At 40.8% G+C, this 109,107-nt stretch overlaps 5 protein-coding genes across 14 annotated transcripts in view; 2 read left to right on the forward strand and 3 right to left on the reverse strand.

Annotated features, from left to right (window-relative positions):
• Window positions 1–1,496, reverse strand: part of LOC121728762 (spondin-1) — a 16,734-nt gene extending 15,238 nt beyond the window's left edge. For all 3 annotated transcript variants that reach the window (XM_042117012.1, XM_042117013.1, XM_042117011.1), the window contains exons 1-2: window positions 1,415–1,496; window positions 525–686 (exon numbers count right to left, since the gene is read on the reverse strand). In XM_042117012.1, the coding sequence (XP_041972946.1) occupies window positions 525–686; window positions 1,415–1,424 (172 nt within the window). In that variant the 5' untranslated portion in view covers window positions 1,425–1,496. The remainder of the gene's footprint in view (window positions 1–524; window positions 687–1,414) is intronic.
• A 9,009-nt stretch (window positions 1,497–10,505) lies between these two features.
• Window positions 10,506–62,755, reverse strand: LOC121729147 (uncharacterized protein KIAA0930 homolog). 6 transcript variants are annotated; one of them, XM_042117548.1, is made up of 8 exons: window positions 62,714–62,755; window positions 31,507–31,605; window positions 20,395–20,535; window positions 13,592–13,711; window positions 13,331–13,462; window positions 13,092–13,251; window positions 11,763–11,912; window positions 10,506–11,464 (listed from the first exon to the last, which is right to left on the reverse strand). In XM_042117548.1, exons 1-8 carry the CDS (start codon window positions 62,714–62,716, stop codon window positions 11,424–11,426), a joined length of 846 nt encoding a protein of 281 aa, XP_041973482.1. In that variant the 5' UTR covers window positions 62,717–62,755; the 3' UTR covers window positions 10,506–11,423. The 6 variants fall into 6 exon arrangements, with proteins under 6 accessions (XP_041973482.1, XP_041973483.1, XP_041973485.1 ...); XM_042117549.1 differs by lacking the exon at window positions 62,714–62,755 and adding an exon at window positions 32,038–32,096; XM_042117551.1 differs by lacking the exons at window positions 31,507–31,605; window positions 62,714–62,755 and adding exons at window positions 21,525–21,546; window positions 21,654–21,665.
• LOC121729146 (phosphatidylcholine:ceramide cholinephosphotransferase 2-like) lies at window positions 56,302–61,425 on the forward strand. Of its 2 annotated transcripts, none has more exons than XM_042117546.1 (2): window positions 56,302–56,650; window positions 57,667–61,425. In XM_042117546.1, exon 2 carries the CDS (start codon window positions 57,693–57,695, stop codon window positions 58,995–58,997), a length of 1,305 nt encoding a protein of 434 aa, XP_041973480.1. In that variant the 5' UTR covers window positions 56,302–56,650; window positions 57,667–57,692; the 3' UTR covers window positions 58,998–61,425. The 2 variants fall into 2 exon arrangements, with proteins under 2 accessions (XP_041973480.1, XP_041973481.1); XM_042117547.1 differs by lacking the exon at window positions 56,302–56,650 and adding an exon at window positions 56,657–56,859.
• Window positions 62,756–63,497: 742 nt separating the features above from the next.
• Window positions 63,498–70,771, forward strand: LOC121729145 (caseinolytic peptidase B protein homolog). Its single transcript, XM_042117545.1, has 5 exons — window positions 63,498–63,904; window positions 65,946–65,997; window positions 66,430–67,532; window positions 69,859–70,184; window positions 70,595–70,771. The coding sequence occupies exons 1-5, from the start codon at window positions 63,697–63,699 to the stop codon at window positions 70,745–70,747; spliced, it is 1,842 nt and encodes a 613-aa protein (XP_041973479.1). The 5' UTR covers window positions 63,498–63,696; the 3' UTR covers window positions 70,748–70,771.
• A 4,893-nt stretch (window positions 70,772–75,664) lies between these two features.
• LOC121729144 (transient receptor potential-gamma protein-like) lies at window positions 75,665–91,238 on the reverse strand. 2 transcript variants are annotated; one of them, XM_042117543.1, is made up of 17 exons: window positions 91,118–91,238; window positions 91,008–91,044; window positions 90,821–90,936; window positions 87,082–87,450; window positions 85,192–85,722; window positions 84,873–85,107; window positions 84,579–84,716; window positions 84,055–84,194; window positions 83,408–83,654; window positions 82,828–82,957; window positions 81,963–82,158; window positions 81,480–81,671; window positions 78,755–78,796; window positions 78,108–78,291; window positions 77,700–78,045; window positions 77,111–77,459; window positions 75,665–77,020 (listed from the first exon to the last, which is right to left on the reverse strand). In XM_042117543.1, exons 3-17 carry the CDS (start codon window positions 90,917–90,919, stop codon window positions 76,841–76,843), a joined length of 3,378 nt encoding a protein of 1,125 aa, XP_041973477.1. In that variant the 5' UTR covers window positions 90,920–90,936; window positions 91,008–91,044; window positions 91,118–91,238; the 3' UTR covers window positions 75,665–76,840. The 2 variants fall into 2 exon arrangements, with proteins under 2 accessions (XP_041973477.1, XP_041973478.1); XM_042117544.1 differs by lacking the exons at window positions 75,665–77,020; window positions 77,111–77,459; window positions 77,700–78,045; window positions 81,963–82,158; window positions 91,118–91,238 and having other exon boundaries at window positions 78,247–78,291; window positions 91,008–91,037.
• Between the last annotated feature and the right edge of the window lie 17,869 nt (window positions 91,239–109,107).

Below are 109,107 nucleotides of genomic sequence, written 5' to 3' on the forward strand. Positions count from 1 at the left end.
TAATGTATTGCATTCCAGTGCCCGTTTACATATAAATTATACCAGTAGAAATTATTAGATGACCGGATTGGAATAATGTAAACCGACCATATTAAAATAATATTAGTAAATATTTAATGCCACAGATTTTAGAAATATTTTTTTTGTATTCTGTGGTTAATAATCTACAAAAACAAAGTATAGAAAGGTTATCACTGTAGTATGTTAAGTAAGTATGGCACTCTCGGGCGACTGATGATATATTTATATCCGTCTAAGATAAGCTTCGCGGAATCTTGAAAAAGGACGCTTTGTATTTTGCCATACAAAATATACAAATTAATTTGTCGTTTAGTATATTGTTATGTTGGATAGGTACCTACTAACAGTAAATTCACTAACTAAGTTCACGTCTATAGATTGGTGTTACTTTCATGCTGGTTGTGTAAAGTGTATACTGCATGAAAGTAACACCAATTAGTAACGTTTGCCCCCTTGTAGTACCAAGTACTCGTTTGCCTTATTTTATTTAAAAAAATACTGACCCACGTATCGCTGCTCGGGCGCGTACCGCTCGACGTCGCCGTTGATGAGGAGGCGGTAGTGGTTGTCGCCGGGGGACTGCAGGCCGGCGGACCGCGGCCGCAGCTCGCACGCTCCCGCCACGCCGACCAGCAGCAGCGCCGCCAGACCCCACATACTGCACGCTGGAAGGCGGAAGCATAGTAAACAAAACTTGTGTAATCCATACCAATACTAATATTACAAAATATGCGAAAGTGTCTCTATTTGTCTGTCTGTCTGTAACCTCTTCACGAACAAACCTCTGAACCGACTTTGCTTTGCATACCACAGAATACATAATATTAGTACAATTAGTACCCATACTAATATTACAAATGGGAAAGAATGCCTATCTATTTGTCTATCTGTCCGTTACCTCTTCAAGAACAAGCCGCTGAATCGATTTTGCTGAGAGGCGTACATTGAGTCTCGAGAAAGGACATAGATATTCCATAACCCGGAATTGTGGCGCAAGTCGCAACTGAGTTACGGGCGCCATCTAGTTATTAATAATATGTAATTGATTTTGCAAACGAAGGCAATAAGATGTTTATCAATGTACTCGTATTTTGATACCATTGCAAAAAAGTTTTTGGAGTTCGAACTTAAGAATCTACCACAGTCCACAACAGAGTCAATAATATCTGAGGTTATAGAAGGCCTTGGAAATGTCCAGTTAGTATTCTCGATAGTATAAGATCTCCGGGGCAGAGAGACAAGTTGCTAGAACTTTTGGTATTGCGCACGATTTTTGAGTCAAGAAAATACGAATAAATTCCTAAGTCCCCCAAAATTTTGACCGGCCGTAACACTCTTCTCCCCCTCAAGTCATAGGGCTGACCAATATAAAATATTACAATATGTAACTTACCGAATACCATCAAGACACTATATTTCGAAGTGGTATTTCGTCAAGTGCGAATTTGTGACTGTCGGGTGGCGGCGGGCGGCGACGGGCGGCGGCGGGCGGTGCAGAGCGATAAGGGGTCGGGGGTCGCTACAGATATGCTCGTGACGAAACCACATCGACTGCTGATTTACGCGATACAATAGCAAGCTCAAGAAACTAGAAGATGTACTCGAAACATGTTTTCATATAATTTTTTTGGAACGGAGTTCCTTATCGCGCGTTGCGAAAGGCGGCCAGACTGAAATGTTGTAACGACACTTTTTTTATTAGTACCTGCATGGTAGGGCAGAGGGCGTTGATAGTATTCCTGGGCGTCAACGAGATGGCGTTTTTGAAAATAACCAGTGACATCTACGTCGGACGTCAGACGTTTATAACTTCGTTCCATCCGGGTGTCCCTTGACACCTCTCAAGATTTTCTTTTCATATCTATTATTATTTAATACATTAATTAAAAATGAAAAATAATATAATAAAATTATGCTACGTGGTATATTGCGATATCAAAATTGGCATAGCATAGGCAGGACCCGATCTACCCATTTAGCCGCTCCAGGCAAATATCATTTTCGCCGCCCTTTACATATACAGGAAACATATTTGTTGGGGGAAAATGGGAGGAATATTTAAGTAAAATACTCAAATATTTCCACTAGCAAACTTAAGCTTTTATACGTGGGAGAGCCATGCTTCGGCACGAATGGGCCGGCTCGACCGGAGAAATACCACGTTCTCACAGAAAACCGGCGTGAAACAGCGCTTGCGCTGTGTTTCGCCGAGTGAGTGAGTTTACCGGAGGCCCAATCCCCTACCCTACCCTTTTCCCTTCCCTACCCTCCCCTATTCCTTCCCTACCCTCCCCTATTTCCTTCCCTACCCTCCCCTATTCCCTTGTAAAGGGCCGGCAACGCACATGCAGCTTTTCTGATGTTGCGAGTGTCCATGGGCGACGGAAGTTGCTTTCCATCAGGTGACCCGTTTGCTCGTTTGCCCCCTTATTTCATAAAAAAAAATCTCAAACTTAAGTGGTGGATGGCTAGGTTGTAAGATAGGAATAAGTCAATTTCGCCGCCCCTCATTTTTGCCGCTCTGAGCAAATGCTCGGCTCGCCCCCCCTTAGATCGGGCCCTGAGCATAGGAAATGAATTAAACAGTAGAAATTAAATGGAACTAAAAAAACAGTAAAAAAGCTGCTGTCACTGTGTGCACACTGCACTGTGCATTGAAACTTACTTAAAACAGTGCAAAGTGGTGACTGGTGTACCACTCATACCAGCAGATACTGGCTCCCACTAGTGTATCAATGTAAATAACTAAATAAGCATGTATTTATTATCTTTTAAGCCTTAGGAAAACATTAATTGTAACGTTCTAGAATAAATTTCTTTTTATAGAAATAAGTAAACAAACATATTAGTGAATAGGTAAAAAATTAAGAAAAAGCTTAGGTACGCCGTACGACTTACGAGCAAGATCTCAGTGTATAAAAATTATTATTATTTTTCGTTATGAAAGTTGAAACATCTTAACGCACATCCTACAACTCCGTCCTAAAATACAAGTGTGATGTATTATACAGAATGTAACAAAAATAAGTGATAATACTTTAGGGTGTGTACATGTTCCTTGTAGAGAGTTCACTGTGAAAATAGCAGCGCAAGACCAAATTTTTTTTCACTTTTGTATGGGGAAACTCGTAACGCTCGGGCCCTTGCCCATACAAAAATGAAAAAAAAATCGTCTTTCAGCGATGCTACTTTCACAGGCGCTTGCCCATTAAACCCGTACGTACGGGTTTATTGGGCAAGCGCCAAGCGCCAATCCCAAAGCAATTTTTCTTGAAATTCACGGTGAACTCTATACACACCCAACCGCCGTAATCAGAGACATTTAATTACGATTAACCTTCAATTTATTTAAGAGTTTGACAGATAATGTATGGGGCTTATGTCAAAATTTTGAATTAATTACAATTAAGTACATAATTAATGTTCCACTCTGAGTGCGGCAGTAAGAGTGTTATTACCTTATTTTGTTACACCCTGTATAATAATTAATAATATAATATGCCTGATGGCGAGTTTTTAAAGTTTCTGAAAGACTATAAATATATTTTCAATGGCGTTGTTGATTTGGTCTAGACCAACTCTAGACGTTAGCTAATCTGAAGCGCTAGTAATATAATTAAGTTGTAGTAAAAAAACTTTAGAGCATTACTCCTTATAAACTTTAGATGTATCGCGTAGGTATGACCTCGATTGCCCGTATTAAGTAAATAACGGAGCATACCCAGCATACGTGACCTACTTTTTAAGATTTTTTAAGAGTAGATACTAGATAGCAAATGAAAATAATTTGACTCATATATTTTGTGCTTATTAAGTTATTTATTACAAAAGACTCTTTGCATGTTAATGTAATTATATAAGGGAATAAAAATAACGATCCCCAAAAAATACATTGATACCCAATAGATTGCCAAAAAGAATTAATACTTGACACCAATAAAAAAAAACTTTACTGTGAAAGTAGCAGCGTTGAATGAGCAATTTTTTTTCTCCATACAGAAGTGAAAAACATGGTCTTTCAGCGCTGCTACTTTCACAGTGAACTCTATGTTAGGAACACATACACATCCTAAAGTATTATCACTTAGATTTATGTATAATATTGTATAATGACTAGCGACCCGCCCCAGCTTCGCACGGCCCGGGTATAATAAAATATATAGCCACTGAAAAAATGATTAAAATCGATTCAGCAGTTTTGATTTATATTCTTTACTTATACTCTATCTATATCTGCCCGTGGCCGGTGGCCCGCATTGGTCGGTACCGCCGCAAAAGCTAAGTCTCGCAATTTTTTAATTTGTAATATCTTCGAAAATATATTTATTAAAATCATATGCTATAAAGGGCCATATAGATCTACTAGCTGTTGCCCGCGACTCCGTCCGCGTGGACTTCAGCTTGTAGCTTGCGGTAGTTCCCGTTTCCATGTAGGCTACAGAAATGCTTCCACGGTACGATTATTTCAAACTTCAAAAATCTTCTTATAACTTCAAATAAACTCGCGAAAAACTCGTTGTCCTTACCACCTCTTATAGAAACACGTTTGAGTAACCGCTTTTACGATGTAGGACGACGCACAGCATCATCTATTATGAATTTTTGGGACTAACTTAATTTGAACAAATTTACGTATAAACACTCCTTTACACCCACTTTTTCCAGTTAAAAAGTAGCCTATGTCCTTTCTCAGGCTTTAGACTATCTGTGTACAAAGTTTAATTACAATCGGTTCAGTAATTTTGGCGTGAAAGCGAGACAGACAGACAGATAGAGGTACTTTCGCATTTATAATCTATATATGTATATAAAACTCAAAGGTGACTGACTGATTGACATAGTGATCTATCAACACACAGCCCAAACCACTGGACGGATCGGGCTGAAATTTGGCATGCAGGTAGATGTTATGACGTAGGCATCCGCTAAGAAAGGATTTTGATAAATTCCAACCCCGAGGGGTTCAAATAGGGGATGAAAGTTTGTATATAATAATGCTTCTTAACGCGAGAGAAGCCGCGGGCAAAAGCTCGTTATTATATATGTACAAACTATATATAGCGGATGCCTACGTCATAACATCTACCTGCATGCCAAATTTCAGCCCAATCCGTCCAGTGGTTTGGGCTGTGCGTTGATAGATCACTATGTCAATCAGTCAGTCCCCAAGTTGACAGCTTGACAGCTTCACCAAACTTCAAAATGCCTGATAAATGACAACAGTGCCTGTTTTTTCAATGGCTGTTGGCTATAAATAACCATAATAAATGCCAGTGTTAAGTATTAAATGACGAGAAAATAAATTTTCGTATTACGTTTCTCTCGGCAAAATTGACTCCGTGACAAAACTCTAGACCCCCTCCCCCCCTCTCGTGACCGAGCTTAGTATTTTGAAGACCCCCCCTAAATGGGTCACGTAGTATGGGTATGCTCCCGAATGAGAGCGAATGGTGTCGGGCTGATTAATGCCCTCGCACGCCGCTGTCTCCTGTCGTCGCTAATATCCTGGTACTGACATCATAAGTAATGACAATAAGGCAGTGGTACTCTTCCTTTTTTCCCGGGCCACAAACACGATTTGGTCTTGGTGTCGCGGGCCGCAAGTCGCAACCAAAACTTTTTTCGGTAAAAAAGAACGTTCTACAAAATATCGCATTTTAAAGTCAAAAAATGTTCACGACTTTCACGAAGACTGCACTATTTTGCCGGTAGGCGTGAATTTTAAAATTGTTTATTTTCAAGCGGGCACTGATAAAGCCCCGGCGGCCGCAGGTTGAGTATAGCTGAAATTAGGTCGCATTCGCCAGTTTGGGGTTACTGTTAAAGTGTTAATCGTTTGTCAAAAACTGTGCTTTCTTTTGTGTGAAATGACATTACATCCACGATTAACTTGCTAATCAAGGATGGCAAAAATATACAATTGACCTGTTGAATCCAAGATGCTGTTAAACAAATTAGCTTAATAATTTTACTAAATAAATTGTAATTTACATTCAATACTGTGTTTGGCACAAAAGCATATTCGGCCCAAGAACAGACAACCAATAATATTCAAATTCATCATTTGCTCTTACATATTACAAAAAGCTAGAGACTAGCTACACATTAAAAAACTTCACCTAATAGTACCTAGATATTAAAAATAGCACTCACGCAGCATACATAAAACATTTGTACTGTTACAAAGTAATATATGGGAATTATTTATTTTTTTCTAAGAGCACTTTCAGTTTCACTTTTCAATTTTTTATAAACATGCAATTTATAATAAACACTTACAGTCAATTCCTGAAGGAGCTGAAAGGATTATGTAAGACGTAAGTCGTCCGCAGTCCATCGCGCGCGGCGTCCGCATACGCACAGGCGCGGCGCGGGCCCGCCCACCGCCTCCTGCAGGAAATCTTCATTTTTAACAAATTACCGACTATTCTCTACAGTTTTCGGCATCATTGCTCACCAGGAAGATGTCAATTATAGTCCTGTTCTAATTACAATTGTAGTAGGTCTATGCTTTATAGAATACTAGCGGCCCGCCCCGGCTTCGCACGGGTGGACATTGATTTTTAAATATATTTTTTTTCAATCTTTATTTCTTACTCAATCTTTATGTTAAGCAGAACATAAAAATGGTTTACACTAAACGAAATGAATTAATGAAGCACTATAATATTATCCCATCAATGAAGCGGCACCCGGCTGTCGCATAACTATTATATTATAAATCTATTGTGTCTGCGATTCCCATGATCGAGGTAATAATAATTAATATTTACGTGGACTCTCCGGGCGAGCACACCCGCGCGGCGCGCCTTGACGACGCCCAATTCGCAACGTGCAGCAGAAATCGTAATATTTTATTTTCGCCATAACATTAAAACCAAACGTCCAATTTTCATCATTCAAAGACCAAATATTATCTACATTAACTGTACTTAGTAATGAAATAATTTATTTTGATAAGAATTAATGCCATGAGTAAAATAAAGGCATGTAGTCCAAAAACATTTCAAGATTTTTTAATAAAAAAATGGTTATTGTGCCTCACTCAACATAGATAGGTATAGTGTGTCGCGGACTTTTTTGTAGATATTTAAAAGATCTACAATTACTTAGAACATTTTATGGTTCCATCTTTTATAGTTTAGGCAGCGTACGCGAAAAAAGTAACATTTCTGGTTGATTTTTTACACCTTGCGTCTGAAAATCCCAAATATCTTACGGAACCCTATTTTTTTCCAAAATAAAATTTAGCCTATGTTCAGCAGAATTAATGTAGGATTCCAATGGTAAAAGAATCTTTCAAATCGGTCCAGTAGTTTCGGAGCCTATTCAAGACAAACAAACAATCAAATCTTTCCTCTTTATAATAGTAGTGTAGATGCTTCAGCAGAATATTGAAATAGTAACTTCACGTTGTGTGAAGCTTCAGGTCTGAAACTTGAACCGTTAATCATTAGTTCTTAAAACTAATTAAACATTTGTTGAAATATATTTTAATCATTTACTTACCGGAACACACTGGCTTACAGATAACACAATTCTCTAACAGAGATTTCTTATATAAACGTCTAGAATTAATGAATAAAATTATTTTGTTTCAGGTAATTTTTGGAGCCAAAATATAAGGTTTCTCAATTTGAAGTTAGAGTTGACTTCATTGATAAAACGTAACGAGAAGGTATGCAAGTTATTCCGTGTGGTGGGTAGCAGGAATTGACCACTTAAGTAAAGTAGAATACCGACTTAACTGATTCTATTTAGAAGTTAATATGGCCGCACTCACAGACGTCAGACAGTCATCAAATAATTACTCAAGGTTAATTAATTTACTAAGGGCCTATTTCACCACTTCCTGAAACAGGCCCTTAAAGTAAGTGAACCTTTTCTCATGAAGTCCTGAGCACATTTCACCTCAAGTCTTCATTAAATAAGTACTTAGTGAATAAAGCTAGTCGAATGCTAACGTAGATTAAAATAAATATTTTTTCATATTAATAAAAGTTATTTTTCTTCGTCGGTTAAGTTAATAATAATATTATTTAGAAGAGTATATAATCTCTACATTCTACAATCATTGCCGAACTTTATAAAAGCATATATAGAATACTTCAACTCGAATAGGCGATTGGCATAAATAAGCAATATGCCTCGGTAAGTGATTAATTTGATAAAAATATGAAGCAAGTTATTAAGTGAAGTAAACAAACTCGTCCCATTTTATCGAGTCTACGTCTACGGGTCAGGGTAATGATACAACTACTCGTTGGGTATCATTTTATTCACAAAAATAATATAAACACATGCGTAACTTTAGGAGCCATAATACTGCATTGCGGTGCAGCGTCGCAAAAACAGCATCGACGCGACGTCGTGTACCGTTAGGACCATTCCACAACGCCGGGTTGTGGCCTGGCCCTAACAGTACTACACATCATGTAACGCAGGTTTTGCTGTTAGGCTCAACCCACACTGGGGGCTGGGGCAGAGTCGACCCGCGCATTCGCTCTTTGACGATCCCTTAATTTCATAGCAGAATTTTTTACTCGATTAATAGACATGAATGACGCGTCGCTTCGACTCCGCCCCAGTGTGAGTTGAGCCTTAGTACAAAAATCATGAAATCGTTTGGCTGTGTAGATCACCAGTACCTGATTTTGCTATTTAAATTTTATCGTCCAACTTTGATTCAATCCAAACTATCAAACAGCAAAAAAGTACGGTTCAAAGGGTTTAATTCATATGCGCTTGCCCGAACGCGCGGTTTGGCGGCCGCGAGATCACAAGCAATTGCATCATGTATGAAAATAAATCGCTACATACGCTCGTTTGCGCGGACGCATGTAAATCTAGCCTTGATTTGATAAATTGTGATTTTGACTTATCACAATGCGTTTGGCGTCGTTTTGATATTTATGAGAATAGCAGAATTATCTACCCTTAAATAAAGATTAAATAGCAGAATTCGATACAATATAATACAATACATACTGACGAATACTCAGATAAAGTGCAACAAGGCTAAAAATTTAAATGAACGTGGGCTGCTGGTAAAGGAGGACATCAAACATGGCGTTTTTGTGTGATGGCAGCAATGATATTCTATGTTACTAACGTAACTAGATTGGAAGTTTACGGTAGCAACGCGTTGCCACTTCGAAGATGCCTGCAGGCATATCTCACATACATAATGACATAACGAATATATGACTTGACATTGTCTTTTGAACAATAAAGTGGTTACGCATTTCTGAGAATCTTTTGTAAGACATTGCTACTCTAGTATTTTAGAAACTCATTGGATGGCAGCGTTAGTTCCTTTTTTCGCCACTTTTTTTTTAAGCCTTGTCGAGCTCATCGTAAAAGCTTCGTTTAATGCCGCGGCCGCACGTGCGTCTATCGTACGAAGCTTCGTTCTATGAGACGGCTATTGGACGATACACGCAGATCGTCCAATGGTATCGTTTTAGGCACGAAGCACTACGCAGGTGCAGCCCGGGCATGAGAATATTTCAGTTTTTTTTTTTATTCGGCAAACTTAGTCTAGACTACTCTAGACTTTAGTATTCGGCCGATAACATAGCTGGCATCCCCTACATAATGGCATTTAGTACTAATTCCAATCAATTATACAAAATGTGCGTCGATTTTCGATTTGTAAATATTTTAATGATAAATCACAATAATTACTTTATAACCCCCACCTTAATATTTACGCAGCTTATAACTAATCAAGATCTGCTATCTTTCTCTTTCATGTGACGTTTCTATATGCCAGACTGAGACCTTGTAAAGTTATTCGCTGTGCCAATAATTTATTAGTAAGGGAATAAGAGTCATAGATTTCCATTGTACGTATTAAAATTTTAGAATTATAAATTATAATAATTTTTATTGCGAATACAAAATAAACAACATTATTGTAAGTCATTTTATATAGTAAGAAATTGAAATGGACATTTAATTAAATACATGTTATCCTACGGAAAAATTACCAAAGTATATAATAATATTGGCAGTTTTACAAGAGGCAAACCACCTACATATAACATACTACCATTAATCCTTGTTTGTGTCTTATTTTTATGTTTGCTTACGATTTATTATGTCATACATAGAAGTTTTATCGGAAAATATAAACCTGTAACTAATGACATAGAAATTATTCTTATCTTTATTATATCTTATCTCGAAATAACATAAAAATACACCACCAGTCTTTTCATTAGATTCCTAACTGTTTATAAAATAAGTTATAGTTAGTGGAATGCAATTAGTGGTAGTATTAATTAATATTAATAGTATTAATGACTAGAATACAAAGTTTTATATTGGTACCATTAACAAAACTTATTTTGAAAAGATTAATCTAAAAGTACTTTGCTGTGCACAATTGTAAGTGCTAAGATTAGGTTATGTTTAAAATAAAAATAGCAAATATTATTATATATTAAGTAATTAATTAGTAAAAAGAAGAAAAACAATTCAAGAAGTGATATAAAATAGTTCCAAAAAGTTACACCAGATGGCTTTGTTTGTAGTTGAAAAAAAATGATTTAATAGATCGTTTAGCACGCTTTTATTTAGGAATATTAACTGATTTAAATTCGCATAATCGTTAATTTTTAAGTTTCTTTGAAACTGATTACACTTTGAAACGCCATCTTTAATCATTAGACGTAAACATCAGAAAGTCACGCGTTTTGTCATAATATTATGTCTTATAGGTTTTGCTACTTTAAATTGCTATTAATACACAAGGTTACATACAATAAAAATATTCTATACATATTCGTTCGAATGTCTCTCGTACTTATTTAACGGATACCGAATCTATCTATGTTAATCACTGCTCCACTTACAAAATATATTTTTATCATACAAAATACAAACGCTTGACTAGGACTTTTTTGAATACGAAAATAAACGAAATGAGATCTTACGAGTTACTCGATACACCCGCGCGCCGCCGGCACCGAGGTACTCGAAAACCTGGCTCAGAGCATTTTTCCTATTATGCGTATTATCGCCCGCGTGCGTACGGGCTTGTCCACAGGTCCACGTCACGACATCCTCAACGTGGAACGGTGCGGTAACCTGGTACGTTACGTTCCACGTTGATGAAGTCGTGACGTGGAGATGTGGACAGGCCGTAAGTGTCCAAGTCGCCCGCATTCTTTCATTTCTAAGATGATTTTGTGCCATGCTCCTAACCGCATGTTGCCCGCATGCCAGTCATGCGGGCAACATGCGGTTAAGAGCATGTTGTCGATCATGCGGCCGATCGGCGCACGGGCGATAATACGACGTATGAAGGAAAAGGGCCCTCAGTGCACAAGCAGTACGAACGAGCATCACCGAGCGGCGAGCGGCGTCGCGGGCGGCAGGCGCGTCGCTCCGTGCACTCAAAACGTCAGGATCGGCTCCTCGCGGTGGTCTAGGATATCTGTAGACATTAGACACATTAGTGGCACGCCTCATATATATAAATGCTTCTAGATGACACTATTCGCAAATAGCAGTCTGTTCTCTGACACACTATATTAACAACGTTGACATTAAGGGGTTTACCTAGAAATAATAATATTATATTTCGTTTATATTACGTTTAAAACTACAAGCCAACGGCCCCAGCCGCGTTTCTGCAAGCAAGCTAGCATCCTAAAAAGTATTTTGAGGTGTTACTGACACATATAAAAATTGAGGCCAATGTAAACGGCGTCGGTAAAGCCAGGAGAGCTCACCTTTAGCGATACTCCACCAGGGCAGCGTGACGTAGGTGAGGTAGGCGTTGAGCGGCGCCGACTGCTGCCGCTTGCCCTCCTTCCACAGGTGGAACGTCTGCGAGAACCCGCGCAGCGCCCACAGCGGGTTGTACGCGCCGTCATCCAGCTCTGCCGGCACACAAACATGTCAGCGTACTATTTTTTTATTATCGTTAAAGTCGTAGCGTTGGCAATGATGATTTACTCCAATAATAATGCGGACCTTATGCAACGAGCAACGAAGCAGTTCTGAACAGGGTGTTGGGATTTTACGAAATCGATCGTTTCAAGAGTTCGATCGATTGTGACGTGCGCAAACAAGAAATATAACGAGCAATTAAGCTGAGGAGCAGCGAGTACCGGGGCGACGGCGGCGCGGCACGTCGCACCAGTAGAAGATGTCGGTGCCATCCGGCGTGGTGCGGCGCGGCGGCAGCGGCGCGTCGCGGAACAGCTCCGCTGCCACACCGCGCCGCCGCGGCAACGTCACGTACGCCCGCGCGCCGCGGTTTACGCGCTCGCCACCCGCCCCGCCCGCGCCGACCGCCGCCCCATCCACGTCGCCGTCGCCGCCCAGCTCGCACGGCAGCTCCTCCTCCCCGCGCACCGTGCGCGCGTCGGCGGCGGCGGCGCACAGGCGCGGCGCGGGCGGGGCGGCGGCGGCGGCCAGGCACGCGGCGTCGCAACCCAGCTCGCAGTCGTCGTCTGGGCGCGCGAGAGGCGCGGTGCGAGGCCGCAGCGGAGGCGGCTGCGGCGCTGCGCGGGCGCCCCGCCGCCGCGGACTCACGGTGCGCAGGCAGCCGGGCGACAGGTCGGGCGCCGGCCGCCGGTACACGTCGCGCATGTCCCGCGCCCCGCCCGCCGCGCAGCAGTGCCGCCACGCGGCCGCCCGCCCGCGCCTCCGCCCTACACACACGCGCGACCGTCACCGCTTGCCCGGGCCCGCCGTCGCCGTCCCGACTACGCGAGACGACGCCGGCGTCGGGCACGGGTCCTCCCGGCGGGCGAGGTAATCTATTTGTACTGAGTGAGTTCCGCCTCGGATGTGATGTACGAGAACAGATCGCCCGCTCCCGAGTAGCTCGACGGCCCGTTCTCGTGTCCTTGGTTGCCGATCGCGCGTGTAGGCTGGGGACATGGGGGCGGAAAACGACAGCGCGGGCGGGCGGGCCGGCCCGCGATTTTTTACGCGAAGACATCGAAAGCATTAAACACGAATGATATAGGTGAACGAGAGCGGGTCGTGTAACACTGAGAAGCGGCGATGATGTGTGCGAGCGAGATAAAGTATATTGCGAGGGGACGTACCGTCGCGCAGGTCGCCGGCTTCGACCTCGGCCAGGCCGTCTTGCAGCGAGTCCAAGCCCTCATTCTCGGAGCGGCTCTTGTCACGCGGGTCGCGGTCGCGCGCGCGCCAGCCGCCGCGCACGAACGTCGTGATGTTGGCACTCGGGTCGCTCAGCCGCCGCTGTGGAGAGACAGATCACTAGTTACGTACGAGCGACGGACGCGTGATGTTCGTTAACTGAATATACGACTGCTAGTACCTGATTTCGATACAGGAACATGTCGTCGGGGTCGTCGTCCTCCCAGTCGCTATCCCACAGCTCGGCCATGGACATGCCGGGCTCGGAGCTCGGCGTGTGCGTGCCCGCGCCGCGCGGCCTCGACACCGCCACCTAGCGACAAATATTAAAAAGTACGAAGTTTAAGAATAATTTGGCTACATTGAACGTTATAAATTATAATAGCAAATTTGAGCAGATTTGGCGTTGAGAACTACAAAAGAGGTCAAAGGGTTTATTTACCTCGGCGTGTCCCTTGCCACCGGGTCCCTTCATGCGGACGAACTCGCAGCGTGTGGCGGTGCGAGCGCCCAGCAGCCCGAAAGACATGCGCTGCGCGACCTTCGTCGACAACGACGATTGCTGGAACACCCGATAGATGGCATTAGTAGTTATCTCACAATAGTATTGAAATAGTATTGTAGTTATCTCACAATAGTATTGAAGGTGTGGTAAAAATCAAAAACAAAATATGAGGGAGCGAACTGGGATTGAATGCGGGAGGCATCACCCCGCAACTCTCTCCGCTCCATCCGCATGTTTAGGTATGAAACTCGTGAGCATTAGCGACCGATCGCTCTTGTAAGAGGGGGGGGGGGGGCTGCCCGTACCTCGCTACGCCCATGTTATTTAATACGAAATACAGGTGACGTTGCATTGTAACTATTTATCGCTTAAATAATATTATGCAAATTACCCCGAACTAAGTATATATTTATCAGATAAGATAAAAAAAATAATGTGTTTTTATTTTAATGTACCTACGAATATTAAGAAAGATGATCTTCAAATGAGCTTATTCTTATAGTAGTATAACAAAGCTTAATTATATTGTAATAAAAACGTATTATAAGTACTTACATATTTACTATTTATAATTTATACAAGAAAAGTATTTATAGGATGTCTCGAGTGGAAAGTGGGCTTGAAAAGAAGTCTTACTCTGACAAAGAAGTTGGTTAATTAAAGCATTGTATAGGTACTATCAGAAAGGTTGATTCCTAGGCAGATGGGGGACCTACGTATTTTGGTCGCATTACGTCAATCCCAGCCGACAGATCACAATTATCATTGAATTGACATGATCCAACCGAATGACGTTGGTCTGTCAACTGCATAGGAATCAATTTCCTCGATGGTACTAATTACTTCTTATTATTATTGTTTACTTTCTCGGTGCACGTTGTTATGGTACCGCCCACAGGTGCGGCACGTGGCCGCGCATGTGTGCGGGCGTGCGTACATATAACGTACGTGTGGGTGCGTGCATACCGGTGTCGTTTGTATCACCGCTCGCAATAGTAAATAAACAAACAACTGGACGAAGTGTACGTACAAATTAAGGAACCCTAATGTAACATAAAATCTAAAGTAATGAACTCATGCCTACTGCCATCCTTGACATATGGGTGCCAAACGTGGAAGTACAATAGCAAAGCTAAGGCAATGATTGTCACTTGCCAACGCGGAATGGAGCGCAGCATGGCAGGTATAAAAATAATACAAAAAATAAGGCATACTACTATAAGAGACCGAACCAAAGTTATAGATGCCCTCCGCTTCGCAAAACAACTAAAGTGGAAATGGGCTGGACATGTTGCGAGATTAAACGACCAGCGCTGGACCTCAATAGTAACATCGTGGAAAGGACCTGAAGGCAAGAGACGTATAGGAAGGCCTGTTACACGCTGGGACGACGAAATTAGAAAGATCGCCGGCCCAGATTACATTAAAGTAGCCCAAAATCGAGACAGATGGAATAGTCTGGAGGAGGCCTTCACCTCTGAAGAGGGGGTTTTTGTAAATTAATTAATGTAATACCAAAGTTAATATCCTCACAACTTATTTTTGAAAAATATTGTATACTAACTCATTGTACTAGGATAATATCAAACTAACAATAACCACTTATTATGTAATTTTAATTTACAATCCCATACAATAGCTTATTCTTTTAGGTCCCAATTGTTTCAATTCCAGAATCATAATTTTCATTTTTCATTTGTCACTTCTTAATCCTACTTCGATTAGGACAGTCGCTTTAGGATAATTAATTTTAAAATTGTAATTTTTAATTTTAAATAAATAATTAAATATTTTTTGTTTTTTTTTTAAGTCCTCAGACTGCTACAACCGTAATTTACACTAGAAGTTACAACATTGATAAACCTACAATATGTAATAATTTTAAACCGTTTATGTCCAACTACCTATACGTGAGTTATACTTATAAATAATATTACACATTATTATCTTTTTGGAACACACAACTTTTTGTAATTATTATAATAACACTTATCAAAGCAAAATTATTGCAACAGTATAAGCTATCTACACACTTTAACAATCTAGAACCTAGATTAAAAGTTAGAAAGTAGACATTATTTACTGTTTTATTGCTTCGATAAGTACCTATGCGATATTATGTTATCGATTATATTACGTAGTTGCACTCAATTATTTTTAATTTCATCGAACTTTCTGCTCATTATCGGCATCAGCTACTATGATAATATATTAAGTATGTCTACCATATACAGTGTATAAAAATACACGGTATTGGATTAAATTGCTAGCTTGGCAAGCTGCTGTTACTTATGACAGCATATATGCTCAAGGTGCATTATTCAGGCTTATCTCCCTATATGTAGCTCTACCATGAGTTTAAAGCTATGTTATTTATCGATACTCGATACCGACTACGTAAATTTTTAGTATGGCGATTTAGTTCCGCAAGTGACCGCTAGAGGCGCTGTACAATTTCCCATACTAAATATTTACGTAGTCGGTATCGAGTATCGATAAAAACTATAGCTTTAAACTCATGGTAGAGCTACTGGAGTATGCCAGGCAATCCTAGGATGGAATCAATTCTATGCTATATTAGGGTACAATTATTATCCTATTGATTCACGGCGACTAGTGACATGTCACTTGTGCTGGCCACGTCGGGGGTGGGGCAGGGCGGGGGAGGGCGTGGGCTATATCAACAAGTCGCGACATAGTGTCGCCGGCGGCAGAGCCTTCATCGCTAGCCCTCACCCTCCCTTCACAGTTAACCCAATAATTTACCTGTATCTGAAGAGTGCACCAAATGTTTTTCTAAAACCGATTTAAGTGTAGGTAAATAATTAAGTAGAACTGTCAAAGACTCCTTATAAATTAGAATGATAGATTAGAAATGTAAACAAAAAATGTGACCAAATTGATGTTTTTTTTTAATAACCTTGCACAAAGTATGTTATTAGTAATTACAAAAGCATTTTTTTTAAATTTAATTTAAAATTAAATTGGATCTAAACAAAAAATGGGTCTAATAAAAAAAAACTAGTACTTAAGTATACTTATACTTAGTAATAAAAAAACAGTGTGTTTTGTCCATTAATCGTAATCGCAACACCATTATAAGCTTATCAGTAACAGCACAAACAGACTTGCGAAATTCCGAGCGATTTACCACTTAAAACATGGTGGGCTACTGCTTTATCCTCCGAGACTAGTCTTGCATTTAGTCAACTTGAATTCGATAATTTCGACGGCGAAGTTATAAATCCTACAAATCAAAAACGCTGCCAGAAGTCCATGGAGATTGGTTTATCTCTCTTAAATGTCATACTACTAGGGACCATCCACATATTACTACAAAAAATTTACCCTATGTCACGCGTTTTTGAAGAGTAGTTCACGAGTCTTTCGTCCGAGTGGGACGAATGGCTAGAAGCGAATTTTTAATTATTTTTCATCCAGCGTTCTGTCCCAGCCATGTAATTAGTATTGCAGACTTTCAAGTAAAAATCACTTAGATTAATTATTGGTCTCCGCGCGCGACGAGCGCGGGGACCATTCGTTAATCTAAGTAAAAATCAATAGGGTTACCAAAAAGTTGTAGATTTAAATACATAATAATATAATAAGAGCTGTTATAGGGTTGATGTGTCAAGCTGGTCGCCACTCGCCAGCCTTGTCGGAACTGGAGCGAGGTCTGCGTGTCGATTATACTATGTCTTCATCTACAAACAATAACTAATATCTAATACCATAGATATAATAATACTTATATTTCAAAACTAAAATCAGCCAAATCGGTTCACCCGTTCTTGGGTTTTTGTAGAAATACGTAACGATAACTTGGAAAGTTGGAATATTTACTTTTGTTCGGTTTCTGGGTTTTTTTGAGAAGAGTTTAACTATTCACTAAGTGTAGGGTTGCCATCCGTCCGGGTTTCCCCGGATTTGTCCTAGTTTGAAGGGCGTCCGGGGTGCGTCCGGCCGGTTTTTTAAAAAGTGTCCGGGTGAAATCCAAACACTTTTGATGAGAGAATTTTAACTTTTTAGTCATGCAGCAACAAACGAAAGATAAAAACTCGCCAAGCATACACACGGTTTCTTGCACTTGAGTTAGATTTTTACAAATTCTTGTTAGAAAAGCAAAAATTGGCAAGACGTTATCGTAAATACTGTTTAAGAGGTGTCCGGGGAAATAACCACATTTCGGCCAAATGTCCGGGAATCTTGTCGTGCCTGACCGGCGAAGGGAATTTGGGTGATGGCAACCCTAACTAAGTGCATATTTAAACAAACAACAGCACTATTTAAAAGATAAACTACGGTAAAAATCTCATAAACTGGGCATAAGGGAAATATTTCGTTGGTGACATAATTGTAAAACTTCTATATAAAGTAACTTCTAAAGAAATACAATTCACTTTCTAATTTCAAGAATAAAGCAAGCCTTTAAAGTACATAATACTTAAAGTAAGTACATAATAAAAAGGTAAGTACAGAATTTAATACAATTATACAGTAGATTACTCCTAAAGCGCCTGGTAGTTGTTTTATGAGTTATGACAAAAAATACCAAATTTGGCATAAAGCAACTATCTACACGGTTTCAAACTTCAGTTTTAAACCGCCGTTTGAAACCGTGTATCAGACACTTAAGTCCTGATTTCTGACCTCTGGGCTAGGACTTATTAGGAGGTAATTAGGACAATAATATTGTCCTACCTCCTAACAATAATATTATTATAAATAATATTATTAAGTAAGTATATAATATTATTGTAAATGTCACATCAAATGAACCCATGAACCACTGGAGTGTGGATTGAAATCAGATCAATTTTTTTATTTCTATTCATCGACACCTTATTATGGATGGAGATCATCGTGGGTATAGCAGACACAATAGATTTTTAAGCCGTTTGCCGCTTGGGAGTTGATGGGTTAAGAACGGATAAAATACCATTTTAGCATATTTTATGATCACTTTGTAAAGACATTATGTTTAGTGCTAAAAATCGACGGTGCCTTGAAAATGAACATTAACTTTATGGCGTTGTAAACTTCGCTTCAGCTGTTTGTTTACCGCCAACACAAAAGCGGGCTGGCGCAGCAATGGCTTTTGTTATCCTAGCAGCTATACACACTGTACTCGGCTTTCAAACCAGCTCAATCCCAAGTCCCAACATACCAAAGAGCTTTAGCCTAGATTGTTTGTGACATATTCCGAGCTGTTTGCTGGGTAACTTAGTTAGGCGCGTCGAGTGAAATTTCAAGGTCTATTTCAAGGTTAGTTACGAGTTACGACAGGATCGTGATGGTTTTGGATCTGAAATGACGGACGGAAATTTCACTCCGGCAACATGTGGATTTGCATACGTCAGGTTTCTGAACGATTTTACCGCGAGGCGATATGCCTGCTGTTTCATTTTCCCCTACCTAGATTAAGAACTTTTTAAATTTTAATTATGGATTGGCCTTCTGAACTGTTCATTGGATTAGTCTGGAGGCGCCCGCGGCGTGCGGCCTGCGGTAATGAGCTGCAGTAATTACAGAGGCTGTATTGTTCCACGGCCCACACACAAACGTCTATTGTGTGGCCGTAATATGCCGCCATCTTCTGTTATCGCCACAGCCCACAGAGAGCCCCGTCCGATTTGAATTAGAAAAAAAAACCTGTTCAAATGAGATATTATTTGAGACATTTTCTGAAAATGATTCCTAGCTAGATCGATTTATCGCCCCCGAAACCCCCTATATACTAAATTTCATGAAAATCGTTGGAGCTGATTCCGAGATTTCAATTAAGTATATAATTTTTCAAAATTTATAATATTAATTCAATTATCCTTGGTGCGAAAAATTTTATAATAAAAAAAAAACCGAGTATGTAAAAATAAAAATTATGAAAAAGTATACCATAGTATTTAAATAATTACTAATCTCTTGACACCTGATTTCTTAAAATTGGACCAGGAGTTTAGGCGCTACGAGGGCCCGACGCGAGGGCACGATTCTATGGTCGTAGGCGGGTGAAAAGGGTGAAAAAACAATACTTCATACTTGAGTAAAACTCTTCGTCGGGTAAACTCTTTTACGTCACGTGACAAATCGGCACCGAAAAGTAAATAACAGGAAAACTCTTAAACAGCAGCTGCGCTAATCAGTTAAGTTTTTCCTATTGTTAATATATACCAGGAAGTTATGCTAACATTTACAATAGTTAATTATTTATTATTATTAATTTACAGGACCGTATTTGTTCTTTAGCAGTTACAGATATTGCAATCTTTAGAAAGAACGACTGAAAAACAACACTTTATTTTTGTTTAACTTTTTATACAAGATATAAAAGCCTAGGCCCTAGCTTGTCGATGTCGACCCATGTTAGCGCGGCATAATTAATAATCAAAGTATAATAATAATATGATGATTGACACATACGATGACAACATAAGGGAGATCGCAGACTCGATCGCCCAAAAAGTCTGTCGTCTACGATCTCCCTAAATGAAACATAATGTTTTGTTCTGAACTCTAGAGTCTAGAGTCTAGTAGGTACTCCAACTTCCAGGATAGAGTATACTGCAACTATGTCCAAGTCATGTCCAAGTCATAACTCGCAACTCGAATTTCGCGTCATTTATCAGGCAATCAGCTTTACTATCGAACAAAGATTAGAGGTAATCAGGCAGCTGATTATAGGCCTTGGATTAGAAAGGATATAGAAATGCCTGGGATCTCATCATAAGAGATGCACTCACCCTGGCGTCGTAGACCCTGGTCAGAGCGTCGTAGCGGATGGATCCGAGGAAGATGACAGCCTGCGCCGCGCCGCCGCGCCCTCGCGCCACCAGCTCCACGCACACCATCTCGCCATCACGCACCACGATGTCGCAGAACACCTGGACATAAATTAATGGTTACAAGCGAAGTAAACAGCGAAGTTTTCCACTTTCTCAACAAAATTTATTTCACATTTGAGAGCCAGTTCATAATAACTCGAATGTTGCTTCAAGTGCATGCTCTCACGTGTGCCCTTGCTGTCTTTTGATATCAAAGCGACATTTGAATCATGAGAATAGTTACTGTAGGTCCCCGTTTAATTATTGTTATCATCAATTTTTTCGCTTCGATCCTCAGGCGGTGGTGTAGGACAGCCTAAAAATCGATTTTAGTGCAAACTTTACCTATTCCATATTCATTCCCGCTACCAAACACTCTTCATGTCTTTCGACCTAAATAAGCAACATTTTCTGCTATCATTACGTTTTCAACGCTAAACTTTGAAAATACTCGTAATTTAATAACCTAAGTTAAGAATGCTCTAATTAGCTAATACTTCTTATCCTAATTGGATTATACGTCTTAAGTCTTATCTAATCTCAAGTTTTACGTAGGTTCTGATGGATTGTAATATGAAAATACGCAAATCTGTTGAAGGATACTTGAAGGAAATGTGAGGACGGCTCTCGGAATGCGAAAAATAAAGATTTTATACTGAAGATAATATTTTAATTACATAAAAACCTGTAAGGCTTAATCATGACAGGTTTGACGTGAATATGGTTATGTGAGTTGTGACTTAAGGGTACCTACCTACCTACTTCGGTAAAGGTGATCGTTTTTTTGTCAAATATGTGTTCTCTTTTTCTCTTCTTTACGAAGAAACGGACGCGACGGTGGCGAACTAACGACCTCTGTAAACGTGAGACAAGCATAAAACCACTGAAACACCTCCGCGGCGTCTACGTAAGTATGTTATGACACTTATGACTTATGAGTTATGATTATGACAGATAGGATCTAACAAATCAATAACTCTCAGTTGATATCTTGAGTGGCATACCGTACTTAAACGTGGCCACTGCGTTTCTGACAAACAAAGACTGACCTTATCGCTATCGGCTGATTTCCTAGTCACCGGCGATAAAAACAAAAACAGAGGAATTTAAACAATTGTTTTGTTTGTGTAACTTTAAGTCTTGTACACAAAAGAACGCATATCTAAAGGTGTACCTACGTAGCGCGTAGTTTGAAACCCTGAATGTAAATGTCGATTGTTTTAGTTGAACATAATTTCAACATTAGCATGAGTGTGCCGACTGCCAACGACAACAAGCGATACCCGCGTCTCGTGCCAACTCGCTGAGGGAATATGAGTTGCTCCACGTAAATAAATGTAACTCTGAAATGCCTGGACGGGAGAGCACTAACTTTGGGAGTTTTAATTGAATCACCAGCTATTTTAATATTTGCAACTAATGGTGACGTATCGATTCACAATAAGACTGGAGACGTGGCTCAAACTGATGTCTGGAGCTACGTCACGTTTCTGGGAACCGACGCGACCGTGACACTTGCCCAGGTCGCTGTACGCCTACTTGCACGCTCTTTCATCTTTGCGTATTTTTACCTCAAATTTTAATTGTATTTAAATGCAATTACTTACTCACTTTGTTTTTCAAGAACACCTTTGGCTACTTTGCATGTTTTTTACTTTAACTGGTAAAGACAATGAGCTCCTATAACAGCCGAATTCTCAAACTCCATTTAAAGTGAGGAACCTCACAAGCCGCATGGTTTCATTTGGTGAAATAAACAAAGCATTAAATATAATATTGTACAACATAATATTCTATTTAATGATTCGAAGGATTCCTGCGGGGCTAAAATGGTCGCTTAGTTGAATCATACAATGAATCACTTACGATTCATTTTTAGATACCTATAGGTATAAAAATAACGTTATTAATACTGATATTTTTAACGGTAATTTTTGGTATGCAACGATGCCAGTTCGACGCGACACCTTCCGTTCATGTTAGTAGACGCACGAAATCTCACTCAAAGCCCAACTTCGAGCACCAAAAATTTTTTTCGCAAGATTTGTGCTTACCTACTTTTTAGGGTTCCGTAGTCAACAAGGAACCCTTAGGGTGAGGCCAAACGAGCGTAATTTTGTAAGTCGTGAGTCACGTGATGGAAAGCAACTACCGTCGCCCATGGACACTCGCAACATCAGAAGAGCTGCAGGTGCGTTGCCAGCCTTTTAAGAGGGAATACGCTCTCTTCTTGAAGGTTTGCAGGTCGTATAGGTCCGGAAATACTGCTGGTGACAGTTCGTTCCAGAGTTTTACAGTGCGCGGCAGAAAGTTACGCGAAAAATTCACGGTGGAAGACTGCCACTCATCAAGGTGATGAGGATGGTAAGTATATTTTTCGCGTGGGGCGATGGCGAAAAGTTGCAGGAGGTATGATTCCGAACAATTCCTCAGAGCACTCCCCGTGATACAGCTGATAGAGGATGCAGAATGAAGCTACATATAGCCCGCCTTAAATATTTAATTTATTTTGTTTTTAGTATATAGTATTATAGCGGCAATAGAAATACATAATGTCAAAAAAACAGATGGATGAGCGCATTGGTAGCTCAAGCCGGGAGTCGCGGGTTCGAATCCCGCCGACGGATTTTTTTTTAGTATCTATATTTATAAAAAAATATAGATATTTTACAAGAGCCAAAAACTAAAAGAGTTAAGAAAGCTTTAGTAAATATCATTTCCGATTAAAATTAATCAGCGACATCTTTGGGAGAATTTTGCAGTTTGTGAACATGTTTTAAAAATAGTCTACTAGATGGTGCATTTATTTATTGTATTTTTTATTTGTTAGGCTAATTTGATACACTCAACGCCATCTATTGTTCAGATGAGAACTAAAAACTGCAGACACGCTGTTTTTTATGGGATTCAAGAGTCTCATGTATAATTGGTCTGTGGTGTGATGGTAGTGATGATGATGATGATGAATGTAATTTACATACTAGCATAATAATATGTTTTCTTCGTAAAACAGCGCCGGAACCCCCAAACTTTTATCTATAAGGAATCCGGAGTTCTCTTAGTATCTTCGGAACCATAGCATACCTTGGTGCAAAATCTTTCTTTTTGGTAGCATATGCTTAAGATACTTCTCTTTAAATCAAAATCACCATATTATGTTTCCATATAGTTAGTAATTTCAAGTATCGGTTAAATTTTCATATTGTTATATGGGCATAGATGCCCTTGCGGCAGTAACGTTACGAAAATATAACGATATTTGAAGATTATGGTGAAATTATTAACCAACATTTTGTTTTTAGTTATAAAATGATTTTAATGAACAAATATACAATAAATGTACAGTTTAATACATAAAATATAACAATTATATCAAATATTTCGTGGATCATTCATAAAATCTTAAATAAATGTAGAAAAAAAAACCGGTCATGTTCGTTTTTATGTTTTTCAGAATGGCAATACAGTTTCAATTATGAATCTGCTAATGAATTGAATTGCCATTGACGTAGGACGTTATTTTACAAAATTAGATGAATCACCGACGATATTGCTCGTAATATCGTCGCTGAATTGATTGAGAGGAATTGCTAAAAGTTACCATTTTAGCCCCGCTGACATCTAAGTATTCGGTAATTACTCATAATTAGCAATAATATTAAACTTTCGTAAATATTCGAGGGGTTTGAGGTTAGCCGTTATGTTATAGTGAACTTATTATTAACGAGCTTTTGCCCGCGGCTTCGCTCGCGTTAAAAAGTATTATTATATACAAACTTTCATCCCCTATTTGAACCCCTTGGGGTTGGAATTTATCAAAATCCTTTCTTAGCGGATGCCTATGTCATATCTACCTGCATGCCAAATTTCAGCCCGATCCATCCAGTGGTTTGGGCTGTGCGTTGATAGATCACTATGTCAATCAGTCAGTCACCTTTGAGTTTTATATAATATATAGATTTTAATAATTATTGCCTAGTCCATTTTGTAACAATATCAAACTGGAGGCCACCATTAAATACACATCTGTCAACGTTCAAAACAAACATCGACGTCCATATTTCACGTGAAACTTTCAATTCTGAATAGTGAAATGGTAAACAAAGGCTCTTGTTTATTTTACATACACCGGCTCCTAGCCGACAGCCGGGTCAAGGGCACGACTGCGCGGATTCACAGATGAAGTATTGATTTAATGACCTACGAGTCCTATAGGATACCTAGTACGAATACAGATTTATCTGCAATCTAGCTGAAGCGAGCTTATCGGCTGTTACGCCCGCGCCGGTGAGTGGAGGTGGACGGGGAGCTGGCGTCACGCGTGTGAGTCATCGCGTATGTGAACATTGTGAGTATACAGCATCACACGAGGTTCTAGGAAGTCCAGCCGCAATATACAACTTTGTTCCACGCATAATTACTTGTGGCGTTTTTGTATATAAACCAGCCGACCATGAATAATGATATCGAGATAAAACTACCTACCAATGGCATTGCATACCTTGATAGATACGCCGTGTACAGAACTAAAACAGGAAAGGTTTTGTAATCGACACACTTCGGCAGTGCCGTAAATATGGCGGTGCCACCGGTGCCCAGGCACAGGGCGTAGACTCTGGGGGGCGCACGAATAGCCAAGGACCAAGGAAGACTCTTATTTTTTCGGTTTGCTCCCAATAAGTTCCCACTGCGCCAAAAAGATGTTTCCCAATGTAGTAAAAAAATATCCACAGCTGAACATAATATAACCTCCTTTTTTGAAGTCGGTTAAAAGACAAGGGTGCAGTTATAGGAGCTCGCACAGGGCGCGAAAAAGACTATTTACGGCACTGCACTTCGGAGTTCGGCGTAATAAACTTTTGTTTTTGTCAACAACGGGAACGCGGATTCCTTTTAAAACTTAAGTGCCCTAGATTGAGAGCGATCAGGTAACATTATTAAAATACAGGATTTATTTCTACCTAATACCACTAATACTATCTTAGTAATTATAAGACTTGCTTAGTAAATAATTATCACCGCCTAGTGTAGTTATTACTGTAGAATGTATTATGTAGATGATGTAACTGTACAATATGTATTATGTACAATAGTTAGGCCCAGGGCCCCGCGAATGCAGAGGGCCCCCAACCGAACTGAAACCAAAAGATGATATTGACAATAATAAAAATTATCTAGAATTAAATAAATCCGATCATAGGGTTGGCAACACTGCGATCTATCAACCCGTGTGCGCATAGCAGTCGGTGTATTCCGTGTATTGTCTATTATTGGGGACCTAATAATAAAATATTTTGTTTTCCTATTTTCTTCCTGCACTTAACATAATTATACCTACATTACTAAAGAAAACAGTTTCTTGTTAAAATGGCAATTAGTTGAGTAATTAGGTAGGGCCCCAAAGCAGTATTAGCCCAGGGCCCCACAAATTCAAGATCCGCCCCTGTGAAGAAGTGAGCGACAGCTCTCACGTCTGGCGACCATCCCTTCCCAATACCCCATTAGTTTGTAGGCGTGTCTATCTTTATTTATCAATACACTACAGTAACGAGCATTTATTGCATAGCAATTAGCAGTATCACTTTGGCGAGGAATTAGTTCATAAACAATATTCTTGCTTGTACACGAACACGTATTTTCACTTACGATAGACTGCTGAATGCTGCCTCTGATATCTGCAGGTTATGTAATATTAATATTTGATAAGTAATTACATGACAACTTCAAGCTAACTAAAATGGTGGGGATATCACCATTTTTAGAAGAACATCTACAGTTTACACAGATTTTTCTAGAATGTGTACACTTCTATAATTAACCTTTTAACAATTAGGTAAGTATAGACTTTATTCTGTAAGCGCTGGTATCTTACAAGTGACAGCTGACAGTAAGACGATGACTTTAGTCTTTATCGCTTCATATCCTTCTCGACTCTTCCGCTAGTAGGATCAAATAGTATCAGAAATATATTACGAAATAATTAGCAGAGTAAACATGATGTTATGACTCACTGATAAGAACAATGCGTTTAAAGTAAATGGTCATGGATAATGGATACAGTCCAAATAATAATTACGTATCGATCACTGTCGACTAAATTTTGTCCTACCACGTCTAACGAAGTCTCAAAAAAGTGTTTTGTCCAATGATATTCTATGTTACTAACGTAACTAGATTGGAAGTTTACGGTAGCAACGCGTTGCCACTTCGAAGATGCCTGCAGGCATATCTCACATACATAATGACATAACGAATATATGACTTGACATTGTCTTTTGAACAAAAAAGTGGTTACGCATTTCTGAGAATCTTTTGTAAGACATTGCTACTCTAGTATTTTAGAAACTCATTGGTTTTGTCATAATAAGATCAGACATTATTTCGAACCTCAATCAGGGCATTAACACACAATGGCCATTGTTAAAATCCTAGACAATAGTAATTAAAGTAAGTACTTATTTAATAGTTATTACTTTTAGTTAACGACCATGTAATTTCAATATTGACTTATTTATTTATTCAATATTGATTAATGTTGAGTGTTGACCTATCTATTCTAGCCTGGATTACTTATAAGGAATTAATGTTGCTGCAAGCAAACGCTACTCTACTAAACACATAAATTATTAGTACACTGACAATAAAATAGTTAACAAGCCACGGTCCATTTTCCTACGAAACGCCCAAAAATAACATAAAAATAGGTCGAACCATTTCAAAGGAATTAGGTTACTATACAAAGATGATAATTCACTATTCAGACACAAAGAAGAAGAGTCGTCCAACACCGAACGGCACTGTTCTGCACATAACTGCAGAGTGCAGAACTGCAGACAGACGTTGACGATGAGTGATGACTGATGACTATGTACAAGGACTCGAGATTTAAAAATACAAGATCAAATATTTAATTGGCTTTATTTGAAACTTGACTTAATAGAGTATTTTCAGCTGTTTCATTGGTTGCGTAAGAAATATGTAGTTAAATTAATATTCATGAAGATGAATGTAAAGTAGCCTATTAAAGCAGCTTCTTACGTCGGTTCGATGGAATTTTAATCGTAATGGTCCAAGACCTCGGCACCATGTCATGTGTGACCACTTACGTCATCGTTTAACTTCATTCAACGAGGCGTCTAGCAGCCGAAGCTCTAGCTCTAGTTGGCTCGAACCCATTGACGAGATGGTCGACGGCCAAGTGTTGCGTCACCGCTCACAGTCAGGCGCCGGAGCTGTGGGTCAATAGAGCTCCGAGGTCAATGTCAGAGCCGTGGAATACCATTGCATCGAGTCCATAGACTATTGCCACATTTTTTATTACATATGACGCGTCTAGGGACTATGGATTTTCATTCGATTACAATTACTTCGTATGTGAATTTCCATCCCTGGCACAAAATGGCGTGGGAAACCAATTCTCCTAAATAAGGACCTCCTCTTTTGAAATCAGTTCAAGCCAGAATTTCAACTGCAACTAGCCGCTTTAGTAATAGTCCCAGACCAATGAGACCATTCGATGTAGGTCTAAGTACTAAGACCACCGTAAGCAATATACATAATGTAATACACTACAATGCGATGCGATGTTATAGCCCCGAGAATAAGATTGATTAAACGTTAACGAGGTTTTAATAAGAAATGCTAACGTAATACATTAGTGGAGCATTCCTTGGTTCTAATTTGTTAATAGTATTAGACTTCCTGGTACCGGCCCGGATCCCCTCAAGCCAATTACGAGTAATGTAAGTCGTTGAATTACCAGCTACTTGGTATTATATTAGGGTGATTTAGGTATCGTTTTCGATATGTTGAACATGATACCAAGAAATGCTTTTCAAGGTAAATTGCAATTCAAAGAGGCCTGAATAATGAAGGTTTAGGCAAGTACCATAAAATTTAACCGATTGATGTGGTTTACGGGCCCCTGCCTAGCACTTCCTGTATCAGCTATGCATGCCAAATCCCAACGCATCAGTAAAAACGGCTATTGCTCATTAGGTTAATGTAAGAATCCCAAGCGCCTATGATATATATATTATACAGGGTGTAACAAAAATAAGTGATAATACTTTAGGGTGTGTACGTGTTCCTTGTAGAGAGTGCACTGTAAAAGTAGCAGCGCTGAAAGACCAAATTTTTTTTTTTATTTTTGTATGGGGAAACTCGTGACGCTCGGGCCCTTGCCCATACAAAAGTGAAAAAAAAATTTAGTCTTTCAGCGCTGCTACTTTCACAGTGAACTCTCTACAAGGAACACGTACACACCCTAAAGTATTATCACTTATTTTTGTTACACACTGTATACCTATCTGCCATCCCGCGAGCATGAAACCTCTGCGGGATTTTTTAAAAATAATTATACCTAACAGAAAAGAAAACGTGCCAATGTCTTTAGTGTCTTTACTCTGTTGATTGTTTTAAGAATTTGGACATAATGAGTATCGATTACTTATATTGTGAGTACTTCTGTGTGACTTTGAAGGAACAGTCAACTGCCACGTATTGCTGCCACTGAAGTATAATAAATGAGCATGTAATGGCGATGGATTACAGACGACCTATAAGCCTGTTAGCGTCTCGGGGTCAAGGCGGCACTGCATTGTTACAACTTACAGCGGTAACAACGAACAGCACGCGACTGGGAGACGATCTTCTACCCTCTTGCTTACAAAGTACCAAAGGAGAACGAATTAACGTTAAATTAAGAAATGACAAAAAAACGATTAAATACTCTATTGTCAGGAATCAGAATGCATTTGGTCTTCACACACACTTCACGAACCGATCAAAACCATTGAGATATAAGTAGGTAAGTACTACCAAAACCATGGAAATTCAGGTTTATCCGTTTCGTGAAACCTTTATGATGATGAAAACGGATAAATTCGAATTTAACAGCACTGAGCGGGCTGATGATGATCGACTAATGTAGGAAGTAGGAACCCTCTCAATCATGTCAGGTTTCAAACAAACAAAAACTGCTTAGACCAAAATCGGATCACCCGTTTGGGTCCTACGATGTCACGGACAGACAGACACGTCAAAACACCCCTCTTTTTTTCGTTGAGAGTTAATAAAATAACGGTAAAAATGCATACATATTTGCATAGATATTACAAACATTACGAGCAGATTTTAGGTCTGATGGCTTGACGGCCAATTTCTCAAATATATTGCGGGATATATTGACGTCAAGAATATCAAATACCAACATTAGAGGCAATACTTTGAGAAGCGTGTCAGGGCCGAATCTATCATCTCAATACTAACGAGCGCCTACGTCAGCCTGCGGGGCTAAAATGGTAACTTTTAGCAATTCCTCTCAATCAATTCAGCGACGATATTACGAGCAATATCGTCAGTCTAGTAATCGATAACGTTATGAAGCCATGCTATATGCTGGCAACATTTTTTACTTTAGTCATGTTTGTATACAAACTTCAAAGTTTTGAAACCCACTTTAATTCTAAATTTCTTTAGTTAAACAATTTCTATAATGTATTACGACATAAGAATAGTTCTAACTTCTAAGATCAAAGATGACGTTTATAGTAACATTTGATGATTCTGCTATTTGACAGAAAAGCAATTCGGATTTATTGGACTATTTTTACGACTTTTCATATGCGGGCGCCAGACATGTGATCAAATACGCAAATTCGCCAAGTGTGGCACTGACATTTGCCTATTTGTGCAAAGTTATTGTTGGCATTTTCCTATCTGTGCAGTTTGCCCAAACTTTGAAGCCCATGTCTGGCGCCGGCTATAGAAAAATGTCAAACAAATGAATTGCTTAGTACGAATCATTAAATGAATTGCACGTTAAGAGAAGTTTAAAAATGAATCGTAAATGATTCATTGTATGATTCAACTAAGCGACCATTTTAGCCCCGCTGGACACCAGTCAAGGCGAGGAGAGGCACCCCCATTCCCTACAATCCGTCTCAAAAAGTGACTGTGGCACCCCAGCCCCCACCCTATATTGTTACGCTTGGTTTATGCGAGAATTTATATTAAATTTATTATACGAAAATAACTAGACTAAGTCAGTATGAACACAAGTTAGGTTACATTTCAATAAGTAATTTATATTTTATAACGTTCAACAGTTTATTGTATATGTATTTATGACGAAATGTGATGAACGAGTAAGTTCTACGCATATTAAATTGTAACGTGTTTGTCGTTTAAGTTTATCCAATAGGTATAAACTATAAAGTTAAAAGGAATCCATAGTAATTTAATAAATGCGATAGTTTGTCTGTCTGTCCGTTACCAGTTACCACAGATGAACCGATTTATATAGAACTAGATGACGTCCGCATCTCCGTTGCGACGTGGTTGCGACAAAACTCGTTTATCGCCCGGGAACCGCATATTTTCCGAGACAAAAAGTATCCTATGTCTCAAAGTATGTACATACCCAGCAAAATCGGTTCAGCGGTTTGGGCGTGAAGAGGTAACAGACAGATAGACAGACAGACACGCTTTTGCATTGTTAATATTAGTATGGATTTGATATGGGGATACTTTGAGAGATGTTTAACGACATAAACTTATAATAAACGTTAAAACGTTTTTGGTGCGGAAAAATTACTGTTTCCGCGCGATAAACGAATCTCGGCGAAACGGAGTTGCGATCGTCATCTAGTTATTATGTACTGTGTTTTTTTTTTAATGAAATAAGGGGGCAAACAAGCAAACGGGTCACCTGATGGAAAGCAACTTCCGTCGCCCATGGACACTCGCAGCATCAGAAGAGCTGCAGGTGCGTTGTGGCCTTTTAAGAGGGAATAGGGTAATAGGGTAGTAGGGAAGGGAATAGGGGAGGGTTGGGAAGGGAATAGGGTAGGGGATTGGGCATCCGGTAAACTCACTCAGCGAAACACAGCGCAAAAGCTGTTTCACGCCGGTTTTCTGTGAGAACGTGGTATTTCTCCGGTCGAGCCGGCCCATTCGGGCCGAAGCATGGCTCTCCCACGTATAAAGCATGGCTCTCCCACGTGGTTACGGGCTACCTACGGTACGTACCTCATCGAAATTGTCAACCATGAAGCATATGTGGGGGTAGGTCATCTCCTCCCCCTCCCCCTTCGTGTCCATCTTGCGGCGGCTCGGGGACGCCCACACCTGCAACACCACTAATGTTATAAACTTAACTAATAACTAATTTACTGGGAAGTGGCATTCCATCAGTAACAATGTATAAGGTTTATTGCTTCTAATACAAATCACAGTTTAAACTTTAAAAGGCAATAAAAACAAGTTAATTAGTACTTAGATTATGAAATAAGAATTTACAATGTTGCTACTTGCTAGAGTAAAGCCGAACAGCATCTCTCATAAAGCAGGTAAGTGTTTTAATCCTTCGATCGGGGATTCTTGGAAATGCTATTGTATTCTATTGTTGTCGCGGTCACCGGTGTCCTTATGGGGCTTGAACTTTGAGATTTGAGATGTAATGGGCTTGAAGGAATAATTTATACTAGCTTACCTTTTCATTCTGGTTAGAAATGAACACTGGATGCAGCAGAGATACCATATTAATTATTATAATACTACCTTTTCTTTGGCGTGACCACGTGTCGTAGGTCATACAGGCGAGAAACTGCGGATTATTCTAGAATAATCTAGATTACTAGTAATCTGGACTGTAATACAGTAATTACTATTAATACAGTAATACAACAACTACAGTAATTAGTAACAAGTTTGATAAAATAATAAACCACTAAATAGCTGCAATGAATAAGAAATATACCGACGGGCGACGATAATGGAAATATGTTAATCATAAAATACAAGCTACTCAACGCGAACGTTCTATTTAGATTGGAAGTATTTCCACGAAGAACGAATTTTAGTATAATTCGCATCAGACAATGGAGTATGGACTGACCTAGTCTAGCCATACAAGCGGCCGAATAAAAATGGAAAACAATTTTCCCCGTACAGTTGCAGAGGGTTCAAGAAGTAGCGATGACTCACGTGTTTGTTTTGGTGGTAAACCTGTCAGTAGTTAATTTCCATCAGTACTTATCGGTGACTCATCAGTCATCACTCATCCGTCATGAATGATTATATGTATTATGTATATTGTATCCCAATTTCGTTATTATTGGTTCTGGGGTCTTAATTCTAAAGCCTCTCAAAAGTATCGGTTTCTTGGTAAGTATATAACATAATTAGAAGACCCCTGCCTATTTATAGCGGATTTTCCTCAGAAGGACCTTCCCGATTTATCAGCTCACTCGTCGTAGCTAGCGACGTACGTAAGTACTTCAGCTCAGCCATGTCGTCAGTTAACGGAACTGTTTAAGGTAGGGTAGCAAAATTGACGCTACTTAATGTTTTTAACCGACTTCCAAAAAGGAGGAGGTTATTTTGCCTAATAATGTTGCAGGCGAGTTCAAGGTCACCGTGTCGTCACGCACCGCCAACCTCACTATTTCGGGCTACGGTCATTACGATTGTGAGTTGTGACACTAAAATAGTCTCCTATTTTTGTTTTAAGTATATCGATTTCTCTAATCGAATATAAGTTATATAACTGTAATCTTTAATTGCGGAACCGTGTTATGTTTTGCGATTTTACTGACATTCGTAAATCGAAGGAACACACTTTTTATAGCTTTATCTTTTGGTAATACATAGTACATAGATAGTCATCCATACTTAACTAATATTATATTTATGAGAAAGTGTGTCTGTCTGTCTGTGTGCCTAAACCGTAGAAGCAGAACCGATTTTGCTGAAATTTAAATATAAATTACGGTATTTAAAATAACTAATTTAATTTAAAAAAGTTGTTAAAGAACTGTTGTGTGCTAAACTGCTAAGGTTTATTATGAATTATATGGTACTTAACTTATTTTATTATTTATTATTCATATTATCTACCTTGGGAATAACAAGCTGACAGACCATTATAGGCCGCTTCTATCCACTTCCAATTCCAAAAAGGAGGAGGTAATACGTTCGGCTGTATGTATTTTTTTTTTATGTATGTTCAACGATTACTCAGCCGTTTGTGGTCCGATTTACAAAATTCTTTTTGTGTTGTATAGGGTTTGACTCGAATTTGGTACTATGTTCATAAAAGTGGTGACCTGAGATGGATCCATGAGTAATCGAGGGAACTCCTCAAAATTTATATGGAAACATATAGTGATTTTGATTTTTTCTGAAGTGTTTCAGGCATATACTACCAAAACGTAAGATTTTGCACCAGGATGTACCCTGGTTCCGAAGGTACCCAACAGAACTTTTGAATCCTTATAGATACAAGTTCGAGGATTTTGGCTTTATTTAAACTACTCCAGGCAAAAGCCAATGGATTCTACATTATTTCTGCTGAACAAAGGCTAAATTTTATTTTGGAAAAAATTGGGTTTCGTAAGATATTTGGGTTTTTCGGACGCCAGGTGTAAAATCAACCAGAAAAGTTACTTATTTTGCGTACGCTGCCGAAACTATAAAAGATAGAACCATAAATGTTATAAGTAATTGTAGATCTTATAAATATCTACAAAAAAGTCCGGGACACACTATACTTGTCTATGTCGAGTGAGGCACAATAACCATTTTTTTATTTAAAAATCTTGATTTTTTTTTGGACTACATTTAAACGCGTTTATTTTACTTATGCTATTAATCTTTATGAAAATAAATTATTTCATCACTAAGTACAGTTTATGTAGATAACATTTGGTCTTTAAATGATTAAAATTGGACGTTTAGTTTTGAAATTATGGCAAAATTAAAATATAACGACAGTGGGCGTCACCAAGCGGGGGTGCGTGTGCGGGAGGAAGACAATCTGTGCAATGTGCACTATATTTAAATGCATCCCTTCGGATAATGACTGCGTCCGCGTCGTCGATGTCAGTATTGGAGTCTGTGAATTAACCTGGAAATCATTTTGCTGACCGAGTCTTTCCTGGGTAGGCTTTTTGCAGCCGTAACCGACATCCACGCGACCGGAGCCGCGGGCGACCGCTAGTAATAATATGTACAACTCTAAGACAACGAGCTATAAGTAATATAGCCTTGTGGTCTCATAGGTAACTAAAAAGGGTAAAATTATTATTTTTTAACAAAAAATTAATACCAACTTCCAAGGTAAAAACAAAAGTACTCGTAATATTCTTAAACATAATCTAAAAAGAATCAAATAATTCTTATTCCTTATTATAGTGCCGCCTTCAGACTTCGCCTAAACCTCAACTATTTCTGTACTCAATACACACCCTAAAGTATTATCACTTATTTTTGTTACACCCTGTATAGATTAACCTTGAATTTAATGAAGAGTTTGACAGATAATGTATGGGGCTTATGTCAAAATTTTGAATTAATTACATTTAAGCAATTAATGTTCCACTCTGAGTGCGGCAGTTAAAGTGTTAACTTTGTTAACCTATTTAGAAATATACTATTTTGATTTCGATTTGGTAACTTAGTCCCGGGAAAGGACAGAGCCTGACATAGGATACTTTTTATCCAGAAAAAATGTACCCGTCCCCACGTGATAATTTTTGCCCAACGGAGTAGCGGGCATCATCTAGTTCTAGACTCTAGCTGGAGTTGCAGGTTTTAATATCTTTCAATTTCTCTTTTAATTTTGACTAGCGACCCGCCACGGCGTTGTACGGGTATAAAATATAATATAGCCACTGAAAAAATTATTAAAATCATATGATCCTTCACGTGGTCTACTTCTTATCTGTGCCAATTAACATAAAAATTGCTCCAGTAGTTTGCGAGATAAGCAAAATAATTTCCTCCGTTTTTTCCACATTCTCCTATTAGTCTTAGCGTGAGAAAATATAGCCTATAGGCTATAACCTTCCTCGATAAATGGGCTATCTGACACTGAAAGAATTTTTCAAATCGGACCACTGTTCCTGAGATTAGCGCGTTCGATTCAAGTTAGCCCTTTCAAATAGTTTTCCACGTTTTTTCCACATTTTCCTCTATTTCTTCGCTCCTATTAGTCTTTGAGTGATAAAATATAGTCTATAGCCTTCCTCGATAAATGGGCTATCTAACACTGAAAGAATCATCAAAGTCCGTTGCGTAGTTTTAAAGATTAAAGGGAACAAAGGGACATGAAGGAAAAAAACAACTTTGTTTTATAGATGCTTATGATTTGATTTGGTCATTATTTCCTAATAAAAATATAAATATCCAAATATAACTTATGTAAGCTGGTTCTAAAATTAGAAAGTATTTTTGGGGGCTGAGTTGAGGGGGGTCGTAAAAAATGGCAAAGTCCCAAGGGCGTCACAGTACAAATAAGTTTGGGAAGCCTTGTTCTAGAGTCTAGACTCTAGTATATTTTATAATCAGAAATTGTACTGAAATGTTGTGATAATTATAAAGTGCAAGTTGAACCTGAAATCTCATCTATTCTACACTACGATGGCACATTATTATATCGCTTCATTTAGTTTGCACTAGAGCTTAAAATATCTAGTCAATTGATCTCTTGATTGCTTGGACAAGCACGTATACATAATATATGAATTATATGATAATACTAGCTGTTGCCCGCGACTTCGTCCGCGTTAGCATAGTAGATCACATATGACACATCCCAAGTATTATTTATTGTACAAAAATATTCAATGTACAGAATTGAATTTCCTACGAATTTATGACATAAAGATATTGCGCGCGGCTTCGTTTGCGTAATTTAGGAATTTCACGCAACCGTACATTGTTCCGCAAAAAATAGCCTATATCCCTTCACGTGGTCTATTCTTCATGTTTGCCAAATAACATAAAAATTGCTCCAGTAGTTCTTAAGATTTCATATAATTCATCAAATTTCATATAACTTCCCCCGTTTTTCCCACATTTTCCTCTATTTCTTCGCTCCTTTTAGACTTAGCGTGATAAAATATAGCCTATTGCCTTCCTCAATAAATGGGCTACCTAACACAGAAAGAATTTTTCAAATCGGATCAGTAGTTCCTGAGATTAGCGCGATCAAATAAGCTCTTTCATATAATTTCCCCCCTTTTTTCCACATTTTCCTCTATTTCTTCGCTCTTATTAGTTCTAGCGTAATAAAATATAACTTATAGCCTTTCTCGATAAATGAGCTATCTAACACTGAAAGAATTTTTCAATTCTGATCAGTAGTTCCTGAGATTAGCGCGTGATAAAATATAGCCTATAGCCTTCCTCAATCAATGGGGTATCTAACACTGAAAGAAAATTCAAATCGGACCAGTAGTTCCTGAGATTAGCGCGTTCTAATAAGTCCTTTCATATAATTTCCTCCGTTTTTTCCACATTTTCCTCTATTTCTCCGCTACTATTAGTCTTAGCGTGATAAAATGTAGCCTATAGCCTTTCTCGATAAATAGGCTATCTAACAGTAAAATAATTTTTCAAATCGAACCAGTACTTCCTGAGATTAGCGCGTTCAAACAAACAAACAAACAAACTCTGCAGAATTATAATATTAGAATAGATAAATTTGTATTAAGCTGTTTGCTTCCCTAAGTCCTGCCGCCGCGCCGGGGATGTCTTCGCCTAGATCACAGGCGGAGGAACACGTAATGTGCTATTTCGGGCGCGCGTTCGCAATTTTTTTTTCTAATTTTCATCCTACAGAGGCGTGCGCCTACACGGTACTGGTGGCAACATCACGCCGCCACAAGCGTACAAAATCCATACTAATATGTATTGTAAATGCGAAAATATGTCTGTCAGTTTGTTACCTCTTCACGCGTAAACCACTGCAACTATTTTGACGAAATTTTGGTATGGATATACTTTTTATCCCGAAAAAAATTGCGATTCCCGCGTAGGGTTGCCAGGCGTCCGGATAAAGCCGGACACAGTCAGGCTTTTTGCTTCGTGTCCGACCAAAATCAAAGGGCCGGCCGGCCTTTGTAGAGCCTCAAAACACAAATTTTACACCCAATGAGATGTAAAATGTTATTAGATAAAAACTATTTTAATAAAACAGTAAAGTACGGTGTACACGAGCTGCCGAACGTGGAATTACTTCTATAAGTACCTATTAAAAATTTAGATTCTAAGTACTCGATAGCAACTCTTTTTAGGGTTCCGTAGTCAACAAGGAACCCTTATAGTTTCGGTTAGTACGTCCGTTTTTACTTCCGTCTGTCTGTCCGTATGTCTGTCTATCTGTCTGCCTGTCCGCGGTTTTGCTCAGAGACTATGGCATCCATTACACGGTAGGTTTTGCTGTCAGTTTTACCACAGTCATGGCTGTAACTGATGGATAACCTACCGTGTAAGAGCGTGTCAGACGGTTGCATGAAGTTGATGGACGAAAATCTGGATATCTTCATTTTTGCTTCATGCAATCAGTCACGAATTTTGAGTCAAGATATCCAGATTTCCGTCAATCAATTTTACTAAGTATTTCCGTACTGTATTTCCAAAATTTTATTGAGTTTTTCATCTCTTTTCGGGTTTATAACTTTATAACGAATAACGATATTTCCTGCTAGTTATTTTTATATCTGTGAGCTTTAAAAGTATAATAATATTATAGTTACTGTAACTCTTAACGACCGAGCCAAGCCTTTCATTTACTTTTGTGCTTGCGACAAAAATGGCAAAAAACGCGGGGTATTAAAAATAATAATGCCGCAGCATCCGTATTTCGTGAGAAAAGTAACTAAAATAATTCCCACGCAATAACAATAATAATTATTTACGGCTGCTCAGTGTGGCTCAGTGCTCACAATGTGGTGTCAGCCACAGGCCACAAGTGTGGTCCACTACCTGCAATGAGAGAATTAACAATTATAGGTTCATAAAAAAAAATATACCCCTGTATACTTAATAATTTTTTTCTTCAGGGTGTAACAAAATTAAGTGATCAATAATACTTTAGACGCTAAAAAACATTTTTTTCACTTTTGTATGGGCTAGCGCCCCAGCCCCCAGCGTGCAGCGTCGCGAGCTTCCCGGTTCCCCATACAAAAGTGAAAAAAATGTTTTTTAGCGCTGCTACTTTCACAGTGAACTCTCTACAATGAACAAATACACACTCTAAAGTATTATCATTTAGTTTTGTTACACCCTGTATACATATTACGTAGTCTACGTATTACTTGCGGATAGCGGACCGATGAATATAAAGTTTAAGATTGCAATTTCAATCCTGCAACTGCGCAGTATGTACTTACCTATTACTTATTTTTAAAAATGTCTGTAGATTGTGTTGATAGAATATAATATTTATCATTTAAAGTATTTGTGTCATGTTGTTTTTGATAAAAATGTTTTTATTTTTCTAAAATATTTATTTTCAATCGCGCTGCAGAGTAGACTAGTGTGCTATGTGAGGTAAACTCCGAGAGTCATTAGTCATTACCTAATGGATTAGAATTAGATATTTTGTTGTAAGTCTTATGCTAAGTACTCTCATACATCGTCTGGCATTGCACACCCAAATTTCCCTCAAATGTAAACGAGTCTATAGCTACTTCAATTTACGTCCGTTACAATTATTCTCAAGTAGTCTACAATACTACGATAGAATGTACGGAACAGCCCTCGGGGACAAATAAAATTGGATTGGTACCGGACTCCGGAGCTGTCGCTCCTCTCAGGTAGGAAGTCGGAACTATTGGCAATGCAATGGCAATAAACTGCTGAGTTTAGATCTAATTTTCAATTTTTTGTTGGCTCAGAGAATAGGAATATGGGATAATAAAAACCCAAGACCATAAAAAGTCATCTCAAATAACAACGTTCCATTTAAACAACGACAGAAAAGACAATTAGACACAAATGCGCTGAAGAATATTTGCGCTCCATGCCATAGCAAACAAAGGACAAACGAACATATTTTAGGCCTACTGTTCTTAAATTCGTCATAATGTGCGAGGTCAGGCCAGAAACGTTAGTGGCCCAACACAAATCGGCAATCGCATTCCTGTGGAATTTTCTAGAGTCGACGATTGTGTTCGCTACAAAATACTTAGCCATCCTCGTTAGCATACCGAACCTCTCGAATAATCTAATTAGCTGCGAAGTTCGAAGAAAAATATATTCTTGATTAAAACCACTGACATAATTTAAGTACTTACTGCGTACGTACTTACAAGGTGTAACAAAAATAAGTGATAATACTTTAGGATGTGTATGTGTTCCTTATAGAGAGTACACTGTGAAAGTAGCAGCGCTGAAAGACCAAATTTTTTTTTCACTTTTGTATGAGAAAACTCGTGACGTTCGGGCGCTTGCCCATACAAAAGTGAAAAAAAAAATTCGTCTTTCAGAGCTGCTACTTTCACAGTGAACTCTCTACAAGGAACACGTACACACCCTAAAGTATTATCACTTCTTTTTGTTACACCCTGTATATGTCAGTGATTAAAACCTAAAATATTATAAAGGTCGGGCAAAATTCGGAGCCGTATTGTGTCCAATCAAGTAATAAATAATTTGATTGATAATATGTACACGCATTCGTTTTTAGATCTTATATCAAATTCGAAACGCGGCCATGCCGACTGTATGGGCGCCGCAGACTCGATCGCACAAAAAGTCTGTCGTCTGCGATCTCCCTTATTTTGATAACGACGATTACAAAATATTTAGGACAATATCTTTTATCTAAGGTGAGTACTTATGTACTTATATAAAATTCTCGTGTCACAAGTCACAACTTACAATGTTAGTTACCGTACTCCTCCGAAACGGTTTTACTGATTTTTACCAAATTTTATACGCATATTCAGTAGGTCTGAGAATCTGCTACTGACTCCTTTTTATATTGATAAGTGCATTTGTTAAATAAATAATAGTAAGTACTTACATTAAATTACAACTCGAGACTGACGGCGACCAATGTTTGTGCGACGGGATAGCGATGGACGTTTTCATGGTGACATTAGACATACTTATTTAGTCACTTCAATAAAATAATATGGGCCAAATACTATAAATGGCAAAACAATGTTGCCGAGACAGCTAGTATAGATGTCGCAGCCGACTGGTTTAAATAGGCGTTCAATCAAACAGCTAGCCCTTTGACTGAACAACGCCATTCAATCACACGGCTATACGTCGTTTAGCCGACTTGTTGACTACAACGTTCAACACTACAGCTAGACGACGCCTAGCCAACTGGTTTGTTTTTGTTTTGGGGGGGGGGCTGCGCCCGATACATAAAAGGGGGGCTCGGGGGGCCCCCCAGCCCCCCTTTTATTTTGCGGCGGTCACCGTCTGCTTCTCTTTGATTGAACGGCTATTTAAACCAGTCGGCTGCGACATAGATATAGAATGGTTAACAACTTTGGAAAATTGTTCCCGTGTTTGGGTTTTTTTTTTTGTTACAGAATTAACGGAATGTCCAGTGGTCATATCAAGGAAGGATAAGATTGCATTTAAATTATCTTATCATTCAATATTCATGACTTTATTGCATGTAATGCCGATTTATATCGACTGTTATAAGTATATCTGTATCTCGACTGTCATGATTAAATCCGAAAGTTTTACTTTTTATTTTATGCCAGATACTGCGTGGTTATATGGTGATATCAAGATTCAAAGATATTAGATATTGACTTCATCTATTCCCTGACTCCTATAGTATAGTCCGTCAGAAAGTGAAGAAATTAAAAAGTGGCAACATCGTAGTGTCATCGCTTTTTTCTTAGATTGATTTGAAAGGGATGACACTACGATGTTGCCACTTTTTAATTTCTTCACTTTCTTGACAGACTATAATATTATCATTTATCGTACAATGCCCGTTGTTTTGTCTGTTTGCTTTTATAATAATATGTTCAAGATTGAAATAGCAATTTAAACATCAACAAGTATCCTGAAAAACACAATATGCGTCATCAGCTATCACATTTCCTTCCTGTTAGTTAACTGTACTAGACGTATTAGCTAAACAGCCAAGTTCCAAAACTAATCCTGGGAACAGTTTACAACTTTACACTGTTAAGGTTAAACCAAACTTCGTCGTATCACTCGTATCTCAGATCGAAACTGGATACCCTTGGGGCCTTGGTAATAAACTATCAAAATATATAAAATTATCGGCAGATTTACCAGAAAATAGAGCGTTTTCACCGTCCTAGCCCATCAATCCCCAAGCGGCAGCCGGCTGCCGCATAACAATTGAAAATCTATTGTGTCTGCGATACCTAGTAGCGTGATATTATAGCAGTTCGGATGAGGCCATAAGTGTGTCTCACTAGACACTAGGTGGTGTCAACTAATGCCGAGTCTAGACCAGACGCATGTACAACAGATTTACCGGCTGAGCACGTGTCGAGTTCAATAAACTACGTCGGTAGCGTAAACATAGAATTTGCTTCCACCAAGCCCGCAGCCGTCCGACGCAATACGCCGAAATCACGAGAAATCTAGGTTTGCCAATTTGTGAAACCCCACAAACACTAGACAGTCCAAATGTGTCTTACAATTAATGAAAGGTTAGAATATGTGTGTTTAACCTTTCCTTTTAATATTTCAACTGATTTTACTTTATTTCGGCTATGCTAGATTAAGTGCAAACCGCCAAAGAAAAAAGTTTAAATTAGCTACAGATAACTTTGACTTTAGTTTGATACTGTCACAATAGACATAATTCTGTCTACTCTGATACTGTTGTATTTGGCACAAAAATCAAAATATACGCGCTCCACCGCGCTCGACCTATATTTGTAAGCCAACAAGTAGGAGCGAGAATTCTTGTTATTGCACATGCTTTCAGCACGGCTGTCAGTATGTTTAAAATTATTTTATTTGTTTGTGAGTACGTCATATTATAAAATTTACTAGATTCCAAGTTCAACAATCCATTAGACAAATTCTGAAACATTTTCTGTATTATCGGATAGCTAGGAAATTTCATACAAATACCGTGACACGAGAATTCCATATTATGATAGATAACATTAATTATGTTCCAATCAAGCAAGCCAGCTCCCCTCTTCGGAGGCTGATCAGCCAATTGCCCACAATTGCCCCCACAATTCATTTCGAACGCTGCATAAAGCGGCTTCCCAATTTACCAATCACCAGTCTTATTGAATTTATTGGCTTGGAAGAATGAATCATAAAAAGCATGACTACTTGCGAAGTTTGACGGAAAACGGCAAAACAAAGGCTTTCGAAAACGCTGACAGTAGGATGGCAAAAAAGAAACAATCGTTGAATTTTTTACTGAAAATCAGGGGGTAAAAGCAATCGAAAAAACAGCACGTCTCTCAAGGCTGTGCTCAAGGCCTTAATGCATAAACCATTACCAGCGTGAATATTCAAATCCATGACGCTCAGTAACGCGTGGAACGTCAATTCTGATTCTTTTGCAGATGCCAAGCGCTGAATATTACATACAGTACCATTACCCTTTACAGCTCCCAGTGTCATTGATGTGTGAAACGCTAACGGCTTTGATGAAAAATTCATAGCAAACTAAATACGGATTTTAACAAACTAGAGATTGCCCAATGGTCGAAATTCGACCTTAATATCAACGACATTAGGACTACTACCTATATTTTGTAAAAAAATATTAACTTTATCATATTCTTTTCAACTCTCGTCTCTGGGACTCAGCTGATCTCAGACTGGCCGTGTAAGCATTGTCTAATAGTATCTAAGATTCAATAAAAAAAAACTATAATCCATGTTCAATTTGTCACCTTGTTGTCAACAGACTTCTTTCTACCATAAATTAATTCGTATGCATAGGCTTGTCAATCAAAAAATCTGTCATTTTTCCTTGTGTGTGTGTTCTAGAGTGTGTAATGTTTTATTTGTTAAAAAAATGTATGATAAAAGCATAATTTCAAAATAATATTAGCTTGATGCACTCCTTCACCATATAAACTATAACTATGCAAAATTTCATTCACCTACGTTTCCCCATTTTTCGTCAAAATGGATACAAAGTTTTTGGCTCACGTATTAATATATAGATGTGTCGAGGTCGAAAAGATCTCGTAAATAATAAAAAGCAAATTTTGATATCTGATGTTTTGCAAGATCCATTTGGAATCGTACTAAGTGACTTGCACTTGTTACTTTTAGTAAGTAATAAAATTATCATGTAATCGCTAACGAAACATTTAAATTTTAAAGCACCCACAATAATATAATAATTATATTCATCATTGAAATAAAATAAGGTAAATAAAGTCCTTGACGTTCGAATAATAAATAAAGAAAACATGAAGAAGAAAAAAATAAGAGTTTGTAGAACTTCTTAAAACAAAAGGAATAGGTAGTGCACTAGGGAGGAGCGCAGTAAAATAGAATTCCTATTATTTCGCATTTCAAACAAAACGGCAGCGACTGTCCGCAGCCCTATTTGTTCCCATTGTGGGAATAACAAAGAAGAAACTATTATGAGAGACCCTTCACTGTCGACGAGATAAACGCCAATAACCTTCCTCAATCCGACCCTAGACATTATGCATCACTCAGATTTAGGCCCTTACGCTGATAGATTTTAAGAGCAATCCATTTAGATGTTTGGACCTCTGTATGTAAGAGATTTTTATGTGGAGATACATAATGATTTAGAACACTCCTCTAGCAAGGCCCCTACTCCCTTAGCAGATATACTGGTAATAAAACAGGCATCTAGAAAGGAATATTTCTAATAATCATTATGAGGTGTTAAATGAGATTAAAATTAGTAATGGAAATCGTCATAAGGTCAAATAATATGAATTATGAACATGTCCCTAAGTTTTGCAATGCATGTTAGTAGAATTGTTTTCATAACATGTAATACATAATAGAAAACGTGTTCTTTTCGTCAAATATATTACTTAACAAGTACGTAGTACTCATCAAATAATATTATGGACAGCGGTAACGTAATAATTTGGAAACTGATAAGGTGTAGTGATAAACGTGACAGATGTATATCTGGTACTGCAGCATTGCGTAATATTAAAACACGGACTTCATCACATATTGCATTGAAATATTAGTTTAGAACTCATAGAAATTCAATAACTTTATTGGAATTGAATCTAATCAGTTAGTTCCAGTAAATCTGATTTCAGATTTTGAAAATGTTAGTTACAGAGCGGAAAGTTGACTAACATTTCACTTCCTGTTCCTGTTCCTTTTGTTTGATAACTTTTTGCCATTTTCTTGGTAGGGACATGATCCCATTGCTATTTGCATAAAAAATTTTGGGGCTTCTGATGAAAAAAAACTGCGACAAGTGGTTTTGGCAGTCCTCTTGTTATGTCAACGTGACACATGCCTAAGGAATTCTGCAGCGACCGGAACAGGTGGAAATCTGAAGGTGCAAGGTCAGGACTATACGTAATACGGCGCGGCGGATGCATTAACACGTCCTCCCAGCCAAACTCCCGTAATTTTTGCTGAGGCGCGGCGGATGCATTAACACGTCCTCCCAGCCAAACTCCCGTAATTTTTGCTGAGTGGCTAAAGATGTGTGAGGTCGAGCGTTATCATTGATTAAAACCGGCCGCTTTCTCTAACTTCTTGCTGTATTCTCATCAGTTGTTCGCAGTACAGTTCAGAATCGATGGTCCTGCCTGGCGATTTCAGCTCACAATGAATAATGCCCTTCCAATCCCACCACACACACAGCATCACCTTGTTGCGAGTTATCCCGGGTTTCGCCACAGTCTGTGAAGCCTGACCGGCCTTTGACCACGATCTTTTTCGCACGTTCTTGTCGTACGTGATTCACTTTTCATCACCACTTCGCCAGTTATCAGCTTCCTCAAAAATGGTTCGGTTGAAACCATGATTCTTTATTACGACTTAATCACAAATGAGTACACGGTTCATATCACATTTACTTACTTACCTAATTTGAATTTGGAATCGTCTTCTGTAAAATTAAAACTTTTTAATGATACCAAAATCAGCCAGATACAATTGGTATAGCCCAAGAGATTTTATGACAAGTTCATACATAAGTAAGGTGCATTGGGGTAACTTCGGAAGAAAAAAAAAATGGGGATATTCCGAAAATGGCAAATAATTACCAAACAGAAAGTAATTTTGAGCTCTGGCTACATTAACCGAGACGCCAATTTAATCACCTCCCCCACTTCCTTTCCCTCGAGCCGTCAGCCGGCAGTGTATGTGCGCTAAGTTCATTTTTTCGCGCCAAGTGCAATTTTATGATTTTTTTGGGATTATCGAAATTATCGAAATTACCCCGTATTGTTTTACACAGAAATTAGGTAAGTTACGTAATATTTTGTTTGTTTTAAAGAAGCTTTGACGTTTTTTGCTTTCCTAAGAATAGGTTATGTTGCTCTAGCTATGATTTTTAATAAACATTCGAAATAACCCCAGTGGGGTAAATTTGTTAACGAAATTTCCCCAAAATTTTTTTCATAGTCTTTTGCAGGGGTGCGCAACATAATATAATATTCCGATTTGATGGTCCTAAAATATGGTTTGTTCTATTTGTAGGACAAGGTTACTCTTGAATTATATAACTATAATAACCTATCATTATACAAAAAAACAGCTTATTTGGGGACCGTTTTAGTCGTTTTAGTTCACTAATCAACAAAACTTAGTTGACTACGGAACCCTAAAACGCACCCCTAACCAGCTGATTTTCTGTATATTGATAGGTTAATAGTTCTATCTCTGTTAGCTACCACTTTCGTTGGCTTTTTTATTGTTCTTATTCTATTTATTTCTTTGCTCCAAATGTTGAGGACATCTGCATCCCCGATGGGGTAATTTCGAAAATTTTTCGGTACAAAACTTAGTTTGGTGTCTTCTATGGCTTGTATGCACAATGTTTTTGTATGGGGTAAAATAGAATAAAAATAAATATGTGCCTTAAATGTATTATTACATTAGGTCGTGTTTCGGCTGATATTCGAAATTACCCCTTGAGTATTCGAAATTACCCATGAAAAGTAGAAATAGGGTTATATTTTAAAGGGGTAGTTATATCAGAATCCGTAAATACTTTTGAACTAAAAAATATACAATTCACATGGAAATATGTTTATTATAACTAAAATGTTACAGTTATAGGTAACAATATATACAAATTCGTCTTCTAAACTTGAAACAATGACACAATATACTCACTCTTCCAAAAACTTTACGATATTGCCCCAATGCACCTTATTAAGTATGTACCTACCTAAAGACTTTTTCCCCAACCTATTATTATAAGCGTCTTACTCTTATATTATCTCAAAAATTTTAGTCAATTCAATTATTATTGGGCGAACAATCCAGTTTGAACTTTTAAATAATGGTTATTTTACTCAACATTGACTTGTTAATTTTTAGGGTTCCGTACCCAAAGGGTTAAAAGTAAAAACAAATGGTTCTCCTTAGATTTGGAGACTATGAGTTGACAGCAAAACTTTATATAATTCTACTTAACAATAGCTTTGTTTATAATATAATATTAGGTACCAGATACTGGTATGAATATTCCCTATAACTTTTGCGGTAAAAATCACTCGAAGTATTTTCCGTTTGGATAGCATACCCATAATTAAAACTACAGTGAAAAGATTCTACAGTATATTGTATACGGTCTGATATAATTATTACAGACTACAGTGCAGCTAGTATGTAGCCGCCCGCATTCCAACCACTTCCGCTCATTTGAGCAATTAGTGACCGATCGTGACCACCCTGATTCACGTTTAACAAGTTACAAGTTAAAGTCACTAGAATATACCACTCATAAAAACAATATTTATGGATCTCTGTCTCTCTCATATCTCTGTCATTAAAATAAAACTCTTATTATGTCCGGAACCTTATTCAAGACCTTTAAACAAAATTGAGATGGTAGTCTTCTGCTTCCTGCCGTAATATTGATCGTTGTAATTCCTATAATGATTTCTTAGGTTTACGCGAGTATCACTCATCATATATAGGGCAAACCAAAAGGGCCATAAAAACCCGCATCAAGGAACACATTGCAGATGTCAAACACCATAGGAACACCAAGTCCGCAATTTGTGAACACACACTGGATCAACCTCGCCATTACATAAGATTTGATAAGCCACAAGTACTGGCAAAAGAAGCAAGATACCGTCCAAGAATGATACGCGAGGCCATTGAAATTAAAAAACACCTTAATTTTAACCGCGAAGATGGTTGGGTGCTGCCATCTAGTTGGGATCCAGTGATAAATAAACTAAAACACAAATCTAGGAAACCTCGGCTTCATGACACTGTAAGTTCGTTCTGCGTAGATCGGAACGCAAACAAAAATTGATGAATCTTCGGGTAGTTGAAGAACTTCAATAAATTGGACGCCTGTCACCTCAGTCCACCCGTGACCACGGCCGCTGTAAAGTAGCCGAAACGTCGGGATGAATAAAAGTGCTCCGCGACAGAATCCGTAAGTGTTTGAACCTTGCAATATAACGTTGTAGTTCCTTTCCGGTCTTTTTGACGCCAAGATGGCGCTACGATGGCGGTAAGATGGCGGTTTCCGGTGTTCACCAGGGCAGGCGCGCGTGCTTTCTTCCTCATTGCAGTCTCAATTTTTAGCACCAGGCAGACCTTACTGTAAGGCCTTGAATAAGGTTCCGGACATAAGAGTTTTATTGGTAGGTAAAACTCTGCTATTATGTCCTATCACCGTTATTCTTTAAACAAAATTGAGATATTGTTTGTTGTCGCCTAGTGAAGACGCCAATGTGAAGAATCAAAATGATTATGAGACACGAGTTTGTTATATTATATTTTTAAATGATTTACTTAGTATTTTAAGTAGTGCATGGTTTTAATAATTACAATTTGTTCAAAATTACATTAAAGTACATATTTTAAATTTTAACAAAACTAGTAACGGGTTCAAAAAGATTAGTTAAGAATTACTGGTAAAAGAAATCGGCTTATAAGCTTCTTCTTTTGTATAAGTACTATTTTTAAAAAGCAACGGTGACCGTACGCTTCCCGGAGTTGCCTCGATACCGGCTTCTTTTAAAATCAACTTAACCCATCCAGAAAGGTGGGAATACCCAAGCCAGACTGAAGGTCTATTCCCATGAAAACGCGTTGTGTCTACGTCCTTTGATCCCTCTGGTCTAAGCTGACATACTTTGCCACTACACGTGAGCTCGGGTTGATGCAAATAAGTCGATCTCGGGCATGCCCCACTTCCAAAAGATGATGTCGGTCACCGCAGGGGCTAGATGCCATTCGGGGAGAAAAGATTTTTCTCGACAATCGATCTGCTGTATTGTTGTACCGGCCTGGAATGTGACGCGGTATAATATATCGAATGGATCTAAAATTTAAAAAATAATAATTAATATAAGTCAGATTCATTAGAGAATTTGATTTGTTCCCCCCTTTATTTCTTAAGTATGCCACTACAGATTTGCTATCGCACTGCAGAAGCAGAGACGACTTACTTAGCGTAGGACCGTATTCGCGTAAACATTTTAAAATTGTTAAAATTTCTTTTTTATTTATTTATTTATTTAATAATTTGAATGAAGATTTTCTTCATCATTAGGCCAATCTCACGTTAAAAATACATCATTTAAATCCGCTCCCCAACCAGAGTCGGAAGCGTCCGTAGTTGTTAGATTTGGGGAGGTGACGTCGAGAAGACTTTTTACAATTAGCTAAGAAAATAGGGCGCATAGTTACTTCGCTTTTTGGGGTTAAAACATTTTTGATAAAAAACTCGAGTTTCGCGGGCATATTCTAAAATTCTGTGCTTATTCCTTAAGCAACGTTTGAATAACCTGATCCATTTCTGGGGACGAAGTCCGTGAATTAACGTAACTATAAGAGTCGAGGACGGTTTTCGTAAAAATTGAATTTTATAACCGGTTATTATTTTTTAAAAGGGAAGAAGGAGCACCCCACATTTTCCCAAACATGGCTAATAGCCTCCCCTCTCGAAACTCTTGTTGAAAGTCAAAATTTTCTGTCACCTCTTCCTCTGCCTCTCGGGGCATTGGATTGATTAAAAGACTTATTCGTATTTCGTACCCAGGGCTTGTTGTCTTGGAGGAAGAGACGTTATTGGCTTATATGAGGACCGAAAAAACCCTTCATTACATTGGCATAGGAGCCAAAATTATAATTAAAAACATAGGGGTGGAAAGGTCCCACCGCCTGTGCTTGAGAATATGCATAACTTTGATTATTACGTATAGCCAAACGGTGCTTGGAAGCGACCGGTTTGTTTGTAATAACTGGGGCCTGGTTACGCAGCCAGAGCACCCGAAGCAGGCCGCCTCTCTTGCGCAGAGAAGGCTGGCTTTTTATTCTTTATATTAGTATCAAACAAATGAAAATTTTATTTAAGTACACCTCCATTATTTTTAATAAAATCGGACAACAGCTGGGCTAAAATGGTCGCTTTGGAGAGTCATATTATGAATCTTATGGTCACTCTGCTTGCAATTTATGTCTAGTAATTCGTATTTCATATTCGTCAGTTTCACGAATGAAATGAAATGAAATGTGACCATTTTAGCCCAGCTGCTCTTTATTAAATAGAATATACTAGATGTCCCGCGCGGCTTCGCCCGCGTAAATTAGGAATTTTACAGAAACCGTACATTTTCCCATAAAAAATATTTTCCCCGTTTTTCCCGCATTTTCCTGAGTTTCTTCGGTCGTATTAGTCTTAGCGTGATAATATATTATATAATATAGCCTATAGTCTTACTCGATAAATGATCAATCTAACACTGAGATAAGTTTTTAAATCGGACCTGTAGTTCCTGAGATTGACGCGTCCAAGCAAACATACTCTTCAATGTTATTATATTAGGGAGGTATAGATTTTTTTTATCTATGGACGCTTCACACCACGTCAGCCTGGCCCCGTGGTAAGTACCTGATGGACTTGTGTTACAGGTACCAGACAACGGAAATATATTTAATACTTTTATACTATACATATATTTAAGATTTTAATTATATGATACACATATTTAATACACATCCATGACCCAGGAACTTTGAAAACTTTTTGTTCCGTCGGCGGGATTTGAACCCGCAACCTCCGGCTTGAGCTACCAACGCGCTCACCACTGAGCCACAGAGGTCGTCAAACTATTTTTAGAAATAAAATAAAGATTTTTTTTTAATTATCGCTTGACAAACTCGAGTCTCGATCTAAAAGACTATGAAATGGTATAATATGGTAGTGATGATGATGATGATGATGATGAATGTAATTTGCATAGTAGCATATGGTTCCTGTTCTTAAAACAACGCCGAAACTCCCAAACTTGTATCTATAAAGAATCAGGAGTTCTCTCAGCACCTTCCGAACCACGGTATACCAGGTATATCTCGGTGCAAAATCTTACTTGTTGGTAGCATATGCTTAGAATACTTCTCACGAAACCGAAGTCACCACACGTTTCCCTATAAGTTTTGAGGAGTTCCCTCGATTACTTATGGATCCTTCATCAGATCACCACTTTTGTGAATATAAAAATCGGGTAACATACGGCGGAGTAATCGTTGAATATAAGAAAACGAACATAACACCTCCCCCATGTTGAAAGTCGGTTAAAATTGTAGCCTATGTGTTATTCTGATGTATAAGCTATATTATTGTAAAGTTTCATTAAAATCCGTTCAGTAGTTTTTGCGTGAAAGAGTAACAAACATCCATACATCCACACATCCATATATCCAAACAAACTTTCGCCTTTATAATATTAGTAGGATGTAGCCTATAATATATTATCACGCTAAGACCAATAGAAGCGGAGCACCAATGAAGAATGTTTCAAAATCGGGTGATTTTTCCTATTGTGCTGTGTAAACGATAAAAGTTTCGCAAAAATTGGCAGAATTTTCTTTATTTACCCATGAATTAGTTACTCTCTCGGGTCTGTGGCTGTTTGGTTGTTCGTTTTGTTCGGTGTTGCTATGTGTCTGTGCGGATGATTTTCTTGCCCTCTGTATTCGATGCCTATCCCTATCCTGGCTGAGGCGAGCCTCACGCTCTACAGGTGATTCTCTTTCTCTCTGTATTCGATTTCTATCACTATTCTGGCTGAGGCGAGCCTCACGCTCTACAGACGATTCTCTTTCTCTCTGTATTCGATTTCTATCACTATTCTGGCTGAGGCGAGCCTCACGCTCTACAGACGATTCTCTTTCTCTCTGTATCCGAATTCTATCATTTTTCCGACTGAGGCGAGCCTCATGCTCTACAGACGATTCTCTTTCTCTCTGTATCCGAATTCTATCATTTTTCCGACTGAGGCGAGCCTCACGCTCTACAGACGATTCTCTTTCTCTCTGTATCCGATTTCTATCACTATTCTGGCTGAGGCGAGTCTCACGTTCCGTTGACGATTCTTCATCTCTTACTGAACGTGCTCTTTTGGAATTCACTATACTACGACCTATGTTCGAACGACGACGTCTTCCAGGCATGATCGTATAGTAATACCCACAAAGCAACAAATAACCCAATCGCAAAGCAAAAACAAAAGTCCGTTTTTCTAACCAAGTCAAATATATTTTTATCGACAATTCAGAAACCAAAGAACCAGAAACAATGAATATCTGAAAGAAAGCGCTGTGGTTGCTCCTCTGCGTTACCGTCTGCACAACCACACAATGACGAAATACACTATCTACTACAATAACATAAGCCCGAAGCTTATGAGAGCCCCCGGCCGGTTCCGCCGTAACCGCTATGTCCCTCGGCCGCCGCCGCGCGACATATTTTTTGATTCCGCGTAAGTTTATACGTTTGAAAACTTCTAAAGTATTGATTGAAATTGTATAGTGTAAAAGACAATTATAATCTACATTTAATGTCTTAGCTTCCAAATATGTTTATTTGGATAAGGGTTAATGTTGTAAATTGTTAAAATCGCTTCGTAAATAAGCCATTATTTTTCGTAAAAAGTAAAGAACAAAAATGGCTATTGTGAGTTATCCCTAAGAAATAGACATATACCATCGCGGACTTTTTTGTTTACCTTATTAAGGCGTACAATACTGTAGTACATTATTTTGATCTATCTCGTAGGGTTTAGCCAGCGTTTGCAATATAAACGCAAAAAAATGAATTTATTTACGACATAACATTAGAAACCTCTAAAATTATCAGTGTTTCTCTACCATATTATGCATATGTTATACATATAAACCTTCCTCTTGAAACACTCAATCTATTAAAAAAAACCGCATCAAAATCCGTTGAGTAGTTTTAAAGATCTAAGCATACATACATACATACAGACAGCGGAAAGCGACTTTGTTTTATACTATTTAGAGATTCGTATGTTGGAGGAATTTTTAAATTTCAAAAACTATTCCTTTACTAGAGATTTATGAAAAATTCCTGACGTTCAATAATATCAGCATGCCTAACGCAAACTAATTGTAAACAGTTCAAAGATCAAATATCTTTAGTTTTTGTTCAAAGATTTGTTGTTTTGTTCAAAGATCTTTAATTTTGGATAATAACGATATTTTACTATCTTAAATCCATTGTAATAAATCAGAAACACCCTTTTTTAACACATTATTTTGCATTATTAATGAACTCGTAATAGCACCAAAAGACTTATCACTCGTATTCAAATTAAAATTATTTGCTTTCTCAAATTGCCCGCCCTGGGCAATTTGAGAAAGCAAATAATTTTAATTTGTTCTTTTAATTCTTTGTTAATCGTTAACCTCCAATTATTATTCGACAAAACCAGGCCAGGCGTTATAAGTTTTTTGAATATCCGATTAACGGATATTTGACCAATTGTCAGAGTTAGATAAAGTGTTGCAAGCTACGTTGCAAGTAAATAATTGAGTGTCTGTAAATGCTCTGCAGAGGCATTCTGAATAGACGGTTCTTTGAGGTTGGTCGTCAAATCAAAATTAAAAAAAGTTCGACGTATTAGAAACAGCGTCATGATCAATATTTTCGTAGGTGTTATCTAAAACGTTACTAGCACAATTTTCCTTCGCAATCGTATCCAAAGGTGGATAGACACAAGCAAAGAAATTTTGGATCTGACTGACCTGCTTGACAAGGTTTTGCAATACCTCGTCATCCCATTTTCGCTTCCGTTGTACGACAGGTTCTTCATCTGACGAGGACGATGTAGAAGAAACACACTCGCAAACACCTTTATCAACATTATATTTCAACAATGTAATATTAAAACTTAAATTAAAAAATTTTGAAACCACAAACGATCTAGAATAAATTATTAACTATTTAAGAAAAAGAATATTATAATTATTAGCAAAGAAACAAAATTTCTTATAACTTTAACGAACGCTAACAGCGTTATACGTCTTTACGGCACAAAACTCAAGACGCCAATGAGGAAGAAAGCGCGCGCGCCTGCCCTTGTGAACACCGGAAACCGCCATCTTACCGCCATCGTAGCGCCATCTTGGCGCCAAAAAGACCGGAAAGGAACTACAACGATCAATATTACGGCAGGAAACGGAAGACTACCATCTAAATTTTGTTTAAAGGCCTTGAATAACGGTGATAGGACATAATATTTTCTATGATTTGCACGACTCTCATCTGACATCAGAATATTAGAACAACTAGCAGAGGGTACATATTTCTTGTAACTTGTACTATATTCTGTGGCTTTACATTTTTTTTTTTTTTTTTTTTTTAAATTGTGATCGTCTATGGACTGTTCGTCCATATCCTTTTTTTGTTATTTTATTATTTAGATTTTTCGCACCAAGGATAATTGAAATAATATTATGAATTTTAAATAATTGTGGTCCATCACGCCATGGACACTTTTTTTTTTTTTTTTTTTTTTTTTTTAACATAAGTAATCTATATTTATATATATACTTAGTAGAATAGACTATAATATATCATACATATAATAAATAAATATATATTTATTGTTTTATAAATTACTAATAATAATAATATGTTTTGAACGGTGAGGTCCCAGTCGGTGTGGCGGTCAGTAGGTCCGACATTTTCCGATTTCCTTAGATTTTATGCTGCTCCACCCTTTGCCTTTAGATGTTGTGACATTGGCTTGGTGGAGAGGGGTCACTCAAGCTGGGTGGAGTTTCTAGGGTGTTAAAGAGATATCGTTTTGTGTCGAATCTACATTTAGAATCACGTTTAAATCGATGGTATTGTGGGCACAATGCACATAGTAAATACATAATAAATTAAAAAATCATTAGTTATCTGATTATCTCACATTCTTTATTTTATTAGCATTTACTAGGTCAGATATCGAGACATTCGAGACATGTTATGCCTGAATACCTGCGCTATTAAAAATCAATTTTATGTCATTAAAATAACGTGTCATTTAAATATTATTATCTTGGTTTAGATTTTTCTTAATTTTCAAATCCTTTGTTCCTGTAGCATTCATTGTAGTTTTTTCGATAACTTCATTGAAGGCAAATCAAGAAGTTAGAAGAGTATGAAACCATAGTGTTGGTGATGTCAATGTGTACAATATTTAGGTGCGAGTTTCTTACGCCGGTTCTTCTCGCCGGGTTAGTTCCCGAACCGGTGGTAGGCAATAGGCATCATGTAGACGTTCAGAGAACATTTGCAAAAATTTATTCTAAATAAAAAAGTTTGAGTTTGAGTTTATAGAATGACTTGAAATATGCAGTGTAATGAAAATTAAAGTTGTGTGTAATTCGTCTGTTGTCAACTTTGTGTTCAGTGTTTCTCTTTGTATCTGCTCTGCCACAAAGTAATTCACCTCTTGTTAACTTACGTATAGGCACAGAATATAAGTATATTAGTTGTAAGTATAGGGAACAATAATTGCTGTCTGATGAGTGATGACTGATGACTAATATCAGTAATATTTGCAACAAGTGATAACGTAGACTATAATCTCTAATTTTCGTAAGTTACAAGATATTATTACTTATATAAGTACTTACATAATAATAATTGATAAGCAGTTATATATAATTAAGTATTATATATAACTGCTTATCAATTATTATTATTATTCAGTATTATATATATTATTCTGAAACTTCTAACTTGGCCAACGCGACGGCCGACGCGACGTTATCGGTTATGTTGATGTTATATTATTATTGTGATAAATGTTTTAGCTTTTTACTTGATAGATTTTTTATGTTACGAACTTCGATCTACGAGTTCTATGACCATGCCAAACGAAAATGAAATAACTAAATATTGTTATTGTGTAATACGAAACCAGTGGACGAGGAGATGTATTATACGCGAGAGCATTCTACAACCGCTCGGCCCGGGGGCCGGGGCCAGTGTTATTACTTATTGTAATAATATGTAATTATTATTATTAATCAAATGCAACATCCCGATAGCTGCCGGCGATAAACAGTGATAACGCGAACCCTCGCCCTCCGCGCCTGCGGTATCGGAGCCGCCGCCGGCGATGCTCGCTATTAATAAACTCGGGTCAATTTAACAATTAGGGCGGGTCGTCAACCATTGGCAGATTGTGTGACCCGATAGCGCCGATCAGCCGCAGGTCGCAGCAGACAAAAACGCGACGACTCGCCCGGGCCACTGGCCCGAGTCGACGGTTACCGTTACGTCATTAGCCTGTCGATAATATTCATAGGTGCTCCCTTAATGCGCTAGAAGTTGAGATACATGGCAAGATAATAATATTATAGATAGGGATTGTGCGACACAAAGAACATTATCTATATTCGACTGTTTTCTCGCTACGATCGAAAGAACGGACTTGGACTTTGCGAGGAGCGAGCGGGAGGGGACGGGCGCGACGCGAGGGGCGGGACGCGTTAATCGTCTCCTCCGAGCCGAACGCGAGCGAGAGGCCGACGACGGCCGAGCGCCCGCCGACCGCAGCCGAGTGCAGACGACTCGCGGCGGGGCCTGGGGCGAGGGGCGGCAGAGCTCTAGTCCGCGACCGCCAGCACACGAGCGCACCCGTAGTCACGCCGCGCGGCCGAGTCGAAGTGTTTCCAAGTAGAATTGGGTTTAGACGGGGCTTCGCGCGTAGTGCGACCGGTGAATGAAGTTAAAGAGTGCCAGTGCCGGTGCCGTTCTGCGCATGTCGAGTGAAGTGTGCGAAATACTGTGTTGAATCGCGACCTCGTTCGCTCCTCGCACGGAACGGGCGCCGCCGAGATCCAGCTTTCCACCGCAGCGTCGAATCGATGAGCGACCGCGCTCGACGCCAGTGACAACTGACAGCTCGCAGTAGGCACATCGATCGCCCGACCGGTTCGTAACTTCCGTACGCTTTCTAACGCGAGTGCTAACGTGCAGTGAAATCGGCCGACCGATCTATATTTGTCGGTGGGTTAGGGTGCGCGGGTCTAGGGGGTCGCGCCGAGGCCGGTGACACAAAGGGACGTAATGTTTACGTCGCACGTACGTCTAGAACGGCCCACGTAAACGTCGGGCCCTGGCAACTAGCGGCCCCCTGCCAGGTAGGCCCGCGTTGTACTTCCTAGCGTAACGTCATGTTACATCTAAAACCGGTCAGCCGACCGCGCGGCGCGCTCGATGCTCCCCACCGCTCACTCGAAATAACAAACTTTACGATCAAATGTGACCTTAAACGAAACCTGATTTGCCGAGTACGAGTTACACAGTTTACTCATTAATCATTACATTACATTCTGCATACAATTTATTAACGAGTACGATCGTTTCAAATAATAATAACTAATAAAGTTATAACAAAAGTAGATAAACATAAACGAGTTAACGTATCGTATAATATTATATCTGTGTTGCTGCGGTGACCTGTTACATAGTGTGTCAGTACTCAGTGCTCTTGTTTAACTTGACAGTTGTATGGATTTGGCTGATAGTCGTTATACACTATGGTAACAATGAAATGAACTTTGATCATATTTCTAAAGATATGTTTAATGGATCAGATTAAATATGAATCTAACGTATCCATGCTATGACGAATGCTTGTTTGCCGTTATGAGATGCAAAATAAATGTCGAATATTTAAAAAAAAAAGCTTAATTTTTTTTATATTCTTCGTTGCCTTATTAATACACAACTATTTTTTATCAACAACACTCACTCATGAGAGTTATAATAGACGTTTTTGAGCCTCAAAGTAAACATAGAAGCCCGGCCCTAATTCAAAAATTATTTTATCAAACTCTGTCACATTAATTATCAAATCCCTTTAAATGTATTACTTATTATATCCTAAAAAAACGTGTCCACTTACCACTGTCCTATACTCAAATGCACTTCTCTCTCGGTTTCAGGTTCTGTCCAGGCGAATGGTGATTGGATGACGATCTCGGGCCGCTCCCCGGAGCAGGAGCCGTCCCCACCACTCGTGGCCGCCGAGCCGCTGGTGCAGTCCGTGCGCGCCTACCTCGCGCACCAACCGCCCAAGCGCCTCGCGCTCCCCGCGCCCCCGGCGCCCACCGACCCGCCAGCGCCGCCGGCAGCCGCTCCCTGTGATGCCGACGTAGTCGTCGATACGGCACGAGAGGACATCAAAGGTATCAACTTCGAGCCGCGCCTCCGGCGTAATGACCTGAACAACAACGCGTCGCGCCGCCGCCCAGACGCTGCGTCCCCCGCTATGCCCAACCAGGCCGAGCTGATGCAGCGGCAGCCGCTGCTGGCGCGTGGCGCCAAACCCGACGCGCCGCCCGCCACCGACGACTCCGACCCCGACCACTCGCCGCAGCGCGCGCATGGAGAGTTCGTCGTGGAGCTCCCGCCGGGCGCCGTGCGCGAGGACCGCTACCCCAAGGAGATCTGGAAGACGATCCTCTCCTTCTTTTTCTTGTTCCTATGCGTGTGCATCAACATGCTGTCGCTGTCCATCGTGCACGAGCGGCTGCCGGACCGAAACACGACCGCCCCGCTCAACGACATCGTGCTCGACAACGTCGCAGAGCGCGACTGGGGCCTCGCCGTGTCCGAGTACCTCATAATGCTGTCCACGACGGTCGCAATGCTGGTGGTGGTGTTCCACAAGCACCGATTCATCGTATCGCGTCGCCTGTTCTTCATAATCGGGCTGCTGTACCTGTACCGCTCGGTCACCATGTTCGTGACCGTGCTGCCGGTGTCGAGCAGGACCTACCCCTGCAGCCCGAAGAGCAGCAACGACACGACGCCGCTGCTGATCATCCGGCGCATGTTCTATCTGATCTCCGGATTCGGACTGTCGATTAACGGCAAGCACACGTATTGCGGGGACTACATCTACTCGGGGCACACAATGGTGCTGGTGCTGAGCTACCTGATCGTGGCGGAGTACTCGCCGCGCAAGCTGTGGCCGGTGCACTGGGCCATGTGGGGCTCGGCGCTGCTGGGCGTGTCGTTCCTGCTGCTGGCGCACGGCCACTACACGGTGGACGTGGTGATCGCGTACTACATCACGACGCGGCTGTTCTGGACGTTCCACTCGCTGCTGGTAACGCCGCACCGTGCCGGCGCCGGGCAGCTGATGATCGCGCGCGAGTGGTGGTACTGGGCGTTCACGTACCTGGAGCGGAACGTGCGCGGGCCGGTCCCGCGGCGCTACGACTGGCCGCTACCGTGGCCGCGAACGAAGCTGTTCAGCCGGCTGAGCTAGTGACGCGAGCGCGCACCGCCGCCCCAGCGCGTATGACGCTCACCTTCTGCGAGTGCCGCTTCAGCACCTGCAGCTCCTTGGGGCTGGTGCGCGTGCAGATGGCCAGCGTGAGCGTGTAGTCGAACTGGTGCACGATCAGATTGAGGTAGACGGTCTCCTCCCAGTCGATCTCGGGGTCGCCGATGGGCAGCTTCTTGGAGTCCTTGCGGAACACCTCCACGTCCGTCTGCAACCGGCTCGAATGTGATATCGTGCGAGACGAAGCTCCGTACTATAACCTCGTATGCTTTTATTGTTACTTAGTGTAAGGACTCGGTTAACACTTGACGAACGATGACTGTTGATAATTTTTGTTCTGTAAATTGTATATTTTATGAAGGGTTATCGAACGATCTCGAGTCTAAACAGAGTGTAATACATATTTATTAACAAACTATACTGTGATTAGTTTCGTGTACGGTAGTGTCAGTACATACTCGAAAAAGTGCATAGTCGCGTTGTATTACCAGCCTATTTTAAGGAATAATATTTTTATATTGTTTAAACAAAAATACACAACTGTTGTTTACGAAAAATTTTGTATTTTCAATTTCTACTCTACGACGTATTCTAAGTCCTAATGGTGCTAATCAAGAAGAACGTGGCAGTCGACGAGCACGCAAACACTCGACAACAGCACCGGCTCACTCTCACACATTATAGTTTCTTAGATCGACCGTCACGGGGACTCGATTTGTAGTCAGAAGATAGTGAGATGTTCAGTCTGTCCAGAACGATGTACCTTATAAGTTAGGGAGTAGACATTCGTAGACTGCTTAAAGTGCCCATTTAGCCCCGCAATGCAGGCTCAATATAGCTAGGTGGAAGGGGCGGAGTCGGCTTTACCTCGTACTTGGGCAGGTAGCGGGAGGAGCCCTTGACGTGTCGCTTGCGCACGAAGAACAGCAGGTCGTCGCAGTCGATGGAGCGCTCCTCCTGGAACAGGAAGTGGCGCACGAACAGGTCCGTCCAGTACGTCGTGCCCTGCAGCACAACGAACCCCGACTCTGCGCCACCACACCACACCACACTCAGAAACTGCTCAATTGGAAATAACCGCTGAATGTGGCAGTCTCGTGAATATCTTTTAAAAGAAAATCACTGCAATTTTGTAATTATTTTCAATTCCAAGAGCCACTAATGATTTTTGCAAGTGTAAATTGTAATCTTGTGACATGTCAAGTGCCTTTTGAATGTGTATTGTTGAAACTGTACCTCCTATGCGCCTAGTTGTATTGCTACCTTTGATTTATTCTTAAATTGCAGTTGAGTTTGTTTAGGACGTTAACACTTAACACTGCATGTCAATGTAAATAAAAAATATATCTTTAATTATTGATTTCAATAAAATGAAAAGAAAAAATTGTCATTAAATAAATTGAAATTTCTTTGCGCACTGTTAATGTTATGAAATGTTTTTATATAATTTAACATTCTATTATTTAGTTGCAAAATTAAGATGTTTGCGACTGAAGCTCCTTTATGTACATAATATGCAGTTGAGGGGTTATGCTTCTGCAACAAGCTGGCAACGTCACTTACTATTAGTTGCGCCTTTGTGATAGGAAATTGCTCCAAAGGATTGGGGACTAAGCATTCATTACACTAAATGTAAATATGACTTAATGTATATTGTAATTTATTATTATGTGCCCCCCTGTTATATTGTTGAGTTTATGGTGGTAACAGTAATATTAAGGTATCGGTGTTAATACTGTAACATGTACAAGTAGCTGGCCGTATCACCATATGTGACTGAAGTGTATGTGAAACTTACTACAAAATGAGTGACAAGAGTGCCTAACATATTCAGCGCTTAACTTGAGAAAGGCTTTAAGCTGTGAGATTGTTTTAATGAGAATAGAGTGTAAATACTTTTTTACTGATATGCAAATTTTTAACTGATTTTGTACCTACTATGATAGAAATAAATTTTGCTAACATGATAAAACTGAAAGAAAAACATTCCGATACTATTTTTAAGGCAAATTAAACAGTTTCATAGAAAACTTGATCGATCTTCCATTGTGATACTCAAAAAGCCAATAATGAATTTCAGATCAGCAGGTCTAAAAGGGCAACCTTGAGTAAATTGTACAATATTTTCTTATGAATTATATTTATAGAAATCTGGCAAAATTTATGTTTCTTAGCTCATCTTACATGTACTTGTTTCACAACTACTGATATTGAACAATAATTATAAAACGCTCAAAAGTGGCCACTTTAGACCTACAAGCAAAATATTTTTTAAGTTCTGTGTGAAACTCTAATGCTAATTGAGCAAACATGAAATGAATGTAAACTGATTATTATTATAATTGTAATTTGTAACTGATTGTTTTTAACACAGCTGTTGTAATTTAATGTTACAATAAATGTCATTTTTAATTTGTTTTTTTTTTTTTTGCTGCTATTGCCATCTAATGAATTACCATAATAATTGCAATCCTAACAATAATATAATCTAAATAACCTTATTAAAGGCTGTATAAATTAAAAAAATTACACACCTTATTTTATTGTACAAATACAACTACTGACTAAACTACAAGCATTTACCACAGACAAAAGTATTAAGTGTAAATGATACTTAAATAATTCTAAGATACATTTAAATAATAATTATAGAATATAATAATATGTAAAAAGCTTTGCCTTCTTGTGCTAAATAGTACTATCAATATTCAACAATTTAAAACTGATTATTAAATGTATATTGACTATATATTTGCATTCAGTTGATATAGTTTACTAATTACTACATACCTAGTTAACCTACCCAATACCTAATCTAATATTTTTTATTTTAGATCTGCAGTCAAATAAATTAGCTCCCACAATATTTTAAATATTATGTATTAGTTCCATTAATACCTCGATCATGGGAAAACCAGACACAATGCTATTCAATTGTTATCGCAGTCACCGGTGACCGCTTGGGGCTTGAGGAGTTAAAACCAGAACAGCTAGGCAACAATAATATTATTTAATTAAATTAGATTGCACTAGGCTTTCTCTGCTCTCAAAGCTAACCTCAACTACCCTCCACAAAAATGGCTTATTGTGAAACACAGATCGCCAAGTAGCAGTACTCAAAAGTGAAAAAAAAAAATTTGATCGAAGTATTTGTACAAAACAAGAGTAAAGTGAAAACTACAGCTGAACCCTCCACTTTGTACACTTTAATACATAGATGTACAAGAACTCTAAGCTTTCTAATAAACTTTAAACTTAGATAAACCACAGCACCTCCATCGTGGATATCGCAGACACAATAGATTTTCAATTGTTATGAGACAGCTGGCTGCCACTTGGGGATTTATGGGTTAAAGTGATATTGTCAAAGAGAAGTAATGTGGCCTAAAAATCAAGTCTAATCATTTCTCTAGAAATAACAAGACATAAGTACTAATTTTTTTCCAAATAAAAAATATATTTAAAACATAATACACTGAGACATTTATTCAATAAAATAATTACAATAAAGAAAAATACAAACAACAGGTAAGTAACAGGTAACTCAATCATTTAAAAATAAAATAAATACTTATTTCATAGGAGCACCCAAACAAGGCAACATAATACTAAATTTAAATATCTATCATATAATGTATATGAAGCATTAAAACAAATTCTAGAAGCGATACTAGTGCATATTCATTGAACAAGCTTACCATCTTTCATCAACTGTCTCATCTCTTTTGTCCGCTGGAAATTAATCTCTTCCAGCAGTTGTTCTAGCATAGTGGTGGCCTGAAGCAGCGATGAACCTCCCAACGACATTGTAAAAATATTTTAACCGAGTCCTTGCCTTTTTTCCCAATTTATTTCACTTTCAAGACTGTATCAGAATATAAACATTTTCAATAAACATAAACCACTAATATCACTTGTGAGTTTCTTTAGCTCTTCATTTATATAGCATGCATAAAATACAAATGTCACCGCATATTTTCATATATTTTTTAATAAAAAGGATATTTCTAATTTCCGTACAATTTTATTGCTGAATTTCAGCACAATTTTTTATATTCGATTGATGTAAATCAATGACAACTTATGTGATTTCCTATATTGTAGCAGTTATTTAATATAGTAGACAACACGATTTTACGAGATTTTATTGGCTACCGAGACATCAGTTAAATCAGATCGTATGATGTATTAAGAAAAGAACGGACCCCTTTTAGTCTACAGTCTACACCATTGTCTACACTCTACTTTATGAACCTGGATACTTAATAGTCTATGATATAATATAAAAAAATTTTGTAGATACCACGAAACGGGCTTGTAAGTTTCTTGACGAAATTGTGCCCTGTCCAATGACTAGTCATGTTCACCCTATAACTTTATCTATGGCGCTAACCCACAGCTAATCTGTGCTCACAGCTGATCATCTTTTTTGACAATTATTGAAAGTTGTCTTTAAAACTTCACCCAAATTCTTTGAAAAGAAAACACACTGATGTAATTGGATGTAATTTTATTTCATAAAAAGAAGAAAACAATGTTAAACAATAATTGCTTCTGACTTTGTCTGCTGAGAATGGTGAAAAGAAAGCTATGTGATAAAGTGGATATATATTATACTATGAACCATAAGTAGTTTTAATGAAAACACATAAAATAAACATTCCTGTTCTAACTTATTGAGATGGCACTTCGAGGAGCATTAACGAGAGTTTATAGCACCAGGGCTGCCTGTGCGCGATGTCTTCTAATTCCAGTGCGACACTGCCTAGTCCCTCAGATTGTTCAAGACTCACACCAGAGAAGCAGAAGCAGAAATTTTAACGTGAGATATACACTTGGCGCAGCTTCCATGGGTCTCGCGCTGTTAGCTGCTGATCATATATTCAATGGTATGTAACCAGTTTATACATTATGTCAATCCATTCTCAATTTACTATTCCTGAATCACATTGATATATGGTATAGCAACAAGCACTTTATTATACTAAATACATAATATGTATTACATATTATTTATATTGTATTGGCTACTGTATTTATGTAAGCAAGCCCCTAGAGGACCAATTTTTTTGTGTAATATCACATACTGTGCATTGTTATTGACCATCTAGATTTAATATTAAATGCGCCTGCCTTTCGATCTTATTGTCAAATAAATTGTTTAATGATATTACACTAAAAATTTGATCGTCTAGGGACCCATTGACAGCATTTTTGAGGTGTGAGGAGAAATTAAAAACTCCTCAATAGAAAAATAGGTGAATATTGTACCATTGTCCAGACTTGGGCGTACCGAGGGGGGGGCAATCATGTTGACGTCCCTACTAAGTATATTATCTAGTACTTTTATCTTTAAAAAATTAAAATTAAGAAAACGAATTTTTGCCATTTGTTTGCAATACAATATTTTTACAACTAAAAAATATTAATTTTTTATCTACACTAATATTATAAAGAGGAAAACTTTGTTTGTATAATTGTAATGAATAGGCTCAAAAACTATTGGACCGATTTTGAAAATTCTTTCACCATTCGAAAGCTACGTTATCCACGAGTAACATAGGCTTAATTTTAATTTAGGAAAAGTAGGTTTCCGTAAGATATTTGGGTTTTTCGGACACAAGGTGTAAAAAATCTACCAGAAAAGTTACTCATTTTGCGTACGCTGCCTAAACTATAAAAGATAGAACCATAAAATGTTCCAATTATTTGTAGATCTTATAAATATCTACAAAAAAATCCACGATACACTATACCTATCTATGTCTTGTCTAGAGTGACTAGTGAGGCACAACAACCATTTTTTTATTTAAAAAATCTTGAATTTTTTTGGACTACATTTAAACGAGTTTATTTTACTCATTCTATTAATCCTTATCAAAATAAATTATTTCATCACTAAGTACAGTTTATGTTATTTGGTCTTTGAATGATTAAAATTGGACGTTTGGTTTTGAAGTTATGGCGAAATTAAAATATTACGATTTCTACTGTACGGCCCGTAGCGAAGTGGGCGGCGCGTTCAAATAAGCAATTTCCCACGTTTTTTCCACATTTTCTTCTATTTCTTAGTTCCTATTAGTCTTAGCGTGATAAAATATAGCTTATAGCCTACCTCGATGAATGGGCTATCTAACATTGAAATAATTTTTCAAATCGGATAAGTTGTTCCTAAGATTAGCGCATTCAAATAAGCCCTTTCAAATAATTTCTCCCCGTTTTTTCCACATTTTCCTCTATTTCTTCGCTCCTATTATACGTAGCGTTAAATGGGCTATCCAACAGTAAAAGAATTTTTCAAATGAGACCAGTAGTTCCTGAGATTAGCGCGTTCAAACAAACAAACAAACTCTTCCCAATTATAATATTAGTATAGATATAGCTATTTCCACACTGTGCACTTTCACCTTCAATTTTCGTCATCTTCTTTCATTCAACTGTCGCATTGGCGCATTCAATTATTTTCTTAAATATTTGAAAATGCCTAAGAGAATCAGGTCGAACGATCATGGCGCCATACTTAATATATTTTAGTCACTTCAATAAAATAATATGGGCAAAACAACATTTGCCGGGACAGCTATTTCTATATAAACACCTAGCTTATAAAAAATCTGATTTAGCCCCTGGCCCAGAACCTGGGTAATTTGCCCCCTCCTGGCCCAGAACCTGGTGACACCCATGCCTCCAAATATGGAAGTGCCAGAGAAACTGAGCTTTCCTAGAATTTTTAGAAGTAAGAAAAAAGTCAAAACATGAATATAAGATAAAAGTTCAAAAACATATTGTGTTAAAAAGTTTTCTTTGTGCATCTTGGTATTTTTTCTAGTATGAAATGTAGTAGACAGAATTATAAATGAGACCATTCCTTGTTTTTATGTCAATATTTATCACTATCATAAAATATACATAGCCACAATGTTTTTACAGAAAAGAAATTTTTCAGAGCTGCCCAAGTTGGGAACATACAAGAAATCAAAAGGTAAGAAGTAAATAGGGTAGTGTCCTCTTTTATTTAGAAATTTTAAGTATTGTATACGTGGGAGAGCCATGCTTCGGCACGAATGTGCCGGCTCGACCGGAGAAATACCACATTCTCACAGAAAACCGGTGTGAAACAGTGCTTGCGCTGTGTTTCGCCGAGTGAGTGAGTTTACCGGAGGCCCAATCCCCTACCCTATTCCCTTTCCTACCCTCCCCTATTCCCTTCCCTTCCCATCCCTACCCTCCCCTATTACCCAATTCCCTCTTAAAAGGCCGGTAACGCACATGCAGCTCTTCTGATGCTGCGAGTGTCCATGGGCGACGGAAGTTGCTTTCTATCAGGTGACCCGTTTGCTTGTTTGCCCCCTTATTTCATAAAAAAAAAATTTTGTCAACTGTCACAATCTCACATTATTGTGCCTCTCGACAGACAGGTAGAGGCAATTCGTGATAGTGGTCAGCGGCACGGCGGCGGCGACGAGGACGAGGGCCCGGCAGACCGGCGGCACACGCTGGGCTGGACCGCGCTCATGGTCGCCGCCGCCAACGACGAGCCCGCAGTCGTGCGGGAGCTGCTCGGGCTGGGCGCGCGCCCCGACCTGCGCGAGCAGTACGCCGGCGCGTCCGCGGCCGCCGCCGCCACCGGTCTGCACCCGCTCGAGGTGCTGCAGCGCCGCGAGGACGAGTTCTGCAGCGGTATGAACGCGCGCGCCTCCTTTCTCGGCTGGACGGCGCTGCACTACGCGGCGCTCGCTGACTCGCCGGCGGCGGCGCGCGCGCTGCTGGAGGCGGGCGCAGACCCCACCGCGCGCGACCACGCCGGCCGCCGCGCGCTACACTACGCGCGCGAGCCCTCCGCCACGCGTGACCTCATCGTCGAGCACTCGCGTCGCTGGGATGAGCGCGCCGCAGCGCTCGCGACCGAGGAGCGGCGCCGTTTCCCGCTGGAGCGCCGCCTGCGAGCGCACATCGTCGGCCAGACCGGCGCCATCGAGACCGTCGCGGCCGCCGTCCGCCGCAAGGAGAGCGGCTGGGCGGACGACGAGCACCCTCTGGTGTTCCTTTTCCTGGGCAGCTCGGGCATCGGCAAGACGGAGCTTGCGAAGCAGCTGGCGCGCTACGTGCATCGCGACGACCCCGCCGCCTTCGTCCGGCTCGACATGTCCGAGTACCAGGAGAAGCACGAGGTGGCGAAGCTGATCGGCGCGCCGCCCGGCTACGTGGGCCACGACGAGGGCGGGCAGCTGACGCGTGCGCTGGCCCGCCGCGCCGATGCCGTCGTGCTATTCGACGAGGTGGACAAGGCGCACCCGGACGTGCTCACCGTGCTGCTGCAGCTGTTCGACGAGGGCCGCCTCACGGACGGCAAGGGGAAGCTCATCGAGTGCAAGAACGCCATCTTCGTGATGACGTCCAACCTGGCGGCGGACGAGATCGCGCAGTACGGGTTGCGGCTGCGGCGTGAGGCCGAGGTGCGCGCCCACCAGCGCCAGATGCAGATCCAGACTGACGCCGCCAACACCCCAAACAAAGGTCGGCCATCTTTTGTATCATATTTAGTTAGAATCTAACCAGATGCTTTAGCCTATACAATGGATAAAAAAAACGGTCAATTGCGAGTCGAACTCGCGCACGAAGGATTCCGTACCATTATAGAGCAAAATTAGGCCAAATATTGTGTTTTTTGTATGGGAGCCCCCTTAATTTTTTATTTTATTTTAATATAATTATTAAATATTAAAAAACACATATATGAAAACTTAGTGAAAACTTCGAGTACCTACCATTATTGATATAAAAGCTAAAAATGCCAAAAAAATCACGTTTGTTATAAGGGAGCCCTCCCCTTAAATATTAATTTTATTTTGTTTTAATATTTGTTGTTATATCGCCAATAGATATACATAATCTGTGAAAATTTCAACTCTCTAGCTGTTACCGTTCTTGATTTGCAGCCTGGAGACAGGCTGACGGACAGATGGACAGACAACGAAGTCTTAGTAATAGGGCCTCCTTTTCTTATAACGGTACGGAACCCCTCGTGCGCGAGTCCGACTCGCACTTGGCCTATTATTTATGGTAATTTTGGCTCGTAATCCATAATGGCACCATGTAGACACTTGAAATTTTCACAATATCCTCAATTATGTGTGTACTTTGATATATTTGAATAATAAAATTAAAATAAAATAAATAATTAAGGGGGGCACTCATACAAAAAATAAACACAATTTTTCCCTATTTTCGCTCTATAACGGTGCGAAACCCTTCGTGCGCGAGTCTGACTCGCACTTGGCCAATTTTTTAATTTTGTATATTAATATCTGTATTCTGCACTGCAACGTTTTGCATCGCAAAATAAAGCTTAGATGTTGACAGAGCCATGTCGTTGGCAATACTGTTGGTTTTAAGCATAAAGTTAATATACCTAGCGGAATAGAGAAACAAAGGCCTGAGCAAGAGAGATGTCACTATCAGTAACACTGCGTGGTAAAAAGAGACGTGTGATACATGACAGCAGCACTCTTTTTTTGACGTCCAGTCTGCACGTGCAGCACGTTGAGTGCTTGTGTGAGTGTATACGTACACATATTTTTACGTAAAATATTTATTGTTAACTTCACTATTATTTTAATGAAAGCAGCACTCTTTTTTTGACGTCCAGTCGGCACATGCCGCACGTTGATTGCTTGTGTGAGTGTATACGTACACATATTTTTACGTAAAATATTTATTGTTAACTTCACTATTATTTTAATGAAAGTAGTTTCAAACGTGCTGCCCACGTGCTGCCACTACTTTCATGAAACTCATTCCAACATGCTTAACACTAGGTTCCTACTGTAGAGTCGGCTTAAAATTTACCAAGACAACAGCATACATCCATACTAGGGTTGCTGAGGATTCCTCTTCCTCTTCCTCATAATGAGGAAGTTCCGCAATAATTTGGGTTCCTCAACCGTTACCGCATCCTCATAAATAAAAATACAAAAATCCTCTTCCGCTATCGCTTCCTCAAAATTTAGGAGGAATTTATGAGGAATTTCACTGCGCATGCGCGTCGCGTATCCAATCATGGCAACGCACACGCCAGAGCGCGATGCCGGACCGAACGGGCGCTGCTGTTCCTCGTTCCTTGTCTCTCTCGCCACTCGCGCTGTTCCTTACTTGTTTGTTTTAATTTTATTGACATAATATAGCAAGCGTTGTTTTCAATCTAATAATTTGATTTCTATCGAAAACCGAAATTATACCGAAGTGTAGTGCTATATCAGGGGTTCCTAGACTTTTTTGTCCACTGCCCACTTTGAGAACAAAATATGTTTTAGTGCCCCCATTGTTTCACCTACTTTCTTTTCCTAATTTAAATTTGTCGGTAATATTAGCCCCCACAGCCTCTACAAAACGCCGCCATTTTTCTGAGTCCCACACTGCCCCCCTTTAGATCTTCAGCGCCCACAAGGGGGCGTAATCACCCACATTGGGAAACGCTGTACTATATGGACGTACTTCCTCTTCCGCTTCCTCATCCGCATCCTCTTCCTCAAAAAAATATCCTCTTCCTCATCCGCATCCTCTAAATTTGCGCGTGACAATTCCTCTTCCTCCTCCTCTTCCTCATAATCACTTCCTCAACAACCCTAATCCATACTAATATTATAAATGCGAAAGTGTGTCTGTCTGTCCGTCTTACTGTCTGTCTGTCTTGCTGAACCGATTTGGCTGTTTGGCATGGAGATACCTTGAGTCCCGGAAAAGGACATAGGATAGTTTTATCCCGGAAAAATGTACAGTTCTGGCGCGATAAACAAATTTTGGGAGTCCTCTAGTAAAAATATAAAATTTATTGACATTCCAGAGCGCGCGGCGGACGCGGGGGGTGAAGGGGGTGAGGAGACCGAGGAGGAGGTGGAGGTGTCGCGGCAGTTTAAGGACAGTGTGGTGCGGCCGATCCTCAAGCGGCACTTCGGGCGCGACGAGTTTCTTGGCCGCATCAACGAGATCGTGTACTTCCTGCCGTTTTCGCGGCAGGAGCTGCTGGCGCTGGTGGCGCGGGAGCTTGGCCTGTGGGCGGAGCGCGCGCGCGACCGCCACGGCGTCCACCTCAGCTGGGAGGGCGGCGTGCTGGGCGCGCTCGCCGACGGCTACGACGTGCACTACGGCGCGCGCAGCATCAAGCACGAGGTACATTATTGGAGGCATTATAATAGATTTGCCGTTTAGAAACTGTATTTAGAATACTACTACTTAAAAAAAATTGGATAAAAAAAAAAGATAAATTACGTAGCTTGTTTGTTAAGCTTGTGATATTTTTGTTATCAGATATGTATTTTAGGGTTTAATTTAAGTTCTGTTTGTTCTTTTGTTTTACGTATTAGGTTGTGTCCCTCGATTAAAGAAAATCGACAAATTGCGTTTCTTTTTAACCGACTTTCAGACGGCTGTGGATATATTTTTTTTGCCTTGTTTTTATCTTCGTTATTAGTGTGTTTGGTTTTAATAATTTAAGTGATGTTTGTTATTTTGTTTCAAGTATTAAATTATGTCGTGTTCCCCATAATTGCTATTAATTTAATAAGGATTTTTATATGCAGGTGGAGAGGCGCGTGGCGGGTCGGCTGGCGCTGGCGGCGGAGCGCGGCGCGGTGTGTCGCGGCTGCAGCGTGCGGCTGGCGGCGAGCGGCGGCCGCGTGCACATCGCCGTGCGAGCGCCGCACGACACCGACTACACGCCGCTCGATCTGTAGTTGCCGAATAAACGACGACACATACTGTACAGTGTACGTGTTTCATTGAATAATCTACTTTCGGAGTTGATAGTTTCACGAAGATCTTCCGACCGAGCGAGATAGCATGCTCGGTCAGTCCGAAGTCCACGGACGTCATAGTTGTATTTATGTTGTATTTATCTTGCCGTTCCCGGAAACTTCGATAGCGCGATGCAGGTGGGTACTACACCAATAACTATACACGGCAGCAGAGTGACGAGACAAGTCAAGGCCAAATATTGTTTCGTACTGGTATTATCGTATGAGCTAAGCCCACTGACCTCTATAATACACTGGACAGCCGATCGCTATCAATAAAATGTTCCTATTTGAAAGTCGCCATATTGGCGCTGATTGCTATGTGAAAGCAGTAGTGAGTACTATTTTGCAAATGGCGGTTGTAATTTTCTATGTAATTAGTTCACAGTACGCTCACCGCGGCGCTTCAAATCGGCACAAAAAATTGCTGTTATTTTGTACGGCATTAGGCATAGCCTGTCCAGTGTATTATAGAGGTCAGTGGCTAAGCCGCACTACGCGTTACGTCACTATGGGTTCCCTAGTGGTAATTTAAGGCTCTGGACAGGTAACACCCTAAAAAGTAACATAATATGAGTTGAACACGGGTTTCAGGTAATAATTTAAGAAAAACTTCTCCTTAATTAGCCCTATAGGGCTGTCTGTACAGTCACCGTTTTAAATTATGTTTTTAAGAAGGTTAATAAAACGACCGAATGTGTAGTGCTTATTTATTGTTAAATTTCGCACCGTTATATACAAATATAATGTATAAATAAACAACAAGTCCTTACAAAATATAAGTCGAGTATGCGGCGGGCGGCGGACGGCGGGCGCCGCCAACGACGGACCGCAGTGAAGGCCTCCTGTGACTACACAGTACTGGGTACACTTGTGCGCGTGCCTCCTACACTGTGCTATTACTGCCTTAGTCGTGAGCTATTGACATAGTTTGACATGACGCGACCAAATTAGGTAGGGCCGCCATCTGCCTATGAATCAACTACTCTGATATAGTAACCCAATTTGTTGACGTCATTGACGACTCCAGTTGTCGTTTTCCAGCCGAGTATGTACACATATTTCGACCGGGTTGTACAGGCCAGCCCGGATACACAGGCCACAATACCACAGGCTCCTGAGAGGCCGTCCTATATTGTAATGAAATAATTTAATAAATGCGAGTGTTTACTAACAGTACGTAGCTGTGCGACAGCCGACAGTTCGTTGCAAAGGGGCCACATGTTGTCACGACATAAGCGGTCGAGGCCACATTGCTACGTTGCTTTGGCGCGCACCAACAATGCAGCTGTGAGACCGCACTTGACAACACTACGCTGCAGCGGAGCGACACGACACGTCACGGCCAAATATTCTTTTGGCGCAGCGCAGACGACAGACTATCCGTGACGCTTTTTTTAGTCCGTGGAAATAGAACCTATGCAATTATATGCAGTAACGCACACGTCTGCGTCATGGATAGTCCGTCGTCTGCGCTGCGCCTTTATGAAATCATATAACGTAAGCCACACTACGCGTCGGCGACGCTACTGCCTGGTTTACACGGGTGACTAGGTATAGCCGCACGATTTACGCCGCACGGCGAGAATCGACTGTTTAAATGGCAATACGCCGCATGCCGAATTGTCATACTAAGTATAGCCGCTATCCCCAACGCGCGGTCCGCCGGGACTTTATTTGTGGCCCGCGTGATGTTAAACAATGTTGAAATTCATACCCACCGGCAAAATAACGTAAAGTTTACGTGATAGTCGTTAATTTTTTTCCACTCTATAGTTAATTTTGAAGAATGTTATTTTTTAAGTAAAACCATTTTTGTTGCGACCCGCGACACCAAGCACTACGTTTGTGGCCCACATAAAAAAAAGGTTGGGGACCACCGTACTACCGACTCTTGTGGCTATGGTCACCCGTGTAAAGGGGCCCTATGCGACACAAAATGTCAGTTAGAACTTCTAGAAACGTGAAGTTTCGCGTCGCTCCGCTGCAGTCTGGCTGCAGCGTTATGTCGCTAGAGCGGTTTTGCCTTTCGAGCTATATTCTTCACTTCATCTTTTGTTATGCATGACATAATAATAAAAAATGAAATGAAACGTCGCGTCGATATGTCGCTGCGACGACGACACAACGCAACGGTGCTATGAGGCCTCGCTATTAGGCCACTTTTTAATAAGAGATTAGAGAACAGAATACAATACTGAATAAGCGAGGCACACCGCTTAGGGCCTGTCTAATGTCCACGTCACGACTCACGACGTAACTCAACGTGGAACAGTGCGATAACATGGCTCGGTACTGTTGTGTATGCGCATCGACAGTGTTACAATTGTCAATTACAATAAATCAGTTGCTCAACTCCCATCTTTCATTGACGTGTCCCGAGATATAACAGGTACATTGATGTGACGTGCAAATTTGCGTTATCTAACGTAACGTAAAATGCACAATGCACATCACGATATAGCAACGTCGTACGTCGCCATGCCTTGTTAAACATGAATTGATTATGAATATGATTCATAATATAATTCTCGGCCATTTTAGCCCCGCTGATCTAGATGTGGACCGCACAATACGTTTTCTCTGCTTTTGCTATTGATAGAAGAAATAAATTTACACGTCATGTCAACGTACCGTGCCACGTTACCGCACCGTTCCACGTCGTGATGTGGAGATGTGGACAAGCCCATACTTAATGATTTAGGGTCATTTCAGAGAGCAACGCGACGCGTAGATGCATTTCGTTCGGCGTTTACTCTTTTTGAGAAGCTGTACTTATTTTTTTTTTCTTTCTAACATATTATCAAGGAATAAGGCTGCCCCGCCCTGTGCGTCGTTTCATAGGCCTCATGTTGTACAAAAAAAATTGTAATAAGTACAGTTTGGTAACTGAGCTACTTTTACAACTTAAGTATTTTACTTTTAATGTTGGTCAGTGAATTTGTTCATAGAAACTTTACGCTCGTATAAACAACAATGAGAACTAAATATATAAGATACTTAAAAGTAACAGAGATCCAAAATAATTACAACCCTCCAAGGATGTTTTGGCGTATACGCAATATCGGAACTAATACCGAATTTATATATATTTATATATTATAAGGTGTCATTTGCATAGTGGCTGCGGATATTTTAGTTTTAACGCCTCTAGTGCACCGACGCTGCGAACCGCGAAACATCGGCGAACCGATTAACTGTCTCACCCGCTACACGACAGTGGCTTTTATTGCATCTCGCAGGTCGCTCTATTCCTGTTTCGCAGATTTTTCGCGTTCGGTTCGCCGCTGTTTCGCAGTTCGCAGCGTCGGTGTACTAGAGGCTTCGATCACTAATATATTATGTGATCGAAGACTAGAGGCGTAACTTATGACAGATGTTTCGAATCCGGTCCCCTTGATTCACGACAATGTCCCCACGCCAAAACATCTTTGTTGGCCTATAACAAACATTGATCACAATTAATGCAAGTGTGACATCTAGGCACTGTAAATTATTTTACTACATTAACTAGGCCAACAAATTTCGACTAAAGTATGACAGCGGAGCCCGTGTCATCGCTGCTTACAGAATCGTGCACGAATATACACACATCAAGAATGTCTGGGGATATTGGCTACTTTATGAAATATGTAAAAATATTTATACTTATCAGGAATTTTCTTACACTGTAAATAGCAGAATGATATCTTATTAATTTATGGTCTTAAAAAAAACAAAAAATAATTTTGGCTTTCTTGGTTCGAAAAATATGATTAGGTATGTTGACATACAATTTTTATATGGCTATCAAAAACAAAAAGTTCATGTTTTTTCTCTGTCTTTGTTAAAGACCAATAACCCTCCCGGCAGTCGGGTAAAAATTAAGCTATTATTCTTCTATTTACATTGTTAGAAAATTTCTGACCTTTTAGATATTTCAAAAAATAGCAAATACGTCTTAACTCATCCCTATATAGACCTAATGTTAATGTGTGTATTGCTATCACGTTTACGCGAGTTAAACAGACGAGTGTGATCGGTGAGTCCATTGCACAAAATTTTACGTTCTCCACGACCGTACTTTATTCATAGTGAAATCAGAAACGGCAGACCTATGTTATTCGATCGGGTTATATCAAGCCAGGAGACGGACTACGATCAACATTGACTTGACATAACAGCTGACCGAGTACCGAAGGTGCGCCAACTGCCTCTGGATCAATTTCTCAGATGATACATCTACACAATGAACAAGATAAAAGTACATCTAATGATCCGCTGTGGTGCCGCGGATGTAGAAGCCCGCTGCGATTGGACAGATAATATCATAATCCCTGTTTCGTCTCACTCGACCGAGTCCCGTCGGCTACAGAGGGCTTAACAGTCCGTCCGGAGTTATTTTGTCTCTTACAGAACACTTAGATGACATAACAATCACACCAAGAATCTCCGAGATAAAACATCTACGAACGCATTTTACACGGGTCGATTTAACAACTGCTTCACGTGCATCGTACTTCGACGTAATTATACACGACGATACGACGATATAGATAGTTTGTGTTAACCATGATCGACCCATGATATTTTTGCCAGTTCACGGTCGCTGAACAGAAATTCATGCATTGTCAGCAACTAAATTACTTGGGGAATACCCGAAACGAGAGGAGTTAGGACGAAATTGAAAACCGTCCCAGTGAAACATCAAGACTCAAGAGTCATGTCGTTGTTTTACTTGTAATTCTCGCAGAAGTCCCGGTGACAGTGATACACACGGCCTAAGCCCGGGCGCGCACTAGCGGCCAGGTCGCAGCGGCCATCGAAAGTATGGTGTGGCCGCTTGTCAGCGTGCGGCCAGGTGCGCGTGGTCTATGGCGGTTTCATACTAAGGTATCTATCTCGATGGCCGCAGCTGCGGCCTGGCCGCCGCGACATGGCAAAAACCCTGTTTATCATGGGCGTGCGATAAAGTGAAAACAGTACGACAATGCACGTTCAGCGACCAGAGTACAGCCGGGCCGGACTCGGCGGCACCCGGCCGGCGCGGCCCGGCGGAGTGCGACCCGCCACCGGAAACGATTGGAACACATCATTGTATTGTATAATTACTCTATATAGTATATATTTAAATATAATTATGTCCTCAGTGTACACACATACCGTATATAAAATATTTTAAGTTAGCTTACGTCTAATTTCACTAAGTTTAAAGTTTACAACTTCGCTTGCGACTACTGACTAGTTGGTGTTTCATAGATACAATATGTTTTCGATACGATGCTCGCATCGGCAGGAAGATATTTAACTTATTGTTCGAACCGAGACCGGGTGCTCTCTGTAACTCAAGGTTTGATAAAATATTGCTTCGGCCTTAATTCAACGTAACCGACATACTCTACAAAAGGCACTGAAACTTAAAGGGATAATCCAAAATATTACTTATGATATACGCGAGCGGCGCATCCGTCGCTGCAGATATGGATCAGAGTGCAAACATCGCCAACAACATATTACAGCGCTCGACCTGGGCCCTGAGCCGGCAAGTTTCGTACATGTCACTGTCGACGTTCGAAATCGAGAACGCTCAGCGGCGAATTATTTAAAGTTATACTTATAACTTTTGATTTAGATTTTAGACGGTGAAATAAACGAAGCCGTTTCGGCTAAGGGCTCCGGCGGCTCGGGCCGATTATTTTCGGTCAACGGCCGCAGCTGGAGACGACTATAGGTGTCTACTTTCGTAAAAATTACAAGGATGGAATATTATTTCAATTTCAATTCTCCTAATCTTATAATAAATAATAATAGACGTGATTCGATTTAAGTGTAGCGGGACCGCTGCACTCGTGTATAGTACGGTATACGGACAGACGTGTACGGATTTCATCGTCCTTAAAACTTCATGTATACTACAAGGCCCGCGTCCGAACTTTCCGATGCAGTCGGGCGCGGCCTCGCGTCGCCCGCTCTGCAACCCTCGATCCTCGGAGCTCGCTGGGTGTATATTTTGGGCGTTCCTGCACTATGCTCTCGCAGTGCCGATGCGGGCGTCTACAGCCAGCCGGCGGAGTGGTGCGGCGCGTGTCCGTGCAGCGGCGTGACGCCGGCCAGCCGCGCCAGCGCCGCGCACCGTCCGCACGCCGCACCCGCCTCCTCCGCCACCGCCGTCTCGCCCGCCCCGCCCTCCGCCGCCGCCTCCTCCGCCTCGTAGCCGCACTGCCCGCAACCGTCCTGTGATACGTACTCTTCAGTTAGTTTACACGTCGCTGGGGGTAGGACTCATATCCTATTCTCCCTAAACTAAAAGATTCTTTTACTTACCTTTTGGGCGTCGTCGTCGAGGCTGGCGAGCAGCGGCTCCCGGCTGTCACCCTTGCCGGGCGCGGCGGCGGCGGGCGGCGGGGGTGGCGCGGGGGCTGGCGGCGCGGGGCGGGGCGGCGGGCGCGGCACGGGGGTGGGGCGTGCGGGCACGGAGCTGGCACGCTGCAGCGCCTCCGCCGCGCCCGCGCCCCGCCCCGCGACCGCCGCCGCCGCGCGCCGCGAGTCCGAAAACTTCTTGCGCTTGCGCTTAAGCGCCGCCAGCGCCGACAGCGGGTGCAGCGGCCCCGCGCGCGGCGCCCGCTCGGGGCTGCGCTGCGAGTCGCTGCCTGAGTCCGATCGCTCGCTGCCACTGTACACGGGAAACGGGAAGATAAAAATTTAAGCCGAATTTACATTGAAAACTAATGTTCCACTTGTTGAAATGAGTTTCTAGATTAAGTCGCAGCAAGTCTGCAGCAAGTTTGAAACTAATAAAAATATCGTGAAATCTTCGCAATGAAAAATTCCGCTTTAGGCGTCACGAGCTGAATGCACGATTTGAATCGAAAGTGTGAGTATCGGAGGCGGGAGGGGGGACGGGGGAAGTCACCTGGGCGACTGTCGCGCGTGGTCGCACACGGAGTCCTCGGAGCGCGAGCGTCCGATGAACTTGGAGACGCGGGCGGCGCGCGCGGCCTCGATGATGGTGCCCCAGCGACGCTTGTGCGGCGCCGGCTTGGCGCGGGGCGGCGCGGCGTCGGACAGGCTGGACTGGCTGGCTCGCAGGCGGCCACCCAGTAGCGCGGACAGCGAGGCGTGGTGCGCGTGCGCGCCGCCGTGCTCGTGGTGCAACGACGCCAGATACTCGTCGACCGGCATCAGCGTGCCGGGCGCGATGTTGAAGCCCTTCATCAGGCGCCGCTCCTTCTGGCGGTTCTTCTTGCCGCCGCCGCCGCCTGCAACAGAGGGGCCGTGAGCGGGGGTGGTGCGCGGCGAGGGCGGGAGGCGCGGGAGTTACCGGGCGCACCGGCGTTGGCGGTGGAGGTGTTCATGCCGGAGTTGCGCAGGATCTCGACCAGCTCGCAGCGGAAGGCGCTGACGTCCTGCTTGATCTCGTTGACGTCGTCCTCGGTGACGCCGCCGCTCTCTGCGCGCCGCTGCTGCACCGTCACGTACCGCCGCACCAGGTTGCGCATTATCGCCTGCGACACAAATACATCGCTATTAACGATTTTTATTCACACTTAGCAGACTTACTGCCGCACTCAGAGTGGAACATTAATTACTTAAATGTAATTAATTAAAAAGGTTGACATAATCCCCATTACATTATCTGTCAAACTCTTCATTAAATTGAAGGTTAATCATAATGAAATGTCTCTGAGTTCGGTGGTATGGGTACAAAAAGTAAAACCTTATAATTAATTATTGGAAAAATGGTTTCATTGATTTTAAAGAAACCGTTTTATCCAAAAATTAACTATCAGGTTTTACATCCCACTGTTTTTTTAAATATTAATGAATAATGACACTAGATAATAAGTGTTTCATACCATCTGTTACACAGGCGCTTTGTTATGAACAAAAACGTTCACTTACCGTTACACTTATCGTTAATCTGTGTGACTAAATTTTAAACTAAGTAATAAGTTGCGTTAAATAAACCTGATAACGTAGGTCTCGTTCGTTCGCCTGCTTCACTTTTCTCTGTAACAAAAACATCGATTTTATAATACTTATGGACTTTAAATGTTAAAAATTGCGTTACTGTACCTGTAAAACATAATAATATTTTAAAAAGATAAAACCGAGTTCAAAATTGAGAATTAAAATTGCCTTGTCTCAAAAACTACTGAACCGATTTTGATGAAGTATTCCCTAAGTTGAAAAATAGTACAAGTACTAGTACAACAAAAAAAGAATCACTTAAATCAGACTTGTAGTTCCGGAGATATGCGAACGCAAACATAAAAACATACATACATACATACATTATACATACATACACTTTTGAAATTTGGCACATTTGTTCAGATACTGAAATAGACTAACATACACAAAAACTTGGCAGTTCTGGAAATATTACATACATAGTACATACGCGTCGAATTAATAACCTCCTCTTTTGAAGTCGGTTAAAAAATAAATGACTTTTTCATGTTAATAAACAAATAAAAGAAAAACAATTATATATTCTGCCGTGCAGACACTAAAGCGCCGTAAGTGCAAAATCGTGGTTCGGAGAAAAACGCATTTAAAGTTTAAAAACGTAAAAAAATATATGAAAATGTATTTGTTTTGTTCTTTGTCGACTTTATCTCAAAGGGAATAACGTAAACTTAATCCTAGACCTAATGAATGCCCTGAAAACCCCATGAATAATTTATTACAGGCATTAATATTATTGGGGCCCCTTTACTGCACAGAAAATAAAGAGAATTACATATTAAAACGCAGTAAAAAAGGTGCATTACTGCACTTTAGTTAGTTTTGTGTTCTGGAACATAAAAGAAGTACATACAAATGACACAGCATAATAATTTAATTATGAAAATTTTATTTTTAATAATCAAATAGGATGCGTTTTTCATTTGAACTTCGTTACGAACGAAGCTTAAAAATTATTAAAAAATCTGCATTTTTGCATAAAAAATAATTATTATTATTATCTTCTCTTAGTTCTTTAACATTGTTATTTTAAAATAATGCTTAAAACTGTAAGTACCTAATACTATATTTAAAAAAATACCATTTTTATGTGCATTACGAATACTAAGCACTTAAATATACAATTAATCAGTCCATAATTGGCACTGAAAGGAACATAAAAATTTATAAAATGGTGGAACTGAGAAATAAGTGGTATATTAATAAGTAACAAGACGTTTACGAATTAATCAGTCTAATAGGGCATGTTAAGCATAATCTTATGCTATAATATCTAATGCAAGAACTCCTGCTCAATACAAATACATATTATTTTCTATGGCGTCATTTTAAGCATTGTTGATATATGTAGTAAAATTTAATATTGACCTTACCATGCAATAATAATCATTAATCACTATAATTGAATATCAAAATACGATTTACAATAGCCTGCAAGTACTTAGATCTTTTTGTAAAATTGCATACATACAACTCTTTCAGAGAATACGTAGAAATACTGAATTTTAGTAAGTAGTATAGATTATATCAATATAGCAATTAACTTTTTAAAATGCATTATTATACCTGAATTTACTGCATTTTAATTAGCAATCACTAGTACTGATTAAATGCAGTAAAAACTGTTTGTATGGAGTTAACATATACTGCGTTTTAATTAGGTTCTCACGTGACTGTGTATGTATACGGAACTATTTAAAAACAGTATTTTATTTGTATTTACTGCGTTTTATTCACAAATCACAAAAAATCCTTGCAGCAATTGATTTTACTGCGATTTATATAGCAATAATGTCTTTTTGGCGGTAAAATGGGATAGTTACTGCATTTCCAAAAAAGTTTATGGTTAAAAATAAAATACTTCCATTTAACGTAGGATAATGTGATTAAGCCAGAAATAAAGAGAAAAAAATGTAGATTTAGAATATTATATCAAAAACGGAAATCACAAAAATGCGCCTTACTGCGCTTTAGTGTCTGCACGGCAGTATTACTCTCCACAAGTCATCTACGACTTCTACGAGCCCTCTACGAGTGTTACGCTCGTAGGCTCCACGTAGATCCTCTACGCCGTAGAGGATCTACGAGCGGTACGCGACTCCGTCGTAGCGCGGCTACGTAACGTTAACCAACAAGGTTTTTAACCGACTTAAAAAAAGGTGGAGGTCTCTCAATGCGACCGTGTTTATTAACTTTTTACTAGCTATTGCCCGCGACTTTGTCCGCGTGGACTTCAGTTTATAGCTGTTGTTTTGCTGCTGCTGTTAGCATTAAGACCCCCTATTTGTACTATCAGAAAAGTTGATTCCTATTTCCTAACGAGATGGCGGACCTAAGTAATTTGGTTGCGCTATATGACTTAAAATCATCCGACCGAGCACAGCCAACGACGACGACGACGCAGTGCTGCCGTTTGACGCATAGCCGGCCACACGGGCGCTGTGTCATCGCAGCGTTATTACGAAGCAGTCTTAACGTCGATACCTCCTCCCGCTTCATCTCGGGGGCTGCTGTCCGTCATATTGTGTGCGTTGCGACGACGCAGCGCACCTTGGCTATTGGTATGTAAAACAACGCAACGGCAGCGCTGCGTCGATGCAACGCGCTGTGTGGACTGGCTCACAGCCGAACACATGACGTAGGATTCCCTATCTGCTTAGGAATCAACTTCTCTGATTTTACAAATAAAGAATTTTCTATTCTATTCTAGGCACGTGCTCACCCGGATGGTCCGCATGTGCTCGCGCTTGGCGCGCGTGTGGCCGCACAGCCGCCGCTGCAGCCAGCGCCAGGCGTACAGCGCGGACTTGGGGGTGGGGATGACGTTGAAGGGCGGCGGCGCGGTGCCCCCCTCCTCGAAGTAGCTGATCCACAGCTTGCTGCGCGCGAACTTCCACTCCACGTCCGCGCGCTCCTGCAGATGGCGATGGAAGGGTTACGTTCACCTGTCGTCTTGGCCGCGCAAATACCTTCTATTCAAAGACTCGATTCATATGCATCGAGTCGGCGTAATTCGTAAATCGAGTCTGTCATTTTTCAAATTGATACGGTTCCTTTAAGACGTTGTTAAAAAATAATTTAAGTAATAACTTAGGAATAGCATAAACATGAACTAAAGAAATTACGGTGTGTGCTAAGGTGTGAGATTTTAATTTTTCACGTGTTATGGTTTAGATCAGATCAGAATGGAGAATTATTGCGGTACCGAGATGAGCTGGTAGGAGTGGTTCATCATGGCGATGAGCAGGTTGAGCAGCACGATGACGTTGATGACGGCGTACGTGCCAAACATCAGCATGCCCCAGAATCGCGTAAAGATCTTGATGCCCTCCAGCTCGAACGAGTCCAGGTCAACCAGCCCGAACGCCGCCCAGAACAGCGTCTGCATCGTCTCGAACAGGCTGCGGCAGAAACACTAGCGAGCTACTCGTATGTACGCACGCACTCTAGCGAGATACGTGAGGGTACGCGACACACTAGCAAACGCTTATATGCAACACACATTATACACATAGCCACACACACTAGGGAGCACTCGTCTGCGTCATGTACTCGTAGGAGCGAACTTTGTTCAAAAATTCCTCTTTCTTCCCTTTTCCCTATATTTCTAGAATATTGTGCATAATAAGGATTCACTCGCACTATAAAGACTGCAATACATGTTGGCCGAGCATAGACCAACGCGAGCCTAGGCATGTCGACGCAAGGCAAGGTAGACCAACGCGAGCCTAGGCGCGCGATACAACATGGGCACCATTGGCCGAGCGCGCGAGCGCCTTTGATTTGTGCTGAAAAACCGACACCGCTCCGAAGTGAGGCAAGCCACCGCGAGCGCCCGTGAGTCATCATTCGCGGGCGCTCACGATGGCTTACCAAGCAACACCAAATGAGGTCTATACAATAATATGTTAGCGCTTATCTTCACTCGGACAACTAGGCAAGCGATACCGAGGGTTGGCAAGACAAGGCCAATGTGCTGTCTTTGGCCTTCTCTCGGCAACACTCGGTCAACATGTATTGCAGGCTTAAGATCTCAGTATCCAGGTTCACACTAAAAGTTATTGTCTTACTTGGCGAAGCGGCGCCACACGATGCAGGCGTCGGGGTCGGGCAAGGTGCCGTTGGCGGGCGCGGCGCCGGCGTTGCTCGGACACTTCTTCTTCTCCATGTCCGCGTAGTACCACAGCAGCTGATTCAGCCCTACGAGCACAGAATAGATAATAGTACAAGCTACGAGTCACTTCCAACATCAGATGAGGTAGGAATGTACTTTAATTGTTTTATTTTAACAACCATACTAATATGATAAATTTTCTTCCATGCCAAACTTCAGCAAAAACCGATTTGCTTAAATTTGCTGAAATTTGGCATGGAGATACTTTGAGTCCCGGTAAAGGAATTTTGGCGCAACGGATTGCGGGCGTTATCTGGTTTAATAAATCAGCTGCGCTAGAATCTGGGGGCACGGTATTGCCCCCGCCAAGTCGATTACTGTTATTTCTGATTCTGGATCCTGAAAACAAGTTTGGCTTTCATTTGATCCAAACTTGCATCCAACATCCAAATTGATATATAAATAGCTACTTATTTATAACACCATTAGGAATTAAAACCCTAGATGTAACTTCTTCTTGGAAAGCCGTAACTCACCGCACGAGAACGCGAAGATGACGAGTATATCTAGAACAAAGAACTTGAGGATGTCGAGCACCATGCGGCTGAGCGACACCTGCAGCGGGCCCAGGTGCGGGTTGACGCTGAAGATGTACACCAGCTTGAGGCTGCTGAAGATGTTGGCGGCGGAGAACAGTCCCTCCGACAGGAGCATCGGGTCCCAGGCGTCCCACTTCTCGCGCGGCTGGTTCCACTGCAGCCCCAGCGCCATCTCGCGCCGCACCTGCAAGTAAGGGATACAAATGTTATAGTGTATGTGTGACCGTGCGCATGGGCGTAGCGAGGTATGGGCAGGGGGTGCAGACTGCAGCTGCTCCCTCCCCCCTACAAGAGGTCGCTAATGCTCACGAGTTTCATACCTAAACGTGGAGCGGAGAGAGTTGCGGGATGAGAGGGGAGGCATTCAATCCCAGTTCGGTCGCTCATATTTTGTTTTTAATATTTACCTCACCTTCAATACTATTCTGAAATACTCTTATGTAAAAATCACGAATTCGAAGTCTTGGACTTTCTTAATCTGCCCCCCTATATAGAATTCTGGCAACGCCCGTGTTCGTGCGCATGTGAGTATGTGTATAATAAGAGAATGTGCGAATATAACTGTCATGTCGGCTACTAGTGACCTGGAAGTGGGAGACCACGCGCAGTGCCACCGTGGCGACGTACAGCGAGTTGGTGACGAAGTCTATGACGTTCCACATGTCGTGCACGTACTCCCGCAGACCCATGTCCCACAGCTGCTTCACCTCGCTCCAGATCAAACCTGGAATGTTCGATACGGTATTAAATATTAATGTTAGATACACTGGCTTCGGCAGCAAACAACGCAAAAGTGACTTCAATAAGTATAATATAAAGCCAAATTTATATTGCGATTTTTTTACATTTTATTAAAAACGTGACATTTGATGTTGAAAGAGACATGTCGTTGATAATACTGTGGAGTTCTGAGACTGTGGATTTCACGACACAATTATTTTAATGACAGTAGTTCCAAACGTGCTGCAACTACTTTCATAAAACTCATTCCAACATGCATAACACTAGTTTTCCTAATGTACATTAGGCTTACATAGTTATATTTTATAGAATTTAGTTATTTAGTTCGTTATGTTAGGTTAGGTTACCCATCCAAAAGATAACGTACCGCTAACCCAGGCTAGAATGAGCCACTCGATGAGCGAGGGCATCGAGCCACGGCGCGACAGTGGCACCGAGTACGACTGGCCCCAGAAGATGCCACTCGCCGCTGTCTCGATGCGCTGCGACGCCAGGATCAGCAGGACTGGAAACAGTATTTATATGTAGTACGTTAGGTAGAGCATAGTATGCACACAAAACACCACTAAACATGGCTTTACTCAGTTAGCTTTTGAAAGTATAGCTTTAGAAACTAACTGAGAAAACAATTTATTGAAATTGGTTTTAAACATTTACTTACAAAGGAACATAAAGTAGCTAGCGGAGTGGCACAGGAACTTGATGAAGGGTTTGCGCAGCGTGCGGCCGGCGGCGGAGTGCGGCGCCGCGATGTACGCCAGCGAGTACAGCGGGAACATGGCGCCGATGCGCGCCATCTCCGCCGCCTGCAGCAGCATGTTCTTGCGCCGGAACCCCGGCACCGACTCGTACCAGATCGACGCCAGCAGCTGCTGCACGTTCGGGTGCGCCACGAACTGGAACGAACGGGGAATGCTATGAAGAAAACTGGACATCGCAACGGGAAGCATTTAAGCGTACATCGGACGATTCCCGCGTACCTTCTTCTGCCTCAGTTTTATGGCGAGCTTGAGGCGCGACAGCCGCATCAGCTCCGGCGCGCCCGGCTCGGCCAGCGGCGCCTGCGGCGAGCCCTTCTCGTAGTTGAGGAGCACCTGCAGCTCGTTGGAGGTGCGCGTGTGGTCGAGCAGCGCCGTCGCGAACTCCTGGCACTGCACGCGCAGCTCCTGGTACTCGGTCTTGAACTCGTGCTCCAGCGCCGACAGCCGCCGCAGCTCCCACGACAGCTCGAAGGCGGACAGTATGGGGTCCTTGGAGGAGAGCGCGATGAGGGAGGGCGAGGCGAGCGCGCGGTAGGCGTTGATGCGCGAGCGCGAGTGGCGCAGCGAGTCCTCGTGGCGGGAGCGTACGCAGTCGTCGCAGCCGCAGCGCACGTCGTGCGGGACCGGCATGCTGGCGCCGCGGTCCAGCAGCAGCTTGATGATCTCGTAGCTGTCGCGGTGCGCCGCCAGGATCAGCGGGGTGATGTCCGACGTGAACGTGGCCGTCTCCGGCGGCAGCGCCTCCCAGCTCTGCAAATTATTACATCACTTTTTTAAATGGCATATTTTTTATATTTAGGAGCAATAGAAGCACAAAATATAAGCGTAATGAAAGAACTCAGCGAATGGATAAAACAGTATACGTACCAGTAGTGATTATAGATACACAGGAAAGAAATTTTTTTGTATATAGGTACAGCAGTCTTTACCTTCACCGAGTTTTTATATTGGACATACTATAGTAGTTATTTGTATATAATTTATATAGTTTCTACTTTCTAGGTTGATTTTCAATGTCATGTACTATCAGAGAAGTTGATTCATAGGCAAATGGCGGACCTGAGTAATTTGGACGCGTTTTGTCGAACCCAGCTAACAGATCACGAATTACATTAAATTGACATCTAGTACTCGTATATACAATTCTCGTGTCACGGGGTGAGTGGTTGAACTCCTCTGAAAGGGCTCGACCGATTTTAGTGAATCTTAGCGAGCATATCGGCTAGGGTTGAGAATCGGACAACATCTACTTTTTATATTGATAAGTGCATTTGTTAAATAAATAATTCATAGTAAATTATTACAACTCGAGACAGACGGCGACGTTGCCATGGTACATACTTATTTAGTCACTTTAATAAAATAATATGGGCGAAAATCGAAATACTTTATACGGCAAAACAACGTTTACCGGGTCAGCTAGTAATTTATTAAAATTGTACTCGTTTTCGGGAAGTTATACAGCGAGTAATCTTGATAAATTGATTTATTTGATCAAGCTCACAAGAAGTAACTTTATTACCTTACGCATTTCGTGCCTCGGAGGAAGTTATGGAACAAAATATATTAACGCAGTTTGAGGAGAAGACCTAAAATAAATGAAATTGCCAAACTTTTCCCGAAGTTTGCTCATTCTTTTGTTTTACTTTTACTGGTCACGTGCAGCGTGCGGATGTAGGGTGTACTCACGTGCAGCGTGCGGATGTAGGGTGTACTCACGTGCAGCGTGCGGATGTAGGGTGTACTCACGTGCAGCGTGCGGATGTAGGGTGTACTCACGTGCAGCGTGCGGATGTAGGGTGTACTCACGTGCAGCGTGCGGATGTAGGGTGTACTCACGTGCAGCGTGCGGATGTAGGGTGTACTCACGTGCAGCGTGCGGATGTAGGGTGTACTCACGTGCAGCGTGCGGATGTAGGGTGTACTCACGTGCAGCGTGCGGATGTAGGGTGTACTCACGTGCAGCGTGCGGATGTAGGGTGTACTCACGTGCAGCGTGCGGATGTAGGGTGTACTCACGTGCAGCGTGCGGATGTAGGGTGTACTCACGTGCAGCGTGCGGATGTAGGGTGTACTCACGTGCAACGTGCGGATGTGGGGTGTACTCACGTGCAGCTCGCCGGGCTTGCGCGTCCGCTCCTCGTGGTCGAGCAGCGCCTCGACGGCCTCGACGAACTCCTCGGAGATGGCGTGCAGTAGCGCGTCGCGCGTCTCCACGCCGAACTCCACCAGCAGCTCCACCATCTCGAGGTTCTCGTTGTCGATGGCCATGAGCAGCGCGCTGCGGCCCAGCGGGTCCACGCAGTCGACATTGATGTGTCGCTGGTCGCGCGCGCGCTGCAGCACGCGCCGCGTGCCCGCCACGTCGCCGCGCTCCACGCCCAGCAGGTACTTCTTCTCCTCCAGCGAGAGCACGGCCATCTCCTGGTGCGGCCGCACCACGTTCTCCTCCTCCGTCATGCCGTGGATGCTGTGCCGCTGTAACCACACTCGGTTAACGCCCGCGCTGGCTCCCCGACTCGACAGGCGAATTGTTAGTTATTGCTGAGTAATTTTATGTTAATAATTGTGTTTCTGGTGTGACGTTTTTAAATTACTACGGATGTCGGATCGATATTATGTTAGGGTGCGATATGCTATGAACGCCTCAGAGTAGGGGCTCACTGTTCTTGAAGCGACGTTACAATGAAATTCATGTTAGAACTTTGAAGACATTTATAGGTCACAATGAGTTTATGCAAATTTAACAATAGTCCAGATGGAGACGCTACGCGAGAGAGCCTAGAGGTAACATATTATATAAGTATAACTTATATAATATGTAATATATATTATACATAAGCGCTATAGCGATCTGTAGCGGTTTGAAAATTGAAATCATCTGTAGTGGTCTGTAGCGGTCAGTAGCGGTAATAATGGTCATGTTACTGGCAAAAACGTAAACTCAGAGGTATAATAACAGTAAATGTGCTGTAATTTACCGACGGATGACACGCTAATATAATATTGTGTTACCCACAGGTATTGTAAATTATCGTGTATTAACAAATAATGTTGTATTACAGTGTGAACTTATCAAAGTGTAACGGCCTTTCCACATCTCCACGTCATGACGGAGGACGTTGAGAACGTGGAACGGTGCGGTAATGTGGCACGGTACGTTGACGTTCAACGCAACGTGAAAATGCACGTCACGGTGTAGCAACATCGTCTTATTTTTCTTAAATCTCTATTTCTCTCCGTCTTCTTAACAATAGCAGAAGCAGAATACGTATTGTGCGGTCCATATATCTAGATAAGTAGTAAAGAATGTAGCAGTTTTACAAGGCATGGTGACGTACTATGTTGCTACACCGTGACGTGCATTTTCACGTTACGTCAACGTACCGTATCGAGAAAAACTAAAATGGCTGCCATTTTACAACCGTGAGAGAAAGATAACCGTGAGATATATTTTATGCCAAATTTTTAAGCTTACTTAGCCCCCCAATTAGACAACTTTACCCATAAACTATTTATCATTGATAGGTTTAAGGTTACGTCACTGCATAGATAAAGTACTGATTTATTAAATAACGTAAAAGAGAAATAACAATCGAAAAAAATCGAAAATAAAAAGTAAGATAATACCACCTCTTATAGAAAGACTTTTGGGCAAGCTTTAGCGCGATGTAGGGGACGCACGGCGCCATCTAGTATCAGGCTTTAGACTATCTGTATACAAAATTTCATTACAATCGGTTCGGTAGTTTTGGCATGAAAGCGAGACAGACAGACAGACAGAGATACTTTCGCATTTATAATATTAGTATAGATTGCTAATGCTATTTTTACCAACACTATTATATACGGATACTGGCGTTTGAAATGTGGACACTACGAAAAATGTTAAAAATTTCTTGGTCACAATTCATATCGAATAAAGAAGTTTTAAAAAGAGCGGATTGTGAACGCCAACTTATGAATATCATAATCCAAAGAAAGGTCTCTATTTTCGGTCACCTACAAAGAGGATCCCAATACGAATTTATACGGTTGATCATAGAGGGTAGATTTCCGGGAAAGAGACCACCTTGTAGACCAAGAAGAAAATGGATCGATGATATAAAGGAATGGACCAGATGTAGCTACCCACAACTAAAGAAATTAGCCCAAGACCGGAATATATTCAACCTGCTGACCGCCGAACTTCGACATGAAGAGGGCACTAGATGATGATGATATGTTTATTATGATGTTTAGTATTTTTTTAGTAATTTTTGGCATGCTGCAATTTTTCCGTACCTACTTATAAAATAAAATAAATCAATAATATTGACAGGTTCAAATAAGATAGTAATTAATATATTACTTTTAAATTAAGTTTATTTATTGAAAATTATTAGCTTAAATTGAGTAATGCTGCCTAAACTGAGAGACACTCTTTGCACTATTACTACGGCAAACTGTAATGTAACCAATCATTAGCGTTTATAACTTTTAAATACATAGTATTATCGTATTACCATTTATCATCATGATATTTACGATCCTTTCGTTAACAATTCGGAACTTAATTTTGTCGATCTTTAGTTCGCATGGGTCGGCGGCTTTTATTCGCGAGGGAAGCTTTTCGATCATTAGTTCGAGTTGCCTGTAACTGTGTCAATGGTTCACCATAATATAAATAGGTAGTAGGTACCTTACTACCCGCCGGCCGCCCTCCGCGTTGTAGTGTGTAAGTTCTTTAATATTATAGAAGACTAGATGTCGCCCGCAACTCTATTGCGCTAAAATTCGTTTATCGCGCGGGGACCCTACATTTTTCCGGGATGAAAACTATCCTATGTCCTTTCTCGGGACTCAAAGTATCTTCATGCCAAATTTCAGCAAAACCGGTTCAGCGGTTAGAGCGTGAAGAGGTAACAGACAGACAGACAGGCAGACAGACAGACACACTTTCGCATTTATAATATTAATATGGATGTATGCTTCTTTGTTATTTCTTACAAACCGTTAATTATACTAATACAAGATGACGCCCGCAACTCCGTTGCGCCAAAATTAGTTTATCGCGAAGGAACCGTTTAGAACAAGATTGAAAAATGTTGTGGTTGAGTTAGTACACAAATGCTTAACAGCGATTATAAATCGACTCTCCGACAGCTGGAGCGGTCGTGTTACGTGTGCAACGGCCAACGTGGCACTTTAAAGTTTAGGTGGTGAGTTCGAGCTAAATAGAATGCAGCAATCAAAAGCTAAGTGCGAGTCGTGTTTATATCGACGCGCGGTGTTTGGAAAGGAAACGGTTCAAAGTTAATCGTGTATGCGTTATATCGAGAGTATTTTTAGCGCTTCGTTAGTACCTCAGTCCAGTACCTGCGACCGCGGCACGCTCCCGAGCGCGCGGCCACTGTTATCATAACGGTACGGGTGATTCCCGCATCGATCGCCCTCGGGCCTCGCCGCTAGTTCCACAGAATCCGGGGCCTCGGGGCGCGGGCCCGCCGACCGCCGACCGCCGGAAGACATAATATTATATTCGAAGGTGGCCAGTGTTCATCGAATGCACTCCGACACCACGACGGTCGACGGTGCGGCAGGGCCGCCGACCGCGCTATCGGCGCGATCGGCCGATAACGTCGGTCAGTGTCGGCAGAACTGGGTCAGCCGTAATGATCTACCGTCGGTCGGCCGCGCGAGTCGCCGGCGGGCCGATACACTCATTATGCAAATGGGGCGCCGAGGGCGGGCGGGCCACCTCGCCCGCCGAACCCGACGACCGGCTCCGACGGGAGGTGTATGTTGCTCTGGTGTGGTAGTGTGATGGTGATCGGTGATGCTTTCGGGGCGGGGGGTGCGACGGTACCTTGACCTTGTTGTCCAGCGGGCGCGGCTCGGGCGCCAGCAGCGCGCCCAGCTCCACGCGGCAGGTGTCGCGGTCGCGCCGCTCGCCGCCCGCCGACATCTCGGAGCCGCCGCTGTCTGCGCACACACACGGTCAGCCGCCGCCCGCGCCGCCGGCGTACGCGGGGGCGCGGGCGGGGGATACTCACCGCCGTCGCGCGCGCCATCCCTCGCTCGCTCCGTGAACTGCAACAGACGAAGTCGTGTTAGGACCTGGGGACGGAGCGGCGGAGCGCGGCCGTGGGGGGGCGCCACTCACCTGCACGCGGCGGACGCGGCGCGCGGCGATCTGCCGCGAGTGTCGCCGGAGCGCCTCCAGCGTGCCGAGCCCGGCTCCGGCCCGACGTCGGTCCTCCCCCGGTGCAGGCGCGAGTCGCGACCGGCGATATAAAACGCGATTTTATTTTTAGCGCCGCGTCGAAGGATGACGGATCGTCGTCGTCGCCTCCCCCGGCGAGCTTATGACAGTAATATAAACAATGCGCCGCGCACCGCGATGGATCTGTTATATCCCGATGGATCGAAATAAATAATCAGTGGAGCCGTTTGGCTTTCCGGGCTGGATAAAATATACTTAATATACGTTTGAGGATATCGAGTCGACGGGCGCGATGCCGGTCGGCAGCGGGAAACACTTCAATTAATAGCGGAAGACTGGAACTGAATTGGATAAATTTTATTGGTAACTATTAGTACAATCGAAAGGTCCACACGAGTGCGATGATCCTTATTTTCTTATGGGAGGCACTAGGGCGGGCGGCGCGGGCGCCGGGAACACGGGCGGGTGTTTACGAATTACGAGGCGCAGGACGCCGGGCAGCGCGGCGTGCTCCGCTCGCGGCTCGTTACACCACTCGAGAGTACGGCGGCGCCGGCACGTGCACCCGCCGCTGACGACGCGAGCGGGCGCGGAGGCGGTGGCGGCGGGCTGCGAGCCCTGGGGCCGGAGTGCGGCCGTCGAACCCGCTGCACGGGGCCGAGCCGCGTCAGGCGGTGCGGGGTGGCGGCGACTCGTCGGCGACCGCGCGCGCCGTGCACTGCCGCGCCGCCCGCCCGCCCGGCCCGCCCGCCCTGCGGAGATGCCCACGCCTGCACGTAAGTTTCCCTATGCATCATAAAATAATTACAATTCGAGAGTACCTTAGATGCTTCATGCTACTAATATTCAGTGAAATCATTCTTTAAAACCTCAAAACGTATTATTATTCACCCTATACAAATAAAGTACCTCCTACGTAATATCAATAAAGAAATCGATTTACAGGCACATGGCGAATCTACTTGGCGTAATCTACTCGGTTATGTCGAGCTCAGCCGACAAATATTGACTATAACATTAATTTGACACAATCAATTAATAATGTAGACTGCGTTCTATCTCGACGTCTATCGGCCTAGGAATCAAATTCTCTGATAGTACATAAAATACCATCGAGGAAGTTGATTCCTATGCAATTGACAGACCAACGTTATTTGGTCGAATATGTCAATTCAATGTTAATTGTGATCTGTCAGCTGTGTTTGACGTAACGCAACCAAACTACTTAGGTCCCCGATTTGCATAGGAATCAACTTCTCTGATAGTACTAGTTCATTACTTGGTATCTTAGTTTTACAACTAAAACAATAATGGCACATACGCAATCGGCAGTAATAATGACCTGAGAGTCATCTTTAGGTCTTTAGATATTTCAGCAATTTTTTGCGAATAGTTTCGTCTGGAACAATTTTGCTCATTAGGACGTTAAAGATACAGCTAATGCACCTCTCCCCAATATTACACAAAGTACATCGAAATCGTTCATGAAACCCTAGCAACAGCCAGATTTTTTAAAATTAAAACAATTTCATATTTTCAAAGATAGTTGAAAAAATTACAAACGCTTATAAATCTACAATTCTGTGGGGAAATTCGGTGGAGCTGGCAACACCGCGCGGCCGCCCGCCCGTCGTAGGGCCGCACTCCTGACACACATCATTGTCGATTTTTATGTCGATACCATAACAATTTGTAGGCCGATGTCGCACATTATTCGAAACTCCTCGAGTCGGCCCTCCTCCCGAGACGCTGGCCCTCACACGCGCCTCGTTAGCACTACCAGTGTTTAATGTCACTATATTCACAATCGACCACACACAAATATTATACACACTTCGTGCGCGCCTCACGTTTTCTAATGCATGACAACGAAGATCAGTTATATAAAATTTTTAGATGGACATTTAAAACATTTATGTATATATCTATCAATGTAATAAGTCTAAATAGATTAAGTGATCTCTTATTATTCAATTTCATTCTTTATATTCGGCTAATTCAATAATTATGGACGTAATTTGATGAATCATATTGTAAAATGTCGACAGTAACCGCGGCGCATGTTAGCCCATCACTTTAATGTGTACCAGCTGGCTCCGGCGCCGTAATAACGACTTTACTGTTTTTTTAACTTGATTCTTTACGATGCAAAGGTTCAAACTTGATTGCGAAGCCGTTTATAAAGTTTTGCAACGGGCATAGCAGTAACAAACGACGGACGTATTTGTAAGGTTTCGATTTGTACAATAATTATTTTGATGACTTACGATAAAGTTACGTAGCTCTTAATTGTTCGTGCTAATCCTCTTGTTGAGAAAATGAAACATTAAATTCTTGCGAATATTTGCTGTTGAAATTGCTCAGTGCTAAATATCGTAATGTGATCATAATGGGCCAATTCTCGTAATGGATTCATAATCTAGCATTCCCATGAGATTCCCATCAAATGTGTGCGGGAGTGAGACGAATATAATATTGAGATTGCAATCTAAGTGTGAATTAAAATTTTGATTCGATTTCAACCAATAGAAAGAAAATTTAAACCTCTTTAGTGGCCTAAAAGGGTAATAATTCTGGCACTTTATATTTGTATGTTTATTGTTATTATAACATTATTTACACGTAGACTACTACGAATCTGTTGAATATACCTTATATTTTACTAACCTAACATCAACATAGACTCGAGCAATATTATTATAACTACTTTAATTATTTTGGCACTCGGATTACAGTTTTTATTTATTGAGCACTAGCAACTCGGCTTCACACGAGTAGAAAACCTTTAAATTTCAATTAATCAGTATTTGTCTACTACATCATGCACACACTTGTATTATAAGTACGTTAGTACTTAGTACTATCAGAATATACCTTTCTCTTGAAACACTCTCGTTTTAAAACCACATCAAAATCCATTACGTAATTTGAGAGATCTAAGCTTATAAGGGACAGACAGTGGAAAGCGACTTTGTTATACTACGTTATAATTAGCTCTCTTGCTGTCGCATTTGGAGACATAATATTATTAATGACTACTTTACTTCAGATTAATCTTATGATGATTTTCACTTAAGCTTCATAGACTTTCTAATAATTGTTTATTAAATTAAAGTGAAGTAATCATTAGATGTCTCTCACTGCGACAGTTAGAAAATTGACTGCAAGACGATATTGCTATGTGTACGTGGACTTTGGAGCATTGGTCGTGGACCGTGGTACACAGCAAAAGCGTAGCATGCCTTGCCTTGCCCTGTATAAAAATTTGTTTCATCAATCTCAGGAAGGGACGACTTTACACACGTTGGGGGCCCCAGTGGCCCGAGGTGCAATTGATACGAAGGTAGCTACGCCCCTGGTAAACAGACATAGCACACAGACTGATCTGCGCGAGGCGTTCGTCGTTTTATCGCCCATAAACCGTAATGCACAGAACACCGGCCCCGCGACTGATGGCCTGACTTTACATTTATCTTCCGTACACCGAGATCTTCTTATTCGACTACGAAGACAAGAGGGTAATGATTTTGCTGGAGGTTTTATAGGTGGGTAATATTTAACATTTGGAGTAGAGATTTTTAAAGTATTACATGTAATAATTTTGTGTATATGTATACGTCATACGAGTATATTATTCCATCTTATAAGTAGCTCGTAAGCCACCAATGAGGTTTAGTTCTTTATAACATAATACCAACAGGCTCCAACCGCGATGCGATGCGTGGTCAACTTGCAGTTTACCCGCGCTTACGGCTCGTCATCCCCGCGCATACGTCTCTCCGTCCACCCTTGCTTCAAACTGATCTGGGGCCAGCGGTCGGTGAGCCGTAAGCGCGGGGATGACGAGCCGTAGCCGAGTTGACGTACAGGAGCTGCTGATACGCTTTGGTTACGTGCATACGTTCGGTTAAGCCGCCTGGATGACTGCGAGGTGAAATGTAGTGTGGTCTTAGTTCCCGAACCGTCTTCCTCCGACGTTCAAAAATTGTATTCATGATACTTATTCGGAATAAAAAGGTACTTTATTTTATATCTCGAACTCAAGACTTAATATTCAGCAAAAGAGCCGGAATTTAAATTTTTAAAACGCAATAACTTTTGTCGTCCTCTCAACGAGATCCACAACTCATAGGCCAGAGCACAAAATGCTATGGCCTATGAGTTGTGGGTATCCATCTGCATATTTAATAATATGATGGGTACCGAAGCATAAAAGCTTACAATATGTCAAGCACACTCGGGCGTTTGCCCATACAAATCATAAAAAAATTGCTCTTTCAACGCTGCTCTCACAATGAACTCTATATACCTAACTTAGGTAACCTAAGGGACATATTAAAACCCTAAAGCATTATCCTTATGCTTTGATACATCTTGTATAAGGGACACAAACTAAAGTATTGTCAATTAGTTTTGTTACAACCTGTATATTATATAATACTAGCTGTCCCAGCAAACGTTTCTTTAATATTATAAAGCATTTCGTCCGTAAATATTTTATTGAAGTGACTAAATAAGTATGTTACCATGGCGACATCCATCGCTATCCTGTCGCACATACAATGGTCGCCATCAGTCTAGAGTTGTAATAATTTACTATTATTTATTCAACAAATGCACTTATCAATATAAAAAGTACCCAGTAGCCGATTCTCAGACCTACTGAATATTATGCATATAAAATTTGGTAAAAATCAGTAAAGCCGTTTCGGAGGAGTACGGTGACTAACATTGTGATACGAGAAGTTTATATATAAACTTCTCGTATCACAATGTTAGTAAAGATGTACTTCGATCAAAATGAATTGAAGCGGATACTGTACTTAATAAGAAATCGATGAGTCAGGCACTACGTAGAGTATACACCTTGTACGGTCGCTAGCATAGCATAATATATCCCTTTTGTACCCTATTACTAAGTAACAGCGTCGGGAATTGGTAAACTAGATAGAACTGGAACCGTACATAGTGTGTACCGTGAACATTGACCAATATTTAATTAATTAACCTGTAAGTGAATTGGTCGAATATTCCCGGCGGCCGCTAGCGACCACGGCAAAGCCAATGATTTAATGTTTAAATATACTATATATAATAATTTTATGTTTAATACAAACGTGAATAATTAGGTATACTTATAATTTATAATCCACTAAATGTTGCCCGTGGCATCGTTCGCGCGAATATTCTGCAACCGCTATACAAACTACCTAGATACGAGGACTAAAAATTACGCAGTTATAAGTAACTAGCTGTTGCCCGCGACTTCGTCCGCGTGGACTTCAGTTTATAGCGCGCGATGTCAACAAAATTGGTGTCAAAAGCTTTTATAAAAAAAACCCTGGTACCCCTTAAATCAAAACAGCTGTGCAGTGTGCACATAATATTTCATTTTTTTAAATTAAACTTTATATTTTATGCCAAATTTTAAAGTTTATTTAGCCCCCCAATTACACAACTTTACCCATAAACTATTTATCATTGATAGGTTTAAGGTTACGTCACTGTATCACTGTATATAATATAAAGTACTGACTTATTAAATAACGTAATAAAAGAAATAACAATCGAAAAAAATCGAAACTTGAATATATGATGATACCACCTCTTATAGAAACATGTTGGGCAAGCGTTAGCGCGATGTAAGAGACGCACGGCGCCATAATTTTTGGAACTAATTTAATTTGAACAAATTTTCGTATTTTTACCCCCTTACAACCCCTTTTTCCAGTAAAAAAGTAGCCTATGTCCTTTCTCAGGCTTTAGACTATCTGTATACAAAATTTCATTACAATCGGTTCGGTAGTTTTGGCGTGAAAGCGAGACAGACAGACAGGCAGACAGAGATACTTTCGCATTTATAATATTAGTATAGATATAGATAAATAATAATAATCATGCTGAAATTATCTCTGTAGTGTTTCTACAGATAGATAGGGATGGAATGAAACAACCAAACCCAACGAGTGCTGTTCTTACACTGATTTATTAAGTAAAATGTAACAATGTTCATGAATGTAAACTGCTGACACAAAGCTCTCACTCAGCAGTTAACTTAATACATAATTATTGTACTTTGTACAATCTCTATACCTATTAATTGTTAGTTCGGCGGCTTAATCGTGAAAACTTAACTGAGAAAGACCCAATTTGCATAACATTATATATTAATATATATGCATGGATATCGAATGACAACGTACCATCGAATAAATTGATTCATAGGCAGTTGACGGACCTACGTCATTTGGTCAGGTTATGTCAAGTCCTACTTAATCTGTCGACTGAGTTTGACATAACGTGACCAAATTACGTAGGTCCACAATCTGTCTATGATTCAAATTCTCTGATAGTACATACAATATAATAATTATTATTCCATAGAGAAATTATATTTATACTAAATAGTAGCCTGCGAGGCCAACTTGCGCCATCCAGTCTGAAATAAAGTTAGCCTTCGGTTATATTTTGTTATTCCTCTCGGTCCTCGTGTTTACGAATGAGAGGGCATGATATTCTAGCAAATGGTTAACTTTAATTTGTATTGGCAGTTGGCACAAGCGAGCCTATGTGCAAACATTACGTCGAGTGCTCACGCCAATTTACCTTTTCCAGGGGACGGAAAGTTACGGCACTTTGCGAAGCCACAGAAAGCTTTTAAAGCTGCTCGCAAGCTTTATATTTCTCGAACATTTCGGGGTTTAGACTTAATTAAGTAAAGTTAGATCTCTTCATTATTTTGTCCCGAATCAGGACTCTCAGGACGAAGGCGATTTCCGAAGAATTAATTTATTACTATGGTTGGGTTGCACCAGAGGCGTGGTTAAAGTTAAAGTTAAGGTTATAGTTAAATATGGCGTCCTTTAACTTTAACGTTAACTTTAACCGGAGAAATTGACAGATGGCAGCTGGTCCAACAAGGTTATTCAAAAGAACGTGAGCGGGGGCGCTGCTGGTAAAGGAGAACTGCCAAAAACGGCGTTTGTATGATGACAGCGTTAGTTCCTTTTTTCGCCACGTTTATTTAAAGCCTTGTCGAGCTCAAGGTTATGGTTAAATATGGCGTCCATTTTTTACTTTAACCAAAGATTTGACATTTTGCATTGTAGTTAAAGTTAAAGTTACAGTTATAGTTAAAGTTAGTTGGTGCAACACAACCTATGTCAACCACTTATCGGCGCCGTTAAATCGAGACTATCGTCAAGCCAAAGCGGGTACGGTATAGTTAATAGAATCAGTAGCCTACTACGAAACCGTTTTGAGACTCAAACAATCAAATTGAGAATGCCACGTCCCGCTCTAACAACGTCATTTCACGTTTATTAGATTGGACACGTTCATTAAATCATTTCATTCTCACGTTCTCACATTCTCGTACGATTGTTTGAGTCTGAAAACGGTTTCGTGGTACGACCCCAGGCGTTACTTTGTGGAAATCCATAGCTTAAAACTTAATATATTATGTACTATTATTTTTAGCAATATTCCGCTAAAACCTTAACCTGTACCTAAGTTAATATGAGTTACAGGTTGAGGTTAGGCAGTGTGGGAAAGGAGGTCCGTGCTACGCATGCATTGCCTTTGCGTACACACGTCACACACTCATGAAAAATGCACAAAATTTTTGGGTACCTACGGTATTTAAAGTATATTTACATGCCTACTTTTAAATAATATTTATAATAATAATAATAATATCTATGGACGCTTCACATCACGTTAGTCTGGCCCCGTGCTAAGTACCTGAAGGACTTGTGTTACAGGTACCAGACAACGGAAATATATTTAATACTTTTATACTATATACATATATTTAAAAAAATTATTATATCATACACATATTTAATACACATCCAGACCCAGGAACATTGAAAACTTTTTTGTTCCGTCGGCGGGATTCAAACCCGCGACCCCCGGCTTAAGCTGCCACACACTCAACCAATTGAGCCACAGAGGTCGTCAAAGGTCGTCAGAGGTTGATCGATATCACTTATAAATAAGTGATATCGATCAACTAATAAAAAGTATTCGGCGAAGTATAAAGGAACTTTTCGTTCATATTCCTTTGAAAGTAACTGAGATGATTTTGTTAGTATAAAAACACGTTATAAATGTACATTCATTGACCATACAAAATTAAAAAAAAAAACTAGCGGTACTACGAAACCCTAAATTGCGCGTGGCCCGACACGCACTTGGCCGGTTTTTTTAATATAGAACGTCGCGTTCTAGTGAAAAGGAAGAACGCTCGCTCGACCAGAAAGTTTGTCGATATTTTATTCGCTCGGTTTTTCTGTACTTATTAGAAATTCTTAATTCAGTAAGCCTCTATCGACAAATCGTATTAGGTTGACTATCGTAGTCGAGAGAGCGAGAAAAGTTTCAATTACCCGACCCCGGCAACAACTGTGAAATTGATAGTTTCGAGTTGTAATCGAGCGTGTGTTCGCGGCGGGCGGCCCGGGGCGCCCCGGGGCAGGCCGCGCCGGGATGATCCCGGGCCCGCGGGGAACTCGCCCGTGCCCCGCTCACCGCCCGCCCGACAAATTCAATTTCAGCTCGCCCTGCGAGTCTTTTCTCATTACGTAATTTCTAATTTTTATTCGAAACGTTTCAATTTGCTAAACTGAATATATAGAAAGCGAAATTTAAATAAAAAATTAATAAAGAGAGTACTGTGGATTTATATTAAATGTTTGCCTTTATTGTTAGATAACAAAAGCTTAGCTGGAGTAATAGGTGTCCGGTAGCAAGCTCAGAGCCAGTAGCCGAGACGTTTTCTTTATTGTTTCTTTACAGAATCGCCGATCAAAATGTATGGAGTTGACGGAGTATTATTTAGAATTGACGTATGATTAGAGTTGACCGTCAACGTCATAATAACGAACGCTTATGTCAATTCTATGTAACATTTTTATCGGCGATTCTTTAAAGAAGCGATAATGTAATCCATACTTCCATACTAATATTATAAATGCGAAAGTGTGTCTGTCTGTCTGTCTGTCTGTCTATTACCTCTTCACGCCCAAACTGCTCAACCGATTTTGCTGAAATTTGGCATGGAGATACCTTGAGTCCCGGGAAAGGACATAGGATACTTTTTGTCCCGGAAAAATGTACGGTTCCCTCGCGATAAACGAGTTTTGGCGCAACGGAATTTCGGGTGTCATCTAGTATACTATAAAGAAAACGTGTTGGCTAAGTTCACAAAGAGACGCGACGGGGCGAAAATCGACTTAATTAATTCTACTACTAGAATTAACTAACTATATATACTTAATTTAATTTTTTTTGGATCTAGCTAAGGCTTTTGACACGGTCTCTATACCCATACTGATTTCCAAATTAGAAAATATTGGCGTAAGAGGGCTCCAGCTCGCATTGTTTCAGAGCTATTTGACCAACAGACGTCAACATGTCAAAATCGGCGAAACAATAAGCGATGAGCTCCCAATAGAGTACGGCATCCCACAGGGTAGTATCTTGGGTCCTACGCTGTTTCTTATATATATAAACAGTTTGTGCGAGTTAGACTTATCCTATGGGAAAATATTCACGTATGCCGACGACACAGCCCTCGTCTTCCAATCCAATTCCTGGGAAGAAACTTTTCGTTCCGCTCAGCTAGGTCTTGACAAAGTTCTTAAATGGTTAACCAATAATTACCTCACTCTTAATATTGACAAAACCAGCTACATCAGCTTTTCTCTAACAGGAGCATCGAAACCCACCCCTCACTTAAATTTAAAAGCGCATTCATGTCTTGATCACACATCTAACAACTGTACATGTATTCCTTTGGCTCAAACCAGATGTGTTAAATATTTGGGAATTCTAATCGATAGCAGAATGTCATTTGATCACCATATTGTCACAACCATGAAAAAAGTACGTAAACTCACCTTTCTATTTTACAGACTAAGACACATCTGTGACACAAATCTCATTAAGAAAACTTACTTTGCTCTAGTACAATCACTCCTCTCGTATTGTATTCTCATATGGGGAGGTGCCCCTAAAACTAGAATGTTGCGACTGGAAAGATCGCAGAGGTGCCTTCTAAAAGTTGGCTGGAAATTACCAAACCTCTTTCCCACGGCTGATTTGTATGCCAAATGCGGAGTTTTAAGCGTACGCCAATTGTTCATTTTAGCTTGCATAATTAAAAAACACACTTCCTTAGACTATGATAGAGAATTAAAACATAATCTTCGCCGTAGATTAAAGATATGCCCTAACGAAGATTGTATTATATTTAAGACTACTTTCGCCCAAAGATTTTTCTGTTTCCTTGGTAGTTTTATGTATAATAAGATAAATGAAATTTTGTCAATTTACCAGGAAACCAAAACTAAGTTACCCTAAGCTATCAAGATACTGAAAGTCTTTTTCCGCGACGAATATAATTTATAAGTTACGTATAAAATATTGAAATACAGCATTTACTTAATTTTAAGTTTAAAGTAAAATAGATTTTTAAGTAAAATTAAATACTCTGTTTAGATAAGTTAAAATAGTCTGTGAGGGGGGGCCTGGGGCACCAATATACAGGCTTAGGCTTAGTTTGGGCTCCAAGTCTCCCACAAATTACTACATTGTAATTTTTGGGAGAAACAAATAAATATTATTTACTTATTTATACATACTAACTAGTTTCAAAGCTTTACTACAGTGGAGGCTCTACGCGGAAATTTGATAAGGAAGCGATAAGGAAAAAGTCTTGGCTAAAGGCTACGCCAAGGCTGCATTACCAAGAGAGCTGAGCGGAGCTGTGTTGCGAGGAATGTGTTTTTAAGAACCAATAGCATCGCCGCGCTGAACGATGTCATGGAAAAGTAATGTCAATGAAGCGATTCTATTGGTTTTCAAAAGCACATTCCTCGCAACACAGTTCCGCTCAGCTCTGGTGGAAAGGCAGCCTAATGGTCCAGTGTTGTGACACCGCAACATAGAGACTGCGCGGTCTGTTGTATTCTACGTCGTTTTATTGTACTCTACTATAATGCTCTGTGTTGTTATTATACCATAGATAAATTATGATTGTGTTATCCATACCAGCGCGGCGCTGCTATAGTACAATCTTCTTCTAAATATATAAAACTCAGTGCTCAAAGGTGACTGACTGACATGGTGATCTATCAACGCACAGCCCAAACCACTGGACGGATAGGGAAATTTGGCATGCAGGTAGCTGTTATGACGTAGGCATCCGCTAAGAAAGGATTTTGATCAATTCTACCCCCAAGGGGTTGAAGTAGGGGATGAAAATTTGTATATAATAATATACTTCTTAACGCGAGTGAAGCCGCGGGCAAAAGCTCGTGTGTGTATAAACTGTACATCAGTTTCACTGTTTACTAGCCTATAGTATCCAGGGTAGACCTTAAAGTTAAACCGGAGAGGGTGCAGGTTCTCTTTTCTAATTATACATATATTGGTAAAAATCAATATTCATTGAGGTAAAACTGTACAATACACAGTACTCCTTATATGTCCATTTAAATAATTATTGTAGCCGCATAATAATGTGACACATTTTATATTAATCTTCCTACAATATTTTAATATTTCATTTAGGTCCGTATATAAACTGAAGGGCGGGTCTCTGTCGAACGATCAACCATTTATCTTGGCCAGCTTCCGGCGTAGACCACACAAATATTTGGGTATAATATCTTAGGACACCATAAGTAGATATTATATCTAACTTTTTCGAAACTTCTACCTACTATTACAGGTTTAATGCTGTTTTTCTTGTATGAAATTTATTCTCATGAGAATGAATATGTAATGAAATTAACTTTGAGCTCTGCGGCTCAGTGGTTCATGGATAAAAATCTAAAATTTTAAAGTTTGAAAAGATAAAAGCTTAGAACAAACCTACGCGTCAGTGACAGGGGACGCGGGACGCGATACGGGAGCGTCTGCAACGCGAAACTGGCCTTGCACACCTGCGCGACTACGGCGCGAACCGTCAAACTTCATTTGTTAATGAACAGTTACTGAAGACGCGCGACTTTATCTGGTGTATGTTAACTGAAGTTGTGGTAATGACATCCTCATACTTAATATCAGAATCCGATGCGTCGGACGGACGGACATGAGGGTTGCGAGATGCTAAGCTTGCTTTTGATTTGGAAGGTGCAGAGGAATAAAACACGTCCACAATGGTCAAGCTGAATTAATTTAGGCGCCTACCACACGTACATGCTTGGCTAAAGATTTGCTTGCGCATGCCGGCTTGGACACTAAACATTGTGCGTGTAGTTGGTAAAACTGTAGTACGCGCAAGCCCCAAAGTTTGTCTTGTTGTTTTTTAAACTTGCTTGAAATTCAGGCATGCCTTCGTGTAGACTTGTCTGCGCGTGTGTTTGGAAGTTCAGTGTTCAAGCCGCTCTTTGTCAGTCAAAATATGGTGTTAAAATGCGCGCACGCTGCTATAAAATGGCAGATTTACGTACATATTATAAACGTCAGTTTGCAACTGAATTCATTGAATTATAAAAATCTCTGCTCGCTCTGTGGAAGATCAAATCGAAAGATTATTCTGACAGGAATAAAAAAAATACGCATATGAAAAAAAAATATTTATGCATTATCAATTTTGTCACTAGCAAACACTGGAAAAATTAAAGCAGAAGAAATAGCTCTTCATTGAGAAACATTGTTTATACGCCGTCGATTTCGGCAAGAATGTGGCTTGCGCATGCATGTGGTAGATAAGTCAGTCTTACATCTTTTCATGCGAGAAGCAAGCGCTAGCAAAACTGTTATGTGGTAGGTGCCTTAATATCATGACACAATCTATCAAAACGTAAACAAATCAAAAAATAATAAACTAAAGAGTTGTACAAAATAATAAGTATAAAAAAGGTTTTAAAAAGAAGTCTAGTTATGTACACTTCAAAACACGCGTCTGACAACTTGACGCGCATGTTTCGCTTTGCCGACGCGAACATTTCGCGTCGTGGTCGGCTGGTCGCGTAGGTGTGCACGGCGCCATAAGATTACATGGGCAGCGTCCGCCGCGCGGTAGACGCTACCGCTTCGCAGTCGCTTTGGACGCGTAGGTTTGTTCTAAGCTTTAAGCCTAGAACATTAATCAAAAGAAAAATGTGTTAAAAATTGACTGTCGTCTCAACGAAGTCTGATTTATTTAGAACTAGTGGGTTTTTCCCATTCTCCTTTCCGTTCTCGAGATTTAGCGATTTATATACATATTAGGGTTGCTGAGGATTCCTCTTCCGCTTCGTCATAATGAGGAAGTTCCGCAATATTTTGGGTTCCTCAACCGTTACCGCATCCTCATAAATAAAAATAAAAAAATCCTCTTCCGCTATCGCTTCCTCAAAATTTAAGAGGAATTTACGAGGAATTTCACTGCGCATGCGCGTCGCGTATCCAATCATGGCAATGCACACGCCAGAGCCAGAGAATTGTATTATTTACTCATCTTTTTTTTGTGTGTGTGTGTTGTGTATGTTTTTTTTTATTGCTGAAGGCAGGTCATCTATTGTGACTCCTTCGCATTAGAGTACCGTCCCCAACCCAATGCTCATAAATTGAACAATGTGGTTATGGTTGGTGCCACGAATTTCCTCTGTGGATGAGTATTCGTAGCGACCAAGGTGCCAGGGCCTGTAGACAAGTGGCAAAGCGCTAACGCTGACGCTAACGCTAGCGCTACAAAATGTATGCGATTTGACATAAGTCATCGCTTCGCTAGCGAATACTAATGTCAAATCCATACATTTTGTAGCGCTGGCGCTAGCGTTAGCGTTAGCGTTTTGCCACTTGTCTACAGGGGCTGTTCCTGCTCTGTAGTAGAGCAGGACAGTCAAGGAGAAGGTGTATAGGTGTCTCATCCTCCTCCTCGCAGAATCTGCAAGTCGTTAAGCTACTAACACCTATTCTGTTAAGGTGCTTATTGAGCTTGCAGTGCCCAGTTAGGCTTCTGGTAAGGATTCTTAATTGATTCCTACCCATGGTGAGCACTATTTTTGACAGTTTCTTGTTAAAGCCAGCAATTAGTGCCTTGGAGTGTTCAAGGCCTGGGACTCAACCCATTGCTTTCTGCTTAGTTCGCGAACCCATTCCTCGAGCACTTGCTTTGTAGTACTGGGAGATATTCCGCAGACCGGTTCTGGGCCATATATGAGACTCTCGGCCCCAAGCCTAGTCTGTCCATGATGGGTGATTCACGAAGAGACTGTTCCAGATGTCTAAATGGGGTGGAGGGTTGTCCTGCCCGCCGTCCTGGCCCTGGCCTTTCTAGCCTCCATCTGAACAAGCAGAGGAAGCGGAGTTAGGTTGATCAGGGCCTCGAGGGAAGCGGTGGGTATTGACGAAAGCGCACCCGTGATTATTAGGCATGCCAGTCTCTGGACGCTGTTCAGATTTTTGCGACAGTTTACTTGTTCAGCCTTTTTTTGACACACTACGCAGCCATAATATGCGGTAATTGGTCTCACTACGGCTGTATAAAGCCATTGTATATGTTACTGAACTCGTCCTTAATTGCTGGACCAATTTTGATGATTCTTTATTGTGTGTGTGAGAATGGTTCAGATTCATAGTTTGGTCCACTGGAAAATGCCCTTTTAATTATTTTTTTGTGTAATGTATGTACCTAGTTATGTACAGACAGAACAAAGACTTTTGGGTTGGGTCCGCTAGTATTTATAATTTCCTATCATCCTCTTCCTCATCCGCTTCCTCTTCCGCTTCCTCATCCACATCCTCTTCCTCAAAAAATATCCTCTTCCTCATCCGCTTCCTCTAAATTTGCGCGTGAAAATTCCTCTTCCTCCTCCTCTTCCTCATAATCACTTCCTCAACAACCCTAATACATATAGATTAAAGATTACATAAGATGACTGTGTATATTTTTTGTTTGCAATTTTTTTTTTTACTTTTATCACGGGATAAAGTTAAGCTGAAGTTCGTTTGTACGGACTACGGAGTCCGTACAAACGAACTTCTTACATCCGTAATTTCAGATGCAGAGATTAGAAACCTGCGGCCACAGATTACTAGCCTGCGGCCCTCCACACCGACAGGAGCTTAACTGGAAAAGCTCTCTTCGTCCACATCAAAGGATTTGCGTTATCCTTCGTCGTGGATAGGGTTTACGGATAATGCCGGACATAGTCAAGCTTTGTGATTGCATGTCCGGCAAAAGATAAAAGCTTTTTATTAAACTTTCCGTCTATAATTTTATATGAAAACTAGCTGTCCCGGCAAACGTTTCTTTGCCATTTAAAGTATTTCGCCCGTATTATTTTATTGAAGTGACTTAATAAGTATGTCACAATGGCAACGTCCATCGCTAGCCCGTCGCACAAACAATGGTCGCCGTCAGTCTCGAGTTGTAATAATTTACTATTATTTATTCAACAAATGCACTTATCTATCAATATAAAAAGTACCCAGTAGCCGATTCTCAGACCTACTGAATATGCATATAAAATTTGGTAAAAATCAGTAAAGCCGTTTCGGAGGAGTACGGTGACTAACATTGTGACTAGGGTTGCCAGATGTCCGGTATTTAAGCGTACAGTCCGGTATTTTCGAGGCCCGTCCGGTAAAAAATTAACGGTCATACCGGACAGGACAATGTCTGAGGGAAGTCGGTGTTACTGGTAGTTTTAGGTAATTTTAATTTTTTTAGAAGCTCCTACCTTACCTATATTTCGTTAAAGTATATAATGGTGACCACAATTTATAATAAACCATAATTAAAGCTAATCTTGCTTTTTACACTCTGTAAAAAAACCGGAGTTTGAATGACGGTTCAAATCGAACGCTATGAAAATATTGACCTAAAACGATTTGAGCTCGACGTCCGGCGCTCCAGATACTCGCCGGAGGTCAGACATACCTCGCCGATAACATGCTGCCCAATTTAGGCCTTAGGATCGCGGAGCTTAGCCAACACGTTTTCTTTATCGCTACCTTAAGCTGATCGCACATCACTGCATCATGCGCCGCATACCTACGAGTAGTACTCGAAATGCGGCGCGTACGGTGCAGACGAATGTGCGACTGCGAGGTTTCACATCAATTTCATACAACAATAATTATCATAACTCATAAGGCCTGTATTCACTTTGATTAGTAATAAGTGCAGTGCAGTAAGTAATTAGTGCAGGTGATTAGTTGGCTGCGTACATGGGAGTACCCAGGTTCTGGGCCAGGGGGGGGGGGCAAATTACCCAGGTTCTGGTGCCAGGGGGGGGGGGGGGCAAATCACCCAGGTTCTGGGCTAGAGGGGGCAAATCAGATTTTTCATAAGCTAGGTGTTTATAAAGAATAAAAATTTTATAATTTTTAGTTGTAAAAATATTGTATTGCAAACAAATGGCAAAAATTCGTTCTTAATTTTTATAGATAAAAGTACTAGATAATATACTTAGTAGGAACGTCAACATGATCCAGGGGGGGGCAGCTGCCCCCCCTGCCTCCCCCTCGGTACGCCCATGGCTGCGTAGTAAAGTAACGTGATTAGAAGCGTGTTCTATTTTTAACCAACTTCCAAAAACGAGGAGGTTATACGTTCGGCTGTGGATATGTTTTTTTATGTATGTTCAACGATTACTCCACTGTTTGTGGACCGATTTTCAAAATTTTTGTTTTGCTATAATAGGTTTCCAATCTCTCCAATTTGGTCCAATTTTCACAAAAGTGGTGACCTGATTTGCGAGTGCAAACTTGCTAGTAGCCACGTTCCGCGCGCCCTTACTTACCTCTCACTCGCAGCGTACCTGTCACTAAACACGTGAGGATAGACAGTGTTTGTTTAGTGTTTAGATAGCGTCGGACGCTTGTGTTGTTTTACAAAAAATAGCAAAGTGGACCGAAGACATTGCCCACCAATTTGTGCAGGTGTATTTTAAACATGAATGCCTTTACAACTGTAAAGCCGCTAGCTACAAAATTAAGGGAACCCGAGATGCGACACTTTTACGTATAAGTGAAGCTACTTTTACGTATAGCACCGCGTTTGATACTTCTTTGAGTACTTCTCGCTTCTCGATGCTCGTCCATACTCACTGGTTGACAGCTATAACTGAATTTACTAAACAGAGCCACTAAACAAGAATTGGCTACTACTTGCACTATACACCTGCACTACACTGCCTCAATTACTAATCACCTGCACTCGCACAAATCAAAGTGAATACAGGCCTATAATACAAATGAAATTTTTAATTGGGTTAGTCTTGCTATTAAACGATTGCGAGAAAAGAACGATTTGGCTAATTTTAATCTTGAATTAATATTCGTGGAAGTCCAGGGAAGGTTTATATCAGGAGGGAAGTGATACAAAGTTCATCATGTTCAAAGATGATCAAAGGTCATCTTGTTCCAAATATACATCGTGATATTCCAAATCCGTTTTTGCCGCTCGGCGCTCGCTGCCCCGCCATTAACCAATATGGAGAAAGGTCAATAAGTGGTTTTACTGCTAACAACTAGTCCTTGCTGCTGGTAACTCCAGACTCCTGCAGCATTTAGCAATTCCTCTCAATCAATTCAGCAAATGAATTATCAAAACTGTCAAACTGACGAATGTCAAATCGGTACAAAAATACAGAAATGAATTGCAAGCAGTGTTGCATTTTGCGATTTTAGAAAAATGAATCATAATATTATGATTCATATCATGATTCTTCAAAGCCACCATTTTAGCCCCGCTGCTTAAGTAACAGTTGTCATTACCGATTAGGTGGCAGTTGGTGACTTCACCTTATCGCCAGGGCCGGATTTATGTTTTTTATGAGTATAGGTATACCATTTTAATTTTGCCGTACCTATGTACGAACTCTGCCGCCATCATAGGACGCTGCCGCTCATAGGCCGTGGCCTATACTGCCTTTACATAACTCCAGAGGTGGTTAACGAATAACGTCCTATCATAGCGCGAGCGT

Source organism: Aricia agestis, chromosome 7 (genome assembly GCF_905147365.1).
Source record: "Aricia agestis chromosome 7, ilAriAges1.1, whole genome shotgun sequence".
NCBI classification, from domain to species: Eukaryota; Metazoa; Arthropoda; class Insecta; order Lepidoptera; family Lycaenidae; genus Aricia; species Aricia agestis.

What these genes read in the sequence shown, in the direction of transcription:
- LOC121729144 (XM_042117543.1), bottom strand. Translation starts at nt 90,919, where the DNA reads ATGTCGGCGGGCGGCGAGCGGCGCGACCGCGACACCTGCCGCGTGGAG. An exon ending in CATTCTAGCCTGGGTTAGCG is followed by an intron (nt 84,195 to 84,578) that starts GTACGTTATCTT and finishes CGAACATTCCAG; the next exon opens with GTTTGATCTGGAGCGAGGTG. An exon ending in ACTCCTACCAGCTCATCTCG is followed by an intron (nt 81,672 to 81,962) that starts GTACCGCAATAA and finishes CGCCATCTGCAG; the next exon opens with GAGCGCGCGGACGTGGAGTG.
- LOC121729146 (XM_042117546.1), top strand. Translation starts at nt 57,693, where the DNA reads ATGACGATCTCGGGCCGCTCCCCGGAGCAGGAGCCGTCCCCACCACTC.
- LOC121729147 (XM_042117548.1), bottom strand. An exon ending in TGGTTGACAATTTCGATGAG is followed by an intron (nt 20,536 to 31,506) that starts GTACGTACCGTA and finishes ATTTATGTCCAG; the next exon opens with GTGTTCTGCGACATCGTGGT. An exon ending in AGCCGGCGACCTGCGCGACG is followed by an intron (nt 11,913 to 13,091) that starts GTACGTCCCCTC and finishes GTGTGCCGGCAG; the next exon opens with AGCTGGATGACGGCGCGTAC.
- LOC121729145 (XM_042117545.1), top strand. Translation starts at nt 63,697, where the DNA reads ATGGCACTTCGAGGAGCATTAACGAGAGTTTATAGCACCAGGGCTGCC. An exon ending in AACATACAAGAAATCAAAAG is followed by an intron (nt 65,998 to 66,429) that starts GTAAGAAGTAAA and finishes GCCTCTCGACAG; the next exon opens with ACAGGTAGAGGCAATTCGTG. An exon ending in CGCGCAGCATCAAGCACGAG is followed by an intron (nt 70,185 to 70,594) that starts GTACATTATTGG and finishes TTTTATATGCAG; the next exon opens with GTGGAGAGGCGCGTGGCGGG.